Raw genomic sequence first — 139,668 nt, 5'->3', positions numbered from 1 at the left:
ACAGGCCCACTGGGCCAGGGCCTCAGTGCTTCCTAAAATATTTCTCTCCTGCCCTGGGATTTTCTGGGATGCCAGGGCCCTGTTGCAGCCCCTCACCTGTAGCGGAAGAGTCCTCCTTTACCCCTCCCAGCCTGCCGTACCCCTCCCCCCGCCCCCGCAAGGAGGGATCTGCCCAGGTCTTGGAGTCAGAGCTTTGCTTTTGCATCATGGAAGGAAAGCCGGCCTTTGCACAGTGTCCTGAACCCAGTGCCCTGCCTGCCCCCTGCCGGGCCAGCCCCTCATCCTCTAGGGCTCAGCCCTCCCCATCTCTCTGGCCTGAGCAAGGCTCCCAGAGCCCTTAGGCACTTGAGTACTCTGGCTGGTTGATTTTACAGTGGGTGGGTGATGATTTGATCCCCGTTTGACTCACCCATTATACCCCTCCTCCACGTCCCCGGCACCCAGGCTTAACGCGCGGAACAAACGTTTGAGGAATGAAGGAATGAATGAACGGACACGGGCCTCCTCTGCTGCCACGTGCGTTGCTGATCTCCGTTTTCTTTCTCTCTGTTTCCCTCTGTCTGTCGGACGCCGCCTTTGCAGGGAGCTCTCTGGAGCAGGACCCCTTGCTCTGTGCGCCTCCCTGCCTCAAGCCTCCTCTCCGCGGTGCCTCCTCCCCTGACTCTCCTCCGCTGGAATCTGTCAAGAACAGAGGGAGGCATGTAATTGAGTCGGGGCCGTCTCCATGGCTGCAGCCATGGAGTAACTGAAAGATCAATTTGGAAAGACTAGCTCGGTAATAATTGCGCCTTAATAGTTTCTGTGAGGCAGAGCAGGCTTGGTGCACGGTGGTCAGGACAACCCCAGGACCCTGGCAGGAAAAGGCCACCCGGAGGGCCCCAGGAGCCCTGGGCCAGGCTCTGGAGGGGACTTGGCCTTGGCCAGAAACAGGAGGGGAGTGGAAGCCGGGGGGGTGGGGGGGTGGGGGGGCGGGGGGAGCGGGTCTCACCCCCCCACACACACACACACGCCTCCCAGAGGTGGCCCTGCCCCCTGCTCCTACCCTCTGTGGCCTGCTCTTGTTTATAATTTATGCTTATGATCGGAATTATCAGCAATAATGATAACGTGATTATAATTGCTGAGCTGCTGGGCTCAATTGCAGCGCTGTTGGTAAATATTATGGTAGAGAGTAACATGGGGTCACTGCCTCCCAGAGCCTGAGGGATGGGGTGGGGGATGGGAGTGCCAGGAGGGGTGGCGTGGTCCCTCCCCGACCCCAGCCAAGCCCACCCACTCTCTCCGGAGAACTCGCTCATCCATTCACCCAACAACCCTCCCTGCTGAAATCTAACTGAAATCACTCCTGCTTTAGGCTCAGCCACAAGCCCTAACCCTAACCACTTAGAAGCCTGGGGGGTGTGGGGGATACCATCTGTCACCCCACCAACAGAAGGCACTCCAAGGTTGTGGCATGACTTCCACCTGGGAGGTGAGGTGGCCTGAGGATGGTCCTTCCACACCCAAGCTGGTGTGACTGGTGACTCAGTCCCACAGGAACTCAGAGGTGGCCTGGGGGTCTTGGGGGGGGGGGCTAAGGGTAAGGGCACAGAGTTCCTGGGGGACAGGCGACATTTTCAGCACCCAAAGGCCTTCCCTTCTGCTCAGGAGAAGCGAGTCTAGAGTCCGGGGTAGGAACAAGGATGAGAGCCTGCCTCGGACGTAAAAAACGGCCCCTTCGAGAGAGCCCACCAAGATAACCCAGGGACAGGGGCGAGAGGTGGCCTGGCTGTGTCCCCGTGGAACCAGGCCCTCCCTCGGCCTGCGCCCTCCAGCCTCAGTCCCTGCTCTGGTCCGTGTCAACGTGCTCAAGTACACGTCCAGGAAGGGCTGGTGGTGCTGAGAGCCAGTTGAAGGCTGTGAGCAAGAACAGCAATGCCCAAGGGGAAGGCCGCAGCGGCGAGGACTGGACAGCATCCGTGGGCCGCCTGTGGTAAGGAGAGGCTCAGCACCCCCATTGGTAGCTGGGGGCTCTGAGGCGCGGAGAGTCCCCCCCAAGCTCACAGAGTTGCAAGTGGCAGGGCGACATCTGCCCTGGGCCCGCGGGTGGCGACTTCTGGAACAAGATGGAGCCCACGGGCCCCCCAGCCCCTGACTTGCTGCATTATTCATAAGCCCGAGATTCCCCCAGGGGTAAACATTCAGGAGGAGCGTTTCAAATCCACTTTCCTGCTCTGGAAAATAAATCAGCAGAGAATGCCCGTGCACTTGGAGGCAGTGGGCCGGGCTCAGCGGAGCCCTGGGAACGCTCACAGATGGCCTATTTCTGTCCCCTTACCCGGGGCTGCTGAATGGCAGGCCCGAGACCCACGAGGTGGGCCAGCCGAGTGCAGGCCAGACTGCAGCCCCCCTCTGTCCCCTTGGGACCAACCACCAATTCACCACCAAGGCCTCGCCTACCAGGTCCCCCGAGGTTGCCGCCTGGGACCCCTTGGGATCTCAGAAGGGAAGTGTCCTTCAGGTGACAGGGTGGGGACTGTTTGCTCCCCTAGGAGACTCTTCGCTCCAGCACAGGGAGCCAGGAGTTGCTGTGTGACCACAGGCAAGTCTCTTCCCCTCTCTGGGCTTCCGCTTTTTCATTTTTAAATGAGAGGACTTCTCTAACATCCTAATGAATTCCCCTCAGCTTCGTCCTAAATGGTGGCCATCTGAGCCAGAACTGAACAGAACCAAGCGATCAAGAGAAAACGGTTGTTCAGCCTAGTGGTTAAGGGTGCAAGTTCCAGAGGCGTGGGTGGATGGTTCAGTCGGTTGAGCGTCTGCCTTCGGCTCAGGTCGTGGTCCCCAGCATCCTGGGATCGAACCCCATACGGGGCTCCCTGCTCAGCGGGGAATCTGTTTCTCCCTCTCCCTCTGACCCTCCCCCCCTCGCTTGTTCTCTCTCTCTCTCTCTCTCTCTCTCTCTCTCATTCAAATAAATAAATAAAATCTTTATAAAAAAATAAATTCTCTTCCTGCCTGGCCCCTGAATAGTTCACACCCGGGGCCTGGATCAGCTCTATAATTGCAGAATGAAAACGGGGTGCACATTGTTCAAAAAAGCGGGAAAAACTGTGTCTTTAAAGGTATTGAAATAAACTTTTTCTTCCACCCTCTTCCAACAGATGATGGTTTCTTAACAATTTGCTACTTAATGTTGTTCTAAGTAAAGAAAAATTAAAATTTAAAATGGCATCTTGCTCTCTTATCTTTACTATTCTTCTTTATATTGCTCAAGGCCAGTTGTTTCAAGTTTTTATTTATTTAAGTCATCTCTGCACCCAGCATCGGGCTCGAACTCATGACACTGAGATCAAGAGTCGTACGCTCTTCCAACTGAGCTGGCCAGGTGCCTCCGAATGCCAGTTTTAAACAAAGCTATGAGAGCATTCGACCTCTACGTGGAATCACTGAATTTACGCAGTTTATATCATGCCTCGTACGTGCATAGGCACAGGTGCACCTCGGAAACACTGCGGGTTTAGTCCCAGACCACCGCAATAAAGTGAACATTGCAATGGAGTGAGTACCGCAGGAAAGCAAGTCAAATGATTTTTTTTTTTTTTTGGTTTCCTGGTGCATAGAAAAGTTACCTTTATGCTATAATGTAGTCTATTAAGTGCAATAGCGTTATGTCTCAACAAATGGGCAAACCTTAATTTTAGAATACTTTATTGCTAAAACATGCTAAGCATCCATCGTCTGAGCCATCAGTGACTCATAATCACTGATCACAGATCGTTGTGACAAATACAATACAATGGAAAACGTTTGAAATATTGTGAGAATGACCAAAATGGGACGCAGAGACACGAGGTGAGCAAATGTTGTTGGAAAAAAATGGTGCCAATAGGCATGCTCGATGCTGGGCCTGCCACAGACCTCCAATTTGCAAAAAACACAGTATCTGCGAAGTGCAACAAAATGTGGTATTGCGTTCTTTCTCCAACAGTGGAGAAAGTCATCACCTCCAGCTGCTCTCCCTGAGTAATGGGCCCAAACTTCTGCTGCAGCTGCCCCCCCCCAGCTCTTCATCCCACCCAGAAACCAGAGACCTGCCCTCCCACCCCTGCTGCTCCTGAGCTGTGCAACCTTGAGTAGGCACCTCCCCTCTCTGAGCCTCACTTTCCCTGGGGTGATGGCGGTGGTCAGCTTGCCGTCAGCCAGGTCAGGGGAGCTGTGATCGTTCTATCTGATCCACCTCTGTCACACTGGAGACATTTGAGGGAACTCTCAGTGTTCACGGCCACCCAGCCTGGCCCCCTTCTTGGGGTGGGGGATGTTCATGCCAAAGTGCATGGGTTTCCTACCCAGTTGGAGTTTCTGCTGACACGGCTGTATTTTCAGCACCGGCATTGTGCTCGTATTTGGGTCAGACCTATTTTAACTCCCCTGGGACCAGAGCTGAGCTGAGACAGCCTTCCGGGGCTGACACAGAGAAGTACTGGTTGGTTCAGCCCAGCTGGGCTGCTGAGGGCCGGGGCGGTGAGAGGGCAGCAGAGGGAGGAGGAGGGAGGTGTGAAGGGGGGCAGCAAGGGGCAGGGAGCCTTGACCCCCAAACCCCGGCCCGTCTGGGACCCCTTCACCCTCTCCCTTCCTGGGAGACCCCCGACACACACTTAGGTGGTGAGGAGGGGAGGGAGCCCTGGATGGAGCCTCAGGGGACATGGTTTACGTCCACCAATGTGCTGGTGTGGATTGCCTCGATTTCCCCACCTGTGTGAAGACAGGCTGCTTTCGTGATGCTAACCAACATGTCCACGTTCTTGTACCCCTGCGGTTAAGAGGGGCCCTGACTTGGGGCACCTGGGTGGCTCAGTCGGTTAAGTGTCTGACCTCCGCTCGGGTGATGATCTCAGGGTCCTGGGATCGAGTCCCGCATCAGGATTGTGCTCAGCCGGGAGCCTGCTTCTCCCTCTGCCTGCCGCTCCCCCTGCTTGTGCGCGCGCGTGCGCTCTCTCTCTCTCTCTCAAATAAATAAATAAAACCTTAAAAAAAAAAAAAAAAAGAGGGTCCCTGACTGGTGTCCTGGTATAGCCGCCTGCTACCTGTGTGACTCTTGTCAAGTTACAAAACCTCTCTGTGCCTGAATGTCCCCACTGCAAAATGGGGATAAAAATAGGAGCAACCTCATGAGGCTGTTGGGAGTGAGGTGACAGATGGTACGTGAGAAGGGGCAGGTGGCCCCCACCTGGCACGCGGTAACCGCTCGGCAGGAGGTAACAGGTGGTCGTGGCCACGTTGCTTCCAGACTGGTCGTCCAGCCAAGGTGCCCCTCCCCTCCCACCCCACCTCGGCCCCGGCCCGAGCCACGGAGACCCAGGGCTCATTGACATTCCGACCACCGGGATCCTTAACCGCCCTGAGCAAACCTAACCCGCGTCTATCGCCAGATCTGGTAATTAATACCCTTGACGGTTTTTATTGGAATGAAGCAGGGCCTGCACATGACTTGCTTTTTAATTAATAACCAGTCTGTCTCCCCACTCTCCTCCCCTCCCCCTGCTGTCCTTGAGGACAGGCTGGGGTGAGGGGCCGGGAGTCGCCCAGGCCAGTTCAGCCAGCCACGGAGGGAGGGGTGAATGGCGGAGCACAGGGAGGTAGCCCTGTGGCCATTCCCCTGCATACACCCCAAACATTCTCTGTGCCGGACCCGGACGGAAGAGCCGGCTCCAGGCAGGGCCGGGCCCAGGGGATGTCCTCAACGTAGCCTCCGATCTTGGGGAGCTTGTAGCCCAAGGTGGCCAGACCAACAGGCACATCAACGCCAAGAGCAGGTGCTAGAGAAGTGTCTGACGAGCAGAGCCAGAAACAACCAGCTTGGCCCAGAGGCACCAGGAGGGTGGCTTTAAGCGGGAGCTGCAAAGATGACATAGTTCTCCTGGGTGGAGAAGAGGAGACACCGCTGTCCCAGGAGCAGGAGCGGTCTGGGCAAACGCTCAGATTAGGGTGAGGCGGGAGCCCTGGGGAGCACTAGGGCCGGGGTGGGGGCGGGGGGCAGCAATGGACCAGGCACAACAGGCCTTGAGCGCAGGACTGAGACTTTTACCCCCGGGGGTAATGGGCAACCACAGTAGGTTATATACAGAGGAGTGACAGGGTCAGATCTGATATGTAGAACCATCGTCTGAGTGTCCACTGTGTGAAAGGGACTGGGGAGGTCCCGAGATGTTAACACCAGGTCCTAGCTGAGGCTCTAAGGCCTGGACACCACACCAGGGACCCAGCAGTCTGGACCTTCTCAGCCACGGTGCCTGGCAGCCTGGCTCCAACCCCAAACTTACCTCCTTGCTCCTGCTATTTTTAATGTAGCCACCTCGTTGAGATTCAAATGAGCATCTCCAATCTGGGCTTCTTTGCATAATTCCCCTCAATTAACATTTCCAAGGTGCCAAAGAAGATAGCACACACACAGCCCCAAGTGGGGACCCCGTCACTCAGGAGGGACCCAGCTTCCCGGGAGAGAAGCAGTCTCCCGTTGCTCTAAAAGCTGAGCCTCGGACAGAGACTGAAATGCAAGTGCGCTGGTAGGGGCTCTTGCCTTCTCTGGGTCTCAGCTCCAACTTGTCTCCTCCCAGAAGTCTTCCCAGATCTCTGGCTCCTCTGAGCTACTTTATCCCCTGCTGTCCACATTGCTCACCGTCACCTGAAGCTTTCGGGTGGTCCTCTTCTCTCAGGATGAGCTGGTCTCCTCACAGGACCATGGCTTCACAGAGGACAGGGATGGAGTCCCCTTCTTTCCTGGCCTGGCCTGGACAATCAGGACCGGCCGATCCCGGATGCTTGCATTTGCAGCACATGGCAGGGCACTCCACGCACACTGGACGTGTGAATGGGCCATGCTCCCGGATGGCTGGGACCGTGCTGTCTCCTCTTTTTTGGCCAACAGCTCCTACTCCAGGATTTCCTTGCGCGGGGCTGAGCTTCCGTTCAGTGCTTGGTAAGGCGTTTGAGGATTTAGGTCAGTTTACTTCTCATCTGCAAACTGAGAATCCTTGGGCATTTTATGGAGCACCTGCTACATATAGGGCGCAGCGGCAGACCCTGGGCCCCACAGAGGAAGCAGACCTGCCCACCCCTGTCTTCTCAGACCCGGCACACCTGGGAGTAAATACCAGGTAATTAGACAGAGGAAGACAGAGAGAGACAGAAAAAAGAGAGAGACACTAACGGCTGAACTGGACATAAATGGTGGGGGAGGAGCAGGAGACCTTGGACCCCTGAGGGGCTGGAGCTGGTGACCCAGCCCCCCGCTGTCCCCCTCAGTGGGACCATCCTGAGGTGTATGGTCCCCAGCTTTCAGAGGGCCCCTAGCAAGACCGAACCTCCAAACTCACCTGCTCACTAATGCATTCTTCACCGGCTTTCCTCCCCGTCCTCACAGACATCCCACGGTCACCTCCCCACCACTCGCCCCCATATCCTTGGGGAATCCAAGTGAAGACAGCCAGAATTCCTCTTTCTCTGAGATTGACTCTGCCGGGAAGGAAAAGAGGCATTTTGGACGAGGTGGGAGGAGTAGCCTAAGGTGGATCAGCAGAAGCCACGGGGATGAGGGGGGGTCCACAGCTGTAAAGGTTGAGACACCCCAGAAGTAAGGATCTGTAGAAAATCCTTCCATTTATTCAGTTGTCTGGACTGCACCTCATTCCAAAGAGGATTGGAACCCACTTTTACCCACACACACATAACACTCATGGCAGTTGGGGTCACCCTGTGCCTTATGAAGTGACATCCCATTGCAGGAGCTTGGTCCTTAAGGTCACAGCTTCAGCCTTCCTCTGCCCGGACAAAAGCCATCCTCTGGTCTCTGCTGGGTGCAGGAGAGTAAGTTTCATGTACTGGGTTTTTATCTTTTTCTTATTAATTTGTAGGAATTCTTTGTATACGATAGACCGCAACTCTTCGTCAGTCATGCGCTCTGCAAATCTTTTCCCAAACTAAGATTTATCTTTCGTTTTGTTTTTAATATTTTTGTTTAAATTTGTTATTTGTTAGAAGTTTTAGATTTTTAATTTAGTCACACTTGTCAGTATTTCTCTTTAATGCTTGCTGCATCTTGTTTTAGAAAAACTTTCTATGGCCAGTTTCTGTTGGTGGCCTCCAATACCCATTCTACTCTTCTTCCTTTGTAACAGAATTTCAGTTTTTTAGCTAAATGTATTGCCAATCCAGCTAAAAGATTACATTTCCTAGTCTCTTTTCCAGCTGGATGTGACCATTATACTGACATCTGGCCAATGAAATGTGACTGAAAATGTTTTGTGGGACTTGTAGAACACGTCCCTTCCTTACCTTCCTCATTCTGCCATCCAGAGGCAGATGTGGGCCCCTGGCTGGCTTAGTCAGTAGAGCATGCGACTCTTGATCTCAGGGTGGTGAGCTCAAGCCCCATGTTGGGCGTGGAGCCTATGTAATACTGAATAAATAAATGGAAAAATCTAAAAGGCAAACGTAATGGTTGGAGCTCCAGCAGTCATTTTGAACGTTGAGGTAATCTCAATATGGAAGCAACATGCTGCAGATGGCAAGGCATAGAGTTAAAAGCTTCATTCTTTTTTTTCTTTTTTTTAGAGAGAGAGAGTGAGTGCATAGGAAAAAGGTAAAGGGAGAAGGAGAAAGAGAATCAAGCCCACATGGGGCTCAGTCCCACGACCCTGAGATCATGACCTGAGCCAAAATCAAGTCAGACACCTAACTGACTGAACCACCCAGGTGCCCCAGAAGCCTCCTTCTTGATATTACTGTGAATCAGTCACATTTCTGGTTTTATTTTGTTTTGTTTTATTGCCTACCCCTAGCGTGATTATACCTGAGAAAGAGATGATCATAAACATGAGAGTTTACTATGGCTCTGGGTTTTTCTAATCACATACACTTCCCTATCCTACATTTTCTTTTAAAAGTTTACGACTTTACTTTTCCCACATAGTTCTTGAATTCATGGGGAGCCAGGTTTTGCTTATGTGGGAGGTGGAAATCTAATTTTATTCTTTTTCCATATGGACAGCTAATTGTCCTAGCACCGTTTATTAAATAGTCCGAAACAAAATACAAGGTGTTTTGGAAGAAATTTAGTACAAGTTGCTCCAGACTTTATAGATAACATTGTAAAATTAATATAAATTTTAAAAACAGATAAATGGAAAGTCATACCATGCTCACGAATGGAAAGATAATTCCTGGGGCGCCTGGTTGGCTCAGTTGGTTAAGCGTCTGACTCATGATCTCAGCTCAGGTCTTGATCTCAGGGTCGTGAGATCGAGCCCCGTGTTGGGCTCCGTGCTGGGCGTGGAGCCTACTTAAAAAAAAAAAAGAAGAAGAAGAGATAATTCCTTCCGGAATTAATTTATAAATTCAATGCCATCCTACTCAAATGCTGATGTGGGTTTCTCAAGTTATATATGCAAAGATAAAATAAAACAAAAACAAGCTAGGAAGTTAGGGGAAATAGCACAGGAAAATAAGATGCTGGCCAGAGGTGAGGGCTCGTGAGTTTGTCAGAGGCAGGGCCACACATTTCCCTTCGAAATTTTTGGCAGCCAACACACAGGGAAACACAATCCGTTTTTATCTAAAGGATAAAAAAGAAAAGGCACCTCGTTACCAGGTCAACACAATTGTTCCTGAAGGCGGTGGAGGGACTGGGGGGTACTAGCTAGGGGGCACGGGGGTTTCTTTTTGGGGGTAATGAAAACATTCTAAAACCTAGAGATGACGGTTGCACAACTCCGTGAATACATGAAACACCATCGAATTGCGCACTTTAAGTGGGTGAGTTGTATGGCATGCGAATTCTATCTCAAGAAAGCTGTTAAAAAAAAAATAAAAGGGGAACAAAGAAGAACTCACAGTAAAGCATCCTAGATGTGTGGGTGTAAGCCATGTGGCTCGCTGGCAAACCCTCGGGGATAAACTGGCTCTAAACCAGACCTCGGGAACTCAGTGGGGTGATTTGCTGAAATGAGTTGTTACCTAAAAGTCTGTAAAAGGCTGGAGCGTTTCCAAGCGTTGTGACCCCGGATGGAGTGTCTGATGGAGATAATGAAGGGGCAGGCCAGATCTGGTTCAGGCCCTGCCTGTTGCAGAATGCTTCCTTTTTTGTTTAAAAGAATTTTTTTTTTTTAAATTGAGGTATTACATCCAGGAAAAGTATATAAATCATCTGTGTGCAGCATATTGGATTTTATAAACTGAACACTTCCATGTGACCAGCACCCAAGTGAAGGAATAGAATATGCCAGGCCCCCAGAAGTCTCCTTAGACCTCCTGCTAGTCATTACCTCGGAGGAACACGACTCTGACTTCGATTACTGTTGTCTGTTTCATTCCTTATCCACATGGAACTCTCCAGTATGTGCTGTTTTATCTGACATCTTTCATTTTATTTTATTTATTTATTTTTAAGATTTTATTTATTTATTTATTTGACACAGCGAGAGAGGGAACACAAGCAGGGGGGAGTGGGAGAGGGAGAAGCAGGCTCCCCGCCGAGCAGGGAGCCCGATGGGGGGCTCGATTCCAGGACCCTGGGATCATGACCTGAGCTGAAGGCAGATGCTTAATGGACTGAGCCACCCAGGCGCCCTGTGGCATCTTTCATTTTAACGGAACAGTACTTTTAAAGGAAAAAAAAACCTGTCACCCAGTTACTTAAAAAAAAAAAAAGAAAGAAAGAAAGAAAGAAGGAAAGAAGAGAAAATGGAGAAAAAAGCCAGTCTATTACTTTTCTGTTCTTTATAGCTGCAGATGAGGGGTGGGAAGGAGCTGAGACAAGCCTGAAGGATGGACATTCTAGGGCATCCTGGTGACAGTGCAGAAAGTGCTGGGGGGGGTCCCAATGTCACGTCTGAGCCATGGGCCCGCATGCGAACCAATGTAGGTGACCCCAAAGATGATCCCCATTTGGGATAAACTCTACAGGAGTCCAGGGCTCCTTGACCCTCAGCCCGTTGGGACGATCCTTGCACGGATTTCTGCAGGGGGCGATGTGAAGAGTGCCCCCTGCAGTTGTACAATACGGTGGCCCAGGAGTCACCCTGTCTTCTGGAGAGCAGGACTGGACCCTCTAGGAAATTGGTGTGTCAGCGTGGCCCGACAGCAAGCTGGGCCAGGGGCGGGCCCGGCATCGACCCTTTCCCGTCCTGCCCTGCCTCATGCCATGTGTCAGCACTCCAGCATCCGGTCCGACCGGTGTCCCACCAGAGGGTGGCGGCACGGGCAGGACGTCCTGCCCAGCATTCCCTCCAGGTTGGTGGCACGCTTGTGGCAGACTCTGCCCTGACTCCAAAGGTGTGGGTGTCAAGAGACCACGGATTCCAAGACATGCAGGTCTTTAAACAAAGCCCAGGTGGCATGAGGTTCTAGGTAACCCTGTGCTTGGGTGCCAGATGCACAGAGGGTCCACTGAGCCTCTTGGAACGAGGTTTTCGGGGTAAAAGCAGTTGTGAAAGGCAAGGAGATTCACGGGGCAGCCTGAGGGGCACCTGCAGGGACAGTGAGGGGGATGAGTGAGGCCGCCCCCCCCCCCCACCTCCTGGAGGGCACTGGGAGCCGGGGAAGCAGAGGGTGAGAGTCTGGACCCAGCCACATGGCCCGGGTTTGCCACGCCTCCCGCCACTCACTACCCGCATGACCTCGAGCAAATGTTCACCCTCCTTGGGTCTCATCTGCTCGGCTGTAAAAGGGGATTGAGGACAACCCTAGAACCCTGATTGCATGGGGAGTGGTGAGAACCGAACGGCTGGATGATTAAAAAGAAGGGATCAAGGAGAGGAACGAGCGTTTTAAACTGAGAAAAATCAAAAGCCAGCAAAGACTTACCATGGATTTTTTTTTTTTTTTTTTAAGTATCGAGAAAATTTCAGGTGAAAAGAACTAACAGACCAGGCCCAACACGATGGTGATTGTAAAATAGGAATGTGGGAGCTAAATTTCATCAAAGTCAAAATCAGCAAATACGAAGTTAAAATTTAAAACCAGGAAGCTGGGCTGAAAAGTTACCGTGAACAAGAGACAGAAGTTAAGAGGTTTAAAGTAACGGGAAAATAAAGTGACAAAGTGAATGTGATTGAAGGTGGAAGATCAAAGCCTGGAGTCTGAGATTAAAAGATTAAACATGTGAGCATTAAGATGTAAGAATTTAAGAAGATCCAGACAACCACCCACGGGACAAACAGAGATTTTTCCAGAGGAGAAGACCATGAATGAACCAACACCGAGAATGAAGACACTGAGGTCTATCTTCTAAACAAGATGTGCACTTTATTATTTATTTATTTATTTGGAGGAAGGCAGAAGGAGAGGGAGAGAGAATCCCAAGCAGGTACCACGCCCAGCACGGAGCCCGACTTGCGGCTCCACCTCAGGACCCCGAGATCATAACCTGAGCTGAAATCGAGAGTTGGACACTTAATCGACTGAGCCACCCAGGCGTCCCCTGACAACTATTTATCGAGCACCTACTATGTTCCAGGCACTGGGCTAAGAGTTAGGGACGTGCATGAGCTCACAGTGGGGCCTGCCCCTGGAAAGAGACACGTGTTAGACAAGTTCCCTCCGAGGATGTCCCTTCAGACTGTGGTGTGTGCATGAGGGGGTGGAAGGAAGGCAGGGGGAGGAAAGGTGTGTGTGTGTGTGTGTGTGTGTGTGTGTGTGTGTGTGGTCACTTGGAATGACTCCTCTGAGGGTGTGGGGTCTGAGCCAGGATCTAAGAGCCGAGCTGAGGCGGGGGGGGGGCAGGATCCCCTAAGCGGAGGACATGAAGGACAGAAAGTGATGAACATACTCAAGTCCAGAGACGCACACCTGCTTCGCTGGTGAGAGGCAAATGAAGATGCTCCTGGTAAATTTCGGGCTTGAGGCCTCCGGGGAAATTGGAGGCAAAGTTGTCTATGTGGGTCAGAGGGCGGGTGGCCACTGCAGAGGGAGGCTGTTAGGGGCGTCTAGACGGGTGTTGGGGCAGCCCTGGAGACAGCAAGTCCTTCCCTCTGGTGGTTCGCTCGAGGGAAAGGGCAGAAAGCTTTGCTCACAGTTCCGGAGAAGATTCTAGAACTAAGTTTCCTGGTTATTTGTCCCACCCCACGTTGCCCCTCAAATTGTCTCTGGACCCCAAACTTCAGTCTTAAGACATTTTCCAGCCACTCATGGGGAGTAGGAGAGGGACCAGGGTGCGTGCCCGGAGCTGGGGTTGGCGTGGGTCAGGGGAGTGGTGACAGGGCGTAGGGCAGAGACTCCAGGCTCAGGAGGCAGCTCTGTGGATGGGGGCAGAGCCTGGAGTCAGGAGAGCAAATCAGCCCGGGGTCCTGCAGGGGCAGGGGGCAGAGGTGGAGGGGAGCTAGGGGGGAAGGGGGCGGGGGGAGGGTTGGGGAGCACCGTGATGGGAGGAGGGAGACTTTAAGCCTGTTGGGGTCCTGGCGATAGAATGAACATCCCCTCCCCTATTGTCCCGGATGGACACTCGTAAAGAGGCCAGAACCACATCTGGGAGGCCACGGGGGGACAGAGAATTCTAGGGCCAGTTGCTGAGACCTCTGGGTCCCCATTTGGTTCTAGCTTGTGATCCCGGCCCGGGGCGGTCTGTGCTCTGGACCTCCGTGGCCCCTCCCAGCCGCAGACGGGACTTGGGAGGGCTGAGAGTGACACCTGGTGGCGAACATGCAGCATCACAGGTGAGAGAGCCAGAACCGGCTTGCACAAAGCGGTGGCGTGGGGGAGTCCCACTTTCCGGGCGAGGGCGGGTTTCGATCTCCTAACGGAGCCAGGGGTGCAGGTTTCACCCGTCCTCCAGCTTTCTCCCAAATTCCCCCAGGAGGAGAAGGCCAGGGCCTCCCGACCTACCTGGATGGTCTGATCAATGTCTCCCCAGGCAGGCAGAGCAAAGAGGGGGGTGGGACCAGAGAAGCCCCCGTTCTTGAGACCACCCCCTACCAGGTGACAGACCCTGTGTTGGGAGGAGGGGATGTGGCATTTGATTGCCGTAACAACCCCATGCAATGTATTTCATTGTCCCGATCCTACTGGAGATGGGCAAGCGGGGGCTCAGGGAGTTTGGGGGCTCTGGTGAAGGTCATAACCAGGTAAGTGGCTGCACTAGAATTCAAACCCAGAAGGTCTCACTCTTAAGTGCACTCAGGTTCCTTTCATGTCTCAGGGGGTCTGTGCCGTGCGCATTTATTTTTTTTTTGACAGAGAGAGACACAGCGAGAGAGGGAACACAAGCAGGGGGAGCGGGAGAGGGAGAAGCAGGCTTCCCGCGGAGCAGGGAGCCCGATGCGGGGCTCGATCCCAGGTCCCTGGGATCATGACCTGAGCTGAAGGCAGACGCTTAGCGACTGAGCCACCCAGGTGCCCTGCAATTCTATTTTCTTTTGGAACTCAATTAGGCATGTTATCAGCCTTTCTTTTTATTCTTTTTGTCTCTTATTTATTTAGCAGGTATTTACTGAGCCCTACGCCAGGCATGATTTGGGGCATTTGGCGTATGTAAGCTCCCCTGTGGGTCTTTTTTTTTTTTTTAACTACTGATTTAAGTTTTTTAAATTTGTATATTTCATTTATACAAATTTTTTAATTTGTATATTTTATTTATTTCTGTATTTAGAGACAGAGAAAGAGCGGGATGGGGAGGGTCAGGGGGAGAGAGAGAATCTTAAGCAGGCTCCACACTGAGCCCAATGCGGGACTTGAACTCCCGACCCTGAGATCATGACCTGAGCCGAAGCCAAGACAACTGAGCCACCCAGGCGCCTGAAGTCCTTATATCTCAGGAGGTCATAGGTCTTTTGTTCTTGACTTTGGGCAGGCATCTTGGTTCCAGTTTTCCACCTTGCAAAGCCTTGTCCGCCGAGCCCCTGGCGGTCACGACATCCCGCGCCTTTGGGTTTCCAACCTTGGCAAACACCCCAGGGCAGCTGCAGCTTACAAGCCGCTTACCGCTCTCATTTCCAGATCTTTGCTCTTGGCCCTTGAGGATTTCCCATACTTTCCTGCAGGCTCAGCGATATGCTTAAAAGCATGTGCGTTGTATTTCATCCAGCACATTGCATCAGGAGAAATTACATCAAGAGGACTTTTTTTTAGGGCGCCTGGGTGGCTCAGTTGGTTAAGCGCCTGCCTTCGGCTCAGGTCATGATCCCAGAGTCCTGGGATCGAGTCCCACATCCGGCTCCCGGCTCAGCGGGGAGCCTGCTTCTCCCTCTGACCCTTTCCCCTCTCATGCTGTTTCTCTCTCTCTCTCTCTCTCTCTCAAATAAATAAATAAAAATCTTTTTAAAAAAAAAAGAGGACTTTTTTTACAAATGACATTTAGTCTGCTATAGGGCCAGTAATGGATCTCCCCTCGTGTGCAATCCTTCTGGATTCCTGGGGCAGATTGTCTTCAGAGGTTTGCTCTTTTGCTCAGACTCTCCCAACAGCTGCTCGGCGGTAGGTTCTATGCTGGTGAGTCGTTCTCTCTTTCCTGGGTCTGTGGTCTGGGAAGTGCAGACAGACGGAAGGAGGGCTCTCTTTGCACCCTGGTGAGATCCCGTCTGAGATTCCCAGCTGGAGAGTGTGGGTGGGAGCCTTGTCCTCAGTGGGACCCTCGGCGTGGGCCTCCGAGCAGCCTCCTATGGGGCTGGTGTTGTGCCGCCCCCTGCCTCCCAGCCCCCAGGCAGCTTCCTGAGGCCTCAGTTAATGGTGACAGACCTCCCGGACCCTGGCGTCAGGTTGTCTGTCCATCCCCTTTTATTAGTAATGCTATTACCAACATTCCTCTCTTCTCGTGTCTTCATGGGTAGAGTATACATTTCTCAACCCACTTGTGCACCCAAAGAAGAAGGGATAAAGACAAATGCTGTATGATTTCACTTATATGTGGAATAAAATTTTTTTAAAACCCTCATAGACACAGAGAATGGATGGGTGGTTGCCAGAGGCGGGGGACTGGGGGAGTGGTTGGGGAGGGTCGGTGAAATGCGTGAAGAGGGTCAAAAGGCACAAACTTCCAGTTACAAGATAAATAAGGGGCGCCTGGGTGGCTCAGTCGGTTAAGTGTCTGCCTTCGGTTCAGGTCATGATCTCAGGGTCCTGGGATCGAGCCCCGCGTCGGCCTCTACACTTTGTGGAGGGAGCCTGCTTCTCCCTCTCCCTCTGTTCCACCCCTTGCTCGTGCTCTCTCTCAAATAAATAAATAAAATCCTTGAAAAGAAAGATAAATAAGTCCTGGGGATGTCATGTACAGCATGGGGATTACAGCTGGTATCACTGTACCCTATATTTGAAAGTTGCTAAGAGAGTATAGATCTTGAAAGTTCTCATCAGGAGAAAAAACATTTGTAACTGTGTGGTGACCCATGTTAACTAAATTTATCCTGGAGCTCCTTTCCCAATACATACAAATAAATCATGATGTTGGACTCCTGAAATGAATACAATGTTATATGTCCATTGTATCTCAATTGAAAAAATAATAATAATCAATAAGCATATATAAAAAAAAGAGCAGAGTGGGTGAGTACATTGTGATACTTTCATGCAACGGCATATTTAACCTGGCAATAAGAACAGGATATTGTAAAAAAACAAAAACCCCAAAAACAGGATATTGCAATGCACAAAAAAAGGAATGAAACTCACAAGTGTTAATATGAGCCAAAACACCCCTCCAGAGCGCAGAAAGTAAATAAGCAAAGTTCATCAGTGATGACAAAGGTAGAAACACGGGTTGTTTCTTGGGTGTGGTGGGTGAGTATGGGCTGGGAAGGGGTACCGGGGAGCCTGCTTGCATTTGGGAATGTCCTATATTTATTTATTTGAGAGAGAGAGAAAGAGACAGAGAGCACAAGAGGGAAGAGGGTCAGAGGGAGAAGCAGACTCCCCGCCGAGCGGGGAGCCCGACGCGGGACTCGATCCCGGGACTGCAGGACCATGACCTGAGCCGAAGGCAGTCGCTTAACCAACTGAGCCACCCAGGCGCCCTGAGGGATTGTATTTTTAAAGAGCACTTTAAAAATAACACCGCCAATTCAATGACACCCTTTGAAGTCTTTGGTGTAGGCCATGCCTCTCCCGTTCCATCCCACCCCAGGTGAGCTCCAACCTGCAATCGTGCTGAGCTCACAGGGCGGAAGCCTGGGCAGACAAGGACCTAGGACGCTCCTTCCGTGAGATTCAGGCCCTTCGCCTGGATCTGGCCTTGTGTCCCCCACACCCACAGCGCCTTGTGCTCCAGCCTGGTCCCCAGGCCTCTGCCTGAGACGCCAGGCCCCCCACTCTCCCCGTGACAGTGTCTGCCTGCTCCCCTCTTCCTTCCACCCTGCACCCAACACCCTCCTCTTCCCAGCGGCTAACGTGGGGCCACACCGACTGCTGGCTTGCTGGGGTGGGGTCGGGGGGGTTCGCTCTTTTCTGACCACAGTGTACAGTTCCCACTGAAGGCTACACGGGTCAAAGAAATGCTTTCCTCCGGGGTCAGGGTGATGCATTTTGCGCCCTCGGTCTCCACCCTATAAGAAGGGGACTGGGCCTCGGGGACAATGAAAAGAAACCAGAAATCACAGTGCTGTTTGATAAGTCCGGAGAGGAAAGAATCTTGTTTGCAGAAGCTCTTTGAATTTCAAAATGCTGGGCTGGTAAGGTTGGTTCTGGAAAGGACAGAGGCCATGAACATTCAAGGCAGCTGAAGCCCGGAGACCAGGGTGCTGTTGAGCTCTATCTCAGAACCGTCTTGTGGTGGATACTGCTGATTGCTTGCCATCTGTCCCCACCCCCAGCCCCATTCTGCAGTCCCTCCATCCGGGCTGGGTGTGCCCAGGGGCTGGCCTCGAAACCTGCAACAGCCTGGGCTCCAGGTTGGGTTCAGCCTCGGGGAGGGGCAGCCGGAGGAGGGCAGGAGAGAGCCGGGAGCATCATCTTCCAGCTCCTTCCCGCTTAGGGTGGGGTCCTCTGGACAGCTCCAGTTCCAGTCACAGCTCCTTTGCTTTGCCCCTTTGGGGTGTCCCTGGTTCCCACAGAGTCCCCCGTGGCGTCTCTTAGCTCTGGCCACACCCGTGCACACGGCCCCTTCCTTAAACTCTTCACCCATGGACGGTCCCCACTGCCTCCTTCTCTGCTGACGCAGTGCCTGGGAGCCAGCACGAAGCTTCCAGACGCGTTCAGCTGTTAACCTCGAGAGCCTCGTTCGGTCTCCCAGGGCAGCAACGTCAAGTGCATAAGCCTGTAAAATGACCGCAGAGCTCGCAAACCCTTACTGTTCATTTGATCTCTAGAAAGCTGGCTGCAGGAGATAGAGAATTCTAAGCGTTCTCGCCGAACTCAGTGAACTTGTTAGTTATCCTGCACATCAGGGAGATTTTTCATTTTCTTCTTGTGGGGCCCCTCCTCCTTCTAACAGAGTCAAGTCCAAACCCCCAGCCCTCTCTGGTGGTCTTACCCGGCCTGCCCCCTGCTGCCCTGTCTCTGGTCCTCGGCCGGTCCCTGCTGGGTTCCTGCTCCGCGGACAAGGCAAGGTCCCGGTCTCCTGGGTCTCTTAAGGCCAGGCCCTCTGAGGCCCTCATCAGCCATTCACAACTGAGTAGGAATTAGGGGGCAGCGAACAGGACTGAGCCCCACTCCCGGCACGCCCCGGGGGGCTCGCAGAGAAACGCAGACAACAAGGGTCCTGGACGTCAGTCACAAGCTTTATTGTCTCGAGCACGGACTCGCCACACTTCAACAATTCCACTTTGGGGAGGGCTTGGGGACGGGGCACGGCTGAGCCCACACTGGGCAGGCGGAGCCGCTCACAGGCAGATGGCTTCTTACCACCTGCCAGCAACCCTGGGGGCTCAGCCCCTCCTGGTGTGGGCCTTTGGCTGTTAGTAGACTAATCAGTGCCTCCTGTAGGCGGGGCGAGCTGCCGGATTTTGCTGGAAAGAGTAGTATTTAACTCTGGGTTAGGCCACTAAAGCATTGCTTCTAGACTGTTGTTAATAAAACCGCATGCGAGAGCTACCAGAAGCCAATGGGGAAGTGGGGGGGGGCCGATGGGACGAACTGGCTTCCCCCCATGGGCTGCCTTTGGGCAAGGAGGGAGGCCCCCCGGGGTTGCTCCCAGGGCGCAGACTGCATACCCGTCCTGGTGTGCTTCGGGAATGCCTCGATGGGGCATCCGGTTTCTTCCTTGACCTCCTGCGAGGGGAGGGCCCCAGAGTGAAACTCTCCCTGACACAGGGGAGGTGGAGGCAGGCCCTCTGTGGGGACACTGAGGCACAAGGCAGTAACCTATGGGCCCTCCAGCTGTAGAGATTTATCTCCCGGCTTTTCCCACCACCCACAGGCCTGGAGTAACACCGCGGGGCTCTCGGAACAGAGGGGAGAGGTGGTTAGATCTTTTCTCCAACGTCCCTTGGGCTCTTTTCTTGGCTGCAGGGGACAGGGCTTCCAGGGCTCTGGGCAGGTGCCTGGTAAGCAAGGGGGCCGTTGGTACAAGTGCCTTCTGATGAATGTGCCTGGCACGCATGTCCCTGAACACTTAGCCACGCGTACCTGGGCGTATATGTGCACAGCTGGGCTGCAGGAACGCGTGCAGTGAGTGTGTGAGGGCACGGCACCGCCAGGCCGGGGGCTCGGTCCCAAGACCCGAGCGTGTGCGTCTTCTGGCCGCCAATGCCCCGCCCACATGGCCGCGCATGCGTGCAGGACCCCTCTGTGCGCACGCCAAAGCCGGGGCGTGCCTAGGTCAGAGCCTGCCTGGGTGTGTCTGCCGGTGAGAGGCCCAGTTTGGGAACGGCTAGTCCGCCCCGGGCACACCACCGGACTGACCGGTCAGAACATGCCTAGAGCCCTGGGTCTGGGCTCCCCAGCAGCCCCCCTGCCCGAGCTCCAAGCCAGGTGTGGTGGGGAGGGCATGAGGGGAGGGGCTTCCAAACTTTCCTAATACTGGGCCTCTTGGCCTTGGTGGCAACCCTCTGGCCAGCAGCTTGGAGCTCCGTGTATGAGTTGGGTGTTGGCGGGTGGGAGAGAGAAGGACCTTGTCCCCCCCCAAAACACCCTGAACCTGGGCCTCGCTGGGCAGAGGGGCTGAGGGGGGCTTGTACCACTGTCTGTGTGAACAAGAAGCCTGGGGGCTGCAGAAAAGGGGGTCCCCACCTGGCTCCCGAGGACTGGGCTGGCCTCCTCTGACCCTTCCCCGGGACAATGGCTCTCTGGGGTCTCGGGGGGAACCCGGGAGAAGGAGGAGAAGAAAGGGAGGGCAGAGCCATGCCCGGGGTGCCAAAATGGTCCTCAGGGCAGCTCCTTCTGGGGAGGGGGGGCCTGGCCAGATCACCTCGGCCTCCCCCAAACAAGCTCCAGAAACTGCCGGGGGGCCCAGGGTGTCCAGGCCGAAGGTCCCGGGGGCCAGGCCAGGACTGTACCGTTCTCTGTGGAAGGCCGTGCTTGAGGAAGCCTCCTGGTCCGGCGGGGGGGTCGGGGGTAGGGGATTGTCCGAGGCAGTGGGCACGTTATTCTTACAAACACTGTTCTTGTCTCCAAAGTGACAGTCCTGGCCCCTGCCTGGAGGGGGCGCCGCCGGGGCAGGCTGCAGGGGTTCCGGTGTGGACCGGGCCGCTCCGCGGTGTTCCTCGGGGTCAGTGCTTCTCCTGGAGAGAGCAAGGGCTTGATCAGCAGGTGTCTCCTGGAGGGGTCGGGGGGGGGGGTCAGATAGGAAAGGCAGTGGGGTGGGCTGTGCACCTGGGCCAGGTAGCAGGGACAGCATAGGCAAAGGTCCTGGGGCAGAAGAGCCTCTCTTCTGTGTTTGGGGCTTGAGGAGACAGGAGGCGGGATGGGCGCAGTTGAGGGGAAAGAGGCGAGAGCAGATGGGTTTTACAAAGAGCGGTGGGCGCTGTGTGGAGGCACTGAAAATGAGCTGAGACTCCGGGCCTCAGTTTTCATGTCTGTAAACTGGGACACCCCCATGTGCCTTGCGGGACTGCTGGAGGGACAAGGCCACATGAAGGATGGACATGACCCATCTGCCCTGTTGGCAGGCCCGGTGCAGGGTCCCCCCCGCCCCACCCCTCCCGGCCCCATCGCTCTCTCTGCCCCTCCCCCACAGGCCTGACCCCTGGCAGATTCTGTGGCCAAGGTTCTCCCGTCTCTGGGTGAGCACAGTGGCTGGGGGGCGGGGCTCCATGGTCCAAGATGGAAGGAGGAAAGTTCCTTCCCCTGCTCTAGCCTCGCACCTGCAAGGTCCCACAGCCAGCCAGGGACAGAGCCGTGCTAGGCTTCTCCCTCCTCATCACCCGGCACCTGGGACTCAAGCGGGTGTCTGTCACACTTCGGGGAATGCCTGCAGTTAACTGTGCAGTGGGGCACGTTAAAACATAAGAGCCAAGGGGAGCCTGGGTGGTGCAGTCAGTTAAGCCTCTGACTTGATTTCGGCTCAGGTCATGATCTCAGGGTCATGAGATCGAGTCCCGCATCGTGCTCCATGCTGGGCATAGAGAGACACAGCGACAGAGGGAACACAAGCAGGGGGAGGGGGAGAGGGAGAAGCAGCCTTCCGGCGGAGCAGGGCGCCCGATGCGGGGCTCGATCCCGGGACCCTGGGATCACAACCCGAGCCGAAGGCAGACGCTCAACGACTGAGCCATCCAGGCGGCCCTGCAAACCCCCACGTCTAAACAAACAAAAAACAACCAAAACCTCCCACACACATAACAGTCAAGCAAAGACATGACAACCATGGGAGTCATGAGTGCCCCTCAGGCCTGTGAGGTTCTAGGAAACCAGTTCTACACTCTCAATTTTATAAATTATAGAATTTTCAGAGACCATTTAAGGACAAGAAAAGATGTTTATTTTTAAAAATATTCAGAGAAGGGGCGCCTGGGTGGCTCAGTCAGTTGAGCATCTGACTCTTCATCTCAGCTCAGGTCTTGATCTCAGGGTCCTGGGATCGAGTCCCTCCCCCATACCCAACCTGGGGCTCGAACTCACAACCGCGAGATCACGAGTTACGCGCTTTTCCAACTGAGCCAGCTGGGCGCCCCACTGGTTGTTTTAAACACCGAGATCACCAAGAAAAAGCACGAAAATGGGACAAACACGGCACCAAAAAGACAGTGGAAAGGCTGCTTATTGACTAAGAGCTGGAACCAGGTGGGTGACTCGAATTTTTCTCCACTCGGCACATGTCCGTGAATGACATAAAAGGGCCGTGAGTATTGACTTTGGGGTCACAAGTTTTATCAAGCAGGTAGGTTTGCAAATAAGGAATCTGCGAATAACGAGAATTCTGTACACGTGCTCACACACACAGGAAAGTTCAAGAAGGGTACCACTTAAAAGTGTCAACCCAGGTCATCGCTAAGAGTATCTTCTATTTTGGGTTTTTTTTTTTTCTCCCAAAAGTTTCCTAGTAGGCATGTAGAGCTTTCATTATGAAAGTTTTTGAGAAAGAGAAACAAGGTGACAAGAGCAGATGAGGGCTGAATGGAGGGTGACCACCCCGACTGGAGAGCCTCTGGCACAAGGCACCTTTGTAATTTGGGTGGCTTTTCGGGGTTTCTTTTTCTCCCGAGAAGTGTGGGAGGGCCGTGGGTGTGGCAGGGAGGTCCCCCGGGGGCCAGAGCGTCCCTTACCTCTTGTTTGTGGCCCTTGTCTTGCTGATGGATGCCGTTTGCAGAACTGGAATTGCTGATGGCCTGTTAAAGAGTCCCAGGGAAGGGGCTGAGGGTCACCAGGAGGCAGTTCCTGGCGCGACCACTAGAGGCCGCCAGAGGCTCTTCAAAAGCGGGGTTGGCGGCGGGGAGCGTGGTCCCAGGACCGCAGGAGATGGAGGCTGTCAGGGCAAGGCTGCATCCCCAGCTTAGTCTGAGCTCCTGAGGATCAAGCCACGTGCCCCCTTGGGCTGGGACTCCCAGGCGCCAGGGCTGAATCTCTCACCCGTTCCGACCAAGGATCCCAGGACTGGGCCATGCTTCCCGAGGACAGCGAGTGTCCCTGGTCAGCCCAGCGCTGGTCCACGGCTCACCTGGGACTTGTCGGGGCAGCTCCTCATGGCCTCCATGAGCTTCTCCACCTGCTGAGCCTGGTCCAGCGCGTCCCGTAGCGCGTCTTCTGTGCTCATCAGCTGGTGCTGCAGCCGCTGGAGCTCGGGCGCCGAGGACGGGTCAATGAGGGAGTAGCGCCTCTGGTCCGACAGGGACTTCTCTTTGTCCTGGACGCAGCAGGGGAGAGGAAGAGCACACGCGTGAGCGTGTCTGCACGCGTATGTACGCGTGTGCGCGTGTGTGCTGGCGGAGGGCGGTCTCTGCTCCCGGCCTGCCTCGTCTCTGGGTCAGGCCGTCCTCCCCCACTCCGGGGTCCCCACGGAAGTATCTGGGAAGATCCCCTGCCCTGAATTCCGAGGCTGACAGACGCTCCGCATTCTCCCAAGTCCTGAGATCCAGAACCCCCTCCCTTCTTTCCTTCTTGTGGCCCTCACTCCCCCTCCAGTCTTTATGCGGGTCCCTTCTCTTCACCCCCAGACCCACAGCTCCATCACCTCTTACCCTCCAGCCCATCTGAATCCCTCCTCGGAACCCTCCTCCCCTCCCCAATAAGACATGTGTCACTTTCAGCTTCCAGGCCTTCCGCAGCTGTCCCCTGCCCCCACCGTGGCACCTGGAGATGCACCTGCCAGCCTCCTTGCTCCCGCACAAACCTACTCTGCACCACCCCTGGGCCGGGGGCTTCCAGATCCTTCTGCTCTGCTCTCATCCTCCACCCAAACCTCTCTCCCTGCCGGGACTTTCTAACCACCAAGCCCTTCCCTAGCTCTCCTGTGGCTCTGGGGACAGCGCAGTGGGCCACGGGAGAGGCTACCCTGGGCAAATTTCCCAAACAAACTCAACCAGCCTGTGCCCCGTGAAGATGAGCCAGAACAGGACTGCCCCCCCTCCACGAGGCTCCGGGAAAGCCTCAGAGAATCAAAACTTTGAAGTCCCCACAGGCCCCAAGGTCTTGTCTTCTCCTGAGTTATGCCCAGACCCAGAGCCACGAGGACAGCAAAGGGCCCTGGAATCCGGCCTGCTGGCTGGGCCTGCCAGGACTGGAAGGGTGTGCAGCAAGTGACCCCCTGGCCCCTTGACCTCGCCGGCCCCCCAGCTGCGGGCAGGTCCTGTCCCTCTCCCTCCTGCCCATGAGGCCTCCCTTCCATCTCCTCCAGTGGCTGAACCCACACAGCTGAGTGGGAGGGCAGTGAGGGGCTTCGGAGCAGCTTCCCATGGCAACAGGCCTGTCTTCCCAGAACCTGTCTTGTCCAAACCCTGGGACTGAGTGGGCCCCATAGCTGGCCAACAGGCTTGTCCTGAATGCTGACCATAGGGGGACGGGTGGGGACAATTCTGTCTTGTGTTCCCAGCATGGCCTGGCTACTCCAACCCCCATATCTGGGGTCTCAGCTCAGGCAGGCTCCTGTTCCTAATGGGGGAGTCTCAGCTCCCAGAAGCTCAGGGTTAGAAAGAACTCTGATAGGTCCCATCTCCTTCCTGAGACGGATATGTGAATCCCCGCTGCAAAACCCTAAGGAAGGAGCTGGTTTCTGGATGACTACCTCCCTGGATGGGGAGCTCACCACCCTGCAGGACCCCATCCCTCTGGACAGCTCAGGGTCTTTGGAAGTCTTTCTTTGCACTCTGTCACCCAGACTGCCACACGGCCAGCCAAGATGTCTACAAAGGGGTCGCCCATGGCCCCTCACCAGCTATGTCACTGACCCTGCCCATGATTCTAGGGTCTCTTGAACCCTCCCTGTGACTTGGCTGTCTCTGGGGTGGCTCCAGGAGGTCGCCAGCCTCCGCCCACCCTGGCATTCCCCCCATCCCCAGGCTACCCCTTGCCCACGCACCAGCCCGGTCAGCTTTTCTCGAAGGCCCCGGATATCATCTTTGAGTTTCTGCTCCTTGATCCGCCACTCAGCCTTGTGGACCTCGCGGCTCAGGTCCCTCTCAGGCCCCGGTGAGTGGCGATTGGCCTCCAGCAGCAACACTCGAAGTTCGTTCAGGCTCCTGGCAGGGGGTTGGTGGGGGGCAGAGAAAAGCTAGTCAGCCCTGGCCCTCTCCCACATTCCAGAGATTTGCCAGACGTGTACGGGCTGGCCACGCTAAGGCCACTGGCTATGAAGACAGCACCCGTGCCAGGAGGGGCCACAGTGGAAACGGGGGGCATGAAACCATTCGGTGACAGCCCAAGAGGGGCCAGGATTTGGGGAATGATCAAGAGGACTGGGCCTTTTCTAGAATGTTCTTCAAGTTTTAAAAAAAGAGAACAGAACATCTGTTTAATGAAAAATTAAATAAAACAAAACATTCATCCAAGAGAGCTCCTGTGGCAAGACATCCTATTTTTTAAAGACTTTATTTTTAAGTAACCTCCACACCCAATGCGGGGCTTGAATCTACGACCCTGAGATCAAGAGTCGCAAGCTCTCCCGACTGAGCCAGCCAGGCGCCACTACACGGCATATTAATAATAGTCTGAAAAGGATATTAAAATACTCCTCTCTTTTCCAACTACGTATCTACATAAGGCCAGATTTTCGTAATATACTTCAAAACAACACCTGCGAAGACTGAATGCAGAGAAGATGCGAGCATCCTGCTGTCTCCTATTAAGCCCGAGGTTCAAGAAATTTGCAAAAATGTAATACAATGCCACTCTTTTCATGCAACAGTTTTTGTTCTGGAAAATGGTTACTTTTTATCAAAAGCGTGTTATTTATGTGAGATGCAACTGGCTTGTTACAATTTTTAAGTGGATTAAGAAAGATTTTTACATTTCTGTTTTAATTGATAATAGGGTAAATATGGAATAAATAAACAAAAGTTCTCTGGGAATCCTCCATCACTGTTGAGAGTTTAAAGGGATCCCTGAGACCAAGAAGTTTGAGAACCGCTAGTCTTGCCTATAAGCTCTGCTTGGAGATCTGTGTTGAGAAGGATTCTGAGGCTCCATCTGAGCGGAGTGTGGTGATCCTGGTGATGCCAGGCACTTGTCCCACCCGCCCCACCCCTGCCTTGCCTCCGGGGCGGACTGGCTAATGTCAGGTGGAGCAGGGTCAGGGTCAGGGCCAGGCGGGTCGGCCACACTGCCCGATCTGACTCACCGCTCCTTCCGGAGCAGCTCCTGGCTAATGAGGACCAGCTGGCCTGAGGCGTCGTGGGTCTTTCGGGACACGGCTTCCAGCTCTGCCTCCAAGCGCCGCTTCTCCTTCTGGAGGGCGTCCACCTTCTTCTCTCCCGTCTTGCACTTTGTCTCCAGTGCTGAGGGTCAGCCGGCAGGGAAAGCAGAGAGAGAGGATCAGGCTCTCCGTGGGAATCTGTCCCCGCTAGGGGGTAGCCAAGGCCCGGGCAGGGAGCCGGTTTTCTCGGGGGACCATGGTGACACACCCCACTGACCGGGTCTCTCTCGTCCTGCAGAGCCAGGCAGCAAGGGGCCAAGGGAGCAGCTACACAGAGCAGGCCGCAACCCCAAGCACATCAACACAGGCCCTTTGGTGTTGGGGGGAAGCAGGCCACCCTTCCCAAGATGGGCCCTGGGCGTCGACACTGTGTCCTGGGCAAGGGAAAGCTAAATCTGCGCCTTAGCTTTGGAGAGGTTTGAGGTCAACTGCCTTTTGCGGGGACCAATGAGGCCACGTGAACATGATGGGAACCAGACAGAAGTGGGGGTAGACAAGAGGCAGGACCAGTTCCCAGGATCACCAACTCCAGACCCGTGCCTCCCCCCAGGCTCCCCCTCTGTGCTGTGTCCCTTGTATCTTGCTCCCTGCTATGGCCAGTGTCCTCCCTGCCCCCCAAGTCTGGAAGCCTGGTATTTCATCTAGAAAGGAGCCGGGGGCACACGCACTCTATCTGTGTGACCTATGAAAAAGTTAAGGCGAGAGATGGGGCGCCTGGGTGGCTCAGCCGGTTAGGTGTCTGCCTTCGGCTCAGGTCGTGATCCCGGGGTCCTGGGATCGAGTCCCGCATCGGGCTCCCTGCTCCGCGGGGAGCCTGCTTTTCCTTCTCCCTCTGCTGCTCCCCCCTGCTTGTGCTCTCTCTCTCTCTCTCAAATAAATAAATAAAAATATTTAAAAAGAAGTCAAGATGAGAGAGAAAGATGATGGAACTTCAGAACACAGAGAACATGTCACTGGCTCTGGGGGAAGAAGGCAGCTGGGGTCGGCGATCATCTTACGGAAGATGTGCGGGCCACACTCTCCCACTCTCCGATGCTGAGGTGGAAGTCCGTGCAGGTGGACTGGCCCACGTCACCTTCTCGAGGTAGAGTGGGAGAGAGCACCCGGACCCAGGAGCCAACCCAGTCCATGCCCCACTGGCTCGAGGCCCCCGTGAAAGCCCCCCGCATCTGCCCTGCGGGAGGGAGACTTACCACTTACTTGGGCCCTGAGCATCTCGGTCTGGGACATCAAGGCTGTCACTTCTTTGTCCCTCTTGTTCAGCTTGTCCTGCAGGCCTAGGGGAAAATGGAGAGACAAGGGGCCATAATGTTCCAGGAGCAGTGGGTGAGGGCATGGCCCTCCTGCAGGAACCCCAAAACGAGGCCACACTGGCCTCCAGGGTCCAAATCCTGCCCCACACCACTGGGTGACCCACTCTGAAGAAGAGACTCCAACACCACGTGGTCTCGGGCCATTTAACTCTTGGGGTCTCAGTTTCCCTAAGTGAAAAATGGGGACAGTAATGGTGCCCGTGTCACATAGCTGTGTGTGTTCGAGAGCCTCAGAACAGTCCTAAAAAGGATAATCTACGGAAAGTGCTAGAAGCACATTCAGTTTCCGTAAGTTACTTCGTAAACGTACACGATACCCATAAAAATACCAACAAGATTTTCGCTCTTACGGAACTACCTTAGCTGATTCTAAAATCACTTGGAAAATAAGCAAGACTAGCCAAGAGAGTCTGGCAAATTCTTCTTCAGTGAGTTAAACACAGAATATACGGGCACACCCCCGAGAACTGCAACAGGGACTCGAAATGTGCCTCCTCGTGCATGTTTATAGCAACACCACTCACAGTAGCCAAAAGGTGGGAACAGAGCAGATATCCATCAACAGGTGGAGAAAGAATAAAATGCGGGCATGTGATGGACTATTACTTGGCCGTAAACAGGAACAGAGGAGTGACACACGCTACGTGAGCAAACCTTGCATATAGTATGCTAAGTAAAAGAGGCCAGACGTGAAAGGCCACCTATGGTATGATGCCATTTGACTTAAGTGGCCCAAATGGGCAAATCCATAGACAGAATGCAGACCAGCGCTTGTCAGCGGCTGGGGGGGAGGGGAGCCGGCCAGGGGAGGGACTGACAATGGGCATGGGGTTTCCTTCTGGGGAGATGAACATGTTCTGGAACTACATAGAGGTTGTGGTGGCAGAACACGGTGAACATACTAAATGCCCCCCCCAATTATTCACTTTAAAACAGTTGATTTTATGTTAATGTTGCATCAATTAAAAAAAAAAAAAGAAGAATCAAAAGAATTTTGAAAACGCAGAGCAGGAAGAACTAGTCCTGCAGTGATTAAAATATAAATAAAGCTTAGGGGCACCTGGTGGCTCAGTCGGTTAAGCGTCTGCCTTCGGCTCAGGTCATGATCCTGGGGTCCTGGGATCAAGCCCCGCATCGGGCTCCCTGCTCAGCCCCTCTGCCCCTCCCCCTCCTTGTGCTCTCTTTCTCTCTCTCAATGAGTAAAAAAAATTTTTTTTAAGATTTTATTTATTTATTTGACAGAGAGAAAGCGAGAGCACAAGCAAGGGGAGTGGTAGGCAGAGGGAGAAGCCGGCGTCCCAGCGAGCAGGGAGAGCCTGATGGGGGACTCGATCCCAGGACCCTGGGATCATGACCTGAGCGGAAGGCAGACGCTCAACCTACTGAGCCACCCAGGAGCCCCTCAGTGAATAAAATCTTTTTTAAAAAATAAAAATCTACATGGCAGGGGTGCCTGGGTGGCTCAGTCGGTTAAGTGTCTGACTTGATTTTCAGCTCAGGTCATGATCTCCGGGTCGTGAGACTGAGCCCTGCATCAGGCTCCCTGCTGAGCGCAGAGTCTGCTTGTCCCTTTCCCTTCCCCTCTGCCCTTCCACTCGCTCTCGTTCTCTCTAAAATAAATAAATGAAATCTTTAAAAGAAATCTGCATGGCACACACAGCCATAAGAAAACTCAAAAGACAAACCACAAATGGGGAAGAAAATGTCTGAAATGTCCTATATAAAGAGTTTCTAAAAATCAACAAAAAGATCAACAACCTACTAGGAAAAAAATGAGCAAAAGATGCAAGTAGAACACTGGACATGAAGAAAGAGAGAGGCAAGTTGAAGTTACACCACATAACACCTTTCACTGCTGAGATTGGCAAAGATCACAAAGTGTGATGAAATATTTTGCTGGTGAGGCTTGTGGGGAAACATACTTTCAACCACAGCTGGTGGGAGTTAAAGTTGTTTGAGCCCCAAAAAGGAGAAGGTAATTTACTGAGGCAGTGTTTGTAACAGACAAAGGCTGGAAACAACCCACAATCCATTGGTAGGAAACTGGCTAAACACACGACAGGAGCTCCACATAAAGGATTATTCTGCATCGTGGAAGAGAATGTACTGATAAGGAACAGACTGGAACAGTCTCCAAGAGGCGTGGCTGTGCTACCCAGGTGTTTCTGCATAAACATCTCTGGAAAGGAACCCTAAGTCGGCCAACACGGTGCCTTTAGGGAGGGAACGCAGGCAACAGGGCACCCTTTGCCGGACGCTGCCCTTTGACCCACTGGAAGTTTATACCTACTTAAAAAATAAAGTTAAAGCCAAACAAGTGACAAGGGGCTTAGCCCAATGTCCAGCACCTCATAAACCCGAAAGCCCAGGGTCCCGCCCGGCCCCGCGGCCACTCACCCTCTATAGTCTCCTTCATCCTGACCTTCTCCCCTGAAATGTCGTTGGACTCAATCATCTGAAAGAAGAGCGGTAAGGGGGACGCTCGGCCCCTGCCCCTGCCCCCCGCCCCCCGCCCCAGCCTGCCAAGCCAGCACCCCTCACCCCCATACAGGCTGGCTCTCAGGGACTCGATACGGGGGCAAGGAGCACAGATGTTCTCCATCCTGCCCCCCTGACAACAGAGGACCCCCCCTCCCCGCTTCCTGCTCCCAGTGTCTCTGAAGGCTGTTTGGGCAGCTACCCCAAGAACGCCTCCCACCACTTCCTTTGTTGAAAACGTCTATTATATTAAACAGATGTCTCTTGCCCTGGGACGCCCACAGAGATTAGTCCTGGAAATCTGTTTCCATCATCATCCAGAGGCAAAATCTCCACCTTGGTTTCTCATCCATTAAAACAAGCATTGGCTGCCATAGGGCAGCTCCCGGAGCGACTTCAAGAAATGCTACTTCCTCTCCCTCCAAGACTTCTTTTTAATAATAAACCCAGAAGCCAAAGAAAAAAAGATCAATTAAGAAAAAAAAAATCTGGATGGCAAACATCAGTAGGCTCCCCACGGCTCCTTGGAAAGTGTCCAGCCTCCTGCCCAAGCTGGCTGTCCTCTGGGCCTGCAGTTCGCCAGTCTAACACTGTGGGGCAGCACAGAGCTGGACAGGTAGTCACCTCCATCAACCCACCCCTCATACTTCTGTTCATACATCCCAAGCCCCCTTTTTAAGTCTCAGCCAGTTGCCCCTGCACTTAAACCTCTGCATCCGGGAGTCATATGGGTCCAGACCGAGGCTCCATGTGTGTGGAAATTGAGAGACGGGCCTTCCTGAGGTCACTGCCCACTCCTTGGCCTAAGGTCTGTGATTGAGGGGAAGGGGGGCATCCTATGGAACCAGAGCAGTCCAAAGCCTCCTCTGCTAAGGGACTCCCCATGCTCTGAGCAGCCAAGCAGCCTGCGTGCACGCAAGCGACTCTGGGGGCTGTTCCTTTCCCCTCTGCCCAGGATCCCGGGAAAGCCCTTGCTAAAAACGGTCCCTCCCTCGGAGAAGGGGGCAGAAAAGCTGCCACAGTGGGATGGAAGGGGGGACACCGGCAGAGCTCCTTCTACAAAAAAGGCACCTGTCCTTGAAACTCCTGAACACTGACTGCTAGAAGTTATTCTAGTATAAATGCTCAAGGGGAATTGGACGCCCAGGAAGGCCCAGGGCCTGTATAAAGGCAATGATCATGCTGCTTGCTGTCCTTCTTCTAGGATTTGACTCATGTCATCCTGGGCACCCTCAGTCGGCCCTCCAGCAGTGGAGCTGGGCTAGACCTCTCCCGCTGGTGGGCAGGAAACCCTGGGAGAGTTTCTGCCTCAGTCTTGCTTTGCTCATCTGTGAGACAGAGCCAACACTGACCTTGCAAGGGTTAAGGTAAGAAAAGGCAATGTAGGCCCCGGCACAAGGGTTTCGTGGTCAGAGCTACTCAAAAGGCCCTTCCTGGCTGGCGTGGACACAGCCCACACCACCCGGGGCCTGGGCCTCCCCAGTGTGCTGAGCTGAAGAAAGCCGAGCTAGATGTTTGGAGGACTTCTAGATTTGGACCAGAACTGATACTGTAGCAGCAGACGCTCTAGAACTATGCCCCTCCAGCCTCCCAGCGCCCACTCGGGAGACCCCCCCCACTCTGGCCGTTGGGCTGTTGCTCAGTCTCAGCAGGACTGGCAAAAGGGGGCTGCCCTCAGGTCACCTAGGTTGGTGCTTGTGTTGGAGATGTGGAACGCCCCCACCTCCCCGGGGACAGGCAGGCCTTGCAGCTCCTGGTGCTGGTGCCCTGGGGAGGTCCAGGAGCCTGCACAGTGGGACACGTCTGGGAGAAGCAGGGGCCTGGGGATTGGGTGGAAGCCTGTGCCCTGTGCTGAGGGACGCATCTCTCCAGGCCTGGGCTGTGGGGGCCCAGCTAGGTCAGCTCTGACCACCTTGGGTCCCCACGGCCACCCTGCCCTACCGATGGAGGGATGAGGGGGGCCCTCTGTTCTTGCATGGGCCTGGCTGGGAAGAAGGGGTCAGCCGACACTGGGGAGCCCGTCCCCACCCCACCCCACCCCCGGCAGGAGAGGTGGCCGCCTACGTTGCCGTGCTGGGACAAACACAGGGACTCAACGGCCTGCAGTCTGTTTTCGGCCACCAGAAGCCTCTCCCGCAGCCTCTCGGCCTCCTGCTTGCTCTGGGCTTCCGACCGCTGCAGCAGCTCGTGGTCCAGCATCTTCTTCTCAGCCAGGGAGATCTGCTCCTTGAGGAACTCGATGGCCTGCGCTTGGCCCCGATACTCCACGTCCAGCTTCTCCAGCTCGTGCACCCGCAGCTCGGCGTCACGGCGCTGGTCCTGGGCCTCCTGCAGCTGTAGCCGGAGCTGGCCAGCCTGCACCTCTAGCTGGGCTCGCCAGTGCTGCCGCAGCCCCGCCAGCTCCTCCTGGGCTTCCTGCAGCTTCTGCCGCAGCCCCTCCTTCTCCTTGACGTGCATGGCGGTCTCGATGTCGTGCTTGGCCCGCAGGTTGCCCAGCTCCAGCTGGTGCTCCATCTTGATGCCCTCCATCACGGCCTTCAGCTCCCCAATCTCCTTCTGCTGGGCACCGGGGCCCGAGTTCAGGGTGGCCTTGAGGTCCTCCAGGGACTTCTGGTGGTCCGAGGCCAGCGAGTCCAGCTTGGACTTCCAGTTGTCCATGAGCCCCATGTTCTCGCTGGTGGCCTGCTGGACCTTGGCCTTGAGGTCTACCACCTCCTGCGCGTACTTCTCGTTGGCCGCCCGGAGCTTCTCCACCTCCGCCTGGTAGGCCCGCAGCGCCTTCTCGTACTTGTCCCGCAGCGCGCCGCTCTCCCTCTGGCGCTCCTTGCTGGCCGTCAGCAGCCGCTCCCGCAGCCGCAGGGTCTCGGCGGCCTCGGGGTGCTCGGCGGGCGGGGGGCCTGAGTGCAGCAGGCACTGCTGCAACTCCTCGATCTCGCCCCGCCGAAGGTGCAGTTCCTCCTCCAGCTGCAGCACACGCGACTTCTCGGCCACCGTGGTCAGCTACCGGGGAGAGAGGGCGACGCAGGTCAGCGGGCCGGCGTGACGGCAGGGGGCCGCGGCTGGGGGTGCAGGGGGGGCGGTTCGCGGAAGGGAAGGGCGCCCGCCCCACCCGGGTGCCTCCTGTCCTCGGCCGCCCCGCCCGCCACAGCCTCCCGAGACGCTCCCCTGGCTTGTAGCCCGGTGACGCAGGGACTCGACGGTCCCTGTGGCCCTGTGTGGCTTGGGACAAATCGGTGGTTAAAAGAAACCACCTGTTTGAGGGCCTGGCTTTCTTTAGGAGGGGAATTTTGCATTATCTGGCTCGGGGAGGGGCCCCAGCCGCAATGGGTCGATTCACTAGAAGGGCTGTCTGGAGAAAGGTCTGGTTTAATGCCGAAGGCAGAACAAAATTAATGCTCCCAGACCCGCCTCCTGATGGATAACTGAAATCAGAGGCTCCATCCTCTGAAAACCCACCTGGATCACGACAATCACGGCTGTATTTGGAAACAATACAAGTTTTAAATCTTTTCCTAACTTAAAAAAAAAAAAATTTTGTTTCTGAAGGTGACCTTAGTTCCGTAAGTCTGTTTTTGTCTTTATAATCAGGTTGAACCCCAGATCAAGGTGCCTCACAGCGGAGGGCTCCCGCCTGTCACCCCTGACCGGGTCGGTTTCTGCAAGCAGCATCCGTGCACACGCGTGCATCCCGCACGAGCACACACAGTCACCCAACAACGGCCAGTGTGTGCAGAGGGACCCCTGTGGGTCTCCAGACACGCACACACATGCACACGCTCGCTCATGTGCTGAGGCCGACCTGCAGAAACGGACCGTGGCTCGCCCCAGCCCCCACCTTGCTCAGATGGTATGAACCAAGCACCGCGAGCCCGCTGTTGAGCTCCATGGTCAGAACTGCAGCTGGGCTGGGCGGGCCAGGTGCGGGGATGTGTGCACCTGCACAGGGGGCCGGCCCTGGGGCAGGCGTGGGGGGCACGGAGGGGCCAGCCGGGCCCAGAACCGGGCCCTGGGACTTGGTGGGACTTCATCCCCAGCAGAGCTTTCTCTGATCTATTGTAGCTCGACAGCCCCAGCCCTGGGTCTGACACAGAGTCTCGTGCCCTAGGGACACCCCCATAGCCCCCAAAGGCCCAGGTCCTCAGGCTAGCCCCTCCCGCCACCAGAATGAAGAACCCCGAGGCTAGAGAAGCCTGGATCTGCGGTACCCCCGACCTCCTGCCTTCCTCAGCCTCCCCAGCCTGGGGAGAAGGGAGGCGTGGATGGGTTGTCACCGCACCTGCCCATATATATAAGGGGCAGACCGTTCCCAAGAGGCCCCCCATTTCTGAACGTGACAAAGCCTTGTGTTGGCAGTGCATGGGGAGGGAGGGAGGGGAGGGCCTCGCAGGACCTTCCCAGCCAGTGGGACCATGAGCTGGGGTGCACAGTCCCGAAGACCCCCTCCTCGCCAACAAGCGTCACGTGGCAGTGGAGTGGAAGCGTCCCTAAACCTCAACTTCCCTCCTAGAAGGGGCGCAAAAAAGGCGAAACACAACGAGGATAGCAGCCAAAGACAGAGAAAATAATAAAACAGAGAAGCCGAAGGAGGCGCCGGCAGCCGAGGCGGCGTTACCCTGTTGTCCGCTAATTCTCGGAGCAGCCGCTCGGCCTGCGCCTTCTCCAGTAGCAGGCTCTGCTCCAGCTCCCCGATGCGTGCGTGCTCCAGCTGCGTCTGGGTCTGGTCCACCCGGGGCGGGTGGGGAGGCAGGCCAGGGGAGAGGAGTGCGGAGAAGAGGAAGCCAGAGGGAGAGACAGAAAGAGAGACAGAGAGAGAGAGACAGAGAGAGAGAGACGGCGTCAACTTCCGTAACAAGACAGGACAGCAGGTCAAGGACAGGAGGTGGCTCGGGGACAGAGGAGGTCTGGGGAGGTGGGCTGGGCTGGGCCCTCCAGCGGCCCCCCCCCACCGGGTCCCCATCTGGATTTGTTTAAAGGCAGAGGAGGGGGTGCAGCAATCCTGCCCCCCAAGCCACCCCACCCTGGAGAGGGTGGTAACAGGGCACCGGGCTCCCTCCTGTCACCCCTTGCGGCTCTGGGGAGGGGCCCCCGCCTACTCCTGCTCCCCATCGGGCTGTTGCTCATTTTCAGCACAGGATCCTGCACACTGCAGGCCCCGGGATGGACGGCTCAGTAAAGGAACCCGGGACTCCCAGGCCCCCAGGCCTGAGCTGAAGGTGCAGGAACCAACTGAATGGGAAGGTTTAAAAGATATCTCTACCCCATCGTGATTCTGCCGGGCTGGCCTCCCTGGTGGAGGCCAGGCTCGGCCTCCCACTGCCCTGCCCTGAGCCCGGCGTGTCGGTGCCCATCCCTCAGGGCCCCCGCAGAGGATGCCTGGTCTCCCCAAAGCACAAGAACACTTTTGTTCTAGCTTCCCACGCTAACAAAGCCCGACGTTCTTGGGGCATCCAGCCTGGCATTTGGGTTTCTCGTAACAGATCTGCAAGGGTGGCAGGGGCCAAGGCTGCTGGCTCCAGGACACCCGGGGCAATCTGGACACCAAGTTCATCGTGGGGAGAAGCCAGGGGGTCCTCCTCAGCCTTCAGCCTCCAGGAGAAGCAAGTTCCTGAAGGAACAACTAAAAACGTTCTCTGTCTCGCTCTCTCAAGAGGGCAGCACGCCACAGTGCTAACAAGCAACCAGGCTCAGGCTCTTCCAGGAAATTACAGGCTGACAATGGTGTCTCGATGTCAGCCCCTGGTTGGCGGGGGCAGGGGGGGAGCTCGGCCCAGGACCCACGCTAGGTGGAGCATGATCATAAATGATTACTGGTGGCTCCACGGATAAGAAAAAGCCCCCAGCCTCACAATTCCAAGTTTCATTTGGTATTCCCAAAAGGACTCCCCCTGCCACCACCCCGTTATCACCCCCTTTCCAAACTTTTAGCCTCCTGGTCTGTAGGTTGGGGTCTCCGTGGGGGCACGGGGGAATCCAGCAGACTTGCTTCAAGTGCTTGCTTAATTAAGATAAATTCAACCACAGGAACGTGGGGGGATGGAAAACAGCCTCTAAGGCGACATTTTAGGTGGGGTGGATGATCAGACCTTCCATCCGCTCCAGGGACACTGGAGTGTGCAGGATCCTGTGCCGAAATGAGCAACAGCCCGATGGGGATGTGAGGAGTGGGGCCACCACGTTCCTGCTTCTCGCTCTCAAGATCCCCGGAGTTGACGTTCATCAACCCACGCCCACGGTCAAGGTGCTGTAGGCAGTGTAAGGGTGGATGCAACTTTTGTCTCGTGCGCTAACTTTACAACCCAACCCCCACATAGAGTGTCTCGGCAGTCTCCCCATCTCCATGAGGGGGGCAGCCACAGACTTCCAGCAGCAACATGGATCATTGAAGGAGGCTCCCAAAGCGGGGGACCCCCACTTCCCTGCTGCAGCTCAAATCCGGGAGCTCGGCCAAGCCTTGCCTACGCCCCGCGCCTGCTGCTCAGCCTCTCCCCGCAGACACTGTGTCCACATCCCGGGGAAGAGCAGAGCCACTGCCTTGGGAATACCCCTCGGGTAACTGAGGGCTGGAATTGCTATGTGGGGGAGGAGATTCCCCACCTGCACTAGGGGCTCCTGGACGTCAGACGCGCGTGTCACTGCTCTTGGCCTCTCTTTAGTCCTCATAGCACACAGACCAACAGAGAGCTGATTCTGAGTTCACGAGCCTGGCCCCACCCTGTGACCACGGGTGCTCCCATGCAAGTGATCGAGTGACCCAACGGGTGCTATTTAATTAACAAAATCGTAACACGTAAGCCCTGGATGATTGGTTAATCAACAACAACCAAATCCCAATAAGGTCGAGCCCCCAACTCGGATGGGAGAGGCACACACATTTTCACGGTGCAACGTGACAAACATTCGTTCGAGAACCAGAAAACCTGTCTCCAGCCTGTGACCTGGGATTCCCACTCCGGGAGAAGTACCTTCCCCGTGCTCCTGCCCTGTTTCTGGCAGTGGGGACATAAAGGTGGATGAGGCAGAGTCCCCGCCCCCCAGGGGTGGACATTGCGGGGAGGGATGCAAACAACAGAGGATTTCAGGTTGTGGTTGGAGCTGGGAACAGGGCTCAGGTGAAGGGCTCAGGGGATGGATGTAATATCGAAGAGGCAGAGGTGGCCTCTCTGAGAAAGACTGCGGAACGTGAGGCCCGAAGGAGAAGCAGGACTCAGCACACGGAGAAGTTCAGAGGCAGACAGAGCTTGGGGCATCCAGGAACGTGGGTGCACAGGGCCGGGTCCCCAGGGGGCTCCTCTGGAAGAGCGTACCTTTACCTGGGGCCATGGTGCCAGATGTGTGAGCAGGGAAGTGGCAGGGGCTGGTTTGCCTTTTTAAGAGATTTGGTCGGCAGTTTGCTTTACAGTAACACGGAGAGGGGGCTGTGGGGTGGGGGAGAGGTCGGAACAAGATCGGCTATGAGCTGATAATCCCTAAAGCCCGCTGATGGGCCAATGATGCGGGTTCATCATACCTTCTTCTCTACTTATGTGTAGGCTCAAAATTCCCCAGTGTTAAAAATCCCCAAGCTGTATTTTTAAGGGTTATCTGGCTTCAGTGTGGAGAATGGGTAGCGGAAGAACGCGGGAGGTGCCAAGTAGGGGCCGGCGTGGTTGTCCGAGGCAAGGTGCTGGGGCCTGGCCCAGGAAGGTGGCTATGGGGAGGAAAAGAATTTTGGAGGCAAGGTCAAGGTCAGGAGAATTTCTGATGGAGGGATGAGGGACAGATTCAAGATGAGTCAGCTAAGCAACCATCTGTGGGGTTGTGGGGCCAACTGCTGAGGTGGGGGGGTCGGGAACAAATGGAGTGATCTGTTTTGCCCATGTTCCATTTAGGAGGCTGTACTGGGTAAACGGTGTCCCCCAAAACGTCACCTTCACCTGGAGCCTCCGAACGGGACTTTGTTTTGGAAGAGGGATCTCTGCACATGTGATTCGTTAAGATGAAGTCACACTGGATTAAGGTGGACCCCAACCCCAATGACTGGTGTCCTTATTCGAAGGCCAAGTCAGAGACACTGGAACATGCAGAGACAAAGGCCATGTGGCGACAGAGCCGGTGACTCAGTTACAAGCCGAGGGATGCCAAGGGTTGCCAGGAGCCCTACTGGAGCTGGGAGGGAGGCATGGAACAGGTTCTCCCTCAAGCCTCCAAAGGAAGCAAGCATGCCCATCCCTTGATTTCAGATGTCTGGCTTCCAGAACACCGAGAGAATAAGTTTGCATTGTTTTAAACCACCGAATCGTGGTGATTTGTTACGGTAGCCCCTGGAAACTGCTACAGACCCCCGTCACTCCCTCTCCCTGGGGGAGATGTCCAGTAGGCACGCCAGTGTGGCTCTCGGGGGGCGGGGGGGAGACCAAGGGAATCATGAGCTCACAGAGGACACTGAATGACACAGACTGGAAGCTCTCGACAGCGTAGATCGAGGGGCAAAGGGGCCCTGAGACAGGCCGACATTTAGAGATCAGGAAAGAGGCTACGAGGCTGGAACCGGGCAGTGAGTCCAGGAGGAAGACAAGCAGAGAGATGGGGTGACAGCTGGCGGGAGACCAGGAGCTCACAAGAATGCTCTGGGTTTTATTTTTGACTCTCGAGACAGGTGGGTGTGAGCGGAACTTTGGGACCATTTGTGTTCTGGTCGTCATAAATATGGTCACAGGAAAAACAGCAGCAAGAGAACCCCAGCGCCCCTTGACTGACTGTCACTGTCTGTCACAGTCTCTCGCAGCCTCTCCCAGCTGGGGCTGAAGGAGCCGGGATGGACACCTGATCCAAAACCAGCCAGCTCCTTGGCTCGCCTGGGACCGATCAGATTCTCTCCAGAGGACAGAGGCTCGGGCTGAGAGGAGGTGGGTGCCGGAGCCTGGGCCCCCGAGGCCAAGAGGCTGGTGGGCGGGCGGGGCCGGAGGTGGGCGGGCAGGGCCAGGAGAGGGGTGGGGGGCCGGTGGTGGTTGGGGGGCCAGGAGAAGGGTGCAAACGTGCCAAGAGCCCAGGAGACACAATGAGAGAGAGAAAGAGAAAGTCAGACAGACGTGCAGACTGACCATGAGTCAAGAGCAGAGGGAAGCCCCTGAGCAGAGAATGAATGGGGGTGGATTCTGTGGCTATTTCTTGCCTTGGGTCCTTCAACTGCCAGTGACAGTTCCCTATAGACTTTCAATAAACCCCGTTGAGTGAAGTGCGCAGGAGGGGTCTCTGTCCCTTGCAAGCACCGGTGCTTTTTCCAGAAGCCCACCCCAACTCCTGCAAGAGGGCAGCCGCCCAGCAGGAAAGCCAGCCACAGGCAACCACATGACCTGTCCCCTTGGCTAAGAGGGAAACGTACAAGAGAACGTCCTAATAATGCTGGGCTGGGGCTCCTGCACTGGGGTTGTACCCCGACATCCATCCTTAAAGCTCAGGTGAAAAAATCTCCCAGATGGCACACGTCCCTCCCCTAGCCGGGGTCATCCAGAGACAGAACAACCCCAGGCACACTTCTGCTGGGCAACGAAGACATGGGCTCTTGAGGCAGCTCCTTCACAAAATCAGAAACCAGAATATCAAATTTGAGCTCAGAAATGATCTAGTGCAGGGGCGCCTGGCTTGCTCACAGTCAGTGGAGCATGAGACTCTTGATCTCGGGGTTGTGAGTTTGAGCTCCGTGCTAGGCACAGAGATTCCTTAAAAATAAAATCTTAAAAAAAAAAAAAAAATCTAGTGCAGTAATCCCCAAAGTATGGTCCCTAGACCGGCATCCACCTGGGAACGTGCTAGAAATGCAAATTCTCAGGTCCCACCCAGACCTACCGAACAGCCACTCTGAGACTGGCCCGAGCACCGTGTCTGAACACGCCCTCTAGGTGATGAATTCTCAAGTCTGAGAATACCGGCCTAGTTCAACCTCCTCGTTTTGCAGATTGAGCAAAGTGAGGCCTGCGGAGGGAAGGGACTGCCCAGGGCCAGCTGGGCCCAGGCCAGCGTGTAGAGGACTGAACGCACTGTTCCCTGCCCCATCTGATAGCTCCAGGAGTCCTCATCCCTTGTCACCTCCCAGGGAGCTGGGAGGACCACGGCAGCGAGGCATTCCTGCCCACCCAACAGTGGCCTCATGAGCCCTGAGGTCTCTGCATGATATGGTGAGGAAGGCTGGGGGTGGCAGGGGGCCTTCACTAACTGATGGGAGCACCCCCTGTCCTTCAGCTCAGAGAGGGTGGGGGTGGAGCAGAGAGTGAAAGGTTCACCTTTGCCCAGACCACCTGTCCAGGTGTTGTAACTCGGAGGCGCCCTAAGTAGTCCTCCTCATGGGCTGAGCTCAGGAGCCAGAAGTCCTGGGTCCTGGTCCCAGGGGCTGCTGCCTCGCTCCGTGACTGGGTGAGTCCCTTTGACTTTCTGAGGCTGTTTTGCCATCTACAAGCTCTGAGACTCAATGGCAAGCTACTTCCAGCCAAAATGTTACCTGGAATCCAAGACAAATGAAGGACCCAAGGGACACCTTCAGTGCTACTGTCCAACAAAGAAGGGACAGGGGAGTCCAGCCACGATGTCCTATGGCTACCCTTGGTCCACCCCACCTGGCTGCCAAACAAAAGGAAGCATGGCCCCCCTGGGGCTCCTGGAGCTGAGCCACCCCCCCTCCCACTTGGACGCCCTCTGAGTCTCTCATGACCTGCCTCTCCCCATTCTCCCAGAGGCCTCTTCCGGATCTCTCCCTTGAAATGTCCCCAACCCCCTCCCAGGGAGGCCAGAGATGCTGCCCGGTCCTCAGGACCATGTGCCCTGCAAGGTCTGGGTGCAGGGATAGGGGCCGGGCGAGGAGCGGGGGGCGGGGGGGGTCCTCCGACCATTACCTCCAGGTCTCCCTTGGTGATGGACTCCTCCTCCACTCGGAACTGCAAGTCCTCCACCTTCCTGCAGGGGGAGAGGGGGCTGAGCCGCCTGGGCTCAGAGCCGTGGGCCTCACCCCAGGCTCAGACCTCGCAGAAGGCACCAATGGTCCCAGAGTCCTGGCTGATGCGGGCAGAGCCTCCTGGAAACCTCTAGCCCTCCCAACTGCCGGCCCCGTGCTCTACTCTGAGACCACCGGCTTCTCTAAAACGGGGGCGTGTCAGGCAACATCCTCCCTCCCTAGGGTGGCTGTGGGACGGGGCAGCAGGACGGGCTGTCCTGCTTCTGCATGAACAGTCCGCAAGGAGGGAGGGAGGGAGGGAGGGAGCATGGGCTTCTTCCCCTGCTGACTTCACTCTCGTCCCCTCCCCGCAAAATCGGGGCACTAGAGTCCCGGGGCTGCTGCCCGATGAGGGTCCCCACTGCCCTGCTGTAGGCGTCGGAAGCTACCCTCGGGGAGACAGTCACCCACCCACGTGCCAAGACAGCACAGGGGAGGCACGGGCACATAACTGCTCACGGAGCTGCCCTTCCCGGGGCCTCCTGCCAGCTCCCGGCATGCAGATGGGGAGACGGGGGCCCCGGGAAGGGCAACAGACCTGCCCAAGGCCACCGAGCAAGCCCAGGGGCCCGCACCCAGGCCCCTCATGAACACAACCCCCAAGACATCTTCAAGTTTTTTGTTGACTGTCACCATGGGAACCAGATGTGTGGGCCCCGAAAACTGTCTCAGGCAGATATAAATAAGCCCTTTCTCCTCAAGTCAGACGGTAACAACAGCCTGTGGTTCACAGGCCTCAGCTGAAAGCCCCGAAACAGCCCCGATGCAGGGGCTGAGGATTGGGGGGCTGCCTGAGGCATGGGGGAGGGGAGGGAGCCCCAGAAATCTGGGTGTCAGCCAGGGGACAGGGAGAGGCCCTGGGGCAAGAGAAGCCCTGTCCCCTGTCGGCTTGTCCCGCTAGGTGACCCCAGGACCAAGTCAGGCCAGAGGCCCCACACAGAGGGAACCACAGTCCCCACTGGCGCTGTGGCAGGACAGAAAGAACCGGTGTCATCACCAACAGCCTGGTGGGCTCAGGCAAATCCCCGCCCACTCTGAGCCTCCGTTTCTTCATCTGTGACATGGGGGCAATAACCGCCTCCCGAGCTCATGGTAAGATTGAGAGAGACAACGCAGGGAAGCCCTCAGCCTGGGGCTGACTCCTAGAAGCAAGGTTCTAGGAGCTGCTTCGGAGCTGCTTCTCTGAGCCTCGAGGTCCTGACCCAGCCAAGCTGGGAGCTCTGTGGATGTAGCCGGCATGAGAGGGGGGGCCCCCACCCTGTGTGTTCCCCTCAGGATGCGCTGCACGGGCCGGTAGGGCAGGTGCAGCAAGCCCCCCCCCCCCACCATTCAGGAAGGAGAACAGTGGACGGATGTGGTGACGCCTCAAGCCTGCAGGGATGGGGATCATCACCCCACTTTGCAGGTGAGGGGCAGGCCCGCAGAGCTCAGATGTCCCCCAGGCCCAGGGCAGGGGTGGTGGCCCATACCTCCTCTCCTCCTCCAGCTGGTTGGACAGGTCTACCTTCTCCTTCCGCACGCTCTCCACCAGCAGCCGGGCCCGCTGCAGCTTCTCCTCAGCTTCTGTAACATACTGGGCCCCGAGCAAGGGCCAGCGCAGCGTCAGCCTCCTCCTGGGCCCAGGGTCCAGGTGGGGGAGGGCTGCGAGAGAGGCAGAGGGGTGCAAGGAGCTGGGCCTGCCACTCGGGCCACCCCCACTGGTGGGGCACAGACCATGGGCCTCGCGGTGAGGGAGGAGGGCCCGGCCGAGCGCCAGGAATGGCAGAGGCCAGCCTCACCCAGTGGGAACCCCAGGTCCACCTGTCCCCAGTACCCAGCACCCCAGTGCCTGCCATGTCCCTCAAGCCCTAAGAACCTAAGACCCGCTGTCCTGGGAAGGCCTCTGTCCCAGCACACACGGGAGCCTGGCTTAATCATCCCAGCACTTGAGGGCAGGCTGAGCCAGGCTCCCAGTGGGGATGGGGACCCCGGAAGGATCTGTCACGTAGGAGACAGACATCTCCAGCAGAGAAGAGAAGGCAAGTGATAGGAGCAGACCCAAGTTGACGGGTGAGGGCTCCCTGCCCCGAAACCCAACACACGGATCTACTTGAAAGCACAATCTGAAACGTGGACGGGTGTAGACCAAAAAATGTGTACATGAGTACATTTAGACAACATGAGTAATTGGAAATAACTTGAACCACCACAGGGGACTGGCCACGTCGGTAAGGACACAGCCCATGATAGATGGCCACGCAGCCTCGGAAACAGGGAAGAATTTTCCATGACCTAGAAAATGCTCCCACTCCAGTTAAGTAGGAAAAAGCACAAGATAGCCAGGCTCCAGATCCACTAGGAGGAGGGCGGGGGTGGGGGGCGGTTAGGGTTCTCTGTGTGAGGGTGGCCTACAAGGCTGACCCTCTGGGCACCCTCCCCGCCCCCTGCCCTGCCGGCCCAGCCACCTGCTCGTGCTGCGCCTTGAGCAGGGCGATTTCCTTCTCCACTTCACAGATGTGGCTTGTGGCCTTGGCCACCTCGGCCCGCTCCAGGTCCCGCTCAGCCAGTAGCTGCTCAATGTGCTGCTGCTTTTCCTTTAACGCCTCTTGCAAGGCAGTCGTCCCTGATATCTTGCGGGCGTAGCGCGAGGAGGTCTCCGTGAGCTGCAGGAAGGCGCGGGTGCGAGCGGGACTCAGGGATCTGGAGCACCATCCAGACAGCAGCTCGAGCGCCTCACCTCCCAGGGCCCTGCTCCTCCTGGCCAGTGCCCTAGACACTCTACGTAAGGGGGATGTCCGGGAACTCCCGGCCCCCGACAGTCACAGCACCTGGGCTCTGCCTCATGGTGGACTCCCTCACCTGGGCCGCTTTCTCTGCACACATCCTACATTCTCAACCTAGCCTCAGCTTGCACAGAAGGCCCTGTGCCCAGAAGGGCAGCCTTGCCTTCTCCCTTCACCCAGGGTGCCTCTGGCAACCTTGAACCCCCTGCCCTGCACCTGCCCCCCACCCATATTACCTGTCCTGTATCTGTATGACCCTCCTTAACTCCCAGGAAAGCGGTTAGGGTTAGGGCTACTGACAAATCGGTAACATAAAAATAATAAATGTAAATGGATCAATCTTTCCTATTAAAAGATACCAACTTTCTCTTTTTTTTTTTCTTTTTTAAATAAGCTCTATGCTCAATGTGGGGCTTGAACTCACGACCCTGAGATCAAGAGTCGCATACTCCACTGACTGAGCCAGCTAGGGGTCCCTAAGCTTTCACCTTTGTTCAAAAACCCATGGAGAGATACCTGGAACCAGAGCAAGTCAGGGGAGACTGGGACACCTGGATCCTTCCGTCCCTAGCCCCCCCACACCCACACACCAGGGTACCCTTCCCCGGCTCCACCCTCACCAGTCCGCTGCGGCTGGGCCGGCCCCCCACGGAGGAGGCCACAGAGCTGACGGAGCTGATAGAGGAACTGCTGGGGCTGTGGGTCAGTGCCGAGACACCCATGGCCATGCGCTTGGTCTTCTTGGCCTTGGCCGGGCTGGTGGACGGGAAGCCGATGCGGATTACCTTGTGGATGGGCGCGAAGAGACCAAACTTGGGTGGGCACTGGAAGTACCTGGGGGAGGCAGGAGAGACCCACACTGCCGTCACGGTCCATGGCCCAGAGCCGCCTCTAGCCTCCCCTAGCCTCCCCCCAGCAGAGAGGCTTGTCCTTGGGGGTCCCAAAACCCTAACCCCACGACCAATAGTTGGGACTCCCAGAAAGAGAAGAGAGGGGAATAGGGCCTGAGATTCTCTGCAGCCATAAGTAGCCATTGGACATATTTAGGAGGGGTCAGGGGTTATAACACTTACCCAGTACCCACTCTGCACCGGTCCCTTTATGTGAGTGCTCATTTCTATCCCCCAGCCACTCTACTCTTATCCACATTTCACAGATGAGATTTAGGCTCAGAGAGGTTAAGGAAGTTGCCTGAGGTCACACAGGAGGCTAAACGGCAATGTCAGGACTGGACCCCCCAGTCTGCTGGGCTTGGCTCCCACACACCATTCAGAGCCCCCCCCCAGCACTATGTGCAGCCTCCACTCTCACGACTGCCCCTGGGCCACCCCAGACCCAAGGAACCCCACTGACCCCTGCCCATGGAGCTCCCAGCATGGAGCAACCAAAGCCTGAAGGAGACGCCTTGGAGGTGGGGGCTGCTGCTCCACCTGCCCCCAAATTCTGAAGGCAAGAGTGAGTTGAGAGAAACACCCATCTTGCGAACAGGAAAGCACAGTGTTGTCATGGGAACTTGGGCCTATCTTCTCTCAAAACCTCTTGGGACACAGATTCCACATGGGACCGGGGAGCTGGTCCCGTCCAGTTCCCCCTCGCCTTAAAAGTGCCTCCCCAGCCCGCCTCTTCCTGCAGGCAGGTCTTTGCCAGGACCGTCCCCCCTGCGTAGGAGACCTTCCTTAAGCCTGCAGAAGCAAACAGCCTACTTTCCTGCAAGAGCTGGGTGAAGTATGGCTCCTCCCTTGGTGGCTTGGCCTGAACCACAGTCACCAGTCCTTTCCAGATCCGTCACAGCCCAGCCTAGGGACAGCCGGCGTGGGCAGTGGGGCCCCACGGCCCTGGCAGACGCTGCTCACCCAGAACCTCACACCCCTGGCCCCAGCCTTCCACCCTCCCAACCCAGCCTTCCCGGCAGCCAGTTCCTTCTCATCAGAGAGGGCATGAGCCCTGGAGCCCAGCTGTGACCCTACCCGGGGCTGTAGGGCACTGGAGAGTGTTGGATTATTTCCTGTGTCACCCAGGGGGTCTCCCAGGAGGCCAGGACCACTCCCTCTCATTTCCACAGCTCCCACCCCACATAGCCTCGTGTGGCATGCAAGAGGGAACACAGAACCAACGACTCTCCTAGCACGTGCCCGTGACTCTGCCTGACCTTGACCAATAACCTCTCTGGCCTCTGTTCTCTCGTCTGTAAAATGGGGATGCTATTCCTCAGACAGAAGGAAGGTGGCAGCACCTCTACTGTGGTGCCTGACTCAGCTACCCAGAGCCTCAACACCGGCTTCCTCAGATGCCCCAGCCCCAGCCTCCACACCCATCCCAGGTGAAGAGGAGCCCCCTCCCAGGCGCCCTGGGGGAAGTCCACCATACCTGGTGCCCGCCACCGCCCCATCATTCTTCCCAAGGGGCTCGTCCAGCTCCACGCCGCACCACTCGCCCTTGGCAAAGTCTGTCTCCCCCACATACCGCACCACGCCAGTCTTGGTCCCGCCAACCTGTTGGCACACAGACTCAGGTCCAGAGGATGCAGTGGGCCCAGACAGAGACAGCCCAGCTGCCCAGGCTCATCCCATCTCTTGCTTCCAGTGTATAGGGGACAGGGAAGGTGGGGTTGAGGAGGAGAGAGGCCCAAGGGCAGTGGGGGGGGATACAGGTAACACCAGGGCTTCCCAGGGCTGTCCCATGCAAGAGTTTTGGAGACAGACAGACAGACTTGCATGGAAACTCTGACACGTACAAGCTGTGTGAGCTTGGGCAAGTTACCTGACCTCTTTGAGCTTCCGTGTCTTCATCTATAAAAAGCATTTGTTTTATTTTCCCCGCCGAGGATTAAGTACTTAGGTGCAGTGCCTGCCACATACTAGAGTGTCAATAAACATTATCCTTAAAAATGGTTAAATGGTGGTCACCAGGGGCTGGGGGACGGGGAAATGGGGAGTTGTTTAATGGGAATCAAGTTTCGGTTTTGCAAGACGAAGACAACCTGTAGATCGGGTGCACAGCAATGTGAATGCACTTAGCACTACTGAACGGTACATTTAAGGATGGTTAGGAAGGCTGATTTGAGGGACGCCTGGGTGGCTCAGTTGGTTAAGCGTGTGCCTTTGGCCCAGGTCATGATCCCGGGGTCCTGGGATCCAGCCCTATGTCGGGCTCCCTGCTCAGTGGGGAGTCTGCTTCTCCCTTTGTCCCTCCCCCCAGGCTTGTGTGCACTCTCTCTCGCAAAAATAAATTAAAAAATCTAAAAATAAAAAGATAAAAAGCCCTAGAAGTTTCTCTGCCTCACTCCAGAAGCAAACATTTCAACTCTCTAAGTTGAATTTTTTTGGTACCTCCCAATTTCTAAAGGACACACTTACAGTGTTATTTCTTGATTTCTCAATTTTGGGTTACCCCCCCCAACTTTCCAACCAGGAAGGGGAGACATCAGCTCCCCTTCATCACTGCCTCATACGCGTGTCCATACACACATCCTGACTCTACCCCCTTTCCAAGCAGCGAGGTCTCGATTTTGATCATATTCCAGGTTTACCATTCCAGAGACTAAGTAAACGCTTAGGGAGGCTGCAGGTGCTTTTTCCTTGCCGGCACAAATTTTTCCCCTAATTGTCTTTTACGATCGTTTGTTTGCCTAGCCTTTACAGACTTAACACTAAATCCACCCCAGGGGCGCCTGGGTGGCTCAGTCTTTGGGCGTCTGCCTTCAGCTCATGTCATGATCCCAGGGTCCTGGGATCAAGTCCCACATCGGGCTCCCTGCTCGACGGGAAGCCTGCTTCTCCCTCTCCCACTCCCCCTGCTTGTGTTCCCTCTCTCGCTGTGTCTCTCTCTGTCAAATAAATAAATAAATAAAATCTTAAAAAAAAAAACTAATTCCACCCCAAATTTTCTCATTTGGGAAAGGCCTGGGGAATTCCATCAAGTTCTTTCTGAAGAAGACCCTCCTGCAGCCACGTGACCCACCATGAGGCCACCAGCCTCGCGTCTTCCTGCACCATTGCCCTGAGGAGTCCCTTCGCCTCTCCTGGGCTGGACCCCGTTTCCTAGATCCTAGGTCTTCCATTTTTCTTGGTTTACTTCCTTATTTTTGGTCAAACACATCCCCCCCCCCCAGGGCTTTTTAAGAAAAGGTGCATGAGGAAATAAACTCTTCGAACCTTTGCAATTTGGGACACTTATTTTTTACTCTAGCCTCCCTTTTGCTTCATCAAGGTAAAAATTCAGGTTACATCAAATTCACCATTTTAACCAGTATAAAGCATACAATTCAGTGGCTTTTAGTTTGCAACCATCACTGCTATCTGATCCCGGGACATTTTCATCACCCCCAAAAGGAAACCCCGTGCCCAGGAGCAGGCCCCCACCCCCAGCTCCTGGCAACCACTCATGTACTTTCTGTCTCCGTGGACTGCCTTATTCTGGGCATTTCCTCTCAATGGAATCACCAGTATGTGACCCTTTGTGTCTAGTCTTCTTTCATTTGGCATAACGTTTGCCAGGTGCCCCCATGCTTAGTAGCAGCAGTATCATTTATCAGCATCATTCCTTTTTGTGGCTAAATAAAATTCCAGCGTATGGATTACATCACATTTTGTTTGTCGGCTCATCCACTCTCAGACATTTGGGAGGTTTCCACTTTTTTGGTCAGTGTGAATAACATCCCTGTACAAGTCATTGTGTGAACATTCACATCCCTCACCTCTCGCGTGAGTTTGGCTGCGTCCCTTCCTTCAGGATTTCGAAGGCGCCCGTCTTCCAGGGCTGTTGATGAGATGTTCCAAGCCCATCTGAGTCCCGATCCTGCAGGTGAGCCTGTCTGCCCGCTCCGGAAAACTAGAGGACTCGCTATCTGTCCCAGGGTTGTGCAGAAACACAGTGTGGTGCGTTGGTGGGAGCCTCTTCCCAACCCCTTTCCTCCGCTCCCATGGACCCTTTCAACCAAGAAACCCTTGTCCATCCTGGGGAACTTCCCCGCAATCCTTACTTGACTTCCAGCCTTCTTTTCCTGTTTTCTCTTTCTAGAACTGCTGCATTTGGAAGTTGGATCCGCTGGACAGGCCCTCTGAGTCTTATTTTCTCTCCTGTTTCCATCTGTCTTCTGGTTCTACTTTCTGGGCGATTTCCTTAAATTCATCTTCTAAGACTTCTGTGTGGCTTCTTGTATGTGCAATCAGATTTTTTCATTTCCCAGGGCTTTTTTGTGCACTGTCTTATATCCAGTGGTGTTCTGTTCAGATTTAATGCCTGTGTGACCTTCTCTAATTTCCCAGAGGACCGGCCACCGTCCCCAGCAAAGCTTCTGTGTTCACCACTGAGGAGGGCATGGGCTTGGCGACCAGAGTTCTAGAAGCAGCCAGCTGGGAAAGGGACTCAGCCTTCAGGAACCAAATGTTCACTGAATCCCCCTTCTTAAATCCAACCTGCCTGGGATTCCCCCATCCCAAGACTCTCTCCGACCCGCTCAGGAGATGAAGCATCCGTCTGAGGGAGGGACGGCCACCAGGCAGAGTAGGGCAGAGATGGGGCGTCGGAAGAGTTTTCAGCCAATTCTCCCGCTTCTGGCCCCAACATCAGCCCCATTTCCAGAGGCCACCATGCAGCCTACTCCTGAGCCTCGGCTTTCTGAGGGAGACATTGATTGCTTCTCTGCTTTTCTGACTGCTGACCGTGGACTCGGCCACCCTGGGTCTCTGGTGTCATTGTTGCTGTCCCCTCTCTTGTTCTCTTTGTCCTTGAGGCTTTAAAAAAAACAAAAACAAAACCCTTCCCTGCCGTTCTAGGGCAGGTTCAGGAAAAAGCGAACGTGCATGTTGATCTATGGCTTTTGTCTGAACTTCAAAGGTACCTCCTCTGACACCCCCACAGTAGGCCTCCCGTGGACCAGCTCGCCAATCAAAACTCCCTCTGCTCCCACACGGACTGTGTGCTGGGCATACTGAAGACATGAGTCCTAAACCTCCCAACTCTGTGTGTGTGGGGGGGGGGGCAGCTTTACCGCACTCCCAGATGAAGAGACTGAGGTTCAGAGTGGTCTGTGAGTGGTGGAGCCCAGTGGGCTTCCCTCTCCTGCTTCTTCAATCCTGGCTGGGCATAACGACCAGACCCCACTGTCCCAGATCCCCACTACCCCAGGTGGCGGCTCTGTGGCTGAGAGTCCACTTCCAACCCCTGGTGGGCCCAAGGAGGCTTTGCTTCACCCTCGGTCCGCAGCGGCCTCCGGGCCCCAATCCTTCCCTCGTTCCTCCCTCCTATAGCACAACGGAGCCAGGCAGGTATCCGCACAGAGGTGAGAGCAAGGCAAGAAACAGTGGAAAGGCTTCCAGAAGGGATGGGTGTGGTGCTGACCCTCCAGCCAGGTCAGCACAACCTTGGGACCCTTGTCTCCCTGCGGGCCCCGAGATGCTGCAGTGATCACTCACCAGGACTCCACCTGGGTATGGCAGGCCCCACCCCTCCAGACTAAGGATCTGCCTCTTCTCTTTTATTTCTTATATTTTAATCTTTTCTTACTTTGTTTATTTAGCTTTCAATTTACTAGAAAATTAATGGATTTTGGGGGGCGATTTTAGGTTTATAGAAAATGTGACCAGAAAATACAGAGCGTTCCCATAATATCCACTCGCCTCCTTCCCCTCCGCCGTCCCCACCTATTAACCCTTTGCGTTAGTGTGGTGCATTTGTTACAGTGAGGAACCAGTATTGACATGTGATCAAGAACTGAAGTTCAGGGGCGCCTGGGTGGCTCAGTCGTTAAGCGTCTGCCTTCGGCTCCGGTCATGATCCCAGAGTCCTGGGATCGAGCCCCGCATCGGGCTCCCTGCTCTGCAGGGAGTCTGCTTCTCCCTCTCCCACTCCCCCTGCTTGTGCTCCCTCTCTCGCTGTGTCTCTCTCGGTCAAATAAATAAATAAAATCTTTAAAAAAAGAAAAAAAGAACTAAAGTTCACAGTTGACATCAGGGTTGACTCATGGTGGTAGACGTTCTGGGGGTTTTGACAAATGTATAATGACAAGTATCCACCGATATAGGATCATACAGGGTAGTTTCACTGCCCTAAAACTCCTCTGTGCTGCACCTGTTCAACCTGTCCTTCCCCCAGCCCATAGCAACCGCTCATCTTTTTACCGTCCCAAAGTTGGGCTTTTCTAGAATGTCAATAGTTGGAATCAAAGCACCGTATGGAGCCTTTTCAGACGGGCTTCTGACCCCGAGCAATCTGCATTTAAGGTCCCCACGTGTCTTTTCATGGCTTGATAGCGCTTTTTTGGAAGATTTTATTCATTTGAGAAAGAGCACGAGCAGGGTGGGGGGCAGAGAGAGAGACAGAAGCAGGCGCCCCGCTGAGCAGGGAGCCCGACGTGGGGCTTGATCCCAGGACCCTGGAATCATGACCTGAGCCAAAGGTAGACGCTTCACCGACTCAGCCACCCACGCATCCCCTAATAGCTCCTATCTTGATGGCCTCGAAGAACATTTCCTCGTCTGGATGGAGCAGTTTATTTATCCACTCACCTACCGCAGGAGAGCTCCTGATGCTCGCTAAGAGAACTCTTCCCTCGCATCCACCCCCAACGTGCCCCGAGCCCCAGCCTCCCGAGGGAGGAGTCCCAGGCCTCCCCTTTTCTACCTCCTGTGGGTTTTCAGGGCCCAGAGTCCTTGCTGGCCTGGGCCAAGCACCAGCTAAGGTCCGGGGTCTCACAGAGCAATGGTGGGGGGGGCAGACTGAGTTCATCTGTTTCTCGGGGACTTTCCTCTGAGGAAGTCAAACTGGTGACTCACTTAAAACGCTCGCCTCTGCAGCCAATCAGGGTGAGAGGACAGGGCCCCAGAGCTGTCCAGCTCTGCCATCAGAATGCGGGGGACAAGCCGGCCCCCCTTACAGGGCTGCTGATGGTACAGCGAGGGGCTCGTGGGAGCGGCTCCTGCCGGGGTGCTGGGGTGGAAGTGTGCAGAAGCAGGGATGGGGGTGTGCTGGCAGGAAGAAGGCTGGCTGGGGAGATGGGTCGCTCTTGGGGAGTGGAGGGGACAGAGGTGGGCAACCCTCGGGGGTCCTCTGCAGAACTCAACAGCAACCAGTGAGGGGAAGCTGGGGCTCAACTAGCCTGTGGAACCCCGACATGGCGCCCCTGGTGCCCCTCTGGCTCGGGACCACCCAGGGGGGCCCTGAGTCGTTCATGCAGCAGGTACGTTCCAGCGCCTTCCTGGCTCCAGTAGGCACTGGGGGCACAGCCATGTGGGGCTCCCGGCCATGGCAGGAAACAGGCCGTGGAGGAGGAAGGGAATAAATGCTCTTAATCCAGGTGGTTGGCAGGGGCTAGGCAGAGTGACATCAGAGGCCTCTACCTCCAAGAGCCCATGAAGCAGAGCCTAGTGGAAGTGGGACAGCGAGCTGTGGGAAGCCCTGGGGGACAGTGTCCCCGGCGCAGGGACTGGCCTGGGACACTGGAGGAAAGGAGAGTGGGCCAGTGCAGCTGGGCCCGGCCAGGATGGAGGGAAGGCAAGCCGGGTCATCTGATGGTGGGCAGGTGGGTCACAAGGGGCCAGGGGCTGTGGGAAGGCAGGTGGGTTTTATCCCAGGTGAGATGGGAGCCTCTGGGGGTGCTGGGACCTGGGTGGGGAGTGCAGTGAGACCAAGGAGGTCTTAACTCGTACATGGACCTCAGGAGGTAGCATTGAGGCCCCAGTGAAACCAGGATCCATAGGTATCTTTGAAGAACAGTGCAACTTAATGAACATAAACACTGCTCAAGCCTTTGACCCCGTTCAGAAACTGGTGTTGTATAGTTGGTGAAGCTAAGAGCTTCTACACCAGCCGTTTCCAAGTCCCTGGGAAGGGCCCTGATTATGCATGTACAGGATCACAGGATTTAGAAAATGCGCAAAGCAATATTTTTTGGGGGTATTGTTTTTCCTAGAGTCCCTGTCCTCAAACGAGTTCCGGCCTCTCTAGTCCCGCATCCAGCCTATACTTTTCTAAAGGGCAGGGTAGGGACAGGAAGGTGATGTGGCAGGTGTCTACAGCAGGCGTGGGGGGGGGGCAGCAGCCAGCTGGGGGGTCGGCCAGGCCAGCTGGATCCTGGCAGTGAGCAGCGGACCGGGCTACAGGACTAACCCTAGAGAAGCTGCAGACTCGGGTGGGATGGGGGGCCGTGTGGGGCTCCATCCGCCCGGCAGAAACAAACCCCATGTTCAAGTTCTTCTCCCCCACCCAGAATCCAAGGATACCCTGCTTCTAGGGCAGCCACAGTTGATGAGTATAAATAGAGGAATGAACGGTCTATTGCCTCCCGGCTGCGTGACCCTGGGCAGGCTGTGTGATCCAGGGCTGAGCTGTTTTCTCATCTGTAAAATGGAAGGGTAATTCCCACCTTCTAAAGCAGCGGGCAGGACCCAAAAGGACTAGGTATAGAAAGTGCTGGGCACAGTGCCCGGGGTGAGCAACACCCCCAAGAAAGCAGTGGGACGTCAACAGGGCCTGTCTGCTCTGGCTGCTGCCAGCCCTGCTGATGGGGTAGGGCCTGGCAGACCTTTCTAGAGCAATGCCCACCTCATGCAGGCTTGTATGCCCCCTGCCCTGCATGTCCAGTTCCCACCCGCTGAAGGGGGAGCAGGAGCAAGGGGAGTTCCAGACAGGATCAAACTGGGGTTCAACCTCCCTGCTCCCCCAGCCTGGGGACCAACCAGAGCTGGCCAATAACCACCCCCGCAGCCTCCACTTCCTCCCCCAAAGAGGTTGCAGACCACCACCAGGGCACTTACGTGACACTAACCAGACCCTGAGAGTCCAGCCTCCCCTGTCCCACAGCAGCCCCCGGACATTCCCCTGCTCCACTCCTGGCCCCTCCCATCCTGTCCCCGCAAAGCAGCCAGCCAGATGAGCTCAAAGCATGGATCTGCTCACGCTGCTGCACAGAGCCTCCCATAGCTCCCTCTGCAAACAGAGCAAACCCCCTCCACCCCGGCCCCAGACCTTGCAGGGTCAGTGCACGCCAGCCTCGTGGGCACTGTTCTGCCCCAGCTCGCTTGCTCCTGGCTCAGCCCCGCTACTCTTCTATTTCTCTAGTTCATTCCCTGCATCTCAGTCCTAACACCGGGCCTTGGAGATGCCTACCACCAGGTCAAGCCTCCGTGATGGGCTCTCAGAGCATTGTGTTTCTTCATGGCACTTATCCAGATTCACAAGGAAACACTGATGTCTGCAATCACATGGATCACAGTCTCTATCCCCTCATGGACTATAAGCCACTAGAGGAGGGGGACCAGGTCTGGCCACGTCCACCACCAGATCACCGCAGCGGGTGGTTCTGTCCACAGGGAAGCAGGCTGGCAAACCGGCCCAGGGCGGGGGGGTGGGAGGGTAGACCCCAGACAGATCACCAGGGTAGAGAGACTCAGGAAGGCAGGCTTCGGGGGCTGGTTTGCATCTTGGCAAGTTACTACACAAGTTCTTAAACTTCTCTGAGCTTCAGTGTCTCCGTCCACAAAGTGGGGATAAAAATTACATCACAGTGTGGGCTTGAGGATCCAACAAGGCAATGGCCGTAAACATTTCCTCGAGTCCCCCTGCCCCAGCCCAAATGCTCTTCCCAGGAGCCTCCAGGGGGAGCCTCGGCCTTAAGTGAGGTCCTCGGGGTAGGGAGGGAGAATCCCAGGCAGCGATAACCTCCTGCGGTCCCCACAATGGGCCCTTCCCCACTCAGCCTTGGAGCTCCCGGCATATGGTCGGCACTGTCCCCCAGGAAGATTCTCTGACAAACATAGGGACCTCTCCCCCCACCTGACTACCTCACAGTGGTTCCTCACACCCGAGCCCACCAGACCCCCTTCTGGGACTGTCCCATGTGTTATTCTCTCCTTCCCAACACTGTGGTTCTGGGGGGGGGCCACCCCAGCTCTGGACTTGGCAAAGCAGGACAAGACCCCGTCCGATCATCACTTTGCCACCCCCAGCCCAGGCCTGGCCACAGCAGATGACAGGGAAGCACCGCCTCGTTCAGACTCGGGAAGTATGGATCCAGACTCAGAAGGATTTGGGGACCACTGCCCCCTTGCAACCTGGCCCCAATGCCAGGGACCACCAGAGAAGAGGGGTCCTTCGCAGGAAGACTCAGCTGGTGGTCCCCCTGGCTCCAGTGACCCAATTGTCTCCCCCACAGCAACAGCGATCCCTGCGTCACAGCGGATTAGGTGTGACAGGGCCGAGGATCTTGAGCGCTCCCGTCCTCAGCCTTTTCCAGTACAGGCCTGGTGCATCCACGCTGGTGGGCTGGATCATTGGGGGATATCAGCAAGCGTTAACAGGCACGTATTCTCGCATCTCAACCCATTTTATCGGTGGGACAACTGAGGCTCACAGAGGTTAAGACACTTGCCCAGGATCACACAGCAACAGTCTCCAGAGCTCACTTTACTTGCGTCCCTGGTCACTCTGTGCTTCTGATGAGGCCTGAGTGCCCCAGCCTGGACCCCGCCCGAGCCCCCCAACTCCCCATCCGGCCTCCCCTCCGGGGTCCAGCCTGCAGGGAAGGCGGGGCGGTGGTGGGGGGCGGGTGGAGGGGAAGGAACTCACCAGCACGCGGTCTCCCAGGCGCAGGTCCTTGTCACCGCGCTTCACGGAACCGCTGTCCGAGAGGTTGGAGCCGGACTCGTTCCCAGTCTTGACAGAGCTGTTGAGGACGCTCTCCCGCAGCGGAATGACCCGGCTGCTGAGCGGCGGTGTGGCCGTGCCCGAGTGCAGCGACAGGTTCTGGGCGGTGAGCGACTCCACCGAGTGCGCGTCGCTGCCCGAGCCCTCGGCCGTGGGCTGCCGGGTGAGCTTGGAGGGCCGCGTGAAGATGCCCTGCAGGGCCGGGCACTCGAAGTAGCGCACGCCGCCCACTGCGCCGTCGTTCTTGCCCACCGGCTCATCCAGCACCACGCCGGCCCACTGGCCCGGCGCGAACTGCGTCTCGCCCAGGTACTGCACCACGCCAGGCTTCACGCCGTTCACCCACACCCGCTCGCCCACCGCGAAGTCCCCCAGGAAGTCATCGCCCACCTCGGCCGCCTTGGGGCCCGGCTTCTCGGCGGGGGCGGGGGCAGCGGCGGTGGCAGTGACCGGGCCAGAGACCTGCTTGTGCAGGGGGGAGCCTGTCGGGGGTGGGGGTGGGGGAAGAGAGAGGAAACGGTCAGGGCCTGAGTGGGCACAGGTGGGTGTCTGCGCTGGCTCATGGGTGGGGAAACTGAGGCAGGCGTGGCTGGCCGTGGCGCCTTGGGTGACCCGAGGTCTCTCCCTGTCTATCTCCCAACCCCTCCTGGCAGGTTCCAAGGATTCAAAAGCTCAGCAAAGTGCCTCCTCGGGAGCAACACCTTTCACTGCTCAGGATCACTCAAAATCGAGGGCCATGAATGAACTCCTTCTCGAGGGTTCCAAGTTGCCACTCCCCATCCCGGTGGGCCCCAGCCCCTGGCTGTTAACCTGACACCAGCCACGACCCCAGGTGGGCCTTAGATCTTATGAGTGGTCTCTGTGTCTCCCCCACCCCTCTGCCCCAGTCAGCTCGGGGCCCCACAAAAGGCTCTCAGACTGTTCCTGGACAGCTGGTGACAACCACAGACACCTCGGGCCAAGGAAGGGGCCAGAAAACCATCTTACTCCACTCCAGAGTCTCCCCTCCCTGAGCTGCAGCTGCAGAGAGCAGGAAAAGTGGGGGGCAGAGGTGTGTGCGAGGCAAGCCCGTCTCTGCCGACACTCCCAGGGCTAAACTCTAGGCTCTCTGGGCCGAGGGGTGCGCTGGCCCAGGCCCTCATTAGAGGAAGCATGACCCTGAGGCTCCGAGAGGTAACAGCCTTGCTCAAGGCCACAGAGCAGAATCGGGACTCAAACCCAGGAAAGGAGCCTGCCTCCCGGGCCTGGGCTCTGACAGGCTACAGATGAGGAAGTGGGAGGGAAGGGAAGCCACTAGCTCAAGGTCACTCATAAAAGACAAAGCAGGGCTTGAGCGCTCGCGCTTTGTACTTCATGTGTTATCTGGCTCTTGGGCCCCACGGGGGACCTCCTGCGCAATGGGGCTCAGGAAGCCTGCCCATTCACACCGGGAGGTCTGGAGGCTGCCCTGCCCCCGCTTCCCGCCAGAAGCAGCATCAGACAGAGAAGGCCCCATCCTTCTAGACTCCAGAGGCTGAAGCGTGTATGAAACAGAGATGGGGGACGGGAGACCAGCAGATACTACCACACCCTTAACAGAGTTGCCTGTTTCTAGTCCCTCCCAGGGCCGCAGGTCCGTGGCCCCCACCAGCATCCTCCTCTCAGCCAAGGCCAAGAAGCCCAGGCCTGGCAGAATGGTGTCTCAACCCTGGAAGCCAGACCCTCTGGGGGCTTGGGAAGCCAAACAACTCCAGGGACAAGCTGGACATAGGAGACCAAGCACCGGGGTTCTCTCTCCGGGACCCTGGGACCCTGGCAGCGGTAACAGGCAAGCACGTGGCACCCAGGGCCTTGGCCACCGGGATGGGGGTCCTGACCTAGGGGATCGCTCAGCTGGGAGCTGGGAGATCAACAGGCTTTGCTGCCGAACTTGACTGACAACCACAGAGATCACAGCCATTCACTGATGCTCTGCGCTAAGAGGCAGACCTACAGGAGCTCATCCAACCCTCCCGGTTAATCCTATGAAATAATTTTGTTCTGTCTGATTGAGAGAGGAAGAAACAGGCTTGGAGAGATCAGGTACTTCACCGAGGCTCCCAGGCAAGAGGCACCAGAGCCCACCGGCCACAGGCCTCCAGCTCTTGGTGTAGGGCACAAAGTCAAACCAAACAACGGGCACTAAGCACCTGCCATGCGAAGCCTCAAACTATAATCACCCCCAATCCCTTGGGCTCCCTTGAATGGACCCGTTTTCCAGAATCTGGCCAAACCCTGCAGTTCCTTACAAGTAGGGAACAAGCTCATCTTTCACTCCATCTAGAGAAGACCCCTGGGTGGGGGGGCCCCCGAGGCTCTCTGCCACCCCCGAGATCCCACCAGGCAGAGGCCATGCTGGCTGAGGGAGCAGGCCCCAGAGCCCCAGAGGCCAGCAGCTCCTAGCCCCACCTGGGGCTCCTCCTCACCTGCACCCTGGTTCTGGGCTGTTCTCAGTGCCTGGCCCATACGAGCGCACAGTGAGCCCTGCCTGGTGTTCTTTCAATGAGAATGATTTACACAAAGACTCAACAATTAAAAAAAAAAAAATTAAAAACCACAAAGAGTCCTAGGAGGCAGAAGAAAGTCTTCCAGGCAGGTTCCGATGACCTCGGGCAAGGGGCTCTACCCCCAGGTAAAAGCGAGGCGGGTGGCTGAGCCCTCTGCAAGTGGTATAAACCACAGAAAATAATCACCAGCTCACAGACTTTGTCCTGCTGGTCCCCTGTGCCTGGGCTGAACTCCTGGGGGCCCTCAGTCCTGATCTAGGACAATCCTATACTATAAGGAGCCTCTGCAGGGATCTGGGAACCCTGTCCACCCCCCGCAGATGAGGCGGGTACCTTCTTTAGGAAGAGCTGCTCTGAAAAGCAGTCCTAGGTGGAGAAAACCACAAATGAAAAGATGGCCCAGCCCACCCGTAACGCCGCCCAAGGAGCCGCGGGGTCCATCAACAGGGGGCCAATGCTGTGGTTATTAAGATTGCAGCTACCATCTATGAGGTACCAGCGCCCCAGCCCTCGACGGACTGGACACTTTCTCTGCATTATATTCTTATTGTGCAGATTAGGAAGCAGGGGTCATGACTCTTGTGCAAAGGTACCCAGGCAGGTGTCAGGCCCACCTGGTCTGGCTCAGAGCCCTCCCCCTTGTCAGCTCCCCCCATGCTCGCGTGCATGGCACGGGCCCTTCCCAACTCCGTTTCTAGAACACTTCCCTGTGCCCCAGGGCTCTGTGATGTCTGCGAACTGACCTGGGCAGCTCTGGCGCAGGTAAGCACCTGTGCCTACTTGGTCTCTCTGCTTGGAGCTCAGAGGAGGGTCCCAGGTCGAGGGGGACCCAGCGTGGCTATTCTTGGCGAGAAGCTGCCCGCCCAGCTGTCCCCCTCCCCAGCTGTCCCGGGCCAGGCAGACGCTCAGGTAATCTTTCTGCCCCGCCCCTACCAGGGTCACAGGCCCAGAGACCAGTTGTTCCAACAGCTGCTCAAATCCAGGTCGCAAGCCCGCGGCGACCGCGCTTGAGGGGCTTTGCTTCATTTTTCCTCTTCGGTGCCCTCAGCTGCCCCAGCCTCACAGGGACAAACCCTCGTCAAATGCCCGACTTGTGCTGGGAAGCCTCTGGAGGCCTGGGCTCGGGAAGGCAAGGAAAAGCGGGACAGAGCCCCGTGCCCTCCAGGGAGCCATTAGTAACAGTGGGGCCAGGCCTGGCCAAGCCCCTTCCCCTGTCCGGGCCTGTTTCCCCGCAGGACGACAAAGGGCTGAGACAGAAACAGCTGGGACCCGATGGTCTCCCGTCCCACCTGTTCTCTCAGAGCCACCAGACCTGGGCGGCTCCCCCGTCACACCCCCGGGGCCCCGAAGCCCCGAGGGCAGGGCCTGGGCCTCCCCCCCACGCCTGGCATGGAGCAGCCTGGCCCAGTGAGCCCCCAAGAAAGCAAAGAGCAAGAAACTTAACCCTCTCTTGAGCGCTTGGTCCCTTCCCCAGACTTCAGGCACGAGAGAATTTACTGCCGGTTTCAAGTTCAAAGCAGGACTTTGAAGAACAAGGCCGAGGGGCCTAGCGTGGGGTGGCGGCAGCTGGTGGCCTGCTGCAGTGGGGGGGGGGGAGCGGCAGGGGGCCGGGGGAGAATGCACCCACCCCTCCTCCCCCTGCAGGGGATTGGGTCCCACCCTGCCCGGGGAAGCGGGGACGGGCCGAATCTCAGCTGCCAGGGACCCTGTTCTCCGAGCATCCAGGGTCAGACACTGGAGACCACAGGCACGGCCAAACGGGGGCCCGGCAAGGAAGTGGGGTACAGATAACAACTCAGAGGGCCACCTCCCTGATGGGGAGGAACCTAGATCCATGGGGGCCTGGGGCTGGGGAGAGAAGGCTCCCTGTGAACGGGGGTGCGAGTGCCTTCCAGAACCTCTGCCCTGACAATCACACAGCTCACTCCTCACCTCCTCAGAGAAGCCTTCCCTGATTGCTTCTCTTAAAAGCCAGTCCACCTGCATCGCCCTCCACGCCCTCCATCATCCTTCCAGAGATTTATCCCGTATTTCACCATGTACGCCTGCCCCCACCCCCCGTACTTGAACAGACGCTCAGGAGGGCCCTGTTTCCACTCTAGCACCCAGGCTGGCAGGCCCTCAATGCAAGCTGCCTGCTCAGAGCTGGTCCCGCTCCCAGAAGGAGGGGCCACCATGGCTCTGCGCTGGTGCACGGATTTTTCACAACCCCGAGCAGCAGAGAATCGGTCCCATTCCTTCCGTCTAGGGCAGAGGCTCCCTCCATGCAGCTCCTGGTTCACCTCGTCCACCCCCACCTAACCTTTGTACCTCCCTGAGCCCACTGTTTGCCCCATGTTTCTACAGGAGAGCTAAGTTCTTCTCCTTTTGGAAGCAAACCTCTATCCCCCTTTGGTCTCCCCAGGGACCCGCCTCCCCACTACCTCTCGCCTGTCCCCCCTCTGGCTGTCCATGCGTGCCACAAACACCCCCAGCTCTCAAAATAACAGCTTCCCCCACTGACACCCCTCCTGCGGCCACCCACTGTCCTTCCCAGCCAACTAGCTCTTCTCCTATTCAAATGTTTAGACTACACAGATCATCCATGTCCACTGCAGAAAAATCAGAAAGCAGAGTTACTGATTTAAAAAAAAAAAAAAAAAAAATAAAAGCACCTATAGCTCCACCAAAAAAACACAATTACAATTAATATGTTGGATTATGTTTCTCCAGACTTTATCCGGTGCGTAGACGTGCATACACAGACTGCATACTTAAAAAAAAAAAACAAACAAACTCAAGTGGGACTGTATTAAGACATTACTTGGTCCTTTGCTCTTCTGGCCCTGGGTATTTTTCCATCCAGCTGTGTCTAGAAGGAAGCGGCTTCCTCCACCAGCAACAAGACTCTGCTTCCCAGTCCCTCTGACCACTTCCCAATGTGGACACTGCCCAGGGAGGTCCCCATGGCCTCCTTACTGCATTGCATTGGGCTCCTTCGGGCCTCGAGGGTCCCCCTGCCCCCCCGCTCTGCTGCCCCCCCCCCCCTCAAGGCCCCCCGTGCCCCCGTGACAGGACTCCTCTCTGCCTCCTCCACCCCTGCCCACCCTGGTGGTCCTGTGTTCCAGCCAGTGGGCTGCTGGTAAAGGTTTACCAATTAGCTCTCCAGGAGAAAAATAATAACCCTGATTTATAGCGTTTGCCCATTTCCAAAAATTGTCCCACCGTGGTCAATTTCAAGCTACCAGCGTGGTGTCACACTGAACACGGAGTTAGAAAGAGATTATATAGTGTTTCCACCATAGAGCAATAACCTCAAAAACACAGATACTATAAAATCTGACCACTGGTAAAACAGCACTATTTTAGTGGCATAAATACTACTGTAAGTACGACTAGAAGTTATGAGTTTTGAGTATTTACTACCTATGTTTTTAATAGAATTTATTAAATTGCAAGTTGGTAAGATCTAGTTTTTTAAGTCAAGGCCGTGTTTAACATCTGGCTTGTAAAATTCCTGACAATTTCAGCGCTGGTTCTCGGGAGCAGGCAGCACACAGCTAGTCCCAGTCCAGCCCAAACCCTGCACAGGTGGCCAGTCTAAAACCCATCAGAATTCTCGACAGACCCGCTAAATGACAGAGAGGAGAGAAGACAGAGAAGCACCAAGTCTCTGACCCACCTCTAATGCGGGGGGCAGGGGGGGGGAGAGGCAGGAGGGATGTCCTCCTCCCGTGGTCAGTACCTGGGGAGCCCTGATCTACACTGTGCGCCCCCCACAATCCAACCCACTCTTGCACCTTGAGCTGTTGCTTATATGCTGCCACGTCCCTGCTGTTTTAAAGACACTAATGCATTCCCCTTGTAAAAGATCCAAGTGACAGAGAAAGATGGAGAAGTTGGGCCCCCATTGCTCACTCCAGTCCTGATCCCGTCCCTGGCCGCCAGACCCACCCTTCCCGCTGCTGCCTCCTTCTGGATGTCCCCTCGGACCTCACACTTGATGTTCTAGACCACAGTGACCCCCCCTCCAAGAGCTCCTCCTCTGTACTCCCCAGTTAGGGGTGCAGTCCCCCAACATCCATTTACTCAGACCACAAATCCTCATTGCTCCTTCTCCTCACCGTGGCCCCCAATCCAGTTATTCATCAGATCTAGCAATTCCACAGGAGAAATAACTGAAATGCACACCTCCCTCTAGGGTCCCAGAGGTCCCTCCGGATAGCAGGCCGGGGAGATTTCACACCACCTGCCACAGCAGCCTACAGAAGAGTCTCTCCCAGCCTCCAGCACCCCCTGCCCTGCTTCACCCCCCTCCAGAGACATCCAGGAGACCCCCTAAACACGAACCCACTCACATCCTCACTCCCCACCTGGGTCATTTCAACTCTAGACAGGGAAAACTTTCTAGGTTAACCTTAGACTCTTAGAAGAAGCCTGTGTTCCTTTGTTAAAAAAAGGTCATAAAAATGAAATACAATAGGGGTGCCTGGGTGGCTCAGTTGGTTCAGTGTCTGTCTTCAGCTCAGGTCATGATCCCAGGGTCCCCGCATTGCATGGGGCTCCCTGCTCAGCGGGGAGCCTGCTTTTCCCTCTCCCTCTGCCTGCCCCTACCCCTGTTTGTGCTCTCCCATGCTCTCCCTCTCCAATAAATGAATAAAATCTTAAAAAAAAAATACAATATTTTTAATAGGAGAAAATAGGGAATGGAATCTTTGGTCCATTTCCCAAAGAAATAATTTAGACAGAAAAAAACGGACTCACTGTCTTATCATTCACAAAACAAACAACAAAAAAAACCCTGGGGGTGCCTGGCTGGCTCAGTCAGTAGAGAGTGCGACTCTTGATCTCAGGGTTGTGAGTTCAAGCCCCACATTGGGTGTAAAGATTACTTAAAATAAAAAAAAAACTAAAAAAAAAAAAAAAAAACCTGAACCTAAGTGCCCCCAAAGAGGGAAGCATTACATAAATTATGGTCAAGCCTTTCAAAGATTTTATTTATTTATTTGAGAGAGAATGAGAGATAGAGAGCACGAGAGGGAAAAGGGTCAGAGGGAGAAGCAGACTCCCCGCTGAGCAGGGAGCCCGATGCGGGACTCGATCCCGGGACTCCAGGATCATGACCTGAGCCGAAGGCAGTCGCTTAACCAACTGAGCCACCCAGGCGCCCTAGGCAACTTTTTTTTTAAGGTTTTATTTTTTTTAATAATCTCTACACCCAACATGGGGCTCGAACTCACAACCCTGAGATGAAGAGTCACACACACTACCAACTGAGCCAGCCAAGCACCCCTTAAGCAACTTTTTAAAAAATAATTCTTCCAGGTTACACAGAAAGGTGTTTCTGATGTGATACTTGGTCAGAAAGCAGGGCTGAAGAGTGTCCCGACTCGGACACATGGACACAGATGCCTGGATGCAGGGAACACGATAAAAAGGTATCAATTTTACAAAACACAAGAGGGGCCTTGCAGGGGCTCACAGTGACGATATGCTCTGAACTGAAGTGTGTAATGAAGTTGGCCCTCTGTCCTTGAAGGCCGGAGGGGGAAAAAAAGCGTGCGTATGCTAAGACCCAGCCCCTCAAGGAAGCAAGTCCTTCCTTAAATGTTCCACAGAACATTAATTCCACAGGGGATTAATAGGTATTATGAAAACAAATAATCTCCAAATTCCAGCAAGCTTGAGAAATAGCAGCTTAAACAAAGTTAGGGTTATTTTTGCTGCAGGACTTGTCAGAGGCTTTAACGTGCTGATGAGCACCCCGACCTCGTAGGAGGGGCTATAAAGAAGGTGACCACATGATTCGTCATCCCAAACCAGACACCTTGAAGAGAAGGGAGGTGCTATCAATACGGTGTCATGCCAAAACCACAGACATAAACAAAGGCTGTCCCAGATAGAATGGTCACCCTGGCATCTTCCTCTCTGTGTCACCCAAGGAAACCCCGCCTGTCCTTCAGAATAGCTCCAACACCCCTCACTGGCACAGCCACTCCGCAGGACTCCGATTTCCCTTGGTTCGCACAGCCCGCCTCCCAGGCTGCTGGGGTACCCATCCGAGTCCCACTCAGAATGCAAGCCCTGGGAAGGGGAGCCCACACCGACTCCCCTCTCCGTCCTTGGAGCCCACGACCAGGCTGAAATGCAGACTGGGCACGACCCTGACCTCCCCTCCTCGGGGGCCCCAGAGCAACATACATAAATGCACCACGAACCCCAAAGCAGCCTTCTGCTCTAAGCCCCCTCCTGTCCCTAGCAGGTGCTGAAGGCAGAGGTCATGAAGGAAGGGACCGGGTCCCCATAGCATTCCTCAAGGGAGCTGGCTTTCCTACAGTGCATCCCCCAGCCTGGTCCACTCTCCAGTCAGTCCTCCTGATCAGCAACTGAATCCACCCCGGGGCCCACCAGACCACAGCAGGGCCCACCCCCCGAGGCCACAACAGGCCCGGCGTCCCCCTGCTCTGCTGTCTCCAGCCCAAAACCCCTGAAGAAGGAACCTTCTATCAGTCCACTCCGGGGTGGGCCCCGTCCCAAGGACAGCTCGGCATCCTTCCTGAGCCAAATGGGACTCAGAAGTCCCCTTCCGTTTCCCCCTACTCCCAAACCAGGAGGACAGAGCCCCCAGCCAGCACACTCAGGCTGGGACCGAGGAGGAGAGAGAGTGTGAGGCTTACCCTGGAAAGAGCAGAGCCAGCTCCCCATGGAGAAGCCCTGCTCCAGCCACACCACGGCTGGCAGGCAGGCACTGGCAGATGGGCCCCTGCCCCCCAGATCAATACCAGGCGACGTCAGGAACATTAGGAGGCTGCCCTGCCCCCCACCTGCTCTGCAGTCCAGCCACAGAAATGCTCAGCTTGGCTTTCCCCCTCCTGATGCCATTAAAAAGTTTAGGATGTGGTTAGGGGAGGAGGGGCGGAGAAGTTGACCTTGAAGGGGGTGGGGTGCTGCCTGGGGCTCGTGCAGGCTCTTCAGGGGCAATGGCTGGAAGTCTGTCCTGGTTCTGCCCACGTCTGCACGGCAGCTGGGCCAAGTCACTGGAAATGGGGGTGATGCCACCTGCCCTCCCAGGCAGCGGGGTACCAAGGTGAAAGACATCACCCTCCAGGGGGTGGGGTAGGATAGGGCCCGTGTCTAACACTAGAGGCCTGCTCCAGCTGTATGGGTCCCAGGTGGGGCACATCGAGCTGGTTCCCGGGTCTGGAGTGCCCACCGGGTACGGGGGGCATCTGGGCCCCAGTTCCGTAAGCCAGAACGGAAAAGCACTGGGACCAGCCCTGTGTAGGCCCCTTGGGGGATCATGACACAGGCGGTGGACCCTGCCCCGAGTGGCCTACTCCCTGCCCGAAGGGGGATCTCCCGTGCACACTCATCCTTGACCTCCATGCCCTGGGTCCCCAGCATGAGGAAAGGCCATAGGCAATTTGGGGGACAGTTGTGCCCAGCCTAATGAGAACCGATCACTCTTCCCACCTGCCACCTGCCCAGGACAGGACTGAACCAGGGGTCCCAGCCTCCCCACCAACTGAGGGTCCCAGCCACCCCACCCTTGCACAGGGCGGTAGGTGCCAGTGGCCTGAGCCAGCTTCACACCCAGGCCACCTGAGCCTCCACCCCAGGCCCGCCACTCTCTGGCCCTACTGTTCTGGGCAACTCAGCTGACAGCTTGAGCCTCAGATTTGTCAGCTTGAAAATGGAAAGAACAGTTCTCTCCCTGGGTGGTTCAAGAGAAGCAGCATGGTAAGACACCTTGGTGAAGCAGAGAGGGTCAAACACCGTCCCTCGTAAATGGGACACCTCTGGGGCCGGACCACAGCGCCGGGGGGAGGGGAGGGGCCCCTCGAGGACCTGCTTGCCCTGGGGGAGGGGCAGAGGGAGCACGGCAGTGCCCTGTGTCTGTCCCTTGGCCCGGCAGCCCTGAGTCCTCCCCATGTCACCCATTCTCGTTGGGGCCAGGAGGGACCCCCACTACCTGGCCTGGCCTGCCTCCACCTGAGGCCCCAGAAGCAGACCCCGGGGGAGGGCTGAGGGCTCCTGTTCACAGCCTGCTGCCGTCCCCTCTTGCCCACCATCGCGGGGCAGTGGTGGACCCTGCGCTGGCCTGGAAGCCTGGACCCCCTTCTCCTCCCTCAGGCCCAGGATGGATTCCAAACCCCTGGCGGCCCCCGGTGCCAGCTCCCCACTGGGGCCCCGGCGCCTGCCCCAGGCCTGTTCCCGACACTCCCTGCTTGCCCACTCGAGCCATGCTCTGACCCGCAGACACCTCAAGACTCGGGGCCTTTGCAGCCACTAGTCCCTCTGCCTGGATGCTCTTCCCAGCTCGGCTGGGCTGCTTGCTGCTTGTCACTCAGATCTTTGTACCAGTGTCACCTCCTGAGCAAGAGCCTCCGTGACGGCCTGACCTGAAGCAGCCTCCAGGGGGGCTCCAACCTGCCCGGCGGGGCTGCCCCCGACCTCACAAGCCTCTGCGCACTGGTGGGTCCCAGACGGCCCTCCTGCGCACCTGCCACTCTGACCACCTCTGGGCCACCTTCCAGTACGACAGTTCCCCTCCAACAGCCCCTTGTTCCTGCCGCTTCCTGTATGTCCCAGCTCTGGGGACTGACGCAGCCCCCCTCCGTCCCCACAGGGTGGGGGGCAGGGGCACTGGGCCAGGCCCGGCCCTGGGCCAGACCCTCTGCCCGGAGGCTGAGCTCACATTTTGGGAGACAGCCACTGCCCCGATTCCCAGAGCAGAGCCTGCTTCTTGCTGCTGCCGCACCCCCCCCATCACTCCCAGGCTCCAGTCTCCACCAGACCCACCTCTGGGGCCCCAGTGCCCCTCACGCAGGGTCCTGGCTTCCTACAGGGGTGGGCGCGTCCTGCACCTCGGACAGCAGATGGCCAGAGCCATGGGGTGGGTGAGGGAGCCCGAGGAGCCGGCGGGGGGCGGGAGGGGGGTGACCCTGTCCACCTCTGGTCTTTCCACCTGCCCCTCCTCCTCTCCAGAGACTCTGGTTCTGAGACCCGGAGCAGAGCAGGGACAAAAGCCGCCGCTGTGGGCCTCAGAAATCTTCCTTCCTCCTCTCGCCAGGCCAATTGCTCTGGGCTCTCTGTTCCCTCCCCGCCGCCTGGAAGTCTTGCTGGGACCTGCCAGAGGCGGAGGGAGGGGGACCCAAAGCCCAGATGCCGCAGCGGGCACGGGGGTGTGGCTCTGTCATCAATCGGGCATTCACGGAGTGGCACCTCCTCTCTCTGGAACAGTCCTGCAGGGTGGGGGGGATGTGGGGGGCCCCAGGCAGAGTCAGACCCCACAGCCCCCACCCTGAGGGGAAGCAAGCATCAGGTCACACAGAGGACGGCGAAGACACTGCAGCAGTTCAGGTCAGGGGGACACTTCCCACGGAAGGCAGTAAGACGCGCCACGGTGAGACACAGACCTGGGCACGGCCCACGACTGAACCGCTGCCAACGGTCATGTGCCATAGGAGAAAAGACCGGAAGGAGCTCTAGCACAGTGGTGGCTGTGATTAGGTTAAGCAGAAGGGTGGTGGCTGCTGCTTTTATCACTCGCAAAACTTTCTGTAATGGCACTATGGAGGGACGGGGAAAGGAAACGAAAGGAGTCCTTCGTGAGTTTTGGACCTGCAGGCACTTGGCGCTCATTAACTCTCCGGATCCCATTTGTGGCTCAGAGAGGTTAAGTCCCTCTTCCAGGGTCCCACAGCAGGGGCAGTGAGAAGGGGCATTAAGGGCGGGATCAGAGCCAGAATTCAGGCCCCTCTTGATCGGGGAGGGAGCAATGAGGACAAAACCCAGAAGGTGCGACGGAGCTCTCTCCAGGACACAGGAGGGTCGGGTCGGGCTGGTGACCTTCTCCCGGGGAGTGGCCACACGACCCCCACTGGACCCAGCTCAGCCTCCCTTTGTGCCCTTGCCCATGCACTTCCTCCACTGCCAGCAGGCCCTCCCCCTCTCCACACTCACATTCCTTCCATCCTGAGGCTGAGCTCATCCCCGCTTCCTCTGAGAAGTCTTCCCTGATGGCCCACTCTTGGTGGTCGGCCTTCTGACCTCCCCTAGCCCAGGCAGCGAGTGCAGGCCTCCCGACCTGGGGGGCCACATGCCTCCTCACTGGGCTCCTCACCCCACAACCCGTTCTCCACACAGTGAGCTGAGGGACGTGAGTGTCCAACCATTCCTCTGCTAACACCCTCCAACAGCGCCGGTCACCCCGAAAACCAACCCGAACCCCTGCCCTTCATGATCTGCCTCCGCCACCCTCCCCAACCTCATTTCACACTCCTCTCTACCCAGACTTGTCTTCCTTCCTTCTCTCACAAACCAGGTCCATCCCTGCCTCAGGGCCTTTGCACCACTCATTCTGTCCACACAGAACATCCTTTCCCCTGTGTTTTCTCTCTCTGGCCTCTTCCCATTGCTCAGTAATGTCATGAGTAAAGGAGGATTTGCCACAATGGAAAGGAAGTCTGGGCCTCTAATGGGACTGTTCTGGACAAGCCTGCCTGCAAAAGTCTGCCCAGGGGCCACACCACACAGCTTCCTTACCCTCCCAGCCTTATTGTCTGACTCTGCCAAGGCCCTGGTTCTGCCAGCTGTCTATACCTTTGGCTCAGACTTTCCTTGACTCCACCCAGGGCCCCGATTGCCTAATCTGGCCCCTGGCTATTTTTCTGTCTCTCCAAACTTCTGTACCAATCAGATGAGATGGACGGTGTCTTACCCTGCTGCTGGCTGGAGGGTAATCAAAGCCAGGATTTGTGCCCAAAGACATTCATCACAGCGTCATTTATCAAAGTGGAAAAATAGGAAACGGTCATCCCCAACTGCAGAGAATGAGTTAAGAACACGTTTCCAATTCTTTTTTATCATATTCCTTTTGATTTAAAACTCTCCGATGGCTTCCCAGTGTTATTACAACGGAAGCGAAATGCCCTGGACAGCCCCCAAGCTGTCCCCACTGTCGCCCACCCTCTCTCACCAGCACACTTGGCACTGGCCACACGCCAGCCACACTCTCTTTCTTGAGCTCCCCAATATATGCCATGTGCTCTTCTGCCACTGGGCCTTTGCACATGCTGTTTCCTCTGCCTGGAACACCCTCCCTTCTTCAACTAACAGACTATCACCCTCTGGACCTCGACTCACCTGTCCCCTCCTCGGGGCTGAACTCCCAGACCTGATCAGGCCCCAGTTCTAGGATCTCATGACACTCCACGTCCCCCGCCAGACCAGCAGCCCCGAGGGAGGGCTAGGCCCACTTCTGGTTTTGCTCAGAACGAGTGCTCTGGTGGTGAAGACTGTGTCAACAAAGCAGGCCTTTGATTTATAGTTGTTGGATGGACTGGATACCTTACAGCCATTAAAAATGATGAGGAAAAACCCACTTGATCGTATTAGAAGGAAAAAAAACAGATTTTCAAGTTGTATATGCAGCATGATTGCAAGCAGGTAGGAAAAAAAAAAGTAGAAGGATAGAAACCAAAATAACGGTTGCCTCTAAGGGTTAAGAGACAGGCAATGTTACCTCTGCGGCAAACTTCCTGAATATTCCACTGTGGGCTCCCTTACTCTCAACTTCAGAAGAGCATGTAGCTAAGAGCTGTCCCTCACGCCCAGCCCGGGCACCCAGCCCCCACCTCTGCCCACCAGCAGGACGACGAGGGGTCAGGGGCGGAAAGGCCAAAGGACATGGTTCTGGGTGGCAGACAAGAAGGCTGGTGAGAAGATGGGGCTGGCTCGCTAGGACAATCCCAGACCCTGGAAGGGAACACGGGAGGGCGGGGAGGCGGGTGGAGGCTGGAGGTTGAATCCTGGCTGAGTGACCTTGGGCCCAGTGCCATGCCCACCCGGATCCCCACTTTCTCACCCCTACGCGGAGCCCGCAGTAGGACCTGCCTCCCAAGCAGGGGGAGCGGGAAAAGGAACGGCATGCATAAAGCGTGCATCGGTGCCGGAAAGGGATTACAGCCAGACAAAAGGAAGAACTTCCGTGTGCTGCTAGCCCCCAGGCTGGTCTCTGAGGGGCTCTTCTGGAAGAACCGCTCCCCACACCCGGCCCTTCACCCACCACCTTCAGCCCCGCGCACCTTCCTTGGAGCTGGTGGCCGCTGCCGCCGCGGACACGGAAGCCGACCCAGTGGACGTCCGGCCCACGGGGCTCGAGTGCTTCCCCCCACGGCCGGGGGGCTTCAGGCCGCTGGGCTTCTGCATGGTGGTGCCACTCGGTGTGTAGAGAAGGGTCCGTGCGGGTCACGCCCTCTCTGCCATCACCCCTCACCTGTGGGCAGACGAGAGCAATCACCTCATCATGTCACCACGGGCCAGGGCCCCCCCCCAGTGGTGACACAGCAGGATTCCCGCACCCCCCCCACCCAGTGGGGCGGGGGCCACCATCCCCCTCTTTCCTAGGGAGGGAAACTGAGGCACAGAGCAGTGGCAGCAAGCATGGGCCCGGTGTGGCAATGATGTGGCCTGGCCCGTGGCCTGGTCTGCCGGACTCTGAGGTCGGCCGTGCGGTCTCTGCCCGCATCCTGGACCCGGGGGGCGAGAATCAGGAGCAGGCAGGTTTGGGGGTCTGCAGGAAGAGCTGTCGTAGCCCTAGCAGCCCCCCATGGGGACCCCGCAGGTTCGGCTGAGTGGGACTCCCCCCCCGAACACAGGCTGCTACGGATTGACACGCGTGGGTAGCCTGGGGCAGACAAGACAGGCCCGCCGTCCCCGGGCCCTCTCCTCCACTGCCCTATGCACACACCCTCTCTTGCAGCAGACGTTCATGGAGGGCTCGCCAGCGGCCAGACCCAGTCCTGCCCCGGAGCTGCAGGCCTTATCTGGCGAGCACACTGTCCAGTGGGGAAAGGGAATACAGAGCCCCACCGGATGAGCAGAGGATTCTGGGCAAAAGCATCACCCCCAGGGACCTCGGGAACAGGAAAATCCGTGCTCTCCGGGTGCTCGGCTCTGAGGCCGCTTCTGCCAGTCCAGCCCTATCCGTACCCATCCGTGGTCATGGAATGCTATTCTCTTTCAGAGAACCCTTTCCTCCACTCTTGATCCATAAGACTTATATGGGCTGACCCCACCACACACAAGGGGAGTCGGCACATGACCCAGGCCTGGCCAGAGCCCCCAGGGTTAGTGAAGGAAAAATCATATGACCCAAGGAGCACCAGGGCCTGGACTCTGGCTGGTACCTTTAGGAAGGGTGATTTTCTTTCTCTGGGGCTGCCTGGGTGTGGGTTGGATGCCAGGGACTACAGGGCCATCCCAGTTACCGCATGGAGGAGCCTGCCAGGGAATGAGGCCAATGTGGAGAAAGCAGAGCTGAGCTGCTGGATTTGGATGGAGGGCCTGGATCCAGCTGAGCCTGAAGCTGGTCCCTAGAGCGCCTTACACCAGTCAACAAATCCTCACACCCATGCATCGTTTTCTCCTTTTGCCTAAACCTATTTGAGGGGCACCGTCTCTTGCAACCGAAAGAGTTCGGACTGATATAGAAGCCAATCCACAAGGCTCACGGCAGGAATCTGCAAAGTGTCCTCCAAATGGCTGTCAGGTCAGCAAGTTGAGCCAGTGACACGATGACCTGTCTTAGCACAGCCATGGGATGAACTTCATGCAGGGCTGCCAGCCCTAAGAGCAGAGACAAATAATCCCCCCGGCGCACATTAGTGACACCTACAGGCCCAAGTTAGCCAACAGGAATACTGTCCATGGCTGTCAGCCTTAGCCTGGTCCTAGAGCCTTCCAAACCCAACATTCCAATCCTCCGATGGACAACTCCGACACCCCAGGAATCCTGGGGCCCGGGAGTCGCTCGATCAGCTGCTCCCTCATTCCCCAGAACCTGGCCCTCCAGCAAGCTCATTCCCCAGGGAAGGGACTGTGGGTTGCAGACATTGTTCTCTGGTTAGGTTAGGACTTGCTGGCATCCCTCCAAGCCCGAACGACTGAGCCAGCAGGGGCACGCTCTCTGGTGACAGCGAATATCCCTCCCTGTGGGTGGCTAACTGGCTTCCTGCTCCAGCGGCTTAGCGGGGGGGGGGGGGGGGGGGGAGGCCCTCTGACCTAGGAAATCCTGATGCGGGGGGGCCCCATGTGTGAGGCAGAGGAAGGCCTCTAGTGAGACTGGAACAAGACGCAAGGTGCCCCCTCCCCATGCCTTTTGGGCCCCCTCTCTGCCTGAAACACCCCCCCCACAGAGGAAAATATTACAAATCATACATTAAAAGACTTCTATTCAGAACACTTAAAGAACTCTAATCACCAGGCGCCTGGGTGGCTCAGTTGGTTAAGTGTCTGCCTTTGGCACAGGTCACAATCTCAGGGTCCTGGCATTGAGTCCTGCATGGGGCGGGGGCGGGGGGAGTCCCTGCTCAGCGGGGAGTCTGCTTCTCCCTCTGCCCCTCCTCCCACTTGTTCTCTCAATCTCTCTCTCTCAAATAAATAAAATCTTTTTAAAAAAGTAAGTTAAATATATATCTACCATATGACCCAACCGCCCAAGAAAAATAAAAACACATTCATACAAAGGCCTGTAAAAAAATGTTCATAGCAACTTTATTCACAATAGCCGAACAATGGAAAACAACCAAATACCCATCACCTGGTGAGTGATAAGCAGGGTATTTACACAATAGAACACTCCTTGGCAATAATAAGTGAGTGTGACATGTGCAACGATACTGACCACCCTCAACAATGTTACACTAACCGCAAGACACCCAACACAAAAGACTACATACTGCATGATTCTTATTTATAGGGAATCTCAAAACTATAGACACGGAAAGCAAATCGGGGGTTGCCTGGGGGTGGAAGCTGGGACTGACCACAAACAGGCATGAGAGAACTTTCCAGAAGCCAGAAGTGTAATGGATTGTGACTGGCCGCACAACTTGTATTTATACTGAATATCAAAGTAGTCACAAAGCCGTATTTAAAATGGGTGAATTTTGGGACACCTGGGTGGCTCAGTCGTTAAGCACCTGCCTTCGGCTCAGGTCATGATCCCATCCAGCCCCACATCGGGCTCCCTGCTCAGCGGGAAGCCTGCTTCTCCCTCTCCCACTCCCCCTGCTTTCCCTCTCTCTCTCTGTCTCTCACATAAATAAATAAAATCTAAAAAAAATAAAATAAAATAAAATAAAATAAAATCCTTGACGGCTCTCCAGAGAAGTTAGTGCGGCGGCCTTCAAAGCCCTCCTCATCTCTTACCTCCAGCACTATGGCCCTCCCTTGCCCACTTCACTCCAGCCAAGCCGGTCTCCGGCCACACCTGGATCACAATAAGCACTCTCCAGCCTCAGGGCCTTTGCACATGCTATTCCCGAGGCCTCAAATATCCAGGTTCATTGCTCATCTCCTTCAAGTATCTGCTCCAACGTCTCCTTCTAAGATTACAACCCCTACCTAGTCCTCCCCATCTCCAACCTGCTTTGTTTTTCACTGCTGCTCAAGGAAAGGGACTAAGGTCTGTTTTGTTTACTGTGGTCTCCTTCATCCTGACAAGAGGCCTAAGAGCCCCAGACCCCCCAGCCCCGCCGGTGGTCCGATGCCATGGCTTTTCATGTAGGCAGTCTGACCTTCCCGCTAGCCAGCATGTCCTATGAGGCAGGGACCAGGCATTACAATAGCATTCCTGGCATCGGAGTCCCCAACCAGCACTGCCACAGATGACCCTGCATTCCCTCCTTACTCACCTGACAAGTCCCCACCTCCCAGACCCCACTTCTGCCTTGTCTCCCACCTGCTTCATTGTTCCAACCACCTATGCAATACCTAGCCCAATGCTTCCTCCTCCACGAAGTTTCCCCGAACCTCTGGCCCACGGAGACCTCAGAATGGCATGCTGAGCCAAGGAGAGGTAATACTGTTCTCATTTATCTTCATCTTGCCTCCCGGGAGCCCGCGGGCAACCCCAGGCAGGGCCCTAGCTTCTCTGAGAACCCGGCCCCAACAAAGCACCTGGCCCAGAGCCCATGGTCCGGAAACCCCGTGTGAGGGCACACCTGCCACTGCCCAGAGGACAAAGGCCTCCAAAGCCACAAACCTCCAGGACACTCCTCCCAGGGGAGGTTTCCGGAGGCTCCCAGCTTTGCCCCCCTCCCTCCCGGACCCTGAAGATCCCAGCAGCCTCTAGTGTAAAGAAACGGGTATGCCAGGCCTTGCAGGAATGGGGCCTCGTTCGTCCTCCCGAGCCCTGATGAGCCAGAAGCCGACTCACAGGAAGAGCATGGGAAGCTCTGAAAAGTTCAGAGACTCAGAAAAGTTCAGAGACTCACCCAACGTCACACGCTGCTCAGAGGCTGTGCTGGACCCAGCCCCGGGGCTGGCCCTCCCCTGCTTCCCTAGGCTGGCCAGCCTGGGCCTGGACTAACATTTGTGAGACCCCTCGCCTCTGGGGAGAGCGCCTGCATGCCTCGCCGACAAAGGAGACCAGAGGAGCCGGCTGCACGGCTGCACTCACTCATTCCCTCGGCCCACCGCCACTGCCGGGGCGCGGGGAGGGCTGGGCAGGAGAGGCCGGTGGCCGCCCCCACCCCCAGGGTCTACAAAGCTGGGGAAGCCGAGCAAAGGGGAGAGGGGAGGAGAGAAGAAATGGTGAACAGGAAGAGGGGGAGGAGACCTGGGGCCAATCACCCCTTTGTGACTCAGCCCTGCTCGTGGGATAGAGGAAGGAAGGGCTTTCTTGGGAAAAGCCAGGATGGTGATAGATTGGCCACTGGCCACGATCTGGGGGGCGGGGCAGGCCTGGGAGACAGGGAGGGAGCAGAGGGCAGGCAATGTGGGTCCAGACCCCGAGCCACCACGAGTAGCTGTGGGTCCGTGGCCGGTGGGTGCCTGTTGCATCACCACCCCAGCGGGGCTGGGGGGTCTGGGGCTCTTAGGCCTCTTGTCAGGACGAAGGAGACCACAGTGAACGAGAGGGAGAGGGAGCGGGAGCGGGACATGAGGAGGGTAAGATGGGGTGAAAGTATGGCTGCCCCGTGGGGAGCGTGGATGGGCGAGTCAGGACACACACCCCACAGGCGGCCCTCCGCGCCTGGCCCATGGAAGCCCCCGGGGAAGGGCAACTGCCACGCCGACGGGTCTCTATTATGATCTCGGAAGGCCCGGGGTGCACACGCCGCCTCCCCCAGGGACTCGGGGCCCGGGCGAGGCGGGCAGGGGAGGGGGAGGGCAGGCAGCATTCAGACCAACAGGCACCCTTTGTGCTGCCCTCAATTGCCATTTACCAAAGACAAACCCGGGCTGCATTTCAGGGTTTCCATTTCAGCTGCCCGGGGGTGGCGGGCCCCAGGCTCAGCGGGGAACGAGGCCCAGGAAGTCTCTGCCAATCGGAGGCCCAGGGTGTGGCCCTGATGGAATAGGGGGTAGGTGCCAAATAGGACAGTGGAAAGCCCATGTCCAGGGTGCTGCCATAGCCAGGGATTGCGGGAGGCGGGCACCAGGAACCCCTCCGGCTGGAGGGAAGCACTTTGGCAAGACACTGTTGCTGGATGAAGCCCAGTCTTCAAGCCCAGGCTTGCCACCCCCAACCTCAGGGCTCCCCCGGGTTATTCTTCCTACCCCTGCCTCCAGGATCAGCAGCCAGGGTGTCCATGCTCCCTCCTCCTCTCCCAACCCTGTTGGTCCGAGTGCTGGGCAGCAGGGCCCAGAGATGAACTCCATGCGGCCCCTGAGCCCTCACCACCAGCCCTAAGGCTCAGGCCACGTCAGCACCGTGGGGGCTGGGGGACGGGGGAGTGCTCCGTAATAGGGAGCATGGGGCGCTGGGGGCCGGGCAGGGGAACTTCCAGGCAGAGGCCAGGTTCTGCCACGTCAACCAAAGAGTTGAGGATTTAGTTGCTAAAATGTGTGTGGTGGGGGGTTCATGCAGAGATGGGGAGGAAGAGCAGGGCGGGGGTGGGGGATCTCCCAGCCCCACACACAGGCCATCAGCCTGAGTGGATGTGGGGCTGCAGAGGGTGTCAAGCAAGGGGTGTGCCTATTGGCAAAATCACTCAGGAGCTGATGAAGGCGCTGGGGCAAATGAGGGCAGGGAGGCCACAGTCCCGGGGGCCGCTGTGACAGACAAGGGTCGCGACAATGCGGCCTGAACCACCACGGGGGCGGGGGGGCTGGAGGGGACAGAGAGCGGAGACGTGCTGAGCGGCATTTGGTGGCCAACGGTGTGGGTATGGAGGGAGCACCCAGGGTCCCAGCAGGAGGGGGCATCTCTCCACATGGAGAGGGACCTCGGAGAAGGTGGGGGCTGGAGGGGGGAGCCCGGTTTGGGACATGCCGGGTGTGAGGTCCCCGAGAGACACTTGGGGAGGGACAGGAGGCTGAGTGATGGGGTCCTTGGGAGAGTCACTGGGGACAGCAAAGGCCAGGGAGAATCACAGGCTGGGAGCACCCCCCGGTATGTGACATGAGGAAGGAAGATTTGAGGGCACCCCGGATAGACAGGTTAAGAACAAGACCGGTAAGAACAGGCAGCTTTCGGGCGCCTGGGTGGCTCAGCCGTTGGGCGTCTGCCTTCGGCTCGGGTCGTGATCCCAGGGTCCTGGGATCGAGTCCCGCATCGGGCTCCCTGCTCGGCGGGAAGCCTGCTTCTCCCTCTCCCACTCCCCCTGCTTGTGTTCCTGCTCTCACTGTGTCTCTCTCTGTCATATAAATAAATAAAATCTTAAAAAAAAAAAAAAAAGAACAGGCAGCTTTCGAGGCGAGGGTGCCACCAGACAGCCGCCGGGCCTCCCAGTCAGCAGGGAAATGCAAATCCAAGCCACAAGGAAGGAGATCCCGTTTCCCACCCAATCAGATGGGCAAAAAGTCAGAAAGCCAGGTGACACCAGGAGCTGGCAAGGCCGGGCAGCAGGGGCTGGTGGCCGCGGAGCCCGAGCCTGGACCACACAGCCCGGGAGGCCCTCCACGGTGCTGAACGCAGAGTCCACGCAACATCCGGGGATGTGAGTTCGGAGTGGGAACAGGGCTGGGGTGCGGTAACTGGGGGCTCTGTTCCTATTTCTAAGATTTGTTTCTTAAGTCCTGCAGGATGTACATGGGTGTTGATCATATTCTGTCTAGTCCTTTTTCTGAGTGCCTAAAATATTCATGATCATTTTAAAAAATGTGTAACTCTACCTCTGAAACTAATCTGTTAATTAAATTTAAATAAAATAAATTTTTTTTAAAGATTTTATTTCTCTATTTGACAGAGACACAGCGAGAGAGGGAACACAAGCAGGGGGAGTGGGAGAGGGAGAAGCAGGCTTCCCGCGGAGCAGGGAGCCCGATGCGGGGCTCGATCCCAGGACCCTGGGACCACGACCCGAGCCGAAGGCAGATGCTTAATGACTGAGCCACCCAGGCGCCCTAAACTAAAATTTCTAAAAGATGTAAAGGCAGACATAGGAGAGGGGGGAAGCAAAGGGTGGCTTCCCTCCCTGTACACACCCACCCAGAGGAATGGGGGGCAGGCCCCAAACAGAGTAGACCCCCCGGACAGGTGCTGACTGCCAGGCCAAGGCTCCCCTTGATGTCTGTGTGGTGTGGGCTCCCCCAGCCCTGCCCCACCAGGCACCCCAACACTCCCTCCTGCACCAGAAACCCAGTACCCCCCCAACCCCTGAATCTAGCAGGCGGGTGTGACCACTGTCCAGAGGACAAAGGCCTACTCCCAGCTGCCACTCTCTGCTTATCCCATCCTGCTCGGAAGGGAGCCTCATTTGTCTGCATCTGACCGAGGTCGGGGACTTCCGCCTGGTGGTGAAGCTAGAGTCCCCACGTGGGGGCACAGAGCAGGGCGGGGCTGAGACAGGCTCCCTCCCTGCGAGTCCTGCCAGCTTGAGGGGAGGGCCAAAGCCGGGGGCCTCACAGGACGGCCGGGGAGACGGCGCCGGCCTGCCTGTGCCCCCGTCCCCACACCCAGTCTTCGCTCTCACCCGGCCAGCGAAGCCCCACCAGAGCCAGCCCAGGCTGTGCAATCCTACCACTCACAGGGCTGTGGGCCTGCCATTGCAGGAGACGGTGGCCCCAAGAAGGACAGGGAGGTAGCGGGCCTTGCCTGGGAGTACCAAGGGGCCTGGCAGCCATCCAGAACCAGCCTGGGGAAGGGGCCGGCCCGAGCCTCACAGCAGAGCTGGGTTGGAACCCAAGCTGGAACCCAGGCTCCACCAGCCGATGTGGCTTCAAGAAGAGGCAGGCTGAGGCAGGGAAGATGGGGTGCTGGGCTGGCAACATGGACACAGAGGGTGGGGCACGCAGGGGCTGAGTTAGAGGACAACCCGAGGGCCCCAGTGGACCCCAGCTTCTCTGGCACCTGAGGCTGGGGGCAAGCGGGGCCAAGTCCAGAAGACTGGGGTCCAGTTCCACGTGCTCACCATTCTCACAGCCTCTAGGCTCAGGGCTGGAGACCCCAATTTGTAAAGTCAGCGTTTCCCCCCCCTGCCCACAGCTGGGGGTGACGGCAGAGCCCTGGGAATGACTGGGCTGTCTATCTTACCTGAGCTGGACACCCTGGAGCGGGGCCATCTTTTCTCAGGCCGGGAGGTAGCTCAGATCCTGTCTCTCAACACAGCAAAGGGGATCGGGGCTGTGTCGGGTCTGGGAAGGGGAAGGAAAGTCAAGGTCAGTATACTTCCTTGCCTTACACACACACACACACACACACACACACACACACACAGAGTTGGCACACTCAGAACCAGGGGCAGCCATGGCTCCAGAGCCGGCTCCAGGCTGCGTGGCCACACCCCCAGAGACTGGACAGCTGGGGCCCTCCTGCCACGGGCCCAGGATGCAGGCAGGCACTGGCTGACTCAAGTTGTCCTCCGACCCACCTTTATTCCCATTTCACAGAATGTGAAACTGGGGCCCAGGCTGCCGGTCACAGAGCAAGGGACCAGGACAGTGAGATTCAAGTGACAGAAACGTGCTGGGCAAGGGGGTCCCTGCGACCAGATGAAGTCAGAGGGCGAGGGAGGGAAGGGGCCTGCTGAGGTCACCTGCTGATCCAGGCAGAAGAGGAAGGAAAGGGCTCCCGTGTCCTGTCCCCCAGGCCAGGACACTGAGCTACTCCCCTTTTACTAGTGTAGTGCTGTCCCACACATTCGGGCCAGGGAGCTGAGGGAAAGCACCCCATCACCTGGGGTCCCCTCCCCAACCCAGCCAGCCAGGCCTCCTCTCTAGGGCCAGGATTTGCAGAAGAAACTAAAAAATACTCCTGAGTGCCGGTTAAGCATCTGCCTTCGGCTCAAGGCATGATCCCTGAGGGGTCCTGGGATCGAGCCCCACATCAGGCTCCCTGCTCGGTGGCAAGTCTGCTTTTCCCTCTGCCTCTGCCCCTTTCCTCCACTTGTGCGTACACTCGCACACTCTCCCCCCCCCTCAAATAAACAAATAAAATCTTAAAAAAAAAAATACCCCCGAGCAAAGGATGGTCTTTACAATAAGTGATGCTGGGTCAACTGGACAACCACATGGGGGGAAAAAAAAATCATGATCCCGCCTATCGTGGGTAGAAACGATGACTTTCCTTCCCCTCCCCAGACCTGACACAGCCAGGATGTTCATGTCTCCATCCCCGGAAACTGTTAACATGTTAGCTTCCACAGGGCAAAGGGGAATTAAGGTTGTAGATGGAATCAAGGATGCTAGTCAGCTGGCCTTCAGATGGGAAGGTTATTCTGGATTATCCAGACAGGCCCAAAGGGATCACAAGTGTCCTTCGAAGTGCAAGAGGGAGGCAGGAGGGACAGAATCAGGGAGATGACCAAGACAGCGTGCCAACAACTCGGGGCAACAGCGCTGGTTTTGAAGACAGAGGAGGGGGCCACCAGCCAAAGAATGTGGGCAGCCTCTAGAAGCTGGAAAAGGTCAAGAAACAGACCCTTCCCCGAGCTTCTAGAAGGAACACGGCCCTGCCAGCATCCTGATCTTAGCCTGGAGTGACCCACTGCAGACTCCCGGCCTCCAGGATTGTCAGATGACAATACATTTGTGTTGTTTGGGGGCGAGGACGTTTGGGGTCACTTGTCAGAGCAGCAAAAGGAAAGGAATACGTTGACTTCACCTCGTACACAAAAATCAATTCCAGATGGACAGCAGATCTAACTGTGGAAGGCAAACCAATACAGCTTTTAGCAGAAGACGTGAGAAAAAAATCTTCAGAACACTAGGGTAGGCCAAGATTTCTTAAGCGGGACACAGAAGTGCTGGAAAGCAGGGAAAGGATGGATAAACTGGGCAAGATTAAGATTAAGAGCTTCTGCGCATCAAATGACACCATGGAGAGACAGAGTGTGTGTCAAGAGTTAGCCACAGAGGGGCGCCTGGGTGGCTCAGTCGCTAAGCGTCTGCCTTCGGCTCAGGTCACGGTCCCGGGGTCCTGGGATCGAGCCCCACATCGAGCCCCACATCGGGCTCCCTGCTCCGCGGGAAGCCTGCTTCTCCCTCTCCCACGCCCCCTGCTTGTGTTCCCGCTCTCGCTGTGTCTCTCTGTCAAATAAATAAAACCTTTAAAAAATAAATAAATAAAATGAAGTTCTAACAAACAGAGTCACGAATGCAGAGAATCAGACTGGTGGATACCAGAGGGGAAGGGGGTGGGAAGTAGGTGAAGGGAACGTACAGTGATATCGTCTGAAGTTCGCGTGGTGACAGACGGGACACAGTGAGGAGCACCGAACAATGTACAGACTTGTCCAGTCACTATGTCATATGCCCCAACCTAATAATATTGTGTGTCAACTACACGATTAAAAATAAAAACACAAGGGCACCCGGGTGGCTGAGTCGGTTAAGCCGGTTAAGTCGGTTAAGTCCGACTCCTGATCTCAGCTCAGATCTTGATCTCAGGGCCATGAGTTCAAAGCCCCACGCTGAGCATGGAGCCTGCTTAAATATAAACAAATAAATAAATAACATAAATATAAATAAGCAAACAAATAAATAAAAATGAAGTTGCCAGACCACCTTTATTGATGGCATCAGAAATAAGGGAAGGGGTCCCCCTTGGGTCAGGGGTACTGACTGGAAGGACAAGCAAGAGGGGCACTGGGGACCCAGCAGGATCTCAGACCTGATCTGGCTTCTGTTACACAGTCATTTCGGTCGGAGAAAAGTCAACAAGCAAGTACACATGTGCCATGCACACTTTTCTGCATGGATGTTGTATTTCCATAAAAAGGTTTTAAAAAATATACATATATATACATATACATTTTTTTTTTTAATTACCTGGGCGGGGGGTGGGCAGCAGCACAAGTGGAAGAAGCAGGGATGGTCCCTGCCTCTCTGGGGCCTTCCCACCCATCAGAGAGCCCCAGGCGGTGGTGCTGAACCACGGCGACCCACTGGAGCACCTGTCTCCCCCCCGCAGGCGTCCTGCAAGCTCCCTGCGGGCAGGCCCAAACCCCATGGAGTTCAAGCACCAGGGCCTGACACGCAGCAGTGCTGTGCTCACTGGACAACCTTCCAGCACGCCAACCTTCTTCCCTAAACGAGGCATGCAAGTCAGCGCCCCAGCATCCTCTCCTGAGCCTTCCCCTGCAGGCGAGGGGCAGGGAGGAGGCTGAGCCCACTGAGACCTGTACTTGTCCCCTCACGGCAGGACAGAATGCAAACTTGGCCCATGTGGGAGCCTGGAGAAGGAATGAACCAGCCAGGGGGCCAATGGGCACCATCTATGCCTCTGAAGGGCAACCCAGGGCTGCTGGAGCGGGGGTTGGGGAGGGATGGGTGGAGGAGGGGCAGAACCTGGTGGCCGCAGGGGTGAGGTCAGTCCCTAGCAAGCCCTCATAATCAGTGTTTTCTTTTAGTGCTTCCAGAAAGGCAGTCGCCACCCCCAGCCACCAAATGCTGCCTGAATGCCACAGACGCCCACCCACACCCATACACATTCTGTCACATCCCCGGGCCCTCGCACACGCTGTTCCCTCTGCCTAGAATGCCCTTCCTCGCCTCAGCTGGCAAACTCCCTCACCTCTCACTGAAAGCAGCTTTAAGAGGGCAGGCTCTCTGCCTCTCTTGTTCATTGCGGGGCTCTCGGTACCTAGGACAGCGCCCAGCACACACGGTGGCTCAGAACGCTTTGCGAACGCAGGCAGGAAGGAAAGAATCGTTGAGTGAATGGAAATGCCCTGCTCCGCCACCCTTGTTCCGCCCATGTCTAGCTGGAGGCCCAAGACAGCTTGTCCACACGCCATCGCTGTGCTTGCTGGCCAACTTGGAGCCATCTCTGGGAAGGGCTGAACGTTCCAAAACAACGAGCATCCGGCACAGAGTAGATGCTAACCCTATGTGGGTCCGGTGAACAAAGAGGCTGGCAGTGAGCCCCCCATCACTGGAGGGGATCAAGCAGAGTCAGGCCTGTTCTCAGAGCACGTTTCTGCTCCAGTTGGCACAGCTGCCCTGAGAGGCTCTCCCGAACTCACACAGCTACTGTTACCCTCAGTAAGAGCATTAACCATTAAGGGTGTTGAGCACCCCCGTGCCCCCAGGGCTGGCCCACCGCAGGGGGAAGGGTGACCCCATGGCCACACCACCCACCATCACAGAGACAGCTTGCTTCTTCACTGTGCTGGACTCAGAACCTGTGTGGGTGCACTGGGTGTGGGGGGCTCAGGTGGGATGAGCCCCCATCTTCCGCTGAGCTCCTCCAGCCTCTGGAGACACAGACCTGCAAGATCTGTTCTGCTCCAGACACCAGTCCAAGTGCGTTATAAATACCAACACATTTAACCTTTGCCCTGTTATGAGCTCCATCCATTTTCTTAGTGGGGAAACCGAGGCCTGGGGTGCTCAATCCTTTGCCCAGGGTGATATGACTGAACGACAGCAGGCGTGAAATTTGAACTCAGGCCCTCTGGCCACGGAGCCTGAACTCTTAACCACTTTCTTGACTTTCTCAGAACCAAGACCGACTCTCCTCAAGGCACCCGGGTTGGGGAGCCAAGGGCAGAGGTTTAGGCAAGAGGTCAGGAAGGCAGCCCACGGCCCTGGGAGCCAAGGCCACAGTCTGAAGCATCTCTGCCCACCAGCCCAGGTACTGCCTGTCTCTGGTCTCATTTCCTCGGGCCCCGACCCACCAGCAGCCTCTCTTCCACCTTCCTTGAACTTCTCGTTGCTCCAAAAGACATCTCACCCCATCACTCGTCCTGCCCGAACGCCTCCACCCCTCTTCTATCCCTCAGCCTACTCCTGGGGCCAACCGGGAGCACAACCTGCGCGCCCCGTGTCCTGGCCCCCGTGCCTCCTCGTGAGACAGGGATTCTTGGGCAGAGACCGGTGTGGCTCCTGGTTCACCAGCTCTCACCCATGCCTGGGACCAGTCAGACCCCAGGGGAGGGGGCACTGGCTGTGCGCATGAGCCCCAGGTGGGGGCAGGGACCCTCCAGGAGGAGCTCCGAAGAATCAGGAGGCAGGTGCTGCCCCCCTCTGCATTCTGGACCAGGGGCCGCACCCAGGAGCACACTGGCCCTCCCTTAGGCTTTAGCGGGACACAGGGCAGGGCTCACCAAGGCAAGGCGACAGTGCAGCCACTCCAAACCCCTGCTCTTTCCTCGGATCTGGCTGCGAGAAAGCTCGAAGTCAAATTACCTCCAGGAGAAGGTACAGCGGGCCCCCTCCAGCTTCATTGGATTCTTTATTTTCTTCTTGCTCAACCTTTGCGTGCCTTTTTCATCTGGTTATACCGCATTTACCTTTGCAAATCACCTCCAGTCCTTTCGGGAGTCAGACAAAGAGCACGTAAGACCCTCGTGAAGGTCTTCCCTCCTCTGCCCTGAGCTCCTTGTGACCCAGCTCAACCCCTGGTCTGAAAGAAGCTGAAGTGTGAGCTGCGTCAATGAACCAACGAATTCATGCAAGGAACAGCCTACAGCAGAAAGGGAACAGCCTGAGCAGAATCAGAATATGAGGCGGCAAGACCTCCACAGACACCAAACCTCCAGAGACACCCTCCTTCCCTCGTGGCCCTGTCCAGCTTCACGCTGCACCTGGAAGAATGGTGGGCTGTAGGCTGAGCCCCCAGCTAGAAAAACAGGGACCCCGTGTGAGCCTGAAATTCCACCCTCTCACAGCAAAGAGGCCATGAGGGCCAAGAAGGACATGAACACAGAGCAGGTGTTTTCCTGGGCAGACAGAGCCAAAGACAGATTGCAGGGATGCACCAACGAGAGCTGCCCAGGGAAGACAGAAGTGCTAACTGGACAAAGCCCCGAATGTAGGCCTTGTTAATAAAAACCACCTGACACGCTCTCCTTTCTATTCGGAAGGGAAACGTTTCATTATCATTTTGAATCATTTCTTCTGAACACGAGTTTTGTATTACTGTTTCTGTACATCCTCCCCACCGCGGGCAGCCCTACAAGAGAGTGGTGGGGGGACAGGGTGGGCAGTGGGGTGGCCCAGGTCCCAGGCTGGCAACCGGGCCTCCAGTCTCCAGGTCCTGAATGGAGGAGCCTCACTGGCTTCTGAGCGGGGGCTGGGGGAGGCGCGGGGCGGGGGGGGGGGGGGGGCTGTGGTTCGCACTCCCCTCCCTCCCTCCCTCCCTCCCTCCCCACCCAGGCCGGACAGGCCAGATTGGTGCACACCAGCTACTCCCAAGAAATCACACAGTTAACTGGCCCTGGGTCTGCCTCTCTCATCAGACCCTGAGTATCCAAGGGCAGCAATGCCCCGCTCACCAGCCCTCCCCCTGCACACACCGAACATCATTACAGTAGGCAACCCCATGGCGGGATCCCCAGCCCCCAGCCCCAGAGCCCATGTGGCCTGCCCCCCACCAGCTGAGTGACTGGGTGGGCCCCTTCACCCAAGCTGGGTCAGTCAGTCACTCTAGCACCCCGAGACCAAGGGGGGAGCCCACAGGAGGTCCTGTGGCCTCAAGCTAAAGCCACCACTCAGGGCAGCCACGCTGACAACCCAGACAGAGCCAGCCTACAGGGAGAGGAGAAGGGACAGATGCAGCGGGAGAGGCAGAGAAAAATGAAACCACGGTCCAGAAAGCCCAGAAAGCAGCAGGCTGGAGGAGGGGCTGCCCGCTAGCGCCCCAGGGCCTGGGGGAGCCAGGCCGCCTGCAACTGTGCCAGCTCCCTCTCTCTCCTAACCCCCTCTCGCTTAACCTAATTGGAGGAGCTTTCCTGTGCCCTGCAAGCAAAGAATCCCGAAGACATGGGTCAGGGCCCTCCCCGCCTTCCTGCTCACCGAGCCCCGCCAGGCCCACCACTCACAGCTTATCAAAGCTCAGGCTCGGGCGCCTGGGTGGCTCAGTTGGTTGAGCGACTGCCTTCGGCTCAGGTCATGATCCTGGAGTCCCGGGATCGAGTCCCACATCGGGCTCCCTGCTCAGCGGGGAGTCTGCCTCTCCCTCTGACCCTCCCCCCTCTCATGTTCTCTCTCTCTCTCATTCTCCCTCTCAAATAAATAAATAAATAAATCTTTAAGAAATATTGGGGAAAAAAAAAAAAGCTGAGGCTCGTCGGGGTGAGGGCAGTATGGGTGGGTGGGGAGAGCCGAGCTGGGAAGGCAAGGCACAGCCTGGCTGGGCCCCGGGGAGCCAGACAGCGTGCGGACTTTGGCTTTGGGCAAACGGGGTGGTGTCTGAGGAAGGCATGGCCCAAACCAAGCCCTGGTGATAACGCACGTGGTAACCTGCCTCCCCGGCACACACGGTCGGTGCTTAAGGGATGCACGAAAGGCAAACAGGGAAACCTCGCTAGGCCCTGATTCCCTCATCTGTCAAATGTAGGCGGCGTGACGATAGCCACAAATGAATACATGCATTTAGAGAGCTCGAAACAGCTCCTGGCACAGAGCAAGGGCTTTGGGTACACAAAAGCTGCCGTTCTCTCCAAGACCCACTAGGCAGGTGCTGTGGTCTAAATGTTCGTGTCCCGCCCACCCCAGATTCATAGGTTGAAACCTAATCCCCAATGCGAAGGTATTGAGTGGGGGGAAGCTTTGGGAGGTGATAGGGTCACCAGGGAGGAGCCCTCCTGAACGGGATTAGTGCCCTCATAAAAGGGACCCCAGACAGCTCCCAAGTCCCTTCTGCCACGCGGGACTCTAAGAAGTCTGCAACCCGGAAGAGGCCCCCCCCCTTCTGAGCTGGCACCCTGATCTTGGACTTCCAGCCTCTAGAACCGTGAGAAATCAATTTCTGTTGGGCGTAAGCCACCCAGTCTGTGCTACTTTGTTCCAGCAGCTCAGACGAGGACAGGAGGGGCCCAGTGGTGTCAGGAATGCCACCCCCCCCCGGGGCATGGAAGTAGAGGTGCGAGACATGGCATCAAGAGGACCAGGGTCAATCTTCAGGGTGGGAGGGCCGGGGAGGCGAGTGTCCCCCACATCACAGACGGGAGCAGCCCGGGGAGGAGACCGCAGTGAGCGGTGGGGTAACAGGCAGGACTGCCCCGCGGTGGACAGACAGCTGCGGGGGACGGGGATGAGCCACACGGGTATGGATGGAGGCTGGACCCAGGGCACCAGCAAAACCAACACTGGGCACTCTCCCTGTCACCGTGCACACACTCCACACACATCCATCCATTCGACTCCCGCAGCGACCCTAGAAGGCAGATACCATAAGCACCCTCATTTTTAATAGAAAGGGAAACTAAGGCAGAGAGGTGCAGTGACTCGTCTGAGGTCATACAGCTAGTAAGTAACAAAGCTGGAACGCAGGCTGTCAGGGGCCAGCATCCAAACTGCCAAAGCAAGCAGCAGATACTGGAAAGGGACTGGTGCCTCTGTGGGTGGATCCCCTACTTGGGATTTCAAGCTCGGGGGCAGAATTCCAGACACCACCTTCGCAGCCTGCGGGTTGCACCTAGAAGCTCGCTGGTGCACACTCGTGTGAGCTGAGCCCCCCCCCCCCCCACCAGCCTCCCTCTGCCAGGTCCTCTGCCTTTGAAGTTCTGCTCCATCTCTCCCTCCTCCACCGGACCCGGAGCCCGTACCCCAACATCTCTCCTGGGCCAGGCACTGCAGATGCCAATGCAGCCTGGGCTCATGGCTCACGGAGGAGGGTGCCGGGGGGAGGGGGGACCCATTTGCAAAAGTACAAGGGACAGAACAATGCCTTCCCTCAACAGAAGTTCCCCTGCCTTAAACCCCATAGCCCAGTCACCTAAATCCTGTGCTGCTCCTCCAACCCAACAGCCACCAGGCCTCCTTTCTGGACTCCGAGCACTTGCCCATGCGACTTCGCCCAGTCAAAGCCCCCTTTGGCATCCTGGCAGCAAACTGATGCACGGGGTTCTATCAAGCTTCCTGCTCCTCCCCATCTTCCAGGGGTCCCTCCTCTGTTTTCCCAGCTCCCAAAGCACTCATCAAGCGAGCCATCAAGTGCTGCTGGGCTGTGCTCCTCCGGAGCAGCCAGGCCCCCCCGCCCCCCGATCTGTGGACCTGCCTGCCCCTGGCAGTGCTGGGCCAGGTGACAGCAGCTGGATGAATGAAGGGCTCATTGTTTACATTACAACTGGTGGGGTGTCTTGCCCCACGTGGCGGTCCCTGAACTCTCCTCCTCCTCTGCCTGCAGCCCGAGGTCAGTGCTACCCCCACTAACTCCCTTGGGTATCTTACACACCTAAGGACATCCCCCCCCCCACTGGACTCCTACTTCTCCCCCACATGGAAGCGGCGGGGTATCAAAGGTTGGGGATGCACTGCTGGGTGTGTGATTCTCCCCAAGATGCCCTGTCTGTCCATCCTTCCCAGGGTGGGGCTGGGGCCTGCGTGGCAGTGCCCAGTGGGCACCCCGCCCCGCCCAGGCCCCGCCTGAAGGGCCCAAACGGGCGCGCCCTGGAGGCCCGGCGAAGCATCTCGGCGGCGAAGGCCCCTCCCTATGGGGAGGGCAGAAAATCTGCTGCCTCACCAGCTACCAGCGCCAGCCTGGGGGGGCACCCCTGCGGAAGCCGCCCTGCCCCAGTCTCCCCCTCACCCCCTCCACCATGCACTTCAACCAAGTTTTGCAAAAGCAATCGGCCGGGCGACCGCAGCCGGCGGGGCGGAGGCTCCGTGTTCTCCCAGAGCCCGGGTCTGGAGCCAGGGGGCTGTGTGGCCGCGCCCACCAGGCTGGGCCCCCCTCCCCGCCCCCCACCGCCTGGGAGCCCAGAGAGCCCTGCGGCGCGTCCGGCCGCCCCGCGCTGCCCTTGAGAGCCGGGACGGGCGCCCCCCACCCCCCCGACTCCCAGCAGATGTGCCGAACCCGGGTCTGCGGATGCGGAGGGCGAGGGTGCGGACGATGCCTTCACCGAGGGGACCCGCAGCCCAGGAAGCCCCCCAACGCCGGCAGCGCCCCCTCCTCGCCTGCGGGCGACGGGGAAGTTGGGGGTGCTGCGGGAGCAGCTCCCGCTCACGCCCACCCGCCGGCCCCCGACCCTCCGGCCAGCCCCACGCCCCGACAATGCCTGCGGGCGGCCGCCCCGCTGCAGCCCAGGCCGGGCCGCCGCCGCCTCCCGCATCCCCCGCTCCTTTGTTGCCCGGCGAGCCCCCTCCTCCGGGGGCCCTCCAGCGGCTCCTACCTGCGCTCCTCCGGCGGCGGGCTGCGCGGCGGGCGGCTCGGAGCCCGGCCTCCTCCGCTCCCGACCCGGGCGCCGCGGGGGGAGAGGATGCTGCGGCCCCTCCCCGCGCTCCGCTGCCCACCGGCCGCAGCCCCTCCCGGCGCCGGGGCTCCGCGCTCGCTCTCCGGGCCCGAGCCTCGCGTCCGGGAGGCGGCGGCGGCGGCGGCGGCGGCGGGAAGGCGGGAGGCGCGGACCGAGCAGCCCCGGCCGCCGCCTGCGCGCCCCGCGGCCGAGCCGAGCCGAGCCGAGCTGAGCGGGAGCGGAGCGAGCGGCCCGGCTCCGGGAGGGAACAAAAGGGGCCGGCGCTGGGGCGGGCGCCGGAGGGCGGGGCCTGGCGCGGCGGGGGTCAGGCGCGCGCTCACGTGGCCTCGCGTTTCTCGGGCCGCCGCGCCGCGCCGCAAGTGGGCGGGCGGGCGGAAAACGCGGCCTCACCTCCTCCCCCGCCCCGCAGGCGTCCGTCGTGGGGCGTCCGGGGTGCGCCCACGCCCGCCTCGGCGCTGGTCAAGTACTGGCGCTGAAAGAGTCTCCTTCCACCTTGCTCTGCGCACGAGGGTGTCCCAGACCCCCGGGAGAGGTGGAAGCTCGGGATGCTTGGGGCGGGGTGGGGGCTCCTGGAGTTTCCGGGAAGGCTCCTCAGAGGAGGTGACGTTTGGACCGGACAGGAAGGGATGAGGAGGAGATGGTATAGCCGAGCTGAGAACTCCAGGTCTTACTGAGCTGTCCTGAGGCCAAAGTGGGTGGGGGAAAATGGCACGGGGGTATCTAGGTGGTTACGTTCCCAACACATCTTTGGAAAAAGTGGTACCCAAGATCCAGACGAATATCGCACCCTCCTCCTCTGAGCAAGATCTGTCTCCTGTGATATCAGGAGTTAACACAGCTGCCGGGCCTCCCCTCCCCAGTTCAAATTCTTCTCCATTTCCCTTGAATGTGGGAATGTGGGTGTCTTGGGGGAGGTTGGGGTCTGCACAGTGACAATGACACCAAGGAGAACAGGCACCAGGCAGTCTTGTTCATATCCACCAAGGCACCCAGTGCGGTTCCTGGCCAAGGGTGGACGCTCAGACTACGCTAGAATGAATGAATCAGCTTAGTTCCCACCGTTATCCTTCCATTGCTCTGGTACCCATAATCTTTGGGAAATGAGTTAACCTCTTGAACTCAGTTTCCCCAACTACAAATTGGGGGTAGTGTTTCAGTTCACTTCAGCTAAGGGGTAATGGTATGATGAGGGAGGCTGGGCACTGGCCAGCCCTGAGGAGGAGGCCCTGGCTGGTGGGTGGAGCCAGACCCGGAGACCAAGGGGAGAGGAGGGTGAAGAGTGGGCCCAGAGAAAAGCAGTCTGGAGAGGGTGTCAACCTTGGGAGGGCTTCCAAGTGGAAAAGGCTATGTTCAGGAGCCTGGGAGCTAAACTGTGTCCATGTGGCCAGGAGGGACGTTCTGGAAATTAAGAGACAAGACACAAGGCACAGTGCAGCGGTAAGAATCGAGCTCCATCACCTACCAGTTGATGGGCAATCCTCTCTGGGCCTCAGTTTCCCCATCTGTAAAGTGGAGCTAGTGATAGACTACCTCCTAGGGTTGTTGTCAAGATTGAGTACATTAATCTACATGAAGCACTAAGAACAATCAGTGCCTAGTAGGAGGTTAGCATTCCACGACTGTGAACTTCGGGGCGCCTGACTGGCGCAGTGTGTAGAGCATGCAACTCTTGATCTTGGGGTCGTGAGTTCAAACCCCACACTGGGCATAGAGTTTACTCTAAAAAAAAAATTAAAGAAATGAGAACTTCTTTCTAAGAGTCAGGTGATCAGAGGACGTGTTAGGAGTTTGGATTTCCTCCTGTGAGCGGGGAATTTCGAACAGGGTCTTCTCTAACCATGGAGAGGGGGAAGCAAAAAGTGAAGGGCAGGGCTCTTTCAGGTTGCTGGCCTCCTGGATTCTGTCACAGTCCTCCCTGTGGGAAGGGAGCCCAGGACGGCTGCAAAGGCCGTGGGGGTTCTGAAGATGGAAAGCAGATGAGAGCCAATCAGAAGCAACTCAGAGGGGCTCCTGGGTGGCTCAGTGGGTTGAGGGTGGGAATCTTGGTTTCAGCTCAGGTCATGGTCTCAGAGTCCTGGGATCGAGCCCCGCATGAGGCTCCCCGCTCAGTGTGGAGTCTGCTTAAGACTCTCTCTTCCAGGGCCCCTGGGTGGCTCAGTTGGTTAAGCGACTGCCTTCGGCTCAGGTCATGATCCTGGAGTCCCGGGATCAAGTCCCACATCGGGCTTCCTGCTCAGCGGGGAGTCTGCTTCTCCCTCTGACCCTCTTCCCTCTCGTGCTTTCTATATCTCATTGCCCCTCTCTCTCAAATAAATAAATAAAATCTTTAAAAAAAAAAAGACTCTCTCCTCCTCTACCCCTCCACCCCCCAAATAAATAAATAATTCTTTTTTTTAAGATTTTATTTATATGAGAGAGAACACAAGTAGGGGGAGCAGCAGAGGGAGAGGGAGAAGCAGGCCTCCTGCCGAGCAGAGAGCCCGATGTGGGGCTTGATCCCAGGACCCTGGGATCATGACCTGAGCTGAAGGCAGCCGCTTAACCGACTGAGCCACCCAGGCGCCCCATAAATAAGTGTTAAAAAAAAAAAAGGAAGCAACTCAGAAAGTTCTCCTGGCACCTGGGGGGTGAGCAGCCTCAGAGGCAGGCTGAGACCCCGAGAGAGCACTGGAAGGCTGTGGGGGTCCAGGCTAGACCTCAGGGTCTGCCACACTGGGGGGGGGAGGGGAGCAGCAGAGGAAAAAAGGGGAGGAACCCAGCCCAGGCTGGAGGTTCTTAAGCTTTTAGGGGTACACGTGTCTTTGAAACTTTGAAAGCTGTAGAGACTCTCCTGGAAACGCATGATATGCTGATGCACACGCACGTGCATGCACACACACGTATCCACGCGCACATACATACAGAGTTTTGCAGACAGGTTTGGGGACTTTTCGGGCCCCTTGAAGCCCCACCTGATCTGTACACCCAGGTTCTGGGGCAGAGAGCTCAGAAAAGATGGGGGTAGGCACACTGGGGGAGACAGGGTGTAGCAGAGAGTATGATTTGCCCAAATGTGTGGGTTTCTGACCCAGATCGAATGGCATCTGGGTTCTGGGGGCACTTCTCCCTTTGACACCTAAGCCTTCTGGAACCAGGAAAATGGCCAAAGTTCCCAGGACTGATCAGCCCGTCGGAAATAGACTAAAAGTTTCCCCGTTGGAAGCTAAACCACAGTTTAGTCCTGACCCCTTCTTCCACAGGTGGGTAAACTGAGGTCTAAAGAGAGGCAGGGCTAAAAAATAGAATAACAAAAATAAAGGGAGGTGGGGATTTATCCAGGGTGCAGGGTCTTGCCTGCTAGGGTGCACCTGAGTTCACTTGGGCCTGCCCAGGTTCAGCCACCCACCTCCTGCCTTCCACCCACCCCTGATCCCCCCCCAAAGCCCCCTCCCTCACTGACAGCCCCCAGCGTTATTCAGACCAATGTTGCACACAGGTCCTGGCTTCCCCTTCCCTGGGCTCCATGGGCGGAGCTGCAAAGGGGCAAACTCACCTGCCAGGCTCCTTCTAGGTGAGAAAAGAGAGCTCTGTCTTGTGGAAGCTTGGATTGGGGTTTTCTGCTTCCTGCCGCTAAATGGTAGATATAGAGGATGGAGCTGGGCATGATGCCCCAGGGCATCAGGCCTAGGGAGGGGCAGATGGGGGGGGTGAGGACCAGGGGAGGAGAGCCCTCCCAGCTGACCTCTCACCCAGGGCTTTGTCTCCACCGAAAGTGCGCTGATCTGGCCATTTTCTTGCTGACACTGGCCCTGACTGGCAGCCCCACAGAAAGCGGGGTGGGGGCGGTTCATGGGAATCACGGGGGGCCGGGCAGAGGAGGCCTGGGGAGGGGGCTACCACGGGAGAGGCCTGGCTGCCCTGCAGGTTGCTGCCTCCCTGGTATACTTTTTATTATTGTATTTTATTTTTTAGGACCAACCGGACATTGGCGTGATGGAATATTTTATAGCCTCTGAATGGCTTTTTACAAGAAATTTGTAATAACATGGGGAAACAGGGGCACCTGGGTGGCTCAGTCAGTTAAGCACCTGCCTTTGGCTCAGGTCATGATCCCAGGGTCCCAGCATCTGGCTCCCTGCTCAGCAGGAAGTCTGCTTCTCCCTTTCCCTCTGTGCTCCACCCCCCACCCCCTGGCTTGTGCTCTCTCTCAAATAAATAAATAGAATTAAAAAAAAAAAAAAAGAAAACATGGGGAAACAGCCCTGTATTTATGTCAATTGAAAAATGCCCATCACATACACCTGAAACTAACAGAACACGGTTATGTTAATTATGCTTCAATTAAAAAAAAATGCACATCATAAAACTGTGGGTAGGGTAGACTCTCAACCTTGTAAACTAAAAAGGGGGGAAAAGCTGGTAACGGTGGTGGGCTTTGGGTGGAGGGAATCCTTGCGATTTTTCTCTGCTCTTTTACTGCATTTTTCTACCATCAATGTATGTGTTACTTAACCAACAAAAGAAATTTAAACCCAAACCCGTTTCTGTTAAGATGATTGCTCGGATGTTGTGTTTCTGTTCAAAACACAAAAAAATGATTGTTTGGATGTGGTCGCAGGCTGGGGCTGGGAGTGACATCACCATGGAGATATCAGCTGAGGCCATCACTCTGAAGGCCACACCCTTCCCTGCAAACACGTGGACTTTGCCTTCCCTCCCAGATCGGATCAGATCGGGAGGATGGAGGGTGGGGAAGATCGTGGCACCTCCCTCCGGGGTGATACAGCCCACAGGGTAATGAGCCCCAGCAGTGAAGGAAGGGCTCTGTTACTGCTTCTCTCTGTCGGGGGTTTTCAAGGTCCTGGGGGCTTTGTCCAAGTGGCTCCCCGGTTTCCTAAAGGTCAGATGGTAAACTGAGGCTGACCAAGTGAACCGAAAGCTGGCGTTGCTGAGTACTTATTACAGGGTAGGTTTCAAGCTAAGAACTGTGTATGGGTTGCAGAAATAAATGAAGACCACTTAGATGAGAAGATGCAAAGGGAGTCTATCCAGACCTGGCTATAGAACAAGGGAGTCAGACACATCGCTTGCGTTTTGCAGAGACTCCAGGCTGGCCAGGGATCGGGCGAGCCTCCAAGGGGGCCAAAGGGAAGGTGCTGGACTGGACAGCAGGCTGCAGACCGTGGGTCTGCTCTTTTTTATATGTGGTCTGGCCCTTGTGTTTCAGAGAGGAGAGAACCGAATCACGGAGAGGTTAAGGGACATGCCCAAGGTCACACAGCCCATGAGGGCAAGGTGCTGGGCATAGAGAGAGCAGAGAGATGCCCCCTTGAACTCCAATCTGAGCTCCGCCCCGTTCCAGCTTTGTGACTCAGAGCAGGTAACATTGGGAAACCCGCTCCCTCCGCAGGACGACCGCCAGAGCCACCGAGAGGAGCCTCTGCGTGCAGCGTGCCAGGTCCCACATGCACCTGTTGAGCGCCTACTGTATGCTGCATGTATTCTTTACTGTATGCCAGGCATGGTTCTGAGCAACAGAGAGTCTATAAACTCACACGATCCTCAGGATGCCCCGTTTACAGGTGAGGGTCGGACACACGTTCACAGGGCAGGTAGGGAGTGGGGAACCCAGCCTCCCCCTCCCCCGGGTAGTCCCTTGGTTTCCAACCTTCACAGCTGCTAGTTCTCATTCCTCTCTCCCTGTCCCCAAGTTTGCACATCTGTGCATTGCGTCACTCGGGCCGGAGTGGAGACACACCCTGGGGAGCGTGTTTATTCTGTGTGTCTGCGAGCCTCTTCCCCGGGGAGACCGCCAGCGTCTTTCTCCCCAGGACACTGCCTACTGGCCTTTCCTCCCCCAGGGCTGCCCACCCCCTTCCAGGTGGCCCGGGTGCACGCGAACATCTCTTTGGGGCCTTGGAGTCCTTCAGAGAAGTCACACCCATCACCCCCCACCAAAAACACACAAGTAGAGACCCGCAGAAAGGTTCCCAGTCTGTTATTTTACCAGGAAAAGTCACTGGAAAAACAACTCCGCCCGCACCATTTCCTACCAGAAGGGATCTTTTGGCACCAGGAATAGGTAAGGGCATCCTTCGGAACCAAGGACAGTCCTTTAAATTGAGCACGTCTAGCTTTCTGGAAAGCTCTTGTTTTGCTCACTTTGCCGTGGAGGGAGGAACACTTGGTCGAAGTTGGCAGCTGTTCCTGGAGCATTTGGGACCGGTGTCCTGCCAAGGCTCTCTCTGGCTTCGAGGCCCAGGGTGGTGACTTTCCTGGTCCCCGCCTCCCCCCCCCCCCCATCCTGGTGTCCTAAGCCACCTTAGTTTCCTAACTGAATGATACTGCCCAGTCTGGCTTTTCTTGGACCAGCTCAAGCATCCTTCCATCCCCCACTGCCTGCTGGGGCCCTCAGAGCCTTGGATGTCATTACCCCCCAGGATCTGTGAGCCAGATGTTTGGGGAGAGGTGAGGAGGCCATTTGTCCAACCCCTGTTGCTTTTCAGCGGCAAAGATAAAGTGCCATGAGGCCAAGAACCATCAGGAAAGCTCCCAGCCCTCTTAAATATAACAGCAGCCTCTTCCTCTACAGCTAGAGCTCATATTCAAACTGCTGTTGTCCCAGCCGCAAAACCCCTTTTACTGCCTTAAAGCCTTCAACCCCTTTTCTGCCCGGTGTGTGGCTACAGAATTGCTTTGCAAAGGCATAAGCAGGTGTCCACAGTATAAAGCAAGAACGGCTCTGATGGAGGTATGGGCAGGGTGGTTTGGGGCCCGTCTAATGCTCAATGGCCGCTTCCTGGAGGGGGTGACAGCCCGGATGTGTCTTGAAGGATAAGTGTGTGGCAGGCAGAGGGGGCAGCCCGAAGGGCACTTTGGGAGGAATCTCGAGCTCAGGCGGCAGGAACACAGGGAACCAGGGCCTTACTTAGATGAGGGCTGAGGGGTGGCTGGCCTGGTCAGCAAGGGCCTCACATGGCAGGGCTGCAGAGTGGACTTTTTCTTTTCTTTTCTTTTCTTTTTTAAGATTTTATTTATTTATTTGATGGGGTGGGGGGAGAGCGCGAGCAGCAGGGAGGGGCAGGGGGAGAAGTAGACTCCCCGCCGAGCGGGGAGCCCAATGTGGGGCTCGATCCCTGGACTCCAGGATCATGACCTGAGCTGAAGGCAGACGCTTCACCTACTGAGCCACCCAGGCGCCCTGAGGTGGGCTTTTTTCTAAGGACAACAGGGAGCCCTGCAGGGTTCTAAGCAGGGGAGGGACATGAATTTTAAACCTAAAGCCTGGCTCCCTAGGCCATGTGGGGCCAGCGCAGTGACAGGTGGACAGGCAGGAGGAACAGGGGCATCAGGACAAGGGGCTGGGGCAGTGGCTGGGTGGACAGAGAGGCATGGCCACTCAGCTGTTCGGGGCCTCAACCCCTGGCCGGGACTGGGCTGAGAAAGCACATCATTGAGGACGGGACCCCCCCCCCCAACTCTGGGCTCCCTGCTCCTCCCAGCCAGGGGAGACACCCTAGCCCCCCATGCCTCTGAGCAGGGGAGGGTTTTCTCCCTGCAGTTGGGGCGCAGGGTGGGCCCCCGCCGCCTGCCTAAGAAAGCTCCCAGGGGCCTGGGCAGTCATGAGCCCAGCCTGGCAGACAGGGACAAGGCCACACTTGTTTTTGCAGGCCTGCTGCCCCACCATGACAATCTGCATCCTCCCCAGCTCTTGAAGGGATGCTGTGTTAGAATCCCACTCTCGACAGACCGAGCTCCCTGTGGCCCTCAGGACCGGAGGCTGGACCCAAAGAAAAGTGGTGCTCCAAACAGGGATGCTTCCGGGGGGTCCCGACCAGGGTGATCAGGGTGGGGAGCACCTGGCCAGGTATCCCCAATACAACCTTCACTTTGAGAGGCAGCCCTGGGGCGGGGTATGCGATGGAGGACAGAGGCACAGGCCTGGGAGTCTGAAGGACCCGAGGGACCTCGACCTGCTGGCAGCTCACCAGCTGCACGACCCTGGATGAGAGACGAATGGGCCAGCCTCAGTCTCCTGGTCTGCAAAATGGGAATGACTGGCTCTTCCTCCCCGCAGACAGACAGACTCAGTCCAAAGCCGTGAGCACTCTGCTGGAGACACGGCCCGGGTGCTCGGGGCTGACTCTCCACCGTGGGGCTAAGTAAGGGGGAACAGGCGCCAGGGAGGGCCTTGGGGCTGTCGCTCAGCAGAGCGTCTTCACTCCTGTTCTTTCACGTTGGTGGGGCGAGGAGGGGCAGGAGCAGAGATGGGGGCTGAAATGGTCAGCTCTGAGCAAGGAGGCGGCAAAGGAGAGGGGGAGGGGCCAAAACAAGCCTCCTCCTCTTTGGCAGGAGGGAGGGTGTCTGTGAATGTCATCAGCAAGCTGCTTCCTCTCCTCCCCCAGCCTGCAGAGCTCGAAGCAGCCTCTGCATAAAACTTCCATGGGGCTCCGTGCAAGACACGAAACCGCCCCGACTCAGTTTCCCTGTCATGGCACTGCGTCTCCTTTTCCTCTTTCAGTCAAGCTCCACGGGGTCTCAGGGCTGGTGCCCTGTGTGGCTAAGGGGGGCGGGGGGCTTCCGCTTCAGTCCAGTGCCGGGGGGACGCTGACGTGGAGCCAAGGACCCACAGCTCCCCCGCACACCCCCTTCCCCTCTATACCTCAGACCTCCCCTCTGGCCAACCAACACCGAACTGAAATTTCCAGAGTCCCCCGAGCAAGTCGGAGGGGCTGCCACAAATTTGGAGGGTATTATCTACCAAAGGACCCCCACCTGTTGAACCATGGGGCGCCTGCCTGCCCACCCCCAGCCTGCAGCCAGGTTTCTTGTCCACCGGGATCTCTGTCTGAGGCCCAGAGAAGAAAGCCAGGTGGTCTCTCCCCACTGTTGTGCCTGATAACTCACCACAAGTAAGGGACGGTTCACCAGCGAGTCTGATTTGCTCTCTGGCCTTTTCACCCTGGGTTTGGGGTCAGCGTATTGACCCTGGTCTCCTCACTGGAGCCTCCTGGAAACATTTGAGACCAGAGTCACAGTGGCTCTTCTAGATCAGGGTGGGACTGGGGTGGAGTCCTTCCATCAGGGTGGGGGTGGGGTGGGGGTCTTAGGTCAGGGTGGGGCTGGAGGTAGAATCCTGGGCTCTACCCCCAACTCCCTGTGTGATTTTGGTCAGGTTTCTCCCCCCACCATCGTGGTCCTTGGTTCCTGAGACGAAGGAAAGTGTATGGAGGGTAAATTGTCTTCAGTTTTGATGCTATATAAAGCACATTTATAGGCATGACTTAAAGGTAACAGAATGAATGCTTATGTTAAAAACGCCTGGCTTTTTTTTTTAAAGATTTTATTTATTTATTTGAGAGAGAGAGTATGAGCAGGGGGCAGAAGGCAGAGGGAGAGGGAGAAGCAGGCTCTCCGCTGAGCAGGGAGCCCGATGCGGGGCTCGATCCCAAGACCCTGAGCTCATGACCTGAGCTGAAGGCAGACACTTAACGGACTGAGCCACTCAGGCCAAGAAGGCCTGGCTTAAGAAATAAAATGTTCTCATTCCCTTTGAATCCTCTACAGGCACCTCTCTATCCCGGCCACTCCCAAAGGCAGGGCTTCCTAGAATTCTAGTCCCTCCCTTTGCTTTGCCTTGCTTTAGGGGTGCCTGGGTGGCTCAGTTGGTTAAGGGCTTTGCCTTGCTTTATATGTATGTATACCCGTCAACAACGCTGTTAGTTTGGCAGGCTTTCAACCTGAGTGTAAATACTGGAGGTATTCTTTTCATTTGATGGGTCTGGCCATTGTAAAAACCAAACCAAACCAAAACAAAACAAAGCCTGATCACGGATGGGGTTAGGCACCTTTTTAAAAGTCCATGGGCCATGGGAGTCTCCCCTTCTGTGAAATAGGTCTCCATGGATTTGTCCTTTTTCTATCGGGTGGCTTGCCTCCTTCCTTAAGGATCTGTAGGCTTGGGGCGCCTGGGTGGCTCATTTGGTTAAGCGACTGCCTTCGGCTCAGGTCATGATCCTGGAGTCCCAGGATCGAGCCCCACATCGGGCTCCCTGCTCAGCAGGGCGTCTGCTTCTCCCTCTGACCCTCCCCCCTCTCGTGTTCTCTCTCATTCTCTCTCTCAAATAAATAAATAAAATCTTAAAAAAAAATAAGGATCTGTAGGCTTATTTAAATATCCTAGACACTCTTCCTCTGTCGGTTGGAAGAATTACCAGGATCTCTCCTGGTTTGTGACTCATCATTTAACGTTGTTGATCGCGTCTGTGAACGGACAGAAGTTTTTAATATGAACACAGTCACGTTCATCATAATTTTCTTTTTTTTTTAAAGATTTTATTTATTTGAGAGAGAGATAATGAGAGACAGAGAGCATGAGAGGGAAGAGGGTCAGAGGGAGAGGCAGACTCCCCGCCGAGCAGGGAGCCCGATGCGGGACTCGATCCCAGGACTCCAGGATCATGACTTGAGCCGAAGGCAGACGCTTAACCAACTGAGCCACCCAGGCACCCCCATCTTAATTTTCTTCACTCTTTAAATCAGAGATGTTTGGTTGACTTTTTAGCAATGTGGCTCTTTGTTTAAAAGAAGCCACGATGTACTCCACTACAGAACGTTCCTTAAAGAAAATTAATTGCCATGGAGATTAATGTTACCTATATATATTTTAATGTTACATATTTTTTAAATAGTGAACAAAATAAACACATAATGTTCAGTGTTTAAATAATCAAATCTTGGGGCACCTGGCTGGCTCAGTCTGATGAGCGTGCGACTCTGGATCTCGGGGTCGTGAGTTCGAGCCCCATGTCGGGTGTAGAGATTACCTAAATAAACAAAACTTCAAGTAAATGAATGAATGGATGAATGATGAACGAATGAATCTTTGTTGCAACAACAACAATCCCAGACAGGTAAAGCCGAAAGAAATCAATGAGGACCACAAACTCTGCCCACGTTCACCCAGTGTTCTTTCTGGCAAAGCCAGTGGCTACCCAATCCAGGCCAGGCTCTAGTCCCCCTCTCCTCTTGGGCCATTTTTATTGTTTTTTTTTTTAATAAAATTAAGTTAATTCACTTTACAAAATAATTTTTTTGTTTTGCAAAGTAATTTCAGAATATTGATAAATAACAAGCTCTGCTTACACATTTAAAATACACATTTTTTTAAAGTGATCTCTACACCCAATGTGGAGCTCAAACTCACGACCCCAAGATCCAGAGTAGTGCGTTCTACCAACTGAGCCAGCCAGGCTCCCCTAGATATATTTTTAATTCATGCTTTCAGGAAAAGTAACTTTGGAAAGCTTAGTACTTGCCTTTAAAGGACAAATGTATAAATAACACAAAATCACACTCTTTGGGAATGTTCTAGACCTTGGAATATTTTGACCTGATTTCCTTATTTTATGAAATAGGGGACTAAAGTTCATCTTCTGAGAATCTTGAGAGGCAAGAAATCAAGATGAAGAGTTGCCTGGGGGCGTCCGGCTGGCTCAGTCACGTCTCGATGTCTGGGTCGTGAGTTCAAGCCCCACAGTGGGTGTAGAGAGGACTAAAAAAATAAATAAACTTAAAAAAAAAAAAAGTTGCTTGGCAGCGAGGGGGAGGTTGGTAAAAGTGAAGCCCCTCCATTTGGATGGGCTCCTCAGACATGGGCCGCATGAATTGACCCCAGCTTTGCTTGAGGGAAGCAACCAGCTCAGCCTAGACCATCCTTCCACCTGGGTCACACTCCAGCTGTCAAAATGTCGGTACGGCCGTTTGTCTTCCCGCGGGATGGCTCAGCCTCCCTGTGCTGCTTGCCAGGGGGTGGGGGCCGAGGGGGTGGAGGGGGCACCTGCCCACTGGGTCCCCCCGGCTTTTCAGCCTTGAAGCCCCAGCCCAGGGAACCAGGGCTGGGAAAGAATCCGTGAACCCTATTTCCCCAGGAAGCCCCCTCCCGTGGTTCTCCAGAGTACTCCTGCCTACAGTCCAACCAGATGGAGGCCCCAGACATTTGGGGACCCTCACCCCTGCTCCCCCACTTTGGCCTCAGGTAGGGGATGACAACCCAAACCCAAGTCCTGGGGTGTTTCCTGGAAAAGCAGACACATAAGGGGGTCCAGGGGGGTCTTTCTAAAGATGAAGGCCATAGGGTGGGGTTGTGCAGCCTCTGGGGATCAGCCTCCCTGGTGTAGAATCCTGGTGCTGCCATTTACTGCTATTCACAGCTCTGGGCCTCAGTTTCCCTCTCTGGGGGAGCAAAATGAGATAGCATTTTCTCCAGAGTTCACAGGGCGCCTGGCATGCTGTGAGTACTCTGCAGGAGCAGCAACTATGCTCTCTCTGAGTAGCGGATCACCAGGGATTTACACCAGGGGCCGGGAACCAAGTGGCAGGGCTCCCTGAGACAGAACATTCCAGTGCATGGCAAGCGCTTACCAGACCCGGCCAGGCAGGCTGTCCCGACGCCCCCAGGTTGATTCACCCACCCCCGGGGGCCTGATGTCAGCCCCCACCCCGAGCATTGGTGCCCATTAGCACCGTGGCTGGGTCCTCAGCTCCTCCCTCCCTGGCTTCTCTCTCTCCTGTGCCCTGAGCTCCGGTCCGAGTGTCACCTCCACCCCTCACCCCCGCCCCAGACCTCCAGCCTCTGGGGGGGCAGATGGGCCAGGGCTGTGTGGAGTCTTGAGCTCTCCACCTGCCTCCTGTGAGCCCAGGCGGGAGCCAACTGCCAGGCACCCCCCGGCAGGATTGATTCTAGTAGATTCCCAGATGGTCCATTGAAGCCGGGAATGCTCGACTTCCTGTTTGGTTTTAGGTCAGCTGTTACTAAACCAGAACTTTCTTTCCCATAAAAAGTATTTCTTCAGGTTACTGACACTGTTACGCCACCGTGGAAACCAGGGAAATGTGGGACTTTTTTTTTAATTAGGATCAAAATGAAAACGAAGGCCTGCCCAAGGAAGGGGTAGAGGCTTAGAGCCCTGGTCTGGCCTGGTGACCTGGGTTCGAATCCCTTTCCCCCAAGGCACTTGCTGGCTGCCTGGCTCCGGGCAAATCGTTCATGGCCTCGATGCGCTGCTGCTCTTGTGTATTAAACATAGGAATAAGGATTTCCTCACTAATGACTTGTAGAGATCAAATGAAATGTCACAGGAAATGGCTTCTAGCCCACACTTGGCAGAGAAAAAACATTCAATGTCCAAAGAAACAGAATTTCTCCCTGACCCAGGGCTACTCAGCTAATCACCAGTGAGGACCTGTCAGGGTTCCCCGCCACCTGGTCCAACATTCTCTCCAATGGAGGTTGTACAGCGGGGTCAGAAGAGAGCATAAGACCAAGTGAGAGGCAGAGTCATGAGAAAAACGGTTGGCGAAGAAATGGTTTGAAGAGAAGGCATCAGAAGGACTAAGGAAAAAAAAAAATCTCGGAATGTCCAAGAAACAACGCCAGGCATCAACCTGAATCCTTCTCTAATTATAATTAAGAAAGAAATCTAGGGGCGCCTGGGTGGCTCAGTCATTAAGCGTCCACCTTCGGCTCGGGTCATGGTCCCAGGGGCCTGGGATCGAGCCCCGCATCGGGCTCCCTGCTCGGCAGGAAGCCTGCTTCTCCCTCTCCCACTCCCCCTGCTTGTGTTCCCTCTCTCACCGTCTCTCTCTGTCAAATAAATAAATAAAATCTTTAAAAATAATAATAATAATTAAGAAAGAAATTTGTGTCGTTTTCCAGGAATTTCCACACCTTGGGAAGGAGTGCGATTGGACAGAGGTGAAATATTCAACCAACCCACCTATAAGGTCCCCATTACTCATGATGGAAATTTCTACGAGTTCTCAAAAAAAATGTGTAATGCATTTTGCTAAATGAAAGAAGTCAGTCTGAAAAGGCCACATACTGTTTGATTCTAACCCTAGGACATTCTGGAAAAGGCAAAACCGTGGAGAACATACAAAGATTAGTGGTTGCTTGGGGCTGTGTAGGGAGGAGGAGGTAGGAGGGACGCATAGGTGGAGCGCAGGTGATTTTTAGGGGGGGGGAAACTATTCTGTATGATACCAAAATGGGGGGATACACGACGTTATGCATTTGTCAAGACCCATACAGGTGAACATAAAGGGGGAACCTTAATGCAAACAACGGACTTTAGTTAATACTAATGTACTGATACTGGTTCATTAATTGTAATAAATGGGGGCACCTGGGTGGCTCAGTTGGTTAAGCGTCTGACTCTTATTTTTTTTTAAAGATTTCATTTATTTATTTGAGAGAGAGCACACAAGCAGAGGGGAGGGGCAGGGGGAGAGGGAGAAACAGACTCCCTGCTCTATCCCAGGACCCCAGGATCATGACCTGAGCCAAAGGCAGAGGCTTTAACTGACTGAGCCACCCAGAAGCCCAAGACGTCTGACTCTTGATTTCAACTCAGGTCTTGATCTCAGGGTCATGAGTTCAAGCCCCGCACTGGGCTCCACGTTGAGTGTGGAGCCTACTTTAAAAAAATAAATAAAATAAACCAAAGCACTTATTTAAAAAAAATTGTGATAAATGTTCCACATTCACCTAAGATGTTACTAACAGGGGAGACTGTGTGCCAGGGAAGGGGGTATATGGGAACTCTCAGTACTATCTGCTGAATTTTCTGAAAACCCAAAACCATTCTGTAATATACTGTCTATGAATTCCAAAATTTTGTACTTGCAGGAAGTGTGATGTGGTGGAGAGAATATTGGACCAGGTGACAGGGAACCCTGACAGATTATCACTGAATAGTCTAAGTGGTCCTGGGCAAGCCCCTTGCCCACTGAGCCTGAGTTTTCTCTTCCTTAAAGGGCAGCTCAGTCAGTTAAGTGTCTGCCTTCGAGGGGCTTGGGATCAAGCCACTCGTGGGTTGGGCTCCCTGCTGGGGAGGGGGGTGTCTGCTTTTCCCTCTCCTTCTGCCCCTTCTGCTCATGCTCTCTCTCTGTCTCTCTCTCAAATTAATAAATAAAATTTAAAAAAAATTTTTTTTAGAGGAGGGCATTGGGCTGGATTATCTATGAAATAATCGTATGAAAAGCCTGGACTTTAACAACCTTTCAGGATAAAAGAGTGACAGGGTGTCTCAGGAAACAGCCCTATGAATAAAGTTCAGGGGATGTGCACCGCCACTGGTTTACTTCTAGAACCCCCAGAAGGTATAGAAAATGCCAAATCTCCCGCCCTGGGTCACCTTGATCGGCCAATTCAAATTTCCTCCAAAAACCACGCGGGAGGCGACAGCAACCGAAACACTAAACTACCTCTGGTCCCTACCAGCTGGCGGGGGTTTCTTCCCTCCTTGGCTCGGCCTAGAAACTCATATTTTATTCATGAAAATTTGAGGCCCTGGGAGGCCTCGGCGTAAACAGGATGTAAATATTTGTGGGTGGTGGGGGAGAGGTGGTATTTGAGCAGGGGCTATCCTAAGCGGGGGACCTCTGGGGCGCTGCTTACTTGGGACCCGCCCACCTCTATCTCCTCTATAGGTTGGGTGTGGAGGGCATGTGTAGGCTGTACCCCTGATTGGAGACCGAGTTTGGGACTCCAGTACTTTCCAAGTGAGACGGGGTGTGCCTTAACCTTCTGGTGTCCCGCCCTCGACCATCCATCCCCCTGATCATCAGCTTTCCTTCATTCCGGCTTTCTCAGTTTGAGGCTTAGGACTGGCTTTCTGGCACTTGCAGGGGTGCGTGGCCCCCTCTCCAGCCCCTCACCTGCCCTACCTGCACCTGGACACCCTTTGTCTCAGCTGTGTGGGGTTCCGGCCACCCCCCAGGCTGTACCTTTGCTATCACTGGTTGCTCGTCCTGCAGTGAACTTACCTCTTTGAGCTTTGACTTGTCTCGGAGACCCCCTCCCCGTGTTTGCACGGACTACACCCTTTTCTGGAACCTGGGGCCGCCCCACCACTCGGGCTCCTGCTCGGTTCTCAGGGCCTGGCCCTGGGCGTCACTTCCTCCAAGAAACTGTCCCTGATGCTTCTCCTCCAGGCCTGGGCTCAGAGTGGCTCTCCTCCACCCAAGGCATCTGCCCTGCTGAGCTGAAGCCCTTCCTCATCTGCATCCCACACTCGGATAGGGCCCTGACTTTGGTCCTGTTCGCTAACTAAATACCTGTTGAATAGATGAACGAGTGCATGGATGAGTGGATGGATAAAGGCATGGCCCCATTACCACCTGTGTCCCTGGCCATTTGCCTCTTGCTGGAGTCCCCCACCCCCACCCCACCCCACAGCCTGTGGACTACATCCCCGCACCTAGGACACTTCCTGGGGCATAATAAGCCGCAGTCTTGGTGGAATCTTGCAAGGGTATCGAGGATTGCCAAAGTTATACCCTGCACGCCACCACCTTTGGTATGAGGCAAACATTTCGATCTGGGAGACACACCTTCTTGGAATGGACGCCCTCGGGGCTTCCCTGGAAGAATGCAGTGTGTGCACAAGCGCACCTGAGCGGGCATGCTCGGGCTAGGCTTCCCTTCGAAAGTTCCTGATGCCTTCTTCAGATAGTGAGACCCATGCTTGGCCATCTCTTAAATTTGGGGAAAAAAAATACACCCCCAAATTGGACCCAAGAGGAGCAACCTGTTTGCAGTGGAGGTGGTATTGAAATGGTGGGCGTGACCAATGTCCTGGGGAGATTGGTACAGAAAGAAAGGTCAAACTGCCTAGGTGAGGTTTTTAAAAATGCAGCGAGTCAACCCCTAATTGATCCTGTGTGGACATATAGTTTTTCTCAGTTATAGGGCTTCTTAGCTTAAAGTGGGCTCCCTGATCTAGCTGTCCAAATGTTCCATGCCACAGAGAAGCCAATAGGAAGCAAAAGAAGGAAAGAAAGAAAAAGTCCCACAGAGCCTCCCAAAGGGCCCTGGCCTAGCACTCACGTTTCTGCCAGGAGAGTCCCCACACCCCCAGGCACACTGCGGTCCCTGAGTCTATCCTTTTATCCGGGTCTTAGGGCAGAGGTTCATTCCTGCTGCGTGCCCAGGCCCCCAGACCTACATCAGAACCTCTGTGGTGGCCCCCCAGCCTCAGCGTTTGTGTCAAACCCTCCAGGTGATTCTGTGCAGCCAGGCTTGAGAACACTTGACCACTGCTTCCTGAGACCACATTTGTGTCCTGCTCCCAGCTCATACTGAGGTGGTTCTGCCGCACCTGACATAGCAAGACTTCAGAATAGTTTTTACTTCAGGGGCAAGCCCGGCTGGCTCAGTCAGTGGAATGTGCGACTCTTGATTTCAGGGTTGTGAGTTCGAGCCCCATGTTGGGCATAGAGATGACCTAAAAATAAAATCTGAGGGGCGCCTGGGTGGCTCAGTCAGTTAAGCGTCTGCCTTCAACTCAGGTCATGATCTTGGGGTCCTGGGATCGAGCCCCGTGTTTGGCTCCCTGCTCCGCGGGGAATCTGCTTCTCCCTCTTCCTGTGCCCCTTCCCCCCGTCATGCTCCCTATCTCTTTCTCAAATCAATAAATAAAATCTTTTTTTTTAAAGATTTTATTTATTTATCTGTTAGAGAGAGCGTGGGCGAGAGAGAGTGAGCCAGAGAGAGTGAGCAAGGGTACAAGCAGGGGGAGCTGCAGGCAGAGGGAGAAGCAGGCTCCCTGCTGAGCAAGGAGCCTGAGGCGGGACTCGATTCCAGGGCACTGGGATCACGACCTGAGCCGAAGGCAGACGCTTAACTGACTGAGCCATCCAGGCATCCCAATAAATAAAATCTTTAAATTAAATTAAAAACTTAAAACGAAAGTGAAAATTAAAGCAGTAATGATATACACATACATGTTATATGTTACATATACTATGTGTGTTACAGGTAATGTGCATACGTGTATATAGATTTGTACACCACATTGATAATCAAGCAGAAATAGGCACTCCTGGGGAGTCTGGCTGGCTCCATCGGTGGAGCGTGCAATTCTTTTTTTTTTTTTTTAAGATTTTATTTATTTATTTCTTCTTCTTCTTTTTTTTTTTAATTTATTTATTTGACAGAGAGAGACACAGCGAGAGAGGGAACACAAGCAGGGGGAGTGGGAGAGGGAGAAGCAGGCTTCCCGTGGAGCAGGGAGCCCGATGCGGGGCTCGATCCCAGGACCCTGGGACCATGACCTGAGCTGAAGGCAGACGCTTAACGACTGAGCCACCCAGGCGCCCCAAGATTTTATTTATTTATTTGACAGAGAGAGAGACAGCAAGAGAGGGAACACAAGCAGGGGGAGTGGGAGAGGGAGAAGCAGGCTTCCCGCGGAGGAGGGAGCCTGATGCGGGGCTCAATCCCAGGACCCTGGGACCATGACCTGAGCCAAAGGCAGACACTCAACGACTGAGCCACCCAGGCGCCCAAATAATATAAAATCTGAAAAAATAGGGGCGCTTGGGTGGCTTGGTTGGTCGGGCGACTGCCTTCGGCTCAGGTCATGATCCCGGAGTCCTAGGATCGAGTCCTGCATCGGGCTCCCTGCTCAGCGGGGAGTCTGCTTCTCCCTCTGACCCTCTTCCCTCTCATGCTCTCTGTCTCTCATTTTCTGTCTCAAATAAATAAATAAAATCTTAAAAAAAAAAACTTAAAAAATAGAAATCGGCACTCCTATCTCGCACCAGCCACTGCCAGAGGGATAACTGGACAGAACTGGAATGAGCTGGCTGCTCTGGTCCCCCCCATCCCTCAGAGATGAAGAAACAGCCACAGGAAGGCCAGAGTGGACATGCTGACGGAGAACAGGAAGAAGGGCCAGCTTGGATGAATAAACAACCGGAACAAAATTAGAAGTAAGGAATCCAGACAGCCTAGTGGTCCAGGCTCCACAGTGTGGGGCAAACAGTCCATCAGTGCTGCTCGTAGCCTGGGGATCAAGCCCACATTGCAGCACACAGATTCCATGGCCCCAAAGCGCTAGGAAAAATTCTGTACCTTTTGTTTTTCCCCAAGAAGGCAAGGAAGTGTGTGGAAGCAGCTTTCAAAGTTTCCCAATTGTTAAAATTTAACAAAATAGTAAAATGAAAAACTTTGCATACAGAAGGCACTTAACCGGAACGTGTGCTTCCATAGAACAACCTGTCCTCTGAGGGTGTTATTAGAGCATTGTTACTCCAAATTTGCTTACAGCAGGCAGGCTGTCCTTGAAATCACCAGCCTTACCCACCCTAAAATGCCACCTTGGGAGGAAAAGTCAAGGTCTTTTAAAAGATGCATCTCAGGGTCAGGTGTAGATATCTGCCCCCGCCCCTCAAAGTCCAGGGGACCAGACTGGAGCTTTCCTGCTGAGGGGTGTAAACATTTAAAAATCAAGAGTCCTGGGGCGCCTGGGTGACTCAGATGGTTAAGCGTCTGCCTTCGGCTCAGGTCATCCCAGGGTTGTGAGATCAAGCCCCATATCGGGCTCCTGGCTCAGCGGGGAACCTGCTTCTCCCTCCCCCTCTGCCTCTCTCCCTGCTCATGCTCTCTCTCTCTCTCTCTGTATCTCAAATGAATAAATAAAATCTTTAAAAAAAAAAATCAAGAGTCCTCTCTGGACACGTTTGCTCAGGTGTGGCGGATTTCCTTTGAAGACCTAGCTCACAGGGCATCTCCCTGGGGGGCCTGGGCCACCCCATCAGGTCTCCAGCTGTCGCCTGAGCTTGGGGGGACACGTGTACACCTTCCAGGATGCCCGGACCATGAAGCTCCTGTCACACTCACTTTGCATGAGCCGCTGTGGTCAGAAGAGCGCTCACACCGGGCTGGTCCATCGTGGACTTTCCACACGAGAGTCGCGTCCTGGCTCCACAGTGAGGACTATCATTGTCAAAGGGGCTGCCTTCTCTGGGATGCCTGTAGAGAGAGGCCAGCCGGAGGTTACCCTGTGACCTTGTTAGCCAGAATGACAGGAGCAAGTCACACACTGACACACACCAGACTTGGGGGGAGACCCCAGGAAAGGCAGAGACGGACACAGAGGGAGGACCTTTCAGGTAGTAGGTGGGCCTCCTCTGTGTCCTCCTTCATGGACAGAGTGACCTTAACCAGGGCCCCCAGGAAGCTTCTGGAGAGGCCAAGATGTCCTCAGAGGGGCAGAATGGGAGCAGGTGCTCAGACACAGTGAGGAGCGCTTTGGGTCAGACCACCGGGCTAGATCCAGGCTCCATCTCCCACTCACCAAAAGACCTGGGGTACCAGGTGCCTCAGTTTCCCCGTTTGTAACGGGAAGGACAATAGCCTCAGAGAGGGTTGTATGGAGTCAGCGTAACGCCCTTTACTCAGGCCAATTGCTAGTTACTATAACTGAACCTCAGTGGGGCCTGAAGACTGTCACCGGCCCCACACACACTGCAAGGACTGCAGGGACAGCAGGCGGAGAGACAGCTGTCCAAGGTGGAAGGAGCAAGCCCGGGTGGGGAGCTGGGACGCTTGAGTGGCCATTTGTGGCCCAGCCTCACAGAATCTCAGCGGCCCGGGGTTTTCTCATCTGTAATAATAATAGTACTTGACCATGGAGTAGCACTTAACTTTTTATTCTTCTTTTAAAGATTTTTTATTTATTTGAGAGAGAGAAAGAGCATGAACGGGGAGAGGGGCAGAGGGAGAGGGACAAGCAGACCCCCCATTGAGCAGGGAGCCTGACAGACACAGGGCTCGATCCCAGGACCCCGAAATCATGACCTGAGCCGAAGGCAGATGCTTAACCTACTGAGCCACCCAGGCGCCCCTACATGTATTTATTTATTTATTTATTCATATTATTCTTAAATAATCTCGACACCCAACATGGGGCTTGAACTCACAACCCTGAGATCAAGAGTTGCATGCCCTTCTGACGGAGCCAGCCAGGCGCCCTTTGATGATACTTTTAAAGGTCTTTCTAGATACAGTATAATTAAAATCTCTTAAACATTTTAAACTACATTTATAAATTTAATATGTTCGATTTCCTTTAAGTATCTCAGTTTTCTGGGGCGCCTGGGTGGCTCAGTTGGTTAAGCAACTGCCTTCGGCTCAGGTCATGATTCCCAGGGTCCTGGGATCGAGCCCCGCATCGGGATCCCTGCTCGGCGGGAAGCCTGCTTCTCCCTCTCCCACTCCCCCTGCTTGGGTTCCCTCTCTCTCTCTCTGTCAATTAAATAAATAAAATCTTAAAAAAAAAAAAGTATCTCAGTTTTCTGACAAACCTAAGTTCTTAAATGTATCTTACAAATCTATTACACTTATATGTTGAATCTCAAGTTCCCTTAAATATTCTAATATTATTTATAAGTTTAGTAAGATTTTAACCTAAAATCAAAAGTTTAACTTAATTCAATTTTACATTTTATTTTATTTTTAAAGATTTTATTTACTCGAGGGAGAGAGAGAGGGAGCACACGTGAGCACAGTGGGGGGTGGGGAGAAGCAGAGGCAGAGGGACAAGCAGACTCCATGATGAGCAGGGAGCATGATTCGAGGCTCCATCCCACGACCCTGAGACCTCGACCTAAGCTAAAACCAAGAGTCAGGCGCTTAACCTACTGAGCCACCCAGGTACCCCTCAATTTTCCATTTTAAATGATAACCATAAAGTTCTCTTGGTAGACACTAGGATGCCAAGTTCTCTTAAGCATTTCAAATCCTTAAAATACCAAATATGTAACAATTATACGTGAGTGCTGTAGAAAAAGACTAATGTAAAATTTAGATTTACCTCATCATGTCTGTATTTCTGAAACTCCCTGGGATTATTCATTTATTCAAAAAGTATTTATCAGGCACCTGGGTGGCTCAGTTGTTAAGCGTCTGCCTTCGGCTCAGGTCATGGTCCCAGGGTCCTGGGATCGAGCCCCGCATCGGGCTCCCTGCTCAGCGGGAAGCCTGCTTCTCCCTCTCCCGCTCCCCCTGCTTGTGTTCCCTCTCTAGCTGTGTCTCTCTGTCAAATAAATAAATAAAATCTTTAAAAAATATATTTATCAATGACACCTGAAACTAAAGGAACATTGTATCAACTATACTCAAAAAAAAACTTATTGCCAAAAATTATCTATCTATCTATCTATCTATCTATCTATCTATCTATCTATCTCCAAGTCTGCTAAATGCCTGGCATTGTTCAAGACACTGACAATGGCAGTGGTTAATATGGAGAAAATCCTTGCCATCATGAAACACACTCTAATGGGGGATGCAATACACAATACATATTTGATACATATTTGTCAACTAGAGTTATATGTTATAGAAGAAAAAGGAGAGCAGGGTAGGGAAAGGGACTGGTGGGAGGAAGGGCACAGGGAAGCCTCAATGAATAGATAACACGGAGAAGAGACCAGAATGAGGCAAGGGAGTAAGCCATGCGCACATCTGAGGGAAGAGCATTCTAGGCCAAGGGAATAGCAAGTGCAAAGGTCCTGAGGTAGGGATGTGCTAGGCCCTTCTCATTTATAGCAAGGAGGCCCTTGTGCCTGGAATAGTGTATGAGGGCAAGGGTGGTAGAAAGGGAGGTCAGGGAGATGGCCTTGTGGAGGTAAAACATATAAGGCCCTGTAGGGTTTGGGTTTTTCCCTCTATCTTGACGCTGATTATTCTGTGAGGATTTGTCTGGAGATCTACTTCGTAAGGTCATTCTACGGACCCTTATTAAATTGAAAATGCTCTTGCCTGGGACCCAGCAATTCCATTTCTATCTATGCTGCTAGAGAAATTATCTCAGAAACACAATGGAGGGACACCTGGGTGGCTCAGTCTGTTAAGTGTCTGAGTCTTGATTTCCGCTCAGGTCATGATCTCAGGGTTGTGAGCCTGCTTAAGATTCTCTCTCTCCCTCTGCCCCTCCCCACCCCTGCCTGCTTGCATGTGTTCTAAAAAAAAAAAAAAAGTACAAACGCATATAAAATATACAGGCTCAGGGCTCAGACCATCTAGTATAGATCCAGACTCCCCCCTACTTGCCAAAAGACCTTGAGGACAAAGCTTGACCTCTCTGCCTTGGGTTCCTCTTCTGTAAAGTGGGGGTAGAAGAGAGAAAAGGAAAGAATGGCAGAACTTTAGCAGTATCCATAATGTTTTCTTTTTAAAAAAGAGGCAAAATTTTAACATCTGTCTTGGTGGAAGAGTACATGAATGTTGATATTATTTTCAGTATGTTTCATATGTCTTATAATTTTAAATTTAGAGATTAAAAGATCACAAAACAAAACAAAGCCTTCAACACATACTTTTCTTTCTTTTTTTTATTAAGTTGTTTGTTTTAATTCCAATGTAGTGAACACAGTGTTATATTAGTTCCAGGTGCACAATATTGATTCAACAATTCTGTACATTACTCAGTGCTCATCATGATAAGCGACTCACACTTTTCTCTACAAGCACCCTTACCTCCCTCCACACCACTTACCACATGGCAACCAGAGACCTGAAACATAAACTAGGCCTTGTTGGGGCGCTTGCGTGGCTCAGTTGGTTGAGCACTCGACTCTTGGTTTCGGCTCAGGTCATGATCTCAGGGTCCTGGAATCGAGGTCCGAGGTCCGTGTTGGGCTCCGTGCTCAGCAGGGAGTCCGCTTGAGGCATCTCTCTCTCTCTCTCTGCCCTTACCCCTGCTCATGCACTCTCTTTCTCTCTCTCTCTAAAATAAATAAATTTTTAAACAAAACAAAAACTGGGCCTTGTTGCTTTTCCCTGTATCCTGCACAGTCTGGCCCCCACAGGCCTCCTTCCTCTCTAACCCTGATTCGCACTCACCCTGGATCCTCCAGCCACTGTGTGCTCGTCAGGCTCTGTCAGGCTTTGTCAGGCCACGGGGATGCAGGGGTGACCAGGATGGAGGGAGCTCCTGTTCTCAAAGGGCTGCTATTCTGGGGGGGAACACACAATAAACAAGGCAATAAATCCAGATAATTGTGAGTAAGGACAACACAGAAATAAACAGGTTCTTGAGAGAGAGCAATGGAAGACAGGGAGGGCATTGGGGGGCACCTTCCAGGCAAAGTCAATGGGCACCCAGCTCTCAGATTCAGGTTCAGATCTCAGGTCAAATGCTCCCTCCCCAGCAAAGCCCTTCCTGACCTCTCAGGTGGGGTGGTACCTTATTGATGCTAACCCAACAAGCATTCATTCTAACACTTAACCATGGTTATAATTAAATAAACATATGATTGGCTACTTGGCGTCTGTTTCCCTCCCTACAATTTAAGCTCCTTGAGGGTGGAAGCTTGCCTTGTCCACTCATCCCGTGCCCATCACGGTGGTTGCAGGCACTCAGTCAATATTTGTTAAAGATGGAAACCCAGAGTCGGGCTCTATGATTTCTACCAGATTCCAAATTCCACAAATGTAATCAGAGCAATTCCTGAGGACAAATGTTACCCAAATAACAAATCCTTATACTGTAAGTATGTTTTAGGATATATGCTTTTTCACTACATAATAAGCCTTTTTTTTTTTTTAAGATTTTATTTATTTATTTGACAGAGAGAGAGAGACACAGCGAGAGAGGGAACACAAGCAGGGGGAGTGGGCAGAGGGAGAAGCAGGCCTCCCGCGGAGCAGGGAGTCCGATGCGGGGCTCGATCCCAGGACCCTGGGATCATGACCTGAGCTGAAGGCGGACGCTTAACGACTGAGCCACCCTGGCGCCCCTACATAATAAGCCTTTTAATATTGAAAATGTTAATGAGAATGTTAGAAAAATTCTAAGGGTGATGGAACATGGCAGCGTCTGAGAGCAAACAATTATTTCAGTGGTAGTATCACCACTTTATTTATTTTTTATTTTTATTTTTTTAGGTTTGTTAATAACCATCACCAGGCTAACCCATTAGTATCACCACTTTAAAAAAAAAAAACAGCTGAGCGCCTGGGTGGCTCAGTCATTAAGTGTCTGCCTTCGGCTCAGGTCATGGTCCCAGGGTCCTGGGATCGAGCCCCGCATCGGGCTCCCTGCTCCGCGGGAAGCCTGCTTCTCCCTCTCCCACTCCCCCTGCTTGTGTTCCCTCTCTCGCTGTGCCTCTCTCTGTCAAATAAATAAATACAATCTTTAAAAAAACAAAAACAAAAAACAGCTATAATTCATCAAGAAACCCACTGGAAAACAACACATGAATTTTTAAAACTTCAGTGTAAGCACAGCAAACAGCATCAAGTAGGTTTGATATTCCGGGCCAGTGGAGGCTACCAGTGGATGGAAAGCAGGTGTCTCTGGTAGTCCTGGTCTTCAGAGGCCACCCCATTTTCAACTCCACAACGGCACTGTGACTTGAGAAATGGGATGCACTCTAGTGGTCAAAGTCAAGGTGTCATTCTAACCAAGATTTGTTGCCTGTCCCATCTGATAATTTGATTGGAATTCTCTGGCTTTTGGTAAAAGCTTTTTTTTTTTTTTTTTTTTAAGAGAGGGAGAAAGAGAGAGAGAGAGCAGGGAGAAGGGCAGAGGGAGAGAATCTCAAGCAGATTCCATGGTCAACACAGAGCCCGACACAGAGATCAATCTCATGACCCTGAGATCATGACCTGAGCTGAAACCAAGAGTCAGAGCCTTAACTGAATTAGCCACCCAGGTGCCCCGAGGATTTTTTTTTAAGATTTATTTATTTATTTATTTATTTAGTTAGTTAGTTATATGATAGTGACAGAGAGAGAGAGAGCACAAGCAGGGGGAGCAGCAGACAGAGGGAGAAACAGGCTTCCAGCTGAGCAGGGAGCCCAACACGGGGCTCGATCCCATGACCCCGGGATCATGACCCGAGCCAAAAGCAGATGCTTAATGACTGAGCCACCCAGGCATCCCAAGGATTTTGTTTTGTTTTCTCTCCTTTCCATGTTCTTCCTCTTTTGTATAACTAATTGCCCTTGTGAGGTGAGAGTCAGGGGGCTTAGCCTAGGGGCAGATTTGTTAGGAGAGAAGAGGAGGAATTCACTTTGGGTTGTCCTTGACATTTCCTTTGGTTTGTTCCTTGACCTGTGGTTTCCCCAACATACCTGGGGGCCCCCCAATGTGGCTGTTGTGTGGCTCTATAGGAATGGCTGCAGGTTTTAAGCTCTGAGCTCTCTCTGGGACCAACTCAAATAAGGCACAGAAGGCTCAATATAAAAAAGCCCTGTTATAAAAAAAAAAACAAGCCCTGTTACGAAGTTCTGCCCCAAAGGTCACCTCCTTCTCTGATCCTCCTGGCATTCCAAGTGCATCAGTGAACACAGAGTCCTGGGTGCACCAAGAGGCCTTCTGTAGAGTGGGATTTTGGGAAAAGAACCACAAAAGGGTTAAGAATTATATACTGTTTTCTGTATTTATTGAAAATACTTTGTTTTTAAGCTGTGTATGTGATGGAAAGGGGTGTGTGTATGTGATAGCTGACTATAAGGAAAATATTAATATTGCCACATGAAAAACATCCCAAGGGAAAACCAAGAAAAAGACATTTCCAGAAGAGTTTATGTTTCAAGAAAATTTGTATCTTCTCCTCCAGAGAAATAAAGGATCTGTGAACAGTGATTTTCAAAACACGCAAGACGGCTCTCTTAGTTCAAAGGAAAATGGAAGAAGGAGCGTCAACTTCAAGCATCCCCCCCCAACCCCAAATCATACAAAAGGGGAAAAGAAAACCACTGAGTAACTTCTGAACCTGGAGACTTTAGGAATTACCACCAGGAGAAGAAACTGCTTCAGAATTTGAGTCATTTGTGGTTCCTGCTCAACTGGCAGTAAGTTAAACAGAATGAGAAATCACGTGTTCCCGTCCAGTTCACAGGAGACAACTGTAAATTGTGCCCACTGCTTTGAGCTCACTAGCCTGGCTGCAGAACTAGGATGAGCACTTAGCAGACACGATCTCTGCGTCTAAGTGTGCAAGGGAAGGAACCAGGAATTAGGCGGCAGGCACCTCGTTCTCAAGGAGCTGACCGCTCAGGTTGGAAGATGACGCACACACCTTACACAAGAAAAATGAATATAACAGCAATACCGTCTTCTGCAATAAATATCCGTAATTGGGGAAAGAAACCTGAAATGTAAGGATGAAAAAAACTGAACACAATCACTTGCGATATAGATTTTGGAGCTCATGTTTACTTGAATGACTAATCAATTACCTGGAAGACGAGGTCTTCAACCTAAAATATATAGAGAATTTAACCGGTGATGGAAGGAAAACAGCCAATGGGGTTCTGAACCGTCCTCTGGTGAAAGCAACCCAGTTCCTCACAGCGGACCCAAACTGTTCTGGAAACATGGATCCCCACTGTTCATTAAAGACACTCAAATGGAGTATTTACAGCGCCCCAGGCCTTGTGCTAAGCAATAGGGATAGAGACTAACGGGTTCCAATTCTTACCTTCGATTTGGACATGGAAGCCAGTTTTTATCCCGAAATTATGATGCAATATGGTAAGTGCAATACAACAGAATTTTATACGAATTGCTTTGGCAGCCTGGTGGGGAATGAATCCTGGCTCCACCACTTACAACCTAAATGACATTGGACGAATGATTCAATCATTCTCAAGGCTGTTTCTACGGATAATCATGAGTATCTGCCTCAGGTCTTGTGCACAGTAAATGACAGTCATGGTTTATTATTTTTATTTATTATTCACCATTATTATGACATTTGGGCTATGCGAGGAAAGATTAGTTCAATAGGGAGAAAACGAGCCCAAAACAATGCTCAAAGCACTTGTCAATATGGAGTACCTATCTTTCTGGAACGAAACCGAGTCACATCTTCCAGAGGGACAGTAGCCTCCTCTGCCAAATCGGAGTAATCCCCACTCTACAGCATCGTGAGAAGTTCCTGACCGCAAGCACCAAGTTCCAGGGCGTAGGAGGTGCCCACCCCACGGGGGCCGGCGTTTCCACCCGGACACCTGAGCGGTCCGGACAACTGGGCACGGTCGGGTCCTAGATGTCACCGCCCAGACGCCAGTCCCTGTCCGAGTCCGCCGTCGGCCCCGCACCTGGGCGGCGGCGGGATGCTCCAAACCGTCCCCCGAGCTGCCCGGGCGCCGCCGCCGCTCCAGAGCCGCCGCGCCGAGAGGGCTTCCCACACAAATCACACAAAGACGAAAACCGTCCAACGTCCCTCCCTGGAGCGACCTGCCTTCTCGGAAGTCGATGCGGTCGGGTCTCGCTTTCCTCTCGCTGGCCCGGCTCCATGACAACCGGCGTTCCCCCAACCCCTGGCCAGGTCGGTGCCTTCTGCGCAGGCGCGAAAGGGAGCTGGCCCACCGCTTCCGCTTCCGCCCGGCGTCCCCCGGGTGCTAGGGGCGGGCTCTGCGTGATGGCGTCACGAGCCGGGGCCTCCCGCGCGGGAAGAGGCGGCGGGAGAATGGAGGTGCGGGAGAGCGGTGGTGGCGCGGGCGAGCGCGGGGCCCAGGACCCTGCCCCCGCCTCCAGCAAGGTCTCGGGCAGCGCCGGCCACTACGAGCTGCCGTGGTGAGGGCCCAGGCCATGAATGATGGGTGCTCTGGACGTGTGGGTGGGCGAGTTGGCGGGCCGTGTCCCGGGGACCCTAGGGGCGGGAGCTCGTTCTAGGGAGTCCTTAGCGGAGCAGGAAGCCTCGGGGTGGCATCGAGTAGATTAGTATTTGGAGAGGGCGAGGGACGCGCGTCGTTGACACCCCCCCGGGCTCAAGAGTGGCGGGTCTGAACTCTGGAAGCGGGATCATGGTCAGAACAGTGCTAATTCTGATCATAGCTGCCCCCTGTGACCACCCACTCGGCGCCTGGCGCTGTGCCTGAGGCTACTCTGATGGCGGGAAGCGTCGGATGCAGGTTCGGAACTCGGGGTTGTGTGCAGAAGGCGCATCCTGGGTATCTGAGAGGAGCTGGTGACATGGAAAGTCACCTGCCGCGGGCACAGGTGTGGTGTGGGCGATCCGCTCTGGTCCCACTCCCTCTGCGCGCGGTTATGGTTTATTCTCGGTCCTCCGTGCATGCCCATCCCTCCAGCCCACCCCTCTCCTGAGCTGATACCTAAATGGAGCGCAGTACGGCTTACTGGAACATCCACAGCAGCATTGTTCAGTCCCCCAGCCACTAGCCCCTTGAGTCCATTGACAGCCCTGGAAATGAGGCTGGTTCCAATTGAGTAGGGCTGTAAGTTTACAAAATACACCGGATTTCCAGGACTTAGTATAAAAGAAAAAAATCTCATTCGTAATTGTTATATTGATTACGTGTTGAAAATGATAATACTAGGTTCAATAAATTCTTAGGAAAATTAACTTTCACCTATTTTCTTTTCACTTTTTTTAAAAACATTTTTACTCATTTACTTGAGAGAGAGAAAGCATGTGTGCACGAACAGGGTGGGTGGTGCTCAATCCCAGGATCCTGAAATTATGACCTGAGCCAAAGGCAGACGCCTAACGGACTGACCCACCCAGGTGCCCCTCTTTTTACATTTTTTTTTTTAAAGATTTTATTTATTTAATTGACAGACAGCGAGAGAGGGAACACAAGCAGGGGGAGGGTCAGAGGGAGAGGCAGGCTTCCCACTGAGCAGGGAGCCCAATGCGGGGCTCGATCCCAGGACCTTGAGATCATGACCTGAGCTGAAGGCAGTCGCTTAACCAACTGAGCCACCCAGGCGCCCCCCCTCTTTTTACATTTTAATGTGGCCACCAGCAAGTGTAAAATTACATATGTGGCTTGAGTTACATTTTTTATGTATGACACTACTTTAAATGCTTAGGATATTTCATTATACAAGACACACTCTGGTGTCATGAGCTTCCATTTGATAGGGAAAGAATAAAGAACAAACCAGGAGATAAGTAGTATATTTGATGATGACTGGTGGCATCGGGTAAATGACTGGTGGTCAGGGAAGGCCTTTGATGAGATGATATTTCAACAAAGACGGCAACTCGGGGAGTGAGCCAATTGGCAATGTGGAGAAAGCTTTCAGGCAGGGGGAGCCCCTATGGAGGCCCCGAGGAGGAGAATGTTTGCCATGTTCAAAGTCTAGCTCAAATTTCAGCACCTGATATTCCTAGGTGCTGATTCCACAGCCCTTGGTTTATACAAGCAGTTTAGCACTGTAGGAGGATTTGCTAAGCTCTCTGTGCTTGCTGATAGGGAAAGCCTTTAGAGCAAGAACCGTGTATTGCTCCTTTCTGTACCTTCCACTTTCCTCCCCCTAAGATCTCCAAACTCCTTATACAGTGCTCGCACCTGGAAAGGACTGAGTATGAACAAGAAATGAGTAGCAACAAGCATGCTCCATCTGCTGGTCTTGGAGGAGAACTCTTTATTTACTGTAGTATGTGGCCAACAAGCTTCTTTGCACGTAGCTGCTTCTGGAGCAGAACCAGGCCCTGTAGGGAGTGCAGGCTGAGGGTAAATCAGAGTATAATAAAGGGCAGAGGAAGTGCTGATTGCAAATCTACTGCCACTTCTGTTTTCAGCTAGAGAAAGTCATTTGCTCACAGCATGGCTTGCTTTTATTCATTTAAAAAGAGAGAAGTATTGGGGCACCTGGGTGGCCCAGTCGATTGAGCATCCGACTCATGTTTTTGGCTCAGGTCGTGATCTCGGGGTCATGGCATCGGGCCCCGAGTTGGGCTGCGAGCTCAGCGGGGAGTCTGCTTGAAGGCTCTCTCCCTCTGAGAGAGAGTATTCATCTGAGTAAGCCTCTAGCCTGTCCACACTTCCCATAGCCTCATAGGATCACAGGGCAGGCCTGTGGTTTCTGTCTAGCCAGCCCTGCAGTGCACCTGGCACCAGTCACAAAAACTGGCAGGTAAGGGATAAGAAGGGGGCTCGGCTGCACCCGTGTCTGTCAGATCAGATGATGTCAGTGCCTCGTGCTGAGCTTCTGTTGTGACGGGCAGACCATGCGGCCGCCCAGCGTCACAGCGCTCCAGATGGCCCGCTCTGGCCCCTCTCCAGCAACAACGGGTGCATCTCGGCTGTGGCAGGTTTAAAGCCTTCCGTGTACAGTTCTTAGGCACTTAACTTTTCAAATGGCACTTGGGTTACCTCTTCGAATTTAAAACCTGCAACATTTACTATATTTTAAATTGCCTGTGTATAATTTTCTGACAGAGCTCTCGGGATTGCCCTTTAGCACTTGTTCTTGGGAGCGTGAAAATAGTTACGTCACCGTCTTTATGCGTTTTCTTAAAAACAGGGTTGAAAAATATAGGCCAGTAAAGTTGAATGAAATTGTCGGGAATGAAGACACGGTGAGCAGGCTAGAGGTGAGTGATTTTTTTTTTTTTAATGTTTTATTTATTTATTTGACAGAGAGAGAGTACAAGCAGGGGGAGTAGCAGGCCGAGGGAGGGGGAGAAGCAGGCTCCCTGCTGAGCAGGGAGCCCAATGCGGGGCTCGATCCCAGGATCCTGGAATCATGGCCTGAGCTGAAGGCAGATGCTTTACCGACTGAGCCACCCAGGCGCCCCTGATTTTTTTTTTTTAAGAGATTATCCTATGTCACATTATGTGGTTTTGACAAGCTCAAGGGAGGCATTTGGAGGAAGATGGCTAAGATAGTGAGGGGTGGAGTGAGCCATGAATTCAGAAGAATTGAGGGATTGAGAGCCAATCAGTTTAGAGAAGACTAGAAACCGTAGTGGCTAACTTTGCATGTTTGAGGCGCTGGCTTATTGGAGAGGGGTTCTCTGACCTATGATTCTAAAGCTGGCATGGCAAACCTTTTCTGTAAAGGCCAACTAGTAGATACCTTAGGCTTTACAAACTGTATAATGTCTTTGTCCAATATTCTTAATTTTTTAAACAATCCTTTAGAATCATAAAAATCATTCTTAGCTAGGGGGCTTATAAAAACAGGCCCCAAGGCGCCTGGGTGGCACAGTCCGTTGAACATCTGACTCTCGGTTTTGGCTCAGATCATGATCTTAGGGTCATGGGAAGTCTGCTTGGGATTTTCTCCCTCTCCCTCAGCCCCTCCCGCTTGTGTTCTCTCTCTCTCTCTCAAATAAATAAATCTTAAAAAAAAAAAAAAAAAACAGGCCTCAGGCTGGATTACCCCCCCCCTTCCTGCCATCACCCCTCCACCATGGTTTGCCAACCCCGCCTAGGGGGACTGAGTGACAGGGCACAGCCGTCTTCAGGACGACAGGACCAGGAGTGAGCAGAAGTGTGCCCCATATGGCAAGGTTTGGAATCCTAACCCTAGAGGTCTATAGGTGGAATCTAGAAGCCCAGCTGTTTGAGACATGACGGAGGCAGTCTCTGCAGTAATGGGGACTTAGACTCTTAACAGCTACCAAGATACTTGTTTGTTTTACAAATGAGTTCATTTTACAAATATCTGTGGGCCAGATATGGTGCGGTGTTAGGAGCTGTTGATATAACAGTGAACAAAATAGACATGACCCCTGCCTGTGTGGGCTTTAGTCTCATTGGGGTCAAAGTCAATAGGTCGTGTGATGAGCACTCTGACAGAGGCAGAATGGGGTGCTGTGGAAGCACATGGGCGGGGGGTGTTAACCTGCTCACAGTATCTTAGTTCTCAGATGGAAGAAGGGACAGCAAAGCTAAGTAAGTGGGAGTTAGCCAGACTTGGGGGGCCAGGAGCGGAGGGAGGGAAGGCAGCAGGAATAGCATGTGCAAAGGCCCAGAGGTGAGAGGGCTTAGCTCGTTGGCGGTGGGGGGGGGGGACGAGGGTTATGCCATCTGATTGGAATACAGAGTAGGGCTTTCCAGACATTAATATGTGTATGAATTGCCTGGGGATCTTGTTAAAAATGCAGATCCTGATCCAGGGAGTGGGGCCAGAGAGTCTGCATTTCTGCCTCGCTCCTGGGGGATGCCGATGCTGCGGGTCCATGGAGCCCACAGAGTAAAAAGGCTGTAGAGTGTGTATTGGGTTGTGAGAAATGAGCTGGTGAGGTGGGCAGGGCCTCCTGAGCCCTGTTTGAGTTGGGGCTCACAGGGCAGGAAGGAGTCATCCAAGGGCTTCATCCGGTGCAAATGTGTGTGTTTTTTTTTTTAAAGATTTATTTATTTATTTTGAGAGAGTGAGAATGAGAGAGAGAGAGAGAGAGTACATGAGAGGGGGAAGGGTTAGAGGGAGAAGCAGGCTCTTCGCTGAGCAGGGAGCCCGATACGGGACTCGATCCCGGGACTCCAGGATCATGACCTGAGCTGAAGGCAGTCGCTTAACTGACTGAGCCACCCAGGCGCCCCGGTGCAAATGTTTTAATAGCTGGGGCATTCTAGAAAATTGGTTGTGGTTACAGTAGGGAAAATACATGGGTGTGGGGCAGGATTAGAGGCCAGGAGACCAGTCAATGGCCATGGTACGGTTGATGGCATCGAGGGCCCAAGTGAGGGGAAGCATGGGTGGACCCTTCGGTGGGTATGAGGGGGAATGAGGAATTCGGTTCGGAATATGCGAAGGGGAGAGTTCCGTGGGACATCCACATGGAGAAATCTGTGGCCACGTCACCACATGGGCCTGTGTGGCTGGGGAGGAGGCTTGGCGCCTCGGGTCTGCAGATTAACCAGTTCTGATGCCCCTTTCTTCCTCCAGGTCTTTGCAAGAGAAGGGAACGTGCCCAATATTATCATTGCTGTAAGTCCCTGGTCCTGGCCCTGTTGGAGGTCTTGGAGTCTGACTTTCCCTGCCTCCCAAGAGCTTAAGTGCACAGAGCTTCCTCGTCAGAGAGGCCCATGGTCACCAGAGCCCTTGACACTCCCCTTGGCAGAGGGAAGCATTCTGCCCCAGTTGGTCGGGAGGCCTCTGGGTGGGTGGCTGTGTTGATTCGATGTGTGCTGTGGGTTGCGGAGGAGGTTCGAAGGGGAGATGAGCGCAAACAGTGGGGAGCAGGAGCTCAGGAGCTAAAGGCAAGCTCATTCTGTCGGCCTCAAGCCCTTGCCATCTCCTCCCTAGGGCCCCCCCGGAACCGGCAAGACTACAAGCATCCTGTGTTTGGCACGCACCCTGCTGGGCCCAGCATTCAAGGATGCTGTTTTGGAGCTCAATGCCTCCAATGACAGGTACACCTGGGAGTTTGGACTGCGTGAAGGGTGGCGAGTGTTTGAAGTTTGAGTTGTCACAGAAGCCGCCTTTTTGCAAATTCTGTGTTGTACTTGGGGTTTGTCTCCCCAGCTTTGTGTTTTCCTTTGATCCTTCCCCGTGAATGAGAATGGGCGTCACTTGCCTGTCCGAGTGGCATCGTAAGCACTGACTAGCTGGTTTCTTTTTTTTTTTTTTTTTAATGAAGGTGTTTTTTGTTTTTTTAAAGATTTATTTATTTTAAAGAGAGAGATAGAGTGCATATGCACATGGGTGTGCAGGAGAGGGGCAGAGGGAGAGAGAATCTTAAGCAGACTCCCCGCCGAGCATGGAGCCTGATGCGGGGCTCGATCCCACCACCCTGAGACCACAACCTAAGCCGAAACCAAGAGTCAGGACGCTCAACCGACGCTCACCTCCCCTTCGAACCTCCTCCACAACCCACAGCACCCAGGCACCCCTTTAATGAAAATTTTAAAAATTATTTTTAATTGTGGTAAAATACACAAACCATAAGATGTACCATCTTCAGCATTTTTAAGCGCACCATTCAGTGGTGTTACATACATTTCCACTTCATTTGCGGAACTGAAACTGCATATCCATGAAATAACAACTTTCTGTTTCCCCCTCTACCCAGCCCCGGCAACCACCATCCTACTTTCTGTTTCTATAAATTGGACTCCTCTAGGGACCTCACCTAAGTGGAATCGTCCAGTATTTGTCTTCTTGTAACTGGCCTACTTCACGCAGCATAATGCCGTCAAAGTTCCTCGTGTTGGGGCAGGTGTCAGAATGCCCTTCCTTTTCTAAGGCTGAGTCGTGTCCCACTGTGTGGAGAGACCACCACAGTTTGCTTATCTGTTCATCTGTTTTGGACCCTTGCATTGCCTTCATCTTTTGGCTCCTGTGAACTAGGAATCATGCTCATATGAACAGGGCTGTACAGATAGCTCTTTGAGACCCTGCTTCACGTATCTCGGACACACACTCAGGAATAGGATGGCTGGATTATTTTTGGTAATTCTGTTTGATTTTCTGAGGAAGCGCCCCACTGCCTTCCATGGCAGCCGTGCCACCTGATGGGCTCACCAACAGTGCGCGATTTCCCCACATCCTCACCAGCACTCGTTTTCTGTGTTTGCTGGCAGTGGTGGGCATCCTGATGGGTGGGAGGTACTGTTCCCTCTTCAGATAGAACCAGTAGAGGACTAGGAAATGAGGAACCGTTGAATAAAATGTCTGCAGAGTCTGCCTTCGGTGATTCCTTGAGGATGTGGGTCTCAGCGCCTTACTGTTTTCCTGGTTTGAAAGAGCCACACAGACGGGAAACAGACAACACCCTTTGTAGGCAACTACCTGCCCATCCGCTGTCATGAACGAGCCTGGGAGCGACCCATTTTGTAAATGCTGATTCCAGACGTCAAATACAAATAGGTTCTAGCTTATTGTCACTTCTTGTTATCCTCACCCTTGACTCATCAAACTCACTATTTATTTGAGATAGAGAGAGAGTGCACGTGAGCATACACACGGGATGGCGGGTGGGGGGCAGCAGAGGGAGAGGGATAAACCAACTCCACACTGAGCATGGAGCCCGCTGAGTGGCCCGATCTCATGACCCCAAGATCATGAGTCAGATGCTCAACCAGCTGAGCCACCCAGGGGCCCCCAAAGCACCCAGGTGCTTTTTTTTTTTTTTTTTAAGAGGGAGAGAGAACCCGCTCGAGGCAAGAGGAGGGGCAGAGGGAGGGAGAGAATCTTAAGCAGGCTCCATGCCCAGTGTGGAGCCTGACGCGGGGCTCGATCTCACTACCCTGAGATCATGACCTGAGCCAAAATCAAGAGTCAGAGTCTTAACTGACTGAGCCACCCAGGCGCCTCCAAATTCACTACTTTTTTTTTTTTTAAGATTTTATTTATTTATTTGACAGAGACACAGCGAGACAGGGAACACAGCAGGGGGAGTGGGAGAGGGAGAAGCAGGGTTCCCATCGAGCAGGGAGCCCGATGCGGGGCTTGATCCCATGACCCTGGGATCATGACCTGAGCCGAAGGCAGACACTTAATGACAGCCACCCAGGCGCCCCTGCCCTCAGCTTTTGATCACTGCCAACTACCCTGTAAATGTTTATTTTTTTTAATTTTTTTTTAAAGATTTTATTTATTTATTTGAGAGAGAGAGAATGAGAGATAGCACGAGAGGGAAGAGGGCCAGAGGGAGAAGCAGACTCCCCGCTGAGCAGGGAGCCCGATGCGGGACTCGATCCCGGGACTCCAGGATCATGACCTGAGCCAAAGGCAGTCGCTTAACCAACTGAGCCACCCAGGCGCCCCTACCCTGTAAATGTTGATGGGCAAGCAAGCATCTTAACAGATGAGAGAATACTGTCACATGACCTTTTAGCAAAACGGGATGGGTCACGTTCTGGTCAGAAGGTATTGGGGAATGAAGTCCTTCCTGTTGAGTGACCCACCGGATGGATATGTATTTATTTTTTGTCCTTAGATATATATCGTTCACTCCTTGATACTAAAGTTTGAGAAGATGCACCCACGATTTTGGCATTGGAGGACCCCATAGTCTGAGACAGTCTGACCGTGGTCGGTTTCACTGTCCTCATTAGCGTCCAGAGTGCTGCTCTTTTCTCTCTCTGGTCATTTTCTGATTTGTCTAATAGTATGGAATGGTCTCTGTCATTTGTTTCATCTTTTGTTAGTGGAAAATGAAGAAGTTTTGAATTTTCAGCTGTGATCGATGAATGCTTTACAAAACAACAAAGGTGGTGTATCTGAACTTATATCTTCTAGAAAGAGAATGCAGTGCCCCTAGCGACACAAAACATTGTAGGATGGGGCAGTAGGGACAGTTTTCCCTCCTATCACACCATCAGAGGCAAGTGCGACAAGTCTTGCATTTTCTTAAGGCTTTAACGTTTTGTGTGTTTTTTTTTTAGCATAGTTGGGAATAATTGATAAGGAACAGGGAAATAGTCACTAGGATTATGACATTGCCATTTCATTTCAAGACACAGGAAGAATAAGGTCACTGAGACCTCATGACGTATTTCAGATTATCCAGGGGTCCAGTGAACTCGCAGGGTAATTGCAAGATAAAATGACTCTCATGCTGTCAGAAGGAATAAGTACATTTTATCTTTGTTTTTTTGGAGGACCTCCACGAAGGAATAAAAGTAATGCAACGTTAATCCTAATACATAGTTAGAATTGCCCCGAAAACCTAAAAACTAAAATTGTGTGTGTGGTGGTGTTACGGGGGTTAGAAGCCCCCTGAAGGTACATGGATGTGTCTGGGAAGGCGACAGCACAGTGACACCTTGTCGTTTCAGGGGCATCGATGTGGTGAGGAACAAAATCAAAATGTTTGCCCAGCAGAAGGTCACCCTTCCCAAAGGGCGGCACAAGATCATCATCCTGGATGAAGCAGACAGGTAGAGCCCTTTGCCAAGTACACAGTGACCTCGATTTCTCAGTCTCTTGTCAGGCTTTATTAAAGCAGAAGCTCTCTCCCCTCTGCACTTTTGTGGCAGACCAGCTTATCACACCTTCCAAAAGCAATTTAACAGGCACCTGAGTCTTACACCTTATCTTTATTAGTAACTTACAAACATTTGTAGAAGACAATGTCGGTTAATGGGTTCATTCCAGCTTCCCGTGGATGACTTAAATGATATCTCTCTCTTTTTTTTTTTTTTTTTTGGGAATGAGTGATAGGGGAAGATGGTTTTCTTTAAGATTTTATTTATTTGACAGAGAGAGAGAGAGAGAGAGAGAGTGCGCGACAGCAGGAACACAAGCAGGGGGAGTGGGAGAGGGAGAAGCAGGCTCCAGGCTGAGCAGGGAGCCCGATGTGGGGCTCGATCCCAGGACCCCGGGATCATGACCTGAGCCGAAGGCAGACGCTTAACCGACTGAGCCACCCAGGCGCCCCAGTGATATCTCTTTTTATTGTGAAATACACACGACATAAAATTTACCATTTTAACCATTTCTTTAAAAAAAGATTTTATTTATTAGGGAGGGAGGGAAGGAAGGAAGGAGCACTTGGAGGGAGGGGCAGAGGGCGAGGGAGAAGCAGACTCCCCGCTGAGCAGAGAACCCCACAGATGCAGGGCTCGGTCCCAGGGCCCCAGGACCATGACCTGGACTCGAGGGTGCCCAGGCTCTCTAGGGAGGGATTTGTGTCCAGTGGGCCCTGGGTTCCAGTTGCAAACTGCCCCCGTGTGTTTTTCTTTTCTCAGCATGACTGATGGAGCCCAGCAAGCCTTGAGGAGAACCATGGAAATCTACTCCAAAACAACTCGCTTTGCTCTTGCTTGTAATGCTTCAGATAAAATCATAGGTGAGAGTCAGCTCTACGTGGCTTGGGGTCCACCCATGGTGCTCACATTGGCTCTTTAGTCACAGAAGAGTAGGGGCTTTTTGATTGCCTACCATGGGCTGAGCACTACAGAATCAACTTTTTCTTTTAATTTTATATAATTCTACGTGAAGGTATTCTTAGCTCCACATTAGAGAGGAGAAAACTGGAGCTCAGAGAGGCTGAGTAGTTTGCCCAAAGTCACACAGCACATGGAAGAGCTGGTACTGGAACCCTGATTCTTTGGGATTCTTGCATCATCGTGGGCACATGTGACATTTCCATGTCCTGTGTACAGTGAGTGTCATGGTCACTGCCTTGCCCCAGACGTGCTCCTGCACTTTCTGTGTGCACTGGGCATTTGGCACACACTCCGTCTGTACACGGGGCTTTGTCATCACCAGGGACTGCCTCCCCTGTTGCAAGCTCACCCATCAGTCCACTCTGACCCGGCACCTGTCTCTCCGTCCCCTGAAGTCTGTCTGCTTCCTCACTCCTTTGCCCCACTCCTGTCTCAGCTTCCTGCTGGTTTGCACTTTCTTCCCTTTGCGATACCCATGGCAGACGCGGTCCCGCTTTGTTTCTTTCTTTTTTTTTTTTTTAATAAGACTGGAGAATGATTTCTTTTTTTTCTTTTTAAAGATTTTTTTTTTTTTTTTTTTTTATTCATGAGAGGCAGAGAGAGAGAAAGGCAGAGGCAGAGGGAGAAGCAGGCTCCCCGTGGAGCAGGGAGCCCGATGCGGGACTCGATCCTGGGACCCCGGGATCATGATCTGAGCCGAAGGCAGACACCCAGGTGCCCTCCCGCTTTGTTTCCCTCTCACCGTTTCTCACCCCTCTCTTGCATCACGCCCACCCTGCTAACCCCCAGCCTGTGTGCGCTCAGCCCTGGGACTCGCCCTTCTGCACCCAGGCCCCAGTGGCAGCTGCAGACCGGCGTGTGGCCAGGCACGCTGTGCCGCGTGGTCCTGGTTCCCAGCCTCGGCGGGCTGGCCGTGGCACCAGGAACCCTTGGTGCCCTCGCACCTGCACCAGATGCCCATTTCTTCATTAACCTGTTCAGCTATCACTCAGCAAACATTTACTCTTGTTCTATACGGTGCTGGTGGGGAACATAAGGCGTTGGATGAGAACATTCTCAACCTTCAAGATGCCACCAGTGTGGTAACACATCTTTGAGGGCAGGAGTGGCATCCTACTTAGAGACCCCCTCCCCAGATGCATTTTGCGTAGGGCTGTGCATCCACGAGTTCCTTTAGTGATTTGACACAGCAGCTGTGGGCAGAGAAAGGGCCAGCCCTCCCTTGTCAATTTTCCTGATCCATATAATACCCTGACTTTTTTTTTCTTAATTTCTAAAGAGCAACAACAGATATATAAACGAAATCACTAAAGAAATTTATTTCTGAGGTGCCTGGGTGGCTCAGTCGTTAAGCGTCTGCCTTCGGCTCAGGTCACGATCCCAGGGTCCTGGGATCGAGCCCCGCATCGGGCTCCCTGCTCCGCGGGAAGCCTGCTTCTCCCTCTCCCACTCCCCCTGCTTGTGTTCCCTCTCTCGCTGTGTCTCTCTCTGTCAAATAAATAAATAAAATCTTTAAAAAAGAAGAAAATGTATTTCTTAGTGTTAGAGGAAATAGCTCAAGATCAAATTGCTATAGTTGATTTTTATTTTCTTTTTTTTTAAAGATTTTATTTTTGATTAATCTCCACACCCAGTGCGGCTCAAACTTACAACTGGGAGATCAAAAGTCATAGGCTCAACTGACCGAGCCAGCCAGGTGTCCTGCTACAGAGTTGATTTTTAAACTCTTTGTCACTGAACCTCAATTTGGGTTCTGGACTCATTCCAGTGTAGAGAGAGACACACTCGCTCTGAGGACGGCCATGCCACCTTATTCTGACATATGCTTAAATTCTGTGAACTCTGAAGCGTCTGGCTGGCTCAGACAGAAGAGCATGCGATTCTTGATCTCAGCGTTGTGAGTTTGAACCCCACATTGGGTGTAGAGACTACTTTAAATAAATAAATTCATTCATTCATTCATTCATTCATTCATTCTGGGGCTCCTGGGATCGAGCCCCACATTGGGCTCCCTGCTCCGCAGGAAGCCTGCTTCTCCCTCTCCCACTTCCCCTGCTTGTGTTCCCTCTCTCACTCGCTCTCTGTCAAATAGAGAAATCTTTAAAAAATAATAATAATAAATTCTGCGAACTCAGCTTTCGGTGTTCCGCACAAGAAAAAAATCTGCTAAAGGAAACTTCTAGTGTAGCTGGAACATTAATTGCTTTTATCTTATCTTGTGCTGATAAGCCAAATACATAATTAGGGTCTTGGTGGAGATTCCTGATTTCAGATAAGTTGAAGTGGACTAACTCTTAGGACTCCCAGGTTTCTTTAAAAGCACAGAAACTTAGAGGAGTGCATTCCCTGAAAGTGCGTGTGAGCACAGAGGATGGAACACGGAGCAGATGGGGGCTTGGAGATCATGGAGAAGCTGTTGTCACTGTCTAAAAGGAGGGTCAGGGGCAGCTTCCAGAATTCTGTATCCATCTCTCTAGTGGCTCTCTGCCCAGGCTGTGGTCAGAATCTTCTGTGGAACCTCAGAGAAACCCCGCACATGTCCCTGCTCACCCAGGACCGGCCGGGTGGGGACACCCAGCACACACGGTGACCAGGAGCCCAGCACCGACTCACCTGCGGGCTGTGGCCCGTGGGTGTCTCGATCCTGGAGGGTCTTTTCCCCTTCTGGAAGCCAAGGCTAGCTAAGGCGATCAGGGCAGTGCTGGGGAGGCTTACTGGTTGATGCTTTGAGCTAGCGGAGAGCACCGGCTGGGGAGGGAGCTGTTGGTGCCGTCGTGGCTGGTGCGTGTCCCGCGCCGCGGCTTCCTAACACGAGGGGCTGTTGGGGATGCGCCGGCCTCTGCGGGGTGCCTCACCCTTCTGTCCCGGTCAGAGCCCATTCAGTCCCGCTGCGCAGTCCTCCGCTACACGAAGCTGAGCGACGCCCAGGTCCTCGCCCGGCTGCTGACTGTGCTGGAGCAGGAGAAGGTGCCCTACACCGACGACGGCCTGGAAGCTGTCATCTTCACGGCGCAGGGGGACATGAGGCAGGTGCGTGCCGTCGGGGCCCCTCTGCGCCCACCTCCTGGGCTGCGTGCGCCTTGTTCTCGGCGGGGGGGGGGGGGGGGGGGCGCCGAGACCCCGGGCCCCCCCCCCCGGGGGGGGGGGGCGTGCGCCGTGTGCGCGGGGGGGGGGGGGGGGGGGTAGCTGCGCAGAGACCATGGACCCTGCCCACTGGGGCTTTGGACTGGCCCAGGACAGACCCGGGAGAAGGGGGCTCCGCTTGGACTCGGGGGGTGGGGGTGGGGTGCTCAGGACTGAAAATCGCCCCCAACGCGCACTTGATTCTCCACAGGCGCTGAACAACGTGCAGTCGACTTTCTCGGGGTTCGGCTTTATTAACAGCGAGAACGTGTTCAAGGTACAGGAGCCGCTGGGGCCCCTGCGCCCCGCGCAGAATCGGGAGGGTCTCGGGAGCGCCCCCGCGCGTGGGGAAGTGGGAGTGCTCGCGGGCCCCAAAGGGCCTCAGGCCGCGCCGCACCTAGGGCTCTCAGATCGGGTGGCAGAGGATACAGGCTCCCCGCTGCTCCCTCCCCGGGATGGTCCTACTGCTGGGAGGCAGGGGGGGGGACGCTGAGCCCCTGCTCCCTGCCTCCCACACCCACCAAGCTGAAGGACGAAGTTTCCCACTCTCCCACATTGGCCAAGGGTTTTTCTCCTGGGAACGCTTTTGAAAACGGGCTGCCCCATCCTAAAACACTTGGCTCTTTTGGAGGACAGTTAGTCTCCCCCTTATTTGGGGGTAAAAACTGGGTAGGGCTGTCCATGCGTTCAGACCATAGCTGTTTCTTATTAAGTTTGTGGGTAAGGAAAGCCTGTTTCACCCCTGGTGGTCACTGTGTCTTCAGGGACACTCCAGGAACTTGCTTAAAACGTCTCCTCTAGACAGTTCAGCCTCTGAGCCACCCTGGAGCAGACCTTCCAGGGCTCTGGAAAGCAGGATTTCTGGGGGAAGTTAACTGAGGTTGGAAGAGAAGTTCTAGGACACTTGGGGCTGTGGGAGAGAGCAGAAGCCTCCTTTAGAAGTTGTAAATGTGGGGGCGCTTGGGTGGCTCAGTTGGTTAAAGCGACTTCCTTCGGCTCAGGTCATGATCCTGGAGTCCCGGGATCGAGTCCCACATCAGGCTCCCTGCTGAGCGGGGAGTCTGCTTCTCCCTCTGACCCTCTTCCCTCTCGTGCTTTCTATCTCTCATTCTCTCTCTCAAATAAATAAATAAAATCTTAAAAAAAAAAAAAAAGAAGAAGTTGTAAATGTGGTTGGGGGGTACCTGGGTGGCTCCGTCAGTAGAGTGCCGACTCTTGATCTCAGGTCTTGATAGGGTTGTGAGTTCGAGCCCAGTGTCGGGCATGGACACTACTTAAAAAAAAGAAGAAGTCGAAGTTTTAAATATGGGTCCCGGGGTGGAGGGTGGAGCGCAGACTCCAGGCCAGTGGAGGGAGGGGCCGGGGGGGCAGCCCCAGGCTCGGGGACACCTGTTCCTCTTCACGCTGACATGCTGGGGTCGGGGGGAGTCTGTCGCTGGAAAGCCAGTTTCTCTTCCAGGTGGGAGGCTGGTCCAGTTCGTAAGTGGATTGTGAGTGGTTCTGGGCAAGCAGTCCTCCGAGTGACCTAAGGTGTGTGGCTAACAGCTTTTCAGAAGACAAGAGATTCCTGTCAGCCCTTGTTCACTCCGCTTATGGTTGGGCAATCTGTAACCACGGTGTTCGAACTTCCTCCCCAGTGAGGAAGGTTGACGCCACACTCTGGTCACTCGTTTGGTAGTGAGAGCGGTGTTCCCAAACCTGGTTCTGTTTGCCAGGGAATTTGATGAGAAAAGCCCGCTGAGTGGTTGGTTATGCTGGTGTGTCGGGGCTCCTCCTCAGGTGGGCCCCCTCAGCCGCTGACAGGCCTTTTTTCCCGGTTTGCTCAGGTCTGCGACGAGCCCCACCCCTTGCTGGTGAAGGAGATGATCCAGCACTGCGTGAACGCCAACATCGATGAGGCATACAAGGTTTGCGTCCCTCCTCCTCCCTGACTCGGGGGGGAGACTTTGCTTCTTCGGCAGTGCAGAGGGGGCCTCTCTGTGTGCTGGGGACTTTGCTCACATGCATTGCTCCCCTCGATTCTTAGAATGAGGCCAGGAGTTGGGTACACACCAGAGGAAGAAACGGATTCCAGGACGCTGGATTCCTTGGTCTAAATCACACTGCTGACAAGCACTCAACCTGCAATTCAGAGTCATGTCTTTGTCCTATAATTATATCCTCCACAAGGGGACTTTGTCCACCCAAGACCTGAGGAAAGACCAGCCCATCTCCTTACGTTTCCATGATGCCATCTGTGTCTGCCAAGGGAGACTTCGCCTCCCGTCCCCCTGAGGAACATGGGAATGGCGTTCAGGGACCCAGTGGTTCCTGGTCATCTGGGAGAAGCAGGACCCAGGGCTTCCAGCCTCGTTATGGAGCCTGGTCCCATGGGCACGTTCCAGGGGGCATCATCACAGTTCAGGTGACCCTCAGGTCCACAAGGGTGGCAGTGGTATGATTTAAGGCCACTGGCCTGGTCCCAGCCAATTTCCCTCCCCCTGCTCTCACCAAACTAGGCCAGAAGTGGACTGGGTTGAGGGCAGGGCCAGATGTAACTCGAAACCAACTCGAGACCAAGCCAGAGACCCAGACACAGGGCCCAAAGGTAGCCTTCAGATTTAGGGACACAGAGCTTCCGTGCCCCCTGCATCTGCCTTGAGATGCTGTAGCAGAGGCAAAACAACTGACCCCAGGCCCCACCATCTGAGTGGGCTGGGTGGGATTGGAACTGGGGCCTGTGGTTGAGACCGGGCAGAAGGCTGGGAGGACTCTGCTCGGTGGAGAGCTGGTGGAGGCTAGGCCTGCAGGGGGGGCCTCTTCCCCTTGGGTGCTCACTGGGATGATTAATACAGTTTTTTAGGAGCCTTGGATAAAGACACTACATGGGTGTCGTAGGAGACCATGCAAAACATTTTTTAAAAGATTTTGTTTTTATGTATGAGAGCGAGAGAGAGAAAGAGGGCGCGAGCGGGCAGGGGGAAGAGCAGAGGAAGAGGGACAAGCAGACTCCGCACTGAGCTCCGAGCCGGACACGGGGCTTGATCTCAGAATCCTGAGATCATGATCTGAGCCGAAACCCAGAGTCTGGCGCTTAACCGACTGAGCCCCCCCAGGTGCCCTTACCATGCAGTACATTTTATTTTTTATTTATTTTATTTTATTTTTTTTTTAAGATTTTATTTATTTATTTGAGAGAGAGAGGATGAGAGATAGAGAACACGAGAGGGAAGTGGGTCAGAGGGAGAAGCAGACTCCCCGCCGAGCAGGGAGCCCGATGCGGGACTCGATCCCGGGACTCCAGGATCATGACCTGAGCCGAAGGCAGTCGCTTAACCAACTGAGCCACCCAGGCGCCCACCATGCAGTACATTTTAAAACATTTGAGATATTGGGGCAGTTGACTGGCTCAGCCGGTAGCGCATGTGACTCTTAATCTCAGGATCCTGAGTTCAAGCACCACATTGGGCATGGAGCCAGCTGGAGTTAACTAACAAATAAATAAATACATAAATAATAAATAAACAAACAAACATTTGTTATGTAATTTCTCCCTGTTGGGAAACTCCAGTGACCCGCCCCCCCCCCAGGGCAGGCTGGATGGCTGGGTGGCCAAGGATGATCTGTCTGCTCCCTGCTGGGGGACAGGCCCTAGACTGGTGGGCCTCGTCCCCTCTCCCCGCCCCCCCAGTACCCTTGTCACCCAGTGTATCTTCCTCTGTCTAGATTCTCGCTCACCTGTGGCATCTTGGCTATTCGCCGGAAGACATCATTGGCAACATTTTTCGAGTGTGCAAAACCTTCCAAATGGCGGAGTACTTGAAACTGGAGTTTATCAAGGTCAGTGAGAGTACAGCAGTGGCTCTCCTGGGGAGCGTGGGCCACGCTGCGGTCTCTTCGTTCGGCTCCCAGGCCTGGCCCCTGGAAGACGCTCAGTGAGTGTCCCAACGCCAGATCGTCCTGGGGCTGGGAGTTGGTTTCAGCCTGTTCTGCCAGTCAGCGACCTAGAGTTCCTTAGGGTGGCTCTCTTCACTCAAGATTTGTTTATTTGTTTACCCTTACGGTCAGGTTAATTGAGGTATAATCTACATAGAGTAAAATGCAGCCTCTCAGGTGCCTTCTGTTGACTAGTGTTCAGTCTTGTAAAGGCCACAATCAAGGTCGGAACAGCTCTATAAATCCCCCGCCCCCTAAATACACGTGCCCCTTGGTAGTCAGCTTCTCCCCCAGCAGCCAGAAACCACCGCTTTGTTTTCTCTTTGGGGGGACAGAATTTTCCAGAAGGTTGTCCTGTGGAGATGACAACGGAATCAAGTAGTCCGCCTAGCTTAATGCACTTCGGGTTTGTTCATGCTGTTGAATCTGTTGGTGGGTCGTTCCTTTTCCTTGCCGAGCAGCGAACCACGGTTTGTGTGTTCACCACTTGAAGGACGCCGGGGGGTCTGGGTTTTGGGGACCATCAGTAAGGTCACTATAAACATTTGCGCATGCGAATCGGTGTGAATGTGAGCGTAAGTTTTTATTTTTCTCGGGCAACTTCCCAGGAGGTAGGATTGCTTGTTCTAATGGTCAAGGTATGTTTAACTTGATAAGAAACTGCCAAACCGATTTCTGAAGCGGCTGTAGATTGTGCATTTCTCCCAGCAGTGTGTGAGCGTTCCAGATGCCCCCCCCGCCAGCCTAGCCAGCACTTGCAGTGTTGGGTTGATTCTTTTTTTCCTTTTTAAGATTTTATTAGAGAGAGAGTCGGGGGGCGGGGCAGGGCAGAGGGAGAGGGAATCTCCAGCAGGCTCCATGCCCGGTGCAGAGTCTGATGCGGGGCTCGATCTCACAACCCTGGGAACACGACCTGAGTGGAAACCAAGAGTTCGACGCTCAACGCCCAGGGCCACTCCAGGCGCCCCTCGGTTGATGCTGTTAAAGCCATTCTGATAGGTGTCCCATAGCATCTTACCCCGGCTTTAACGTGCATTTCCCAACAGCTAACGGCGTCGAGCACTTTCGCATGTGCCGATTTGCCATCCGTTATCTTTAATGAAGCATCTGTTCAAACCTACCGATTTCTTAATTGAGTCATTTTCTTCTTACTGAGTTTTGAGACTTACTCATATACCCTGGCTTCAAGTCCCTTTATCAGACATGTGTTTTATAAGTATTTTAATATTTTCTCCAAGCCTGGCTTTTATTTGTTTTGTTTTTTGGGGTTTTTTTGTTGTTGTTGTTGTTATTTTCTTAACAGTACCTTACAGGGCAATAGCCAAATAAACTGAACTCTAAACACAACTCATGACAACTTAAGAGTTCCTTTTCCAGCTGAAGTTTGAGTTCATTGCGTCCATTTTAAGTTAAAAAAAAAAAAAAAAAAAGGGCGCCTGGGTGGCTCAGTTGGTTAAGCGACTGCCTTCGGCTCAGGTCATGATCCTGGAGTCCCGGGATCGAGTCCCGCATCGGGCTCCCTGCTCGGCAGGGAGTCTGCGTCTCCCTCTGACCCTCTTCCCTCTCGTGCTCTCTATCTCTCATTCTCTCTCTCTCTCAAATAAATACATAAAATCTTTAAAAAAAAAAAACATAAAGTCCTCCCTCACTTATTCTTTTTTAAAAGATTTTATTCATTTATTTGACAGAGAGAGACACACAGCGAGAGAGGGAACACAAGCAGGGGGAGTGGCAGAGGGAGAAGCAGGCTTCCCACCGAGCAGGGAGCCCGATGCGGGGCTCGATTCCAGGACCCTGGGACCATGACCTGAGCCGAAGGCAGACACTTAACCGACTGAGCCACCCCGGCGCCCCCCTCCCTCATTTATTAACCAGATTGACATGTGCTTTGCTTTTCAGGAAATCGGATACACGCATATGAAGATAGCAGAAGGTGTGAACTCCCTCCTGCAGATGGCAGGGCTCCTGGCCAGGCTGTGTCAGAAGACAATGGCCCCGGTGGCCAGTTAGGGGGGAGAACTCGTTGCTCGGGGTGACAGGGGTCCTGAGAGTCCTCGTCCAGGAGAGACAGGAGTCAGCGCCTTCTGATTTGGAAAAAAGGCCGCCCTCGACCGGCACGGGGATGCGCCTGCCCCTGACACAACCATGGTCTCCACACCGCTCTCACACGTGTCTGCAGTCAGCCTCAGCCTCATGGACATGGTGACAGGGTGACAGGGCCCCAGAGAACCTCAGGGCTTGGCACCCGACCTGGGCACGTGTGGCATCTTAGTTAATAAAAACGCTGTACGGTTTTGTCGGCGCTAAGGTGGCGTCGCCAGGCAGCAAGGAAAGCCAGCGTCCCGTCTCTGAGTGTCCCCAGCGTCCGACAAGTAGCACAGGTGATGGGGATAGTAGACTGATGAGGCTGATCTCAGTGCTTCTAGAAGCCTGGAGGACAGTTCCGTGGGGTAAGGGACGGAGATAGACGTCTCAGGACAGCCTGGGACAGTAAGGACGTCAGAGAGGACCGGCAGGAGTCACCTGCCGGGGACAGTGGTGTGACGCCTGCCCACTGACTCGCCCTTTCTGTACAACCGCGTATGCTTGTTGCTTTAGAATTCGCCAGTGAATTTTCCGTTACTTTGTACGATCGTTCCTCCCCCACAAGGTACTATTTTTTCCCCATTTTCTTAAATTATAAAAAAAAAAAAATCAGTGTACATAAAAGAAAGAATAGGGCGCACGTGGGTGGCTCAGTCAGGTGAGCCTCCGACTCTTGGTTTCGGCTCAGGTCATGATCCCAGGGTCCTGGGGATCGAGCCCCGCATCAGGCTCCACGCTCAGTGGGGAGCCTGCTTCTCCCTCTGCCCCTCCCCCTGCTCATGCTCACTCGCTCTCTCCCACTCTCTCAAATGAAATCTCTTCAAAAAGGGGTGGGGGGAGAATTAAGGTCCTCAAAAACGGCAATGTGAAGTTTTAAAAGACATTTTAACATATTTCCTCAATCTTATTCGTCATCTGGAGCCTCATGATCGCTGTGAGGTTTGCAGGGGAGGCCCAGGGCCCAGGGGCGTGTGTCTGTGCCTCACACCCCAGAACCGTGTTGGCAGGACTCCTCCCACCTGGAGCCCCCACCACAGCCTCACTGCACCCCGCTCCGTCTCTGAGCCTGAGATCGGGACTCCCGGGTGTGAAGGAACAAGTGGGCAGCAGCTGTGTTCTGGTTTTCCTTCTCATTTCCTAACTGATGGCATTAACTTGGAAAGTTAGTGGGGCATCCCGGAAAGGGTGGACTCCAGGAGGCTTGACTTCCACTCCCTTGGAAGGTTTTGCATGAAGCAAGGAAAAAACAAACATGAGAATTGCTAGTCTTAGAAAATGCTTTATTGAGATGTTTCAGTTGGAGGAAACATCTTGCTTCTCCGGCTGTGGCTTTTCTGGCTCAGAAGTTCCCTTTGGGCCCCTGGACTTCCCATGAGACAGCTGTGTTCCTGCTCAATCAGCTCAGCCGAGTCCAGTCCTGGGGCTGGGGAGGATTTGGGGACAACAGAGGGGTGCCACTCAGCCACTCCTTGCTGCTGCTCCAGAAACGGTGTGCTTTGCCCACGGCAGATGTTCCCACTGAAGGGCACCCAGGTGTCCTGTAGCCTCATCTCTTCCAAGTGAACTGAGGCCCAAAGAATGGAGCGCGGGGGCTCCCCCTCTCTGCTGAAATGATGTGTAATGCTCACAGGAGACGAGACAGACGAGACTCTGTACCCGGAGATGTGGATTATTAAATATGGTTCCACCGATATAAATTAACTGTACAAGTTTATGGATCAGGCAAAAGATCCCAGCAATGACGTTAGTAAGCAATTTGGAACCCGAGTCCAAAGCAAAAAGGCACAGGAATACCAGCGACACAGTGTTTTCAGACATGGGGACGGGGATGCAGCTTGCCCTGACCCTCGGGCATCGGATCAGGTCAGAAGCCACGCTGCCCTCAGCCTCGGGCTCCCGCAGAAGCCGGGCCAGGGCCTGATGCGCCGCGTAACTGTCCTTCCCCCAGCTGGTCCCCCATGGCCTGATGGACGGGCCTCCAGACGCCTCAGTGCATCTCCCAGGGGTAACCGTGGGGGGTGTCGAGGTTGGGCAGCTCCGGAGAGAGAAGTGAGCCCGGGGGAGGCAGGAAATAGCCCTCAGCCTGGTGGTTCCCTCGGCTCCTTGATGAAGACCAAAAAGGTTTGTTAAAAGGGAAAGGGTTGCCTGGACTAGCACTTTCTTCCCCCTGCGCTGGGTCAGGGTCATGATGATGGTCAGTGTCTGGCCGCCTTCCTGTAGCAGCTGAGAAGAACCCGCCCATCAAGCAGCCTTCTTCCCCTTTGAAGTCCCTGTGCTCACTGATCCTGGCCGAGGCTGCAGTTAATCGGTCCTGGCCGAGGCTGTGGTTAATTGGTACAGGGCTGGTGACTGGCGCTCGCCTCCAACGCCCGCCCGCTCCCCTCCCACCCAGAAGGGACCTGCCAGGAGCGTCAGCTCTAACTCAGCCCCGCTTCTGCCTCACTCGGCAGCCCGCCCACATCTTTGAACCCAGGGATCGGGTCACTCCCGCCCCCAGCGAGCCACCGTGGACGCTGGCCTGTGGAGTCCGGACCCCGGGGCAGGACAGCATCCAGCATGCGAAGTTTCCATCCAGCCTCGGCCGGACCCCAAGCTTGAACCGACGGCATCCTTCCTGCCACCCCACCTTCCAGCTCAAAACCCCCTGCACAACCCCTCCGGCTCCTGCCCCATGTCTCTGCTCGCCTCTGAAGTGGAACTTCTGGAATGTTCTCTACTCCCTGTCTTGGGACTCCTGTGCTCTGAATACAAGCAGGCCTTCTCCCCACCACCATCGAGTCTCACCAGTGCCCACCAGTGCCCACCGCCTGCCTGGCGCCTGCTCACGTGCCCACCGCCTGCCTGGCGCCTGCTCACACCCACCCAAAGTGCCTTCCTCGGGCCCAGGACACTGCCCTTCGCCGCTTTGCCTCCCAGCCTTTGGCCTCAGTGCCGGCCCCTCTTCTCGGCCTCACTCCCCGGGGGCTGACTGTTGTCACTCTCAATGACGACACCCCGCGTCTGTCTCCAGCCTGGCCTCGCCCTCAGTCCAGGCTCAGCTGTCTAGCTGTGCACTTCCTATTTCTCCCCACGCGGGCAGCTCGAGCCGAACACGTCCAGAAATAAGCTGGCCTGCCCACAGGGCCTGCTCTGCCCACAGCCTCTCACACCTCGGCTGGGGACAGTGACATCCTCTTGTTGCTCGGCCAAAAACCCTGCAGCCCCTCAGCTCCTGGCCCCCCAGCACCCACTGCCTCAATGAGTCCTGTGCGCTCCGCCTTCAAAACCAACTCCCGATTCGGACATAACGGGTAAATACAGAACATTCCATCCCAAACAACAGAGTACACATTCTTTTCAAGTACACATGGAACATCCTTCAGAACAGGAAACATGTCAGGCCACCAAACAAGCCTCAATAAACGTAAGAAGACTGAAATCATACCATACATCCTCTCCGACCACAGGGGTACGAAACTAGAAATCACAAGAAAAATGGAAAAATGCAGACACGTGGAGGTTAACCAATGTGATACTAAACAACCAATGGGTCAACAAAGAAATCAAAGAAAAAATTTCAAAAAAAACACAGAGACGGGGCGCCTGGCAGGCTCAGTTGGGAGAGCGTGCGACTCTTGATCTTGGGGTCGTGAGTTCGAGCCCCACGTTGGGTGTAGGGAGTACTTAGAAATAAACAAACTTAAAAAAAAAAAATCTAAGACCAAACAAAACCCTATTCATGTTTGCC

General features: G+C 54.8%; 3 protein-coding genes and 1 long non-coding RNA gene across 13 annotated transcripts in view; 1 reads left to right on the top strand and 3 right to left on the bottom strand.

Annotated features, from left to right (window-relative positions):
- Positions 1-18,659: 18,659 nt before the first annotated feature.
- On the bottom strand, positions 18,660-88,641 carry CLIP2 (CAP-Gly domain containing linker protein 2). 8 transcript variants are annotated; one of them, XR_012375705.1, is made up of 19 exons: positions 88,358-88,641; positions 78,334-78,434; positions 69,935-70,125; positions 55,264-55,823; positions 46,066-46,190; positions 44,319-44,532; positions 43,381-43,578; positions 42,406-42,509; positions 40,839-40,926; positions 34,586-34,690; positions 32,038-32,973; positions 29,893-29,950; positions 27,376-27,459; positions 26,108-26,264; positions 24,851-25,010; positions 22,994-23,179; positions 22,602-22,664; positions 22,264-22,375; positions 21,617-22,143 (listed from the first exon to the last, which is right to left on the bottom strand). XR_012375705.1 is itself a non-coding variant. In XM_025864524.2 (18 exons), exons 3-18 carry the CDS (start codon positions 70,056-70,058, stop codon positions 20,607-20,609), a joined length of 3,174 nt encoding a protein of 1,057 aa, XP_025720309.1. In that variant the 5' UTR covers positions 70,059-70,125; positions 78,334-78,434; positions 88,358-88,640; the 3' UTR covers positions 18,660-20,606. The 8 variants fall into 8 exon arrangements, 7 of the variants coding, with proteins under 7 accessions (XP_025720309.1, XP_073740310.1, XP_073740312.1 ...); XM_025864524.2 differs by lacking the exons at positions 21,617-22,143; positions 22,264-22,375 and adding an exon at positions 18,660-20,618 and having other exon boundaries at positions 88,358-88,640; XM_073884209.1 differs by having other exon boundaries at positions 21,614-22,375.
- Positions 88,642-97,347: 8,706 nt separating this feature from the next.
- Positions 97,348-112,505, bottom strand: LOC112817431 (uncharacterized). 2 transcript variants are annotated; one of them, XR_003206395.1, is made up of 3 exons: positions 112,113-112,505; positions 108,105-108,236; positions 97,348-97,427 (listed from the first exon to the last, which is right to left on the bottom strand). It is a non-coding gene; the product is annotated as an uncharacterized lncRNA (long non-coding RNA). The 2 variants fall into 2 exon arrangements; XR_012375692.1 differs by lacking the exon at positions 97,348-97,427 and adding an exon at positions 99,019-99,243.
- Positions 112,506-116,642: 4,137 nt separating this feature from the next.
- Positions 116,643-136,189, top strand: RFC2 (replication factor C subunit 2). The gene is made up of 11 exons (XM_025864574.2): positions 116,643-116,799; positions 119,500-119,569; positions 121,870-121,911; positions 122,230-122,336; positions 125,706-125,807; positions 126,618-126,718; positions 129,691-129,848; positions 130,153-130,218; positions 131,768-131,848; positions 133,647-133,760; positions 135,756-136,189. The coding sequence occupies exons 1-11, from the start codon at positions 116,645-116,647 to the stop codon at positions 135,864-135,866; spliced, it is 1,107 nt and encodes a 368-aa protein (XP_025720359.2). The 5' UTR covers positions 116,643-116,644; the 3' UTR covers positions 135,867-136,189.
- Positions 136,190-137,204: 1,015 nt separating this feature from the next.
- LAT2 (linker for activation of T cells family member 2) overlaps positions 137,205-139,668 on the bottom strand; it is a 10,247-nt gene continuing 7,783 nt past the window's right edge. For both annotated transcript variants that reach the window (XM_025864578.2, XM_073884218.1), the window contains exon 12: positions 137,205-138,043. The gene's annotated coding sequence lies outside the window, so the exon portion shown is untranslated. The remainder of the gene's footprint in view (positions 138,044-139,668) is intronic.

This window comes from Callorhinus ursinus, unplaced genomic scaffold, assembly GCF_003265705.2.
Source record: "Callorhinus ursinus isolate GAN/ISIS: 27379988/994484 unplaced genomic scaffold, GSC_fseal_2.0 scaffold55, whole genome shotgun sequence".
In the NCBI taxonomy this organism is placed as follows: domain Eukaryota; kingdom Metazoa; phylum Chordata; class Mammalia; order Carnivora; family Otariidae; genus Callorhinus; species Callorhinus ursinus.
This window is presented reverse-complemented; position numbering and strand designations above follow the sequence as displayed.

Bases quoted from the DNA above. Each gene is read 5' to 3' on its own strand.
- CLIP2 (XM_073884209.1), bottom strand. From the start codon at position 70,058: ATGCAGAAGCCCAGCGGCCTGAAGCCCCCCGGCCGTGGGGGGAAGCAC. The intron at 26,265-27,375 runs GTAAGTCTCCCT...GCTGACCCTCAG, and splicing joins GCTCAGGGCCCAAGTAAGTG to CACTGGAGACAAAGTGCAAG. The intron at 22,665-22,993 runs GTGAGCCGTGGA...ACTCTTTAACAG, and splicing joins GCTGCCCCGACAAGTCCCAG to GCCATCAGCAATTCCAGTTC.
- RFC2 (XM_025864574.2), top strand. From the start codon at position 116,645: ATGGCGTCACGAGCCGGGGCCTCCCGCGCGGGAAGAGGCGGCGGGAGA. The intron at 121,912-122,229 runs GTAAGTCCCTGG...TCTCCTCCCTAG, and splicing joins TGCCCAATATTATCATTGCT to GGCCCCCCCGGAACCGGCAA. The intron at 131,849-133,646 runs GTTTGCGTCCCT...TCCTCTGTCTAG, and splicing joins ACATCGATGAGGCATACAAG to ATTCTCGCTCACCTGTGGCA.